Consider the following 121896-nt stretch of genomic DNA (forward strand, 5'->3'; position numbering starts at 1 on the left):
ATTTTTATGCCTCTGGCCAATTGTAAACATTTAAGCAACGAACATGCTGAGTCTCGGAGGAGTTAATCTCTGACTTGCTCAAGCAGCTGGCAAAGGTGGCATAAATGGAACATGGACCGCACAAACCGACTATTAAAATTCAAAAGGAATAACATAAGAACTCTGGTAGGAGTGCTAAGGGCTCACTGTCTAATTGGTAGACATGCCAGCAGGCTAGGTGCACCTTACAATGACTATTGTAGAAGCTGTCAGGAGGTAGAAGAGGAGATCAAATTGCACACAGTCTGCTAAATTTTATTAAAGTCGGTTCAGTAGTTTAGAAGTTTATCCCGGACAATCAACGAGGCACGTAGTTTTATATGTACATATCCAGGTTGGTTGAAAAGTTTCTGTTCTCTTGAAGAAATAGCACTACTAGCTCCAAATTTTTTTTCTTAAGTTTTTACATCTGTCGTGAGAGCACATGCAAAGTTACAAGTCATTCTGTCAGTCAATTCTTTGTTTACAAGCCATTTGAAGTTGACGTGTCAGAGTATTTTTTTATATTGGAAAATTTGAATATCGCGCAGAGATTACATTTTTTGTTTTGAAAGGTTTCAAAGCAAGAGATATTTATAGATAATTGTAAGAAGTGTATAAGAAGTCCTCATCTTTAAAACGCACCGTTGAATTTTGGGCTGGTGAATTTAAATGATGTCGTACTAGGCTTGAAGACGATCCACGCGAAGGACGACCAAAAACCGTAACCACACTAGAAATCATTGAGCAAGTTCATAGTATTGTTAGTGAAAATCCAAGTTTGACTAAGCGTGAAATTGCTAATGCCATAGGCTTCTCAGATGAATGAGTACTTCATATTTTATATGGAGAATTACATATGAAAAAGCTGTTTGGATAGTTAGTCCGCACACGTTAACAATTCAACACATTGGATCGAAAACTAATTTCTCGCTCCAAATTGCGTATTAAGCAGAATTTCTCGCGTCGTTTTATAACTATAGATGAGAGTTGGATTTACCACCATGATCCTAAATTGAAACAAGAACGTTTACAGTGGACAGAAGCTAGTTGTTCAGCTCCAAAGCAGGTGAAGTCACAACGATCAGCAAAGAAGGTTATGGCATCAGCCTTTTTGAATTTTGTTGATTGATTACCTGCAGGAAGGTAAAACAATCAACTCTGAATATTATTGCGACCTTTTGGATCAGCTTGGAGGATCATTGGAATAGGTGTATTGAAGTTAAGCGAGATTATCTATCTATCTATATATATATAAATGAAACCCGTTTCCCGTAGGAGGTTCTTACGGAATAAAATATTAAGAAAATGTCTCAGAAAGATTGGAAAAATACATTTAATCTTGCATATTTAAAAAAACGCGCGTAACGAATGTCAACGTCATTGACAGCCATAGACTAGTTCGGAAATGTGGTTACTTAATTGAATTCTATCGCACTAATTTACTTATTTTTGAAAATTACTCGCCACAATTAAATGTACCGACTTTGACGGTAATATTAATAATACCGGTGATGATTTCATTTTAATGTAAGTATTTAATAATAATAAAATATGTACACTATGATTTAGATTTCAGAACTTCGCATAACCTATTTAGTAATCTGTGGTTTTTTATAAAGTTTGTTTTGTTTTAAAGACTAAGAAGTTTGTTGTTTGCTAATAAGTGTTTGTTAATCACGGTAAGTTCACAGCTTAATATCGATTTTTGGTAACTTTTGATGACTACACAATAATAAAATTTGGTATACATGGTTAAACAGAAAATATAAGAGAGATTTATTTTCAGTTGGATTTTCGTTTTTAAAAATGTCACCAAGCAGACGTACAAACTTAGGCCGCAGAACTCGAAATACTGCAAGTTAAAGATAATAGGAGCAAACCAAACTGATGAGCAACGCCAAGCGCGAAATGAAGTTCAACGGAATCGAAATCAACAACATAGAAATGTTGTGTTTAATCCCCACAGAGCTGCATTCAGTTATAATGTGGCAATTGATTACAGTTCAGAGCAAATTGTTGCTGTTGGACTAATGAATGTCCTTCTCAGCTATGACGAGCCCAGGAAAATAGGGACTCATTTTTATATGGAGGATATTATAGATTCCAGTTTAAATTGAATAGGTACTCATACCTAAGATAGGACAACTGTCACCTATACAAAATAAAGTAGTGCATCAAAGCTACGCTATGGCGGTACGAATTTCGCCGGGTCAGCGAGTATTAAATAAAAACATATATTGTATTTCGTACCAAAAGCAGTGTTTTTTATTTCGAGCGCAGAAACCAAAGATTTCACTTTCTTTGATTTGATTTCCAAAATAAATTTTAATTAAAAAACTACAGTTTTAGCAGTTATTAGCTTGAATGTCATCAATAGCAATTGAAAGAAATATCCGTTATTTTGTTAGTATCATTATTTTTCAATATCCAGATATCATTATTATCCAATATCGCCTTAAGACGAAATGCAATTTTGAAAACATGCGAGAGTTTTACTTGAATAAATAAAAACAGTTGTTTTGTAGCGGTTACGTAGACCCTTTTTCTTAGTAGGACATTTGGTTTATCGTCGCCGTAATCTAACGGAAAACAGCTCTTTACAGTATTTTTATTAATTCTTGACCTTGTTTGACAAATAGATCACTTCCAAATAAGAGGTATACACTCTTTGAGATAGTGTATTACAAATTTAATTATTGAAGAAATTCCATTCCAATTTAAAATGGATAAATTACGAGGCAATATCTATCGGTTGATATCGCTACAATAAATTCGTGGGTGCATAAGTCCGTATATATAGATAGCATACATATAAGTACTTATACATACATACAAGGTGCGCTCCAAAGCAAACAGGACTTTTAAAAAAAAGACAACAAATGGTTTATATAATTATCAATTAATTTTATTCAAAATAGTCTCCTTCTGCTTTAATACAGCTTTTCGCACGGTCCAAAAGCATGTCGAACGAGTGTTTTAGCTCGTTGCCCGGTATGGCCGTCAGTATGCCGGTGCAAGCCTTTTGAATGACCTCCAAGTCTGCTTAACGCTTTCCTTTCATCGGCAAATGCATTTTTCCGAAAAGGTAGAAGTCGCACGGTGCCATATCAGGTTAATACGGGGAGTGGTTGATTGTTAAAATGTGATTTTTGGTCAAATAATCGGCCCCAAGTGTCGATCGATGAGACGGCGCATTATCGTGCAAAAAACGCCAACCTCCATCTTCGCGATATTCGGGCCGAACAAGTCGAATACGGCGCACCAAACGCTTCAAAACTCCAAGATAGAATAAGCCATTACCGTTTTGGCCGGGTGGAACAAATTCCTTGTGGACAATACCCTTGGAATCATGAAAACAAATCAGCATAGTCTTCACTTTTGACTTCTCCAGGCGCGATTTTTTGTTTCATCAATTGAAACGTTTCGGTAAAAGTTTTACCAATTTTAAAACAAAATTTATTGTTGGCTCTTTGTTCGAAGCTCATTTTCGCACCGATGACAAAAACATACTGACACTTAAAACGCAATAGCTTCACTTCTTAGAGCAGACTCTACTTTGTTACTTTGGAACGCACCTTGTATGTATGTAGGTATGGGAAAATTTTTCTAAAAGGATTCCCTACAAGAAACTGCTAAGGGGTTCACCACATTTGTTATGTCAGTACTGACGGTCAATTTATCCGTCAATTGGCCGTCACTGTTATTGTTGTAAGGAGACATCTACGATTTATATTGCTTACTATAGCTTTACATGTGAAAGAATACAATAGTTGCATTTTTTAGTACTGTCACCCTGACACTCACATGAATAGTAAAATGACTTTCACAGTTTACGATTTTTCCAAAAGTAAGTTTTGTATACGTCGAAAAGAGACAGCACACATTTCCATACGAGTTTCGAGAAGTTGTAAAATACCTCTGTAGATGTTATTCCGTGTGATAAACCAAAAGTGTTGCGTGCTCCTTTGCAATAACTCTTTTTGTGTTAAAAAAAATTAATAAATAACGAAAAAGTTTTCAAAAATAATATACGTAAATTATTATTAAGTTTCAAATAAAATTATATGTTTAGTCAATTTTCATTTTTATTTAGGCACTTTTAAATTCCGAAATATCCATGAACTGGAGAAACACGTACAGCAGAGCTTTTGAGGGGAGCCAGCATGGAATCAAGTAAAAATTTATTTTCATAATATATTATTTAATTATATTTTTGTTGCACTCCTATTTTTATAGTTATGTATATTATTGTAACTAATTTGAATTAAAAGTTTTGAATTTATTAAAGAAATGAAAATTTTATTGTATTATATACTGCGCAAAAGAGTTTATCACTTGTGATAGCTTTTTAATCGTAGCTGAAAATTCTTTGATAGATTTATGGTTCCGAATATCCATGTGTTAAAGAGAGATGAAAAATCACACACATGCATTTGTTTACATCAATTTTTGAACAAGGCTATTAAGAAAATGATAGAAACTTTGTTCTGCGCGCAAAATTTTTTCAGCTGTGACTGTCATATAACCGGTCAGATGACTGTCACTGTTCTTGTAGGGTTTACTTCTCGAAATTCTGAAAACTATAATTGTTTTGTATATTTTTTGTACGGGTGGATTTCTGACAGAAATCTGACAAATGAGATTACTAAGGAGATCAACAACACCAGTGATTTGGATGGGAAAAGGCAGTCGATTGACTCATATCTGCTGTAAAGTAGTTTATAAATAGTTTCTAACCAACATACATCGTTCTTAGTCCTTGTTCTGTTTAAACACTTTATTGTCATTCATATATAATATTAATACTTACTACGTGTTGTAATGTATGCAGAAAAAACAATTTGTATGGTTTCTATTTAATTAAACTTATTCACGTTGGTGAAGTTAGTTCCTACTGGAAAACAGATTAACAAGTTTCCTTATTGTAGATCTTCCAGTGTTAAGAATTATTAAAACACGAGTTACAATGCATTTGTCCAATGCTGCAATACAAAATAACATTTGAGGTATACTCCAATTATCCAATATACATCAGCTTACATACAAGGTACAATTCAAAAGTTCCATGACTTTTTAAACAACGCGTAGCGCCATCTGTCTGAAATTGTTATCCCTCAATTGTGTATTCTTTAGTGTTGTCGTATAAAATTTATATAACAGCTGACATGTATAACAGCTGAGATATCGCGCTACATGTGACATTACATTTGTAGTGTCGGTCGGAAAATGAGCATCGAACAAAGAGCCAACATTAAGTTTTGTTTTAAACTTGGTAAAACTTTTACCAAAACTCATCAAATGATGAAACAAGTTTATGGCGATGATTGTCTATCCCGTAGCCGTATTCACGAGTGGTTTAAACGTTTTCCAGAGGGACGGGAGGACTTGGAAGACGACGAACGTTCGGGCCGGCCAAAAGATGTTGTGAACGAAAAAAACACGGAAGTTGTGCGTGAATTCATTAAAAAAGAGCCGAAATCATTGCTTAAATATATGGAATTGGAATTATCAATATCCGCAGCGTCGTTTTATCGTATTTTGACAGAAAATTTGGGCCTCAGAAAGGTTTGTGCTCGATTTGTCCCGCACATTTTGAAACAACACGAAAAAGACCTCAGAATCAGACAGATTTTTTGACCAAAAATCGCATTAATATCATCAACCATTCACCCTATTCGCCTGATATGGCACCGTGCGATTTTTATTTGTTCGGAAAACTACATTTGGCCATGAAAGGAAACCGCTATGCTGACGTTGATGCCATCCAAAAGGCGACGACCGCCGTTCTCAACGCTATACCGACAAATGACGTAAAAAAGTTATTCGATAACCTTCTTGAACGTGCAAAACGTTGTATTCAGGCGGAAGGAGACTATTTTGAAGGCGACCAATAAATTTTTCAAAAAAAAAACAAATAATATTCGTTTTTCAATAAAAGTCCTGAAACTTTTGAATTGCACCCTGTACATATGTCGATTTATGATAATACCATAGTACCCACTTTGCCGCTTCGTTTTTGTTTGGTTTTGAATTATTTCTCCAGTGACCTGCTAGCCTACTAAAATATTGTATCCGTAATACCGTATGACTTAAATACAGTAGTTTAAAACTACGTATACGAGTGGATAAGGCAAAATGAGAGGGAACTTCAATGGTAATATATAATAATTACAGGTTATGCACGTGAAATGTCTAGACTTCACATCCACCACTACTACAGTTATATAGGGAGTAGGCGGAGTTTCTACCCGATTTCACCCATTTTCACATATATATATAACCCTATATCTAACTCGATTAGTTTTAGGTGATACAAACAACCGTTAGGTGAACAAAACTATTACACTCTGTAACAACAGGTTGCGAGAGTATAAAAATGTTGCGAAAGATTTCAACGTTAATTGAGAAAAGTTTACAGGATTACAATTATATTTGGTATCTTATTAACTTAATTAAATTATTAACTAAATTAAAACTGACCGATGTTTTCGGTTAAAAGTCAGCCATAGGTGCAGGGTTCCACATCTTCGGTATCTGGGTTTGAAAAGTTATTTTCCTGTTTTGACAATTTTTAGACATGAGATGACATACCCAAAAAGTGCCAACTAGTTTATTTAGATTTGTATACTTTAAAGGGGAAAAATTATATGGAATTTAAAATTGTGTTATATTTTAAATAGGCATGGTTGTAGTTCGATTTCAGCTATTTTCACACCGTAATATAGGAATGTCAAGGTAATATTACGTACAAAATTTGAATGAAATTAGTCCATTAAATCTTTAGATGTAGAGTTTCAACTAAAGGGGGAGGGGCCACGCCTATTATCCAATTTTGATACCGGATCCTATAAAATTATTTTCTGCCATCTCGGCTGTAAATTTTAATTTCTCTGACGCATTTATTTATTGGACATTTTGAGCACTTTTCAACATAGCCGTTATACCTATTTAGAGTGGGCGAGGTTAAAATCGGTTTCACCCATTTTCATACTACACGAAGATACCGAAAATATTTTTTCTAAACAAGTTTGTTTAACTTAGCCTTGGTGATTTGGGAGATATGTATATTAAAATGTTATGTTGAAAACTACTATTAAAAGTGCGATACCTACTAAAGAAATGCGCCATATGCATTAAATAGGGAAAACATCGTTTATGCTATATTTTTCATCTGGTCGAAGATAGCCATGGCTCCTTTGGATTAATTTTAAAAAGTGGGCTCATTTGTCTTGCTATTAACATTCCCTTCTTCCCCACTTGAGGACAGCACATATATATACAATATAATTTTAGATGCTTTTAGTTTATATGACAGCAAAGTTAGTTCCTTGTCGAAACAAAACGAACGCATAGTTCCCAAAATTGTTAGTTTGGCAAGAGGAATGAACGTAAACCAATTGTCCATTATAACATTACGGTTAGAACCATGAATGACTAACTCTTTCATGAAGAATTCGCCGAGTGGTAAGCCAGCAGTATTTGTAGTTTTGCCCAAATAAGTTTTGCAGCCATCATGTATTTGGTACCAGCATCACAAATCATTACAATCTGTTGTAGGTATATCCCATATTTCGCGGCTGATTGGGAATATACATTCTGAAGGAACATCTGCCTCGAAATGCGAGAAGTTGGCCATTAACTGTTACATATAATCGTGGTTCATAATTTGTTTAACTTTTATCAATGAATATGTCCTAAACTGATTCGAGTAAACTTGTCATTGCTTATAGTTTTCATTCTCTCGGACTTGTCTCTCGGACTTGTCGTTGAACTTTAGGCGTTGTGTCAAAAAGTTAAATCTTGCCTTGCTCATTATTGAAACATAAGAAAAAACAGAGCAATGAATGCTTTTTTCAATTTTTTGTTGGGTAGTGCTGAAAGTTTCATAGTTTGACTGCGCCATTTCGATTTCAACGTTTGTCCATTTAACAATTTCATTTATAATATGTTAGAAAGTAATAATTAAAAGCAAGCCATTGGTTCAGTAATATATTTGCTTTTGTGTGTGAGTTCTTGAACTTTGTGAACAGTATTTGTAGCAGCTTGCATAGCTAAACTTTTTGGTTTTACTGTGGTCCAAACATGTTTGTTTTCACCTCGAATAACTTTTGCCTTGAGTTGAACTATATTATATATGGAAGTATACGTTAACTGGTTCACTGTGGATTTTTCTGACTGGAATTCGCATTCTGAACCAACCTACTCATCATTGTCAATAGGCTCCTCCTCTTCGACAATATCATCCTCTTCGGCCCCACCCACCACCGCTTCTACCGTCCGTAACATGGAATATTCGCGAAATTTTAATTTTTTCCGTAAAAACGAGTCAGCTGATTGGTCTCTTACAACGCAGGGTTGCCAATCTCAATATTTTATAGTAATTAAAAAATATACTTTAATATATTTTAAATATTATTAAACTAACTCAAAATCACAGTCGAATAGAACTATTTATAAAAAGTAAGACTAGTTTTATACTCTTGCGACATGTTGCTAAAGAGTATAATAGTTTTGTTCAACTAACGGTTATTTTTATTATCCAAAACCAATTGAGTTAGATATAGGATTATTATTTTAATTATATTACTTATTTTTATTTTTTTTAGACCAATTTGTTTGTTTTTAATTTTTCACGTTTCAGCAATGAAATACATACAATTTCTAATTTTCACACCTATATGATCACCCCCTGATTTTTAATCGCGATTTTTATATTATTCTCTTCCATCCAGAGGAAAGCGAATATAATAATTGTAGTATACTATAATTTTCATATAGTGTACATATGTATGTGGTTCTATCAACCAACCAGTTATCCCCGCCAGGTGTTTTCCGTTGTCACATCTCAACCAACAAACATCACGGAGTAGGAATGAAATTAAGTCGGCTTATATTATTCTCACTAAGTCAAGATAATTTCATTCTCTTAGTGAATTTAACATTATTTGTTTGTGCATCTCGAGAACGACCAAGGCCAAGATATACGTTAAGTAAATGGGCAACATTATATAATATAACATGTAGAAGATGTCAATCAGTGGGGCAGTATGCTTGCTGAAGCAGCATTATACTCCACAGGAACACAAATTCGTTTACTATTTGCTATAATACCGACGAGATGCTTACCGACCTGGTGTGGGATAAAACCAAAGATGTCACCGATGGCTAATGATATATTGTATCGACATGGTACAAGGTGCAACGATCTAACGATATCATTCAATGACGCGTTGTACAATGAAGCATTTGCTATTGAGGAGCATTGCATTGTCATTGCGAATTTACCAATCAGTCGTTTCGGTATTAGTTCAGTTTAATCAACACAAATATAAATCGTAAAATGAACTATACTGTCGAATTCTTCCACTACTACTGACAGTGACCGTGGACGTTTATATGCTTCAAGATCCATCTTACAAAACTTTCTCAAAACAATCGTTAGATAACCGCAATGGAAAACAAGTAAGGAAGGGCTAAGTTCGGATGTAATCGAACATTTTATACTCTCGCAAAGTCAAATGGTATACTCGTTTGAAATTTCTTTGTGGATTGACTGATATTTTCGGTAGAAGGTCAACTATAGGCGTTTAAAATTTCTTTGTGGATTGACTGATATTTTCGGTAGAAGGTCAACTATAGGCACTGGGGTCCACATATTTAGTACTTATGGGTTTGAACAGTTTTGGTTCGATTTAGACAATTTTTGGCCGCAAGGTGGCATACTTTAATTGCATTATTCACGCAAAGTTTTACCCCGATATAATCATTGTTACCTGATTATAATTGAAAATGGTGTTACATGGGAAGTAAGCGTGGTTGTAGTCCGATTTCGCCCATTTTCGCACTATGACATAGAAACATGAAAAGAACGTTATGCACCGAATTTGGTTGAAATCGGTTGAGCAGATCTCAAGATGTGGGTTTTCACCTAAAACTTTTAGTAGTTTTTAACAGTACCGTTATATGGGGAGTGGGCGGAGTTGCCACCCGATTTCAACTATTTTCAATAGAAGTGCTAAAAACATTTGCTTCTAGTGAATTTTGTTATTATAGCATTAGCGGTTTAGGAGATATGCGCATTAAACCTATTAGAAGCAGGACCACGCCCACTTTTTAAAAAAAAAATTTAAATACAGATGCCCCTCCCTAATGTGATCCTGTGTACCAAATAACAGTCTTGTATCTTATTGCGGAGCTTAGTTATGGCAATTTATTTGTTTTTGATTAATGGCGTTTTGTGGGCGTGGCAGTGGTCCGATCACGCCCATCTTCAATACCAACCGTCTCACGATACCAAGAAACATGTCTACCAAGTTTCATAAAGATATCTCAATTTTTACTCAAGTTAGAGCTTGCACGGACGGACGGACGGACGGACGGACAGACAGTCACCCGGATTTCAACTCGTTTCTTCATCCTGATCATTTATATATATATAACCCTATATCTAACTCGATTAGTTTTAGGTGATACAAACAACCGTTAGGTGAACAAAACTATTATACTCTGTAGCAACAGGTTGCGAGAGTATAACTAGCTTTACATGAAAATACTGGATGCTTAAAATTACGGACTGATTTCAGCACAATCATCAACTCACAAAATACTCTCATTGACAATATACTTACATACATATTTCCCAGTGTACACACATAATATAAAAACCTTGAAAGATGGGCAGAAAGATGGATTTTGGCAGCAAAAATTGTGGATGTCAATGGATTAAATTCAATGATACAACAGTTGTTGCAAAGGGTCATACAAATTTATCGAAGCCAAAGAAGCTGTAAATTATCCAATTGACCTATACAATTTATTGGATATGCTGGGCACTTTATGGATCTCCGGTTTTTTTGCTTCATAATTTGAACCCACTACGGCTTTGCAATAACACAAGATTAGTAATTAACAAATTACAGAAAAACGTTATCGAAGCCAAAAATTTGAATGGCAAGTTCCACGAAAATGCATTGCAATTCAAACGCTCTCTATTTCCTACTAGATTGACATTCGCAATGACGATCAAAAAGCCACAGGCCAAACGATGTCTGTTTGTGGCTTAGATTTGGTTACACTATTCTTTTCTCCGCGAAAAACTTTATGTGGCATATTCTCGCGTGGGCAAACCATCCAGTTTGTTTGTATTCGCTAAAGACGTACTGACCAAAAATATTGTACATTCTATTTCGTTGTGAGATTAATATTTGTTTTTTTGTAATTAGTAGTAGAAAAATTAACTATTTGTAGATGTATAGATAACTATCAATAATTGTAATTTATTATGCTCGATTATTTGTTACTTTAATAAAGATAAATTTAATAACTTACTAATGACAGTGTAAAAATGGGGGAATCGGGTGATAACCCATTCAATAAACTAGTCAGAGACATTGAATTTTACACATAGGATTGTACAATTAAGCTTCATCAGAGTCAAAACAAAAATTGAACAAGGATTGTGACACCACCCACTTTCAGGTGAAAACCCATATCTCGAGGCCTACTCGACTGACTTCAACCTAATTCGGTATGTAAGATTCAAACATTTCTACGTTACAGTGCGAAAATGGGTGAAATCGGACTACAACCACGCCTGCTTCCCATATAACACAGTTTTAAATTCCATCTCTCACTTCTAGTATGTTAAGCATACAAAAATTAACGTATTGTATATCGATAATAGTATGTCTATAAGTCAAAAAAGAGAAAAAAATCGGGTCAATACTTCTCTTAGCCTTACACCCCTACACCTAATATAAAGATTTATGAACTTCCGAGTGACTTTATACCGTATATATCGGCCAATATGTGAGCTATCTCAATGAAAATTAGAGAACGTGTTTTAATCATGACAGTGTATCTTTGTGTTTAAAACTTCACCTAATAACAAGATTTTCGAACAACCGGCTGACTTTATATGATTGATTACGGTACCTTAATGAAACCCTCGGAGCATTTTATTAGTCTCTGGCATGTTAGTAGGATGTGGTATTGGCAAAAATTGATAAAATCAGGTCGATACTACCCCCAACTCCATATACTACTTACAAGTATAATGATTTTCTTTATTCTAATAGGTTTTATGGCGAATATGTCGGTCAGTGAGTGTAATTTATATATAAAATTGCTTCAAAATATGTGCTCGAGAATATCTTTCTCTAACTCTGCACCTGTATTTTAACCGTTCCGGTTAGTCAAAATGTGTGATATTTTAATGAAATTATATGAACAAGTTCCTAGAAATTATGTGATTTAGCGCGGAATTGCAATGGAATTGGTCTATACCTTGGGCTAAACCTTACGTTCCTAATATAGTGAAATCCGATTCTCTGGTAGACGTTTTCCACATCAATTCAATATATTTACTTTAGCCTATTCGGTCAAGTGGCCTTCAATACAAGTCAACAAGATATCAAATTTGATTGTAATTTATTCACGATTTCGTTGAATAATGAATGTTTAATTCTTTCGTTACATTTTTTAATATAAAATTTTACCAGTACCTGAAGAAATTTCCCGGGCTTTGATTATTGCAATTTGCAAGAGTACTTGTATAAAATGTTCGGTTACACCCAAACTTAGCCCTTCCTTACTTGCTAATAGTCGGATTTTAGTTATGATTTTTTACATTATGAAAAATCAACTCAAAAGCTAGACATGTGCAAAAACATATACTTGTATACAAATTGAGCAATGGCAACATTGAACAACTGATTTCTACCGGCACAACTTTTGCCGAATTTCGTTTGATACGGACTTACCGTCGGGTGGCACGTACAAATATGAGTATGATTTATTTGCGGTTATGGCCAATTCACATAAAACTTGTGCTTTGCCTCAAGTTAGACATTTGTTTTGACAGAAAAGTTCGATCTTTTCTTTTGTATGAGTACGTTCAAATAAAAAAAATTCGACGCAAAGCCAAGCACAATGATGTGCAACTCTTATCTTTTCATGATGTAGTGGCATGGCTGGGGAGAGCTCTTATGCACAAAGAATTTGGTGTGGGTACCTTTCGCGACATAGAGAAGGCCTTCAATAACGTGCGGTCCGAGGCAGCGGTTAAACCCCTCGAAAGGTTTGAGGTGGAATCGAACCTCAAGCACCTCATATGTAGTCTTCTCTGCGAGAGTGGAGTATAGGGAACTGGTGAAACTCTCACCAAAGGTGGTGTTTGAGCTCTACGAAACCATAGTCAAGCCAATATCGTACTATATTATGTTCGTCTGGTGGAGGGCGCTGAAAAGGGCTACACTTCCTAAAAAGATTGTGCGGGTCCAAAGAGAGGTCACCAACAATAGCTCGTAATTTTATTTTAAACATATCACATGTATGCATTGCCGACAGGTGCATTGCTGCGAAGTGTGCTCTAAGACTCAGGAAAGCCCGGCTTATGAAGAGGTCCGAACAAGAACACGCCAAAATTCTCTCCTTCTTCAGCTCCCGTCATGAAAATTTGGATAACTGCGTCACAGAGGCCACACGAGGCGGCTTTTTCTCTGCTTATATTTCGACGAGAGAGATGTGGATGGGAAGTAGTCGCTGAAGAAGAAACTCGGTGAACTTTTTCAAGGATGGGTCGAAGCTAGAAGGGAAAGGTTGAAGGGGGGGTTTTCTGTATGGAGCTCTCCGCCAATCTTAGCTTTAGGCTCCCGGACCACTGTAGTGTCCAATGGGCCCTCATACGGTACAGCTTAAAATCCTACCCGATGTTAGTTGTCCAAACTGTATGGAGGAGGGTGAGATGGAAGCATTTAGGTACTTTATTTTCTACTGTCCGGCTTTTGCTGTGCTGAGCCTGAAACATCCCGGTAATTATACATTCGGCGGACCCGAAGACTTAGCCGAAACGGATATTAGCCGTCTCAACAAATTTGTCATATGTATAATGTATGTAAATGTACAGAACTGCTCGTACAGATAATTTTCAATTTTGAAATTCGATAAATTAGCACTATAGATTACTAAAAGTAGCAATATTTTTTTAAACCAATAAATTGCCATAACTAAGATCCACAATGAGATGCAAGACTGTTTTGTACAACGAATCGCATTATGGAGGGTCATCTGAAACTGAAAAAATTTTATAAAGTACGCGTGGCCCGCCCTCTAATAGGTTTAATGTGCATATCTCCTAAATCTCTAAAGCTTTAATAATCAAATGTACTAAGGACAAACATTTTGAGCCCTCCTATTGATCCTACCCCCATTAAACTACTAAAAGTGCGATAAATCAATAACTACATTCGGGAAAGAAAAAATGGGCTTATAAGAGCTGGTGTTAAATTTGGACGATGGGCGTGGCATCGCCCCTCTTTAGGTTAAATTACATATCTCCGAACTTAATCGACTGATTTCAACCAAATTCATTACTTAACATTATATTCACATTCCTACTGCCCATATAAGGCAACTTTAAATTCCATCTGCTCCTTTCAGTAGCCGTATACAAAACAAGTACCAATGAATATAGCGGGAGAAAAATTTGCAGAAATAGTGTCCTTAAGGTATGCTGTCTGTAGTATAAATTGTCAAAATTGGATCATAATTGTGCAAGTCCCCAGATACCGAAAATATTTTCAAAGGGTGAGATACTTGTATATAACTGAAATTCGGAGGGAATTCTTTGCTGACAATAGTATGTATGAATGTCAAAAATGGGAATCGGGTCAACACTTCCCTTAGCCCTATATACCTAATAGAAAGATTTTTGAACTTTCGGCTGACTTTATTCCCCCTATATCGGCCGATATTTGAGTTATCTTAATAAAAGTAAGCGCGTTTTTCTAGTAAAGGTGCATCTTTATGCCTGAAATGGATAAAATCGGGTGAAAACTTGCCCTAGCCTCCATGTAACTAATATCAGGACTTTTTACTCCTTATATATATGGTGTGTGAGGTAACTTAATGAAAGATAACATCTTTTTCCGTTAATAATATATAGTAATACCAAAAATAGCTGAAATCGGGTCCATACTACCCTATCTCCCATATACGTAATGTAAGATTTTTAAACTTCCGGGGTCAATATGTAAGATGTCTTAGTAAAATTAACTGGACGTATAATACTGCATATACTATAGTTTAATGCCGAATATTAAATTAAATGATTTTCGTTATTCAACCAAACATTATGTCGAATATGTGAGTTATAATATACAATTGCTTGAAAATATGTTTTGGAGTATATCTGCCCAATGTTAAAGGTTAATGCAACAGACCTTTATTTGTTCCCAATATACCCTAACTGAATTTTAAGAAATTAAGTTTTCTTAAAAATTAAAAGATTAAATTAATGGTTTAATTTAATTTTAGCTGAGGGGAATTAGAATATAACAATAAAACTAAGTGAGTCCGGAACTATATTATACTTAATAAAATTCCAAATTTTATTGTATTACGATTTCGTCGAATAATGAATGTTCTTCCGGAACATTTTGTAATATACTTGTAAAGTTTGGCAACACCTGAAGGTCTAATAATAATTTGGTAGCACTGCGAATTATGAGCACTGTCACATAAAGAATCTGTTCAATACGTTTTGCATGTATTTGATAACCGAACGCAGGACATGACATAGAAATCTATTGAATTTTGATTTATATGGGTGTGACATTTTAGGTACCGGCGTCGCTGCTCTCTTTTCTCTCATTGCGCCTATTGTGACACTTCAACTTAAGATTTTCACTGACGATAGTACACATTTGCGTACTTTTACAAACATTAATGCGTTGTGTGAAGTATAACTGCGGCTATGCTTCATATACAATGTTTGTCTATACATTGCTGTGCTATATATGGATAACTGAGCCTTAAGACGAACGTTAGTCTCATCTCGAATACAAAGAACGAAACATGTATCGTTAAAAATTAAGTACATATATTTGGTTATTTTCGTTGTCATACATATACATATCCCTTGGCATTAACAGTGCTATAGTACGCAGGACTACGTGTGAATGGTTGAATCGAACTATACATTCTAAAATCCCTAGATACCGAGAATGAGTACCTGATTGACTATGGCTAACTTTTTAATCAAACTGTGAAATATTTATGGTGCCAAAAATTAATGAATTCCTCTAGCCTAATACCACTAATAAAAAATGTAAAATGGATGAAATAGAAGGCTATGCTCTACCTATACAAAAATCCTAACATACTAAATTCTGTACAGTATTAATTTATATCAAATATTTTTCAGAAGAAAGCCTTTCGAAAGTACGATTTAAAGTAAAGCCGAAATCTCCTGCTGAAAACATAATTACCTGTTATGTGTAAAACTGAAATGAAGGCATAAGACCCACGTGTCGACACAAGAAAGTAGTTTTTATTTGAAAATAACAATTTGATGCAGGGAGTTATCCCTTTAATTAAAATCTTGCGATGCCTCCTGTGTCGTATGATAACTTTAATGGCGCTCAACACCTACTAACGAGTTCTCCGAAATAAGACGTCCTAGACTTTTTATGAATTATTATACAACTTACCACTTTTCATTTTCCTAAGTAGCACCACTAAAAGGCTGTAAGCACATGTACGTACATATAACTGGTGTTTTTTTTAGAGGTATAGAACTTTAAATTGCAATAAAACAACGATGGATTAGTCCAATCTGGACGTCCAATTTTCGATGACTTTTTCCAACATTTGTGGCCACATATCGGCAATAACACGGCGAATTTTGTCTTCCAAATGGTTAAGCGTTTGTGGCTTATACGCATAGACCAATGACTTTACATAACCCTACAGAAAGTAGTCTAGTGGTGTTAAATCACAAGATCTTGGAGGCCAATTCATAGGTCCAAAACGTGAAATTAGGCGGTCACCAAACGTGTCTTTCAATTAATTGATTGTGACACGAGCTATGTGACATGCTGCGCCGTCTTTTTGGAATCACAGCTCCTGGACATCATGTTTGTTCAGTTCAGGAATGAACATGTTAGTAATCATGGCTCTATACCGATCACCATTGACTGTAACGCCATCTTCGTTTTTGAAGAAGTACGGACCAATGATTCCACCAGTCCATAAAGCGCACCAAACAGTCAGTTTTTCTAGATTTAACGGTGTTTCGACACACACTTGAGAATTAGCTTCACTCTAAATGCGGCAGTTTTGTTTGTTGACGTTAAATCGGTCGCCATCTTGAACAGTAATGCCAACTTAAAGTTCTATACCTCTAAAAAAACACCCGTTATATTCAGAATATATGCAAGTAAACTAAGGTGCGCAATTAGGGAAAAGTGAATGAGGCGGATAAGCTTAAGAATGTTTCAATTTATTTTTTATATTTTCTGCTTCTTGTATAAACTGTTAAAAGAACAACAACAGAATCAGAATTTTTATTACCTCCAAGAAGCGCAGTTTTTCATTGCTGACTCTTAAACAATAAGCCTTACGGTGGTTGAGCATACGTAGTACATGATTACTTCCAAAGAATGCGTAGAATAGAAATTTGACAGAAGCACAGGCTGTTGATAACAAGGAGGAATATGTTCTTACCTATATAATATGTACATATGTACGTATGCATCCATCTAATAATAGTGGTTAAAATGGGAAAGAGCAAATCACTTTACTGAAAATGTCAACATGAAATATTTAATTAACCAATGTGCTGTTAAAAGTGAAAAATATTGCCTTGACTTTAGCTTAGAATCGCAGTTAACACTACCTCATCACGATCCGAAGTTTTCGGCAGTAAAATGAAAGAGATATGGAAGGGATTTTAGTTGCGCTTTAAAATAACTTAGTGTACTGAAAATACATAGACAGCTAAAAAAAATTTGAGTATTGCAGCATTCAGATACTATAAATTCATTATTCGTTATTCGATGACATTTTAAATGGATCACAATCATATTTGGTATCTTATTAATATATACACTAATCATAAAACTAAAGTTTGCCTGAGAAATTATTTTCACCGAATTTTATTAAGATAACCTAAATTTTTACCAAAATATTCGGCACAAGTTCACTAGAATAATGGTAATCTTTATTATTTTATATGAGGATATACTACATACTCGGTGAGATATCTTTTATATTAAACGATATATGTAATGCTCTATCAAGCGGAAGTCTTAAAATCCTAATATTGGGCATATGGGGCTAGGGGAAATATTGACCCGTTGTACCCTATTTTGATAAAAGATGAAATTTTTATAATTAAGATGTCCCCTTTGAATTTCATTAGATATCTCACAGAATTACCGATATTTTGAACAAACAGAGAGCCATTTTTACTGAGGACCTGTTCTGCTCTGGTATCTGGGGGCTTGAAAGAAAAGGGGATGATAAATGCACCAATAAATGGTAAGTATGTATATACCATCCATTTAAACTGCGCGCGCAAACCGAATCGATAAACGAATGTTTCCTAGATTGATACATCTACATACAAAAGAGATGCTTGACAACGTAGCTGAGAACCCAACATTCATCAAGAGCATCATTACTGGTAACGAGACGTGGGTTTATGAATATGACGTCGAAACTATTCAATAATCTAGCGAATGGTACTCCAAAGATGTGCCGAAAGCAGAAAAAGCTAATTCGCTTAAAAGACTGATGATCAGCCGAAACTTATACCAACTATATAGGAAATTTGATTAAGCGTTGGCACGCTTGCATTGGCTCAGCAGCCTATTTTGAAGACAATAATAAAGATTTGTATTAAAATACTTGAAAATGTAGTTTTTTGGTCAGTCCGGATATGTATTTCGTACCTGTATAACAACAAAGAAGAACTAATGCAAGCCCGAGATATGTTAGAGCGCTGATTTTTACGATCTTAAAATATTAAGGTAAGAACATTTTTAAATTATCAACTGAGAGGATTCCCAAATAATATTCCAAAATAATTTTAACTTATACTTATAATATTGAAAAAATAGGCCGGGTATTAACTTCATTTTTGCTTAACTCGTAGCACAAAAAAAAATATAAATGTTAATATATTTATAGCTTAATGAACACATACTACTTTTGCCACTCTGATTGAAGTACCTCGAAAATATGCGTTCTGAACGCATCAACCACCTCTTCAGGTGTCGAAAAACGATGACCTCTTAGTTTATCTTTTACGTACGGAAATAAAAAAAAGGTATTCGGTGCCAACTCAGGACTATATGGTGGATGATTCATCAAAGCGATGTTTTGAGTGCTCAAAAATTTAGTTGTTCCAGTCGATGTGTGAAAGCTTGCATTGTCGTTGTTAAGAATGATCCCTCTTCGGCGGTTCGGTATTCCTGCCATCACCTGCCATGATTTCATAGATGTGTTTCGAAGCACCACTATCGAATTTAGTTAACATTATTCTCGATCAATTAAAACAACAACTGATTTTGGACGAACTCCACTAAATTCTACTTGGAGTAATCTGCGACCTCGATTAAATTCACCCTACCATCGATAAAGACTGGTCCATGATGGAGCTTCATCGTCAAAAATTGAATAAAAGTCATCGATGCATTGTTAAATCAGCAACACACATCGAAAGTTGTAAAAAATATTTGCGTAAAAATATTCCAGATTTAATTTCATTATCTTAATCAATTAAAGATTGCGGCAATACCAATTTAATGAGGTATTCATACTCTCTTACACTAATTCAATTTGATAATTCTTTGTTGCTTTTACATGTAAATTTTTTGTGACAAGAGAGCAGAGGCAAACAGAGAAATGGCGCATCGAAGACAGCTCCTATTATAATAATGTTTCCGATAAGTTACCGCAAGTAACGATAATTTGCTAAGCAATGTAATATCTTTTTTGTAGTATGTAAGCGCACGTTTTGATTTCAATTTATCATTTCCACATTGAAAATATATTTGGGTGCAGTTAGCACATTCGTCAGCTCTCCGATTTCTGCCCGTACTTGTTTGTAGAAGGAGATTTACATACGTCCTTAATAATGGCCGAAAAAAGAATATTTTATTGCTTTTCGATTGTCTCAATGGACCCATTTTTATGGAGAAGGGAATGGCTGCCGTTTTCTATGTTCCCGACTAGTTCCTCACGGATCGTTGCCGTCTCATCAGTAGTGAGGTGCAGAGTCGTTTTGATAAAAATATTGAACAACGTATTCCAGTTAAGAGTCATAACCATCCCATATCTTCGTCTACCCATGTCGTTCCCAAGAGATGTAGAATTTTCGGTTTTTATTCCAGCTTATCGACGTATTGCGAGCCATTTAATATGGGTGCACTCTGTTGATGATCTGTCTATGACCGCGATCGTTTGAACCTATATTTTTTCAATTATGCACTCTCTGTGGCGCTACTTCGTATATCGGACACCAAAGGACTTAATTTACCGTCTTTTGCACAATATTTTCCGGACAATTTTTTACTGAGAAGCTAACGTATTTCCTGAGGGACCACATATTTCCGGGAAGACCTTTTAATTAATTTCTATCATTGGGTTTGGCATATGGTATACCTTTTTGAAGCAGAAGGGATATTTTGCTTGGAAATCATGATTCGAGGACACAAGGTTGTCTGACCTCAACCGAGAGTTTAATGAAATTAATTTAGATATAAATGATTTTGAGCGCTGGAGGGATGGTATTTGTGAAACTATATCCCTGACGTATCGTGTGTCACTGGACAAGTGCTCGAAATTGATTTTTTGGGTAACATTATGGAGTGTTGTACTTCGTAACGCTTAATTCAGCTATAATATGTACTGACAAATTTCAAAAAATTAACGAACTTATATCGGTACACTAAAAAGAATCAATTTGCATATGAATAATATTGTATCAATTTGTGTGGATACACAGTTTAAAAGTCAAGTCCATAATTCTATAAATATCTATTGATTTTTAAAGTGGTACTTAAACCTTTTTGTAGATATTCGAGCTTATTCTCTATTTGTGATGTGCGAATGGACAAATAGAGGTCGTATAAGTTTCAGTCACATTTTTATTAAGTAAGTAAATTTATAAGTTCAAATCTTTTCTTCATATTTGTATCTTATTTTTTTGCTACTATATTTGTATTAATTTCTTTTGTTTGACCATGAGACAGGCATTAATTACACTATACAGCAAAATCAACTTTGTAATAAATATCGATGTATTCAATAACCTCAATTCAGTAATTTGGTGGTAAGCTTCGAAAAACGCGAAAAATGTAGTTTTTTACTTATGGCTCAATCTCTTGATTAGTTTGGTCCAATATCCAGTCGAGTTTTGTACAGTGTTATTATATCATTAGCCGGTAAAACTTCAAATTGCTTTATTATGAAGTAAGTTGTTTCAAACATTTTTTTTGCAACTACTTCACAATTTGTACGTTTTTGAACACACAAAGGCAGATAAACAAATTTCAAAACTTTAGAATATATGAATAAAAAAATTACACATTGAAAATACACTTAAAAGAAAGAAGAGCGAGCTAGCTCGCGCTCGGCGGGGGGCGGACGTAGGCGAGCGAGCGAAGCGAGCGTCCCGGAGCGCAGCGGAGGGCGCCTAGTATATTATATATATAAATGATCAGGATGAAGAAACGAGTTGAAATCCGGGTGACTGTCCGTCCGTGCAAGCTCTAACTTGAGTAAAAATTGAGATATCTTTATGAAACTTGGTAGACATGTTTCATGGTACCGTAAGACGGTTGGTATTGCAGATGGGCGTAATCGGACCACTGCCACGCCCACAAAACGCCATTGTTCAAAAACAAATAAATTGCCATAACTAAGCTCCACAACAAGATACAAGACTCTTATTTGGTATACGGGATCACAATAGGGAGGGGCATCTGCAGTTAAACATTTTTTTTTTTAAGTGGGCGTGGTCCCACCCCTAATAGGTTTAATGTGCATATCTCCTAAACCGCTAATGCTATAATACTAAAATTCACTAGAAGCAAATGTTTTTAGAACCTCTACCTACAGTGTGAAAATGGGTGAAATCGGGTGGCAACTCCGCCCACTCCCCATATAACGGTACTGTTAAAGACTACTAAAAGCGCGATAAATCAAGCACTAAACACGCCAGAGACATTAAATTTTATCTCTGGGATGGTATGAGATGACTTTATAGGAACCGCGTTCAAATTAGACAGTGGGAGTGGCACCGCCCACTTTTAGGTGAAAACCCATACCTTGAGATCTGCTTAACCGATTTCAACCAAACTCGGTGCATAGCTTTTCATATTTCAATGTCATAGTGCGAAAATAGTCGAAATCGGACTACAACCACGCCTATTTCCCATATAACACCATTTTCAATTCCATCTGATTCTGTCACTTTCCACTATGCATATCAAGCAAAAATTATTGTATCGGGGTAAAACTTTGCGTGAATAATGCGTTTGAAGTATGCCATCTTGTGACCAAAAATTGTCTAAATCGAGTCAAAACTGTTCAAGCCCCTAGGTAATGAATATGTGGACCCCAGTGCCTATAGCTGACTTTTTACCGAAAATATCGGTCAACATAGAACAAGGCGGCAAGATTCACATTTGACTTTGCGAGAGTATAAAATGTTCGGTTACATCCGAACTTAGCCCTTCCTTACTTGTTTTTCTTTAACTTTGGGAATATCTAAAGTTTTTTTTCCGCTGTTGCTTAGCTTTTCCATACTTGTTAATATTGAAAGTTTTCACAATACATTTTTTTTATTAATTCACTTATATATTTTCATCTTACTTTATTTTAAATTAATACTAAAAAATATTTTTTCAAAAAATGCCATTCATAATAAACTGAGCAATTTGATTATTTTTGAAAGTTGGCGATTTTAAAGGAAATGTCGGGAATGTCGTCGCACATTTAATTTCGCAACCCTTTCCATTCCAGTTTTAATACAGTTTTTGAAATTATTTGCAAATTAACTTGCCTTACTAGGGAAGGAATACAAATATATTATATACTGAAATCGCCGAACGGGGACCCTATAAAGTACTTATATATAAATGACGAGCTAAGTCGATTTAGCTATGTTCATCTGTCTGTATATACGCGAACTAGGCCCTCAGTTTCTTAAATATTCGATGTGAAATGTTGCACATGCACACATATACAGTGGAACTTGAAAGGGCGAGCAATACCAGTCGGATATTTGTCGAAATTTAGCGTCAAATGCTACAGTTCTTGACATTTTTGTTTCCAATTTGCTTGAAATGTTTAACTTTAAATATTTATTAACTATTTCTGTAAACGTAAAGTAAAACAAACAAGTAAGGAAGAGTTTAGTTCAAGAGTTTGCAAGGATCAAAGCCGGAGAAATTCCTTCAGGCAAAACTTCATACTAAATAATAAGAAAGAGTTCAACATTCATTATTCAACGAAATCGTGAATGAATTACAATTAAATTTTGTAGTCCACTCAATTAGTATAATACACATATTTTACTTCTCGTCAGCGAAAATTACCATATATTCAAATCATTCTCAGATGAGATATATCTGACATAGATTTAACCGGAGAGGCTAAATTTAATATATGGAGTTAATATGGAAACGTCAACCAGAAGATCGGAATTGATGATATTAGGGATATGAGATTGAGATCAAGGTCTAGACCAACTCCATTCATGTTCAGCGCTAAACCATCAATATAATAAGGTTTGTTTGAATAACGGCCACAATTATGTATACATATTACAATAAAATTAATCATATTTTCGGCTTAAACTAAAGTATATACCACATATCACGTTATTTACGGATTAATATTTAATTAATAATTAATTTTGCTAAGATATCTTACATATTGACCGTTATATACGGTATAAAGCCAACAGGAAATTTGAAAATTAGGTGTGTGGGAAATAGGTGTAGTATTGACCCAATTTTATCTATTTTTGGCATTACTACATATAACAGGTTAGTTGAAAAGTTTGTGCGCTTGAAATTCAAACATACAAGTACAGCTTTTAGTACGAAATATATTTTTTATTCAATATAATCTCCCTTAACTTCAATACACTTATTCCAATGATCCTCCAATAATTGTATGCCATTCCTATAATGACTTTCCGGAAGTTCTGCAGGTTGCAGGTTTCTGAAAAGGTAGTAGTCGATCGGTGCTAAATCTGATGAATACGGTGGATGCTCAAGCAATTCGTACTTTAATTCGTTGAATTTTGTCATTGTTAAAACAAGTTTGTGGTCTTACTTCAATTGAAGATCAAGGTGGTAGATCCAAGTCTCATTCATAGTTATAAAACGACACAAGAAATCGGTTTTATTCTGCTTAAAACGCTCCAAATTATGCTGAGAAATTTGTTTTCGATCCAGTTTTCGTTGAATTGTTAAGGTGTGCGTACTAACTTTCCAAACAGCTGTTTCATAGGCAATTCTTCATGTAAAATATGAAGTACTCGTTCGTCTGAGATGCCTATAGCATTAGCAATTTCACGCTTAGTCAAACTTGGACCTACATTAACAATATTATGAACTTTCTCAATGATTTCTGGTTGCGGTTTTTGGTCGTCCATCGCGTATATCGTCTTCAATCCTAGTATGACCATGTTTAAATTCAACGGTGCGTTTTGAAGGTGAGGACTCCTTATACACTTTTAACAATAGTTAATAAATTTCCTTTGCTTTTAAATCTTTCAAAACAAAGAATCTAATCACTGTGCGTTATTTTTATTTTTCCATATTATTTCAAAATACTCTGACACGTCAACTTCAAATTGTAAATAAAGAATAAAATGTAACTTTACTGTGTTCTCACGACAGATGTACCAGCTTGAGAAAAAAAAATTTTTAGCTAGTAGTACTATTTCTTGGAGAGATCAGAACGTTTCAACCAACCTGTATTAGCAGAAACATCAACAATATATTAGGAGTAAATTCAACCAGATTTGTGAAAGTCCTGATATTAGTTATATGGGGGCTAGGGAAAGTTTTCACTCGATTTTATCCATTTTAGGCACAGTGATGCATCATTAGGAGAAAAACACACCCACACTCCTAATTGCACTTATATTATATTTATATCTTACACATTGACCGATATTTTTGGCAAATAGTCAGCCATAGGCTGTGGGGTCCACATTTCCGCGGTTTTGGGGGCTTGAATAGTTTTCGTTCGATTTGGACAATGTTTAGTCGTAATCTGGCACACCTCAAAGGCACCATTCATGCAAAGTTTTATTCGCGTTGTGTACTAGAAAGTGAAAGAATCAGATGGAATTTAAAATTGTATTATATGCGGCGTAGGCGTGGTTTTTATCCGATTTCGGACTGTATCTTATGTACCAAATTCACACCCATCGTCTAATTTTGACACCGGCTTTTATAAAGCCTTCTTGAATCTTGAATACCGGATGTAAAATTTAATGTCTCGGGTGCCTGGATTGATTTATCACACTTTTAGTAGTTTTTAACAAAACCATTATATGGGGAATGGGCGTGGTTATCATCCGATTTAATCTCTATCGCAAGAGCTATTGAAATTATTTGCCCTGTGCAAATTTGGATAATATAGCTTGAATAGTTTGGAAAATATATACATTAAACCTACTTCATGACGGTATCTCAATCTCAAAGAGTATAAAAATTAGAAAAAGCAACACATACCATTAAATTCATAGGATAACTTTATGAAACTTGGTACACATGTTTCTTAGTACCATAAGACGGTTGGTATTGCAGATGGGCGTAATCGGACCACGGTCACGCCCACAAAACGCCATTAACCAAAAACAAATAAATTGCCATTACTAAGCTCCCCAATACGATACAAGACTGTTATTTGGTACACAGGATCACATTGACTCCTGCGAATGGCAGGCACCTTGCCGTGGTGCAGGGGCTTAGGTCGCAAGGCATTCTCGGCATCTCCCAACCGGGGTGAGAAGTGCTGTCTAGCACCTCTCACGCGGGTTGTCAGAAGCCGCATGCGTGTGACAACCAAGAGCTGCCACCTCCTAATCCAGGGTGTTACGCGACTTCCGTGCCCATTGGACGATTTGCAGCCAGGAGGTAAATTCGGCTGTATTCTAACGGAGCCTTCCCAATACCGGGCCGCATTGGGAAGTAACGGTGGCCTTACCGCGTCATGGGGCTCTGGCGCGGTGGACTTTTGCGTTCCCCTTATAAAACGTTGACCGGACGGCTCGCCATGACGAGCCCATGGTCGTAAGAACAAGATGAATTCCAATAAACAAAAAACAACCAACAACAAAACAACGGACACAACAAGGCAACAACAACAACAGCGAACGGACAAGGACAAGGCCGACAAAACAAGCGCCGGTGCAGAGGAGTTCCAGGGGCTAAACAAAAGTTTAGCTTCTTGGACGCCCTTTCGCCAGAAGAGCGGGCGCTGTTCGAGGAGCATGCAAGAGATGACGACGACGACATGCCCTCGTGCAGCGGTGCTCAGCAGGCGGGATCGACTGCGGCGGGCGCTGAAAAAGCGAGCTCCATTGAGGCTCCCTCGAGCAGGATCACCTGCTCGGCTCGGGTGACTCGGAACGGGCATCTACCGGGGGGGCTCGCAAACGGAAGCGGAAGAGGGGAGGCAGACTACCCCTTCTACCACCAAATGGGAGTCCAGGCGGACAGGACGATCCCAGGAGGAAAGGCATGAGCGGTGCCAGCCTTAAATGGTACCTCAGGCACCTCCAGGAGGGAAGAACTCCGGAGGAAGCCGAAAAGTTGGCGTATAACAGGGTGAGAAGAAACAATGCCTCCCCTGCCTCAGAGAAGCGGAAGGGTGGCAATACCGCGTCCAACAGTAAAAGGAATAGCGGAAATCGAAGCCAACGCCCGGTTAACGCAACTCAGGCCGCAAGGTTGCGAAAGGGCAGCGCCTTCGACCACCCAAGCCGCGAAGCGCAAGAGTGGACAGCTAACGCCGCAGGAGCCGCCTAACACCAAGCGGCAGAGAGGCAGCAATGCACAGGGGACCGGAGGCAATCACTCCGCCCCCCTCGAGTGGTTAAGGGACAGCGCAGATATGCGGATGCTTTCAAAGGCATTCGCATGGCTGTGCTGCCTCTAAACTACCCGGCGGAAACACTGGGGTCGGAGGAGCTTACTGTGCTCCAAGACCTACTCATGGAAGAAATATTCAGAGCATCTGGATATAAAGCCTCATTCCATGGAGTATATTTCAAAGGAGGCATGCTGCAGGTGGACTGCAAGGACGAGAGGTCAGCTAGCTGGCTAAGGGAGATCGCTCCCAAGCTGGCAGGCTGGAAGGGCCCCGTCCTCTGCGCAAAAAAGGGGGAAGACATACCGCCTATGCATTGCATGACGGTGTTCCTCCCCAGGTGCGCAGGTAAGCCATATGAGTTTGCTCTCGGGCTCATTCAAAATCAGAACGAGAGCCTTAGTATATCGGCCTGGCGAGTAGTCACCAGCCAGGTCGAGGATGCAGGGTGGAGGCTCAATCTCTGCATCGATGACGAATCGTATAAATTCGTCAGGAGAGCGAGCTTCCGGCTGAATTACAGATTCAGCTCGGTGGTCCTGAGGCCATTTAAGCCTAAGACGGCCACCGGTAGCGAAACGGGGGAGAAGATGCTGGTAGATGAGGTTGCGACTCATCCCGGCACCAGCACGTCGGAGCAGGCGGCAACTGCCGAGACCATGGAGAAGGTCCCTACAGAGAAGGCTGACGAGCAAGGGGGGGCGCTACCCTCCACGCAAGAGCTTCTCGATGGACTCAACGACCTAGCGAGTGGCATCGCGGAGGACGGCGAAGGTGAGGTGCTCCTCACGGAACCGGTCCTATAGTGGGTCCACAAACAGAAGTTTCCCAGGTGAACCTGCACCACGCGGCGTCGGCTCGGCTGTCATCGCGAGCAGGTTCACAGCGGATGGTCTGGGCATACTGCTGATCCAGGAGCCATGGATCTACAAGGGAGAGGTCAGAGGCCTCAAAACGGTGAATAACAAGGTAATCTGGGATCTCTCAAGTGAGAGACCTAGAACCTGTATAGTAGTTAGGAACGATATTGATTTCTTTTGTATTTCAGAGTTCCTAACACAAGACCTGGTCACTGTGCAGGCAAAAAGTAACGAAGGAGCGGACTTCGTCCTGGCAGCGGCCTACTTTCCGGGAGACACGCTGACAGCACCCCCAGAGGCCGTCGGAAGCCTCGTGGAATACTGCAGGAGGAACAACCTGCCCCTCGTCCTGGGATGCGACGCCAACGCCCATCACACGGAATGGGGCAGCACGGACTGCAATACACGGGGTGAGTCTTTACTTGAATTCATAGTCAGTAGGAATCTAAGTATAGTAAATGTGGGGTGCGAACCCACCTTTATAACCATTGCAAGAAGGGAAGTGCTTGACATCACTCTTGGTAACGAACTTGCGACGGGGCTGATCGGGCAATAGAGAGTGTCATCGGAACCCTCCATGACAGATCACCGCATCATAAGATTCGCACTTGGGGTAGAGGTCAGGCAACTCCCTCCCAGGCGTATCCCCAAAAACACGGACTGGGCCACTTTTAGGGATACGCTTGAAATAAATGTCAATAGGAGGGGGCAGCTGGACGGCAGTGCCACTGCTTCTGGACTGGAGAGCAGATTGTCTGCGCTAAACCAGTCCATTATAGAGGCATATAATAGTAGCTGCCCCCTAAAGACGACCACCAAGAATCTCAGCTGTCCCTGGTGGTCAAGTAGGCTCTCAGAACTAAGGAAAACGGTACGCAAGCTATTCAACAGAGCTAAGCGTACCGGGGACTGGGAGATCTACAGGTGCGGCCTAACTGCTTACAACAAGGAGATTAGGTCAGCAAAGCAGAAGAGCTTCAGGAAGTGTTGTGAAAGCGTCTCCTCAACGCCAGAGGCTGCAAGGCTGCATAAGGCCCTGGCTAGGGGTAAGACCGACACAGTACTAGCAATTAAAAGACCGGATGGGACCTATACGTCCAGCGCAGAGGAAAGAGCCACGGCCCTTTTACTTGCGCACTTTCCGGAGACAATTCGAGAAGACCTAATTCGACCCATGGTCGAACGAAAGCCATCACGCTTGGACTGGATAGTCGCAAAACAGCTCTTCACTGCAGACTCCATCAGGTGGGCTTTGGCCTCTTTTGAAAAATATAAGTCTCCGGGTGCGGATGGCATCCTTCCAGCATTTCTGCAACAGGGGGAGCAGGTACTACTGCCCCACCTTGTTCGGCTGATGAGGGATAGCCTAGCGCTGGCGTATATCCCGGAACCATGGCGCACCGCAAAGGTGATCTTCATACCCAAAGTAGGAAGGAAAGACTACTCACTGGCGAAATCCTTCAGGCCAATCAGTCTTAGTTCCTTCCTACTTAAGAGTATGGAAAAGATCATAGACCACGAAATACGATCGAAGGTGCTGAAGGCTTCACCGCTTCACGCGAAGCAACATGCCTACAGAGCTGGCAGATCAACAAACACTGCTCTGTATCAGCTAACATCGGAGATCCAAAATTCGTTAGATGGGGGCGAGGTTATGTTATGCGCCTTCCTAAATATCGAAGGTGCTTTTAACAATACGTCTCATGCAAGCGTGTCAAGAGCACTAGAGAAAAGGGGTGTGGCGGCGCCGGTGCGCAGATGGATTGAAGCCGTACTGCGCACCAGGATTGCTGAAACCACAGTAAGCGACACTAGGATTCGTCTTGGCACAACAAGAGGCTGTCCACAGGGTGGAGTGCTATCCCCCCTACTTTGGAGCCTAGTTGTGGACGATCTTCTCGAGCTGCTAACTAGCAATGGAATCCGCTGTCAGGGATATGCGGACGACATTGTTATCTTAGCCAGGGGTAAATTCGCAGACACTCTCTGCGACATTGTACAAAGAGGATTGGGGCTGGCAAAGGGATGGTGTAGTGGGGTTGGCTTAAATATCAACTCCTCCAAAACTACAATCATACCGTTTACCAGGCGCAGGGTACTGCCAGGCCTCAGAAACCTATCCCTAGGCGGTATGGAGCTGGAGATGGCTAACACGGTCAAATACTTAGGCCTCACGCTGGATTCCACTTTACGATGGAAGCAGCATTTGGACCTGACCTTAGCCAAGGCCACTAAAGCGCTCATGGTATGCAATCGACTTGCTGGGAAATCATGGGGCTGCAACCCAAGGATTATCAGATGGTTGTACACCATGATTGTGAGACCGATCATAACATATGGAGCGGTGGCCTGGAGTTCTAAAGCATTGCAGACCTCGGTAGGATTTCGACTATCGAAGCTGCAACGACTTGCCTGCATCTGCGCGTCGGGCGCGATGCGTACGTGTCCGACTGCAGCACTGGAAGTAATGCTGGAGCTCACACCGTTACATATAGTGATCGAACAGACGGCCAAACAGACCCTGTTTCAAATGTCAGCAGAAGGGTTTGGCAAAGGGAAGGTAATCTCGTCCCAGCAGATGAAGGCCCTAATTGACGCAATGCCACTGGCCCTTCTTCCAAGGGACAGCATTACCAAAATAGTAAGCTTCACTAGGAAGTTCAAAGTTACCCTTGGCAGTAAGGCGGAATGGAATGATTCCACGCTGGACCTACTGCTAAGGCACAGCACTATCAAGTGGTACACCGACGGCTCGAAAACGGCGAAGGGGATTGGTGCAGGGGTCGCGGGACCACGCACCAAGCTCTCCATTCCCATGGGAAGTTTTCCTAGCATATTCCAGGCGGAGGTATATGCTATAAGTCGGTGTGTAGAGATAAACCTCCAACGCGACTATCGCAATAAGAGTATCGCCATACTCAGCGATAGTCAGGCGGCACTTAAAGCGATCTCGGCTTTTGAAGTCACATCGCTACTAGTGCAGGAGTGTATAGAACGGCTGAACAGCCTATCAAGTCACAATAGAGTGCACCTCATCTGGGTGCCTGGACACAGGGTATAGCCGGAAATGAACTGGCTGACGAGTTGGCCCGCTCTGCAGCCTCTACAAAAATTGTAGGACCAGAACCGTGCGTAGCGGATGGTCCACACACCATTAAAGAGCTGCTCCGTAAAGAGGAAAGGGCAGGCAGGGAGAGACATTGGCAACATCTCCAAGGCATGCGCCATGCCAGGTTGCTAATGGGGGGTTATAACCTCAGACGGTTTAAAACCGTAATCAATCTCCCGAGGAATAAACTCCGGCTACTGGTCGCGTTCTACACCGGACATTGCAGACTCAACAAGCATTTATTTAACATGGGCTTGGTCTCCTCTGCAAACTGCCGGTTCTGTGACATGGAGTCGGAAACCCCAGAACACCTGCTTATGGACTGCTCAGCAGTCTGCAGACGCAGAATTAAGGCCCTGGGATCCATGTTTCCAAACAGGGATCGCATCGCTTCACTAGCACCTAGCAGTATATTGGAGTTCCTCAATATGCTGGGGCTAGATGAGTCGTTGTGACTTAGGGGAGGGCACAATAGACCATAGGTCGCGGTGCATACCTCAATCTTTATCTATCTATCTATCTAGGGAGGGGCATCTGCAGTTTAATTTTTTTAAGTGGGCGTGGTCCCGCCTCTAATATATTTATTGTGCAGATCTCCTAAACCGCTTAAACCTAAATAACAAAATTTACTGAGAACAAATCTTTTTGGCCCCTCTATCGACAGTGTGAAAATGAGTGAAATCGGGTGATAAACCCGCCCAATGCCCATATAACGGTACTATTAAAAACCACTTAAAGCGCGATAAATCAAGCACTAAACACGCCAGAGACATTAAATTTTATCTCTGGGATGGTATGAGATGATTTTATAAGAACTGCGTTCAAAATTAAACAGTGGGGGTGGCACCGCCCACTTTTAGGTGAAAACCCATATCTTGGGATCTGCTAAACCGATATCAACCAAATTCGGTACATAACATTCGTTTCTACATCTATGTTATAGTGGGTCGGATTACAACTAGTCCTATGTCCAATATAACTTTTTACCGAAAATATCGGTCAATGTGTAAGATAAATAATTGAAATTCATATAATAAAATAAATAAATGAAACTCTCAACAATAGTATCTATTTGTGTCAAAAATGGGTTAAATCCGATCAATACTTCCTTAATATAAAATTTTGCCAACACCTGAAGTAATTTACCGGGCTTTGATCCTTGGAAGTTGCGAGTTCGGTTACACCCGAACTTAGAACTTTCTTACTTGTTGGTATGAAAATATGCCTCTGTACATTTATAATATAAAGTTATGTATGTACATATATATTTACCGTTAAATTCGGTAGAAATACAGTTTGCCTGACTTTCAATGCGAGGCGAAAAATTAATCTTAGTTCAGTTTTTGTTCCATGTGCTTAATTTGATCTTTTTGTTATAAAATAAAAAAAAATTGAGTTTAATATCTTTTTTCATTACAAATTTATTATCAGTAGAAATTTTGCTTAGTTCTTGCCCGACTTTCAGTGTGAGTGACTGTATGTATATCACAAATTGATCATAAAATTTACTCAAAGTTATATTTCGAATTTTGATAAATTTGTGTGCTTTCGATGGGAAAAATTATATCATCTGATCTATTATAGTTGTTAATATAACCATTTTTTATGTGTAGCAGTGCATTGCATTTACTGAAAAAAGTGACAAACGGTTTCGAATTTTGTTTCTAAAAGTATTCATTACTAAACACGCGCTCAACTTCTGTATTTGAGTATGTTAATAACAAGAACCCCATGGCAAAATTTGCCAAATTTTCAAAAGGATTCAGACCAATTGAGTCGTTAAACATTTTAACTTGAATTCAGAATTCTGAAGTAGATTTAGTATGATGCCGCTGAACTAAAAGAATATTTCTCCAATCACGATCAATACTCGCCAAAATTTTAGAATTTTTAATAAATTCTTTCGCCAAAGGTCATATATCACCTTTCAATTGAGTTAATAAGTTTTCAACAAATATGTTTTTTATTTTATTTAACATTTAAAAATTACTGGGAATACCAAGAGACTAGACTCTTATCTCTATAATTAATATTTTGATAATTCAATAAAATTTTTTAAAATCTCTTCGTTTTTTCTGATATATGTATTTACATGAATAGACAGGCATTTTCGAATGCATATAATAACAAAATTGGCTGTCGACTTCATCAAAACTATCTTCAAAAAAATTTAAAACTTAAACTGCAGTCGAAGTTTGTTTACTTTTTTGCAGCGTGGTGCAGCAAATCTGTATATTGTATATGGCAACAATTTCACAATTACAATAGAAACAACTGGGCTTAGTTGTATCGCCTTTACATTAAAGATATTTTTGTCGTTCGCTACTCTTACTTATCAAAATGTTTCAAATAATCATTACTCAAGAAAATAAAGAAACACCTTACCTTCTTTCGTGCACTTTCAACTGCTTTTAATCCCAATATAATTTAGCGAGAAAAATAATCTCGGTTGCAAAATAAGCTTTCTTATCAGCCATTATTTCAAGTTAGTGCTTTGAATTTGTAGATATTTTATACCCTTGTAACATGTTGCTACAGAGTATAATAGTTGTGTTCACCTAACTGTTGTATATATTACCTAAAACGAATCGAGATAGATATAGGGTTATTTACATGTATGTATATAGGTAAATGATCAGGATGACGAGACGAGTTGGAATCCGGGTGATTATCTGTCTGTCCATCCGTCCGTCCAGACAAGCTGTAACTTGAGTAAAAGTTAAAATATCTTGATGAAAATTAGTATACATGTTTCTTGACACCATAAGAAGTTTGATAATGTAGATGGGCGTAATCGGACCAATTAATAAATTACCATAACTAAGCAGCAAATTAAAATACACAACTATAATTTGGTACCACAAATCACATTAGGGAGGTTGCCCTTCCTATGGTTTGAAAATCTTTAGAAAGTAGGCGTGGCTCCGCTCTCTAATAGGTTTAATGTATACATCTCACAAACCATTCGAGCAATATGAATCACATTTGAACAGGGAAAATCCTTTTAACTTTTCTTAGGAAAGTGTGAAATAGGTGAAATCGGACATTTCAACGGTACGGTGTAAAAATTGTCGAAATGTGGCTTTGATAAATACCATCTCAAGTCTAAAAAATGTAAAATCGGATCATAACTGCTCGAGCCCCCAGTTACAGAATATGGGGACCCCAGCGCCTGCTTCTAACTTTTTACCGGAAATAACGGTCAATCTGTGAGATATATTATTGCAATTCGAGATAATCACTTTCTGATAATAGTATGCCTATATGTTAGAAGTGGATTAATTCAGGTCAATATATCCCTTAACCGCCATATACCTAATCGTACTTCCGGATGTATCGGTAAATATGTGAGCTATCTAAATAAAATTAAGTGGGTGTGTTTTTATATTAATGGTGCATCTTTAGCGTGTTTTATTTGATCGTCATAAACTACATAATAGTGACATCGTTGACAATTTAAGTGCGTTAATCATGGTTTCAAATTGTGTTGGCAATGCCGGCAAGAGTAGTCAACTGATATTCAATTTGTTTCAAAATGTCTGACATGGAGAAAGGGTTAGTTGGAATTTTTAAATTTGAAAACAGTAAAATGGTACTATAAAAAATTAATTTTGTTCATTTGAGGTCTAGAAAATAACTAAAAAGAGATGCCTGCTGGTGCATTACAGGCTAGCTGCTCGGCTTTCGCTATAGCAAAAACCTCTGCTTGAAATATACTACACTGGTCCGGCAACTTAAAATACTGTAATGCCTAACTTTGGATAGTATATTCCTACACCAACTCTATACTCCATTTTCGAGCCATCCGTATAAATGTTTAGTGTGTTGCGCGCCGCTAACGTACCTTTATGCACATCATCTTTTTCTATGTTTACTCTGAACCTTTTTTCCCAGTTGAAAAGTGGGATCATGTAGTCGGTGCTTGCCAAACCACAGCCCACCGAACTATGCCCGAAGGTCCTATATTTAAATACTGGCTCCTGCAACCAGTAGTCGACCCGCCTACTTTGCAGCGCAGTTTTAAGAGAGAGTTGTGTTCCATTTACTAAATGGAGCCTCCATGAAGGGATTTTGTATTTCCTTGTGAACACAAGCAGATCCGCTTTCTCCGGATTTAACCCTAAACCCATTTGTGATTCCCAATGGTCGACTGTATTGAGGGTGGTGGTTATAATACTGTATATATAGTAGTGTGTAGACACTTACCCGTTATTAAGATGGCGACGTCGTCGGTATATGCCACTTACCATCTAAGTGCCTTAGCAGATTACTACTAATGTCCATAGGAGCGAATATACCACTCCACCTTGCGAACTGCCTCTATAGACTTCCTTGGTCATACTAGCGTCGTTCCATTCTGCACTTACTTGATAGCAGCTATAAATGTCCAGGATTGTCGTTTTGTCCTGCGAACCAACCTTTATACAACCTTTGTACTCGTTCCAACAGTCCCAGGCTGGCTTGGCCTAGTTGAAAAATTCTCGTAGTCGGCATCTGCAACACCCGAGCTCCTTGTTCCAATAAAGGGGCTTCGTTTTGTGGTTGAGTCACAGCATATTGCAAGAGTGATGAACAGCTGTATTATGAGCATTCGTGAATACAGTCACTCCACTTTGCATCTGATTTAATGGAGAAGTAGATGATTTATCTAGAGTGCCCTCTTCTCCTGGTTTTGGAACTTCAGGACGCGCAATGGGTTGCCTCTCCATCTCCTGTAAGACAAATTCCCCTCACCTTTGTTCAGCGCGTTTTTGTTGCCATCGGCAGGGTGACGCCTCTCGAGACGAAGGACACGCTTCCAACTCCCCATGCCATCTTCCCGAGCCTTATTGATCTGGAGGATGAAGCTTTGACCTCCATCTTCATTCACTGATTTCGCCACGCTCAACACATTCCTGTCGCTAGTCGGCACTTCCGGATTCTGTCGTTGTAGTAGCCACAGCGCATGGTCCGGGTATGCAACCTCCAGTTTCGCATCTTTCCATAGGTTCGGAAGCGTTCTGACAGCTTCCCTCACCCATGTCAGCGACGGGTCCTCGTTGCACTTCAGGATCTTGACTCCGCTAAGCCATCCTGATCCTTCAAATGACGGCTTGTTACCAGAGTTGGAACCCTCGGTCTCCTGCTCAAGAGAGCGAAGAAGCTCTTCTTTTTCCGCGTTTATACTCAAATCTTAATGAAGTTAAATGAACAAGTTTTGTTAAAAATTATGTGGTTTACCGCTGAATAAGAAAGATGTTGGTCTAGACTTATATGCCAAATGTAATGAATTGTGATCCTCTAGTTGAAGTTAAATTTAGCTTTTTTAGTTGAGTTTATATCACACATTTGTCATTCAAGGATGATTATAATATAATTTTCGTTGACGCGAAGTAAATTATAGTAATAAAATTAAGTGAGTCGATGACCTTCAATATTTTTTAATAAGACACCAAAATTGATTGTAATCCATCCACAATTTAATTTTTATACCCTGAACAGTATAAATTAAGTTTGCCACGAAGTTTGTAACACCCAGAGGAATGTCCGAAACCCTATAGAATATATACAATACATAAATAATCAGCATGTTGAGCTGAGTTGATTTGGCCATGTCCGTCTGTCTGTATATATACGAACTAGTCCCTTAGTTTTTAAGATATCGATCTGAAATTTTGCACCTGTCCTTTTCTCCTTAAGAAGCTGCGGAACGGAACGGCCGATATCGGACTACTATAGCATATAGTTGCCATATTATTGTTTAAGGTAACAATATATTCTCCACAGAAATTGTTTAGAACAGATCACTATGTCATATAGCTGTCATACAAATTGAACGATCGGAAACAAATTCTTGTACGAAACATTTGTATTTGTGACGGGTTTTATAGCTTCGGTGCAACCGAAGTTAACGTTTTTTCTTGTTTTATATAAAGTTTTGCCAACACCTGAAAGTATTTCCCGACTTTGATCTTTGCAAGTTGCAAGAGTATAACATGTTTAGTTGCACCCGAACTTATCCCTTCTTATTTCTTATAAATACAGTCATGCCAAGGTTTTAAATATTTCGACTTATTTTGTGTTACTAACTATGTATGAGTTCAGAAATAGAAAATTGGCATTTTAATTTCTAAAAAGCAAAAGCAGTTGGCAACTATGCTTAGACTTTAACGGTCAATTTAAAATTAGCTACATTTAAAGCAGTCTTCCTTTTCTTCAAATAAATACTTTTAACCACTCTCTACGAAATTTTCGCTTTGAAGGTCATCATTACAAAAAATTGTCAATTTGACAAATTGCCTTGTATCGAATGTTAAACGTTAAATTTGTATGTTTTCACTTAGAAATGCGCGCAAATTTCCAGTTTTTGACACTTTCCATCTTGATTTCACAGTTTCTATTATCGCTAGATCTCCCCACATTAAGGACATTGTTGCCCTTCATGACTAAAATTAGTAAGTAGCAATAATAGCAAGCAATCAAGTAAGTTTTTTTTCAGCAAAAAAATCTAAAGATTAACTTTCATTGTAAATACATCTGATAAACAAGTAAGGAAGTTCTAAGTTCGGGTGTAACCGAACATTTTATGCTCTCGCAACTTAAAAGGATCAAAGCCCGGGAAATTACTTCAGGTGTTGGCAAAATTTTATATTTAAGAAATTATTGATCCAATTCATCCCATTTTTGACACAAAAACATACTACTATCGATAATTTCATTTATTAATTTTATTATATGAATTTAAATTATATCTTACACATTGATCGTTATTTTCGGTAAAAAGTCAACTAAAGGCACTGGGGTCCAAATATTCAGTACCTAGGGGTTATTTTCACACTGTAGATAGAGGCTCTAAAAACATTTGCTTCTAGTGAATTTTGTTATTATAGCATTGGCGGTTTAGGAAATATGTACATTAAACCTATTAGGGGCGGGACTACGCCCACTTAAAAAAAATTTAACTGCAGATGCCCCTCCCTGTTGTGATCCTGTATACTAAATAAGAGTCTTGTATCTTGTTGTGGAGCTTAGTTACGGCAATTTATTTGTTTTTGAATAATGGCGTTTTGTGGGCGTGGCAGTGGTCCGATTACGCCCATCTGCAATACCAACCGTCTCACGGTACCAAGAAACATATCTACCAAGTTTCATAAAGATATCTCAATTTTTACTCAAGTTACAGCTTGCACGGACGGACAGACAGTCACCCGGATTTCAACTCGTCTCTTCATCCTGATCATTTATATATATATAACCCTATATCTAACTCAATTAGTTTTAGGTGATACAAACAACTGTTAGGTGAACAAAACTATTATACTCTGTAGCAACAGGTTGTGAGAGTATACAAATAGTCTACCTATTTACAAATAAATGTATTCGACTGTGATTTTTAATAAGTTTAAGAATATTTGAAATATATTCAAGATTATTTCTTAATTACTGCAAGAAACCCAGCGTTGCAAGAGAGTAATCATCTCACTCGTTTCTACGGGAACAATCTCTACAATTTTCGCGGGTATCCTACCGTACGGTTTGTAGGAGCGGACGGTAGAAGCGGCGATGAGTTTCATTTATATTGCGCTCTCATAGTCTCAGTAGGTCGTTCCAGGTAATTCGGTCTGAGGTTTTGCGTCGGTGACTGTTTCCAGCATTACGCTCTATCGTTCAGACGTTGTCGAGAGAGCGACGAAACAACATCGCGCATAATCAGGGATAATGGGATGCCCAACTCTTTTCAATATGAGAGCGCCTCAAAATTTGCGTTTTTTATAACATTTCCCATTGTAGCTAGATCGGACAAAATAATAATTTTTGGGAATTTAAGTTAATATACCCAACATTTATTAAGATTAAATATTATTATATATGTATCCGCCTAACCCCTTTTTTGTGATTTTGTGATATATTAAAACAATTGATGTTTGAACTTTCAATACTTAATCAAAAGAATAAATGTATTAGCTTTCAATAAATAAATGTTTTTTATAATTTTCAATTGAAAATTAATACTACTAAGCATGGCATCACAAAAGATTTCATCATATACATTTCAATTTCGCGTTTTCTTTCATTTTCATTGTTTTCCAATTTTTATTAGTAATCTTCAACAGCAGCAACAAATCTCTCTGTTCACATATATTTCTGTAGGATTTCAATCTGGCCGTCCCTCCTTTTCCAATTGCTAAGAGCTTTGACAGTTGTTCAGAAGGTTTTGACGTTTAGCAATTGCGCTCTAATTTCCAGTGAAAGATGAGTTGGGCATCTCTTTATCTCTGCGCATAATCGTGCCGCTAAAGGAAATGTACCCTGCACGAAATTGTTTGTCATTGTCAATGCTTGATATTGTTATGAATTAAATTTTGTGTTTACGTTACTTAAAGACGATAAAATGAATGTTTTTAGGGTCTCATGTATTTATTTTAATCGTGCAATATATAAAATAAGTCAGCAAGCACGAAAGTACTTGTGTAAACAAAGAATGAAAAAGATTTACAAACATTTATGGCAACAGAGTTTTCACTGGGTGTCGTGGATTTCGTGCTCGCCTACACAGTCGCAGTTTCTCTCATGCCGACCACTGTTCCAAACCAAATATCTATCTGTAAGTGCACTTTCACACAGGGATTCAAAAGAGTCTCAAACCAGTTTATTGTGGGCGAGGGGACGACGAGGAAAGACGAATGGACCCGAACACGAGTGGCACGCTTTGTGTTCTTGTTCGTAACAGCTCGCTGCTACCCTTTAGAGCATTCCTTTTCACTTTCAAATTCTTTGAATGGTTGCAAGAGCGCTCGGTTTCAAATGAATTCGATCGCAAATTTGAGTTCTGTTATCTATTTTTGTATGTAATATGCAAATATGTATGCATAGAATAATAGAAATATTATTACAAATTGTAAATAAGGAGAAAATTAAGATATAGATTATGGAGTAAAGAAATTATGAATTTTTTATACGGAGTAAAGAAATTATGAGTTTTTAATACTTAAAGATTAGGAAATTCCTATTATAAATTTGACCTTGAAAATATTAGTAGCGGATATTCAATACATTCTTGTGGATAAGAGAATTCCCGTCTTTAGTATTTCTTTAAAACTATTTAGCGGGTAGGGACTTGTATTATGCATATTGTTTTACCATATTCATGGTAATTCATTGCAAGCAAAGTGTGTGACCATCATCTCAACATACAAATGAAATACGCAGCACGCAGTGTTGCGCAGTCGAACCGCACAAATATAAAGGAATGCAGAAAAACTAGACTCGAGTTGCTGGACTCTTTTTGACCGTGTGAATACACAGAGCGACACCAAAAGAAAATTTGAAAAAAATCAGACTCTTTGAATCCCTGTGTGAAAGTGCACTTTCAAACCAGATGTCTACATATGCATACACACACGCTTCCGCGAGTAGTACAATCAGGAGCCTGTACATACCGGAAGATTTTGTTACTCATTACCGGCAACTTCTTTTATGGTGTTGCCCATTCCGTTAACATGGGGAACTCAAGTGGGGCAATTTTCTGCGTTCCTTTTGATATATCTGGTTTATATAGAGTTATGTATGTACATATATATAAATGATGCGGTTGACGAGACGAGTTGAGATCTGTCTTTCTGTCCGCCCGTGCAAGCGATAACTTGAGTAAACATTGAGACATCCTAATTAAACTTAGAACAAGTGTTTCTTTTACGGCCTCAATCGAGGGGAAACGGGTTTCACGAACTTGAGTTTTGGAAACAAAAAAAACGTCGCATGGGGCCAAATCCTATCGATGGTATTGAACGAGTTTTTGGTCTAACAATCGTTGAACACGATGGTCTTTTTGTAAAAAATTCAGCACTTTTGGAACAAGCCGAGCATTGACGCGTCTCATGTCCAAATTATCGGTCAAAATCAAACGAGCTGCTTCACGGCCGATGTTTAGCTTACGTGCTATCTCTCTAATACTTGCATGCCGTTTTTCGAGCACGATTTCCTTAACTTTTTTGATGTTATCGTCAGTGGTAGACGCAACGAGGCATGTCTTCGACGGTTACTCGACCATCCTTAAAGGCTTTGTACCAGCCATAGACTTGGGTTTTCAATAGAATAACCTTTTCTAACATTCGTAACGATTCTGCACACGATATTTGGTAATTTGATGCAAATTCTTTGTTCAATATTTTTTTTCGTTGTAAAAATCGCAAAACACTACTGAGGTCAACTGATTTCAATAGCTGACAACAAACAAACTGGTTGACAAATCTCGCTCATTTTTGACATAGTTATTAAGGACAGTGCTACTAACTAAACAAAAAAAATGTGCTGAAAAATATTCAGCGCGGGCAGTTTAAATGACAATTTCTTTCTGGTCACAATGTATATCTTAAGGAAATTCACAGAGCGTCTCTCTCTAATAATGTTGCGTTTTTGTGCTTAAAATGGATAAAATCGGACCAAACTTCCGGTTGAATTTTTAGCAAATATGTATGTCAATAAGTAAAAAGTCTTAGCCATATTAAGTAAACATATAATATAAGATATGCTGACTTTCCACCTGACCTTAAACTGTTTACATTGGTCAAAATTTGTGATATTTTTATAAAATTGAATGGATATACTTATGTCTATAATTTATTAAAACTAAGTGAGTCTACGATCTTATCGAAGTTAATAAGATACCATATGGTTTCTTCGAATAGTGAATGATGAACTCTTACGCAAATATATTATAAAGTTTTGCAACACCTGAAAATATTGCGATATTATAATATTTTCGGTTACGTCCGAAATTAGCCCTTCCTTACCTGTTCTGCCTTATTTTGCTGTAGAATATGCGGATCTGTTCGTCGTTATATTCTGTGCACTGGTTTTCTAACTCTTTCTTCATGGCATTCCATTACTTTTGCTTGGCACGCTTGGTTGCTCTTCGTCTTTTTATACTCTCGCAACATGTTTTCGAAATATTTTTCTTCAGCGGTTCGAATTTTCTGAAGAGGCCAACTTTTTCTTGGTTAATTTTTATTTGATTTTCGTAAATTTTCGTTTTTAAGATATTGCATCTCAAGCGGAACAAATCAATTGAAGAGCAGGGTGATTCAAAAATAATATTGTTTAATATATAATCTTTTTAGTGGCAAAAAATTTGTTTTCTTATCGGTCACCACGCTCAAAAAGTATAACTTGAATTAATATCAAAGAAAAAACTTGAATTAATATCAACAAAAAAGAATACTGCATTAAAAATAAATAAATAATTATAATTGCATAAGTTGATAAAAAATGCTATGCAATAGCTTTACTGTGGCAGTCCGCGAGTGCCACACGTACTTTTTTTTATGTAGTTCTCTTAAGTTCTCATAATGCATACAAGCGAGTCCCAACTAAGCACCATTCAACAACTCGCTGGATTCAACAAAATATAAAAATATGACATGAATGTCAAAAGAAAAACCTATATTAATAACAAGTAAGGAAGGGCTAAGTTCGGATGTAACCGAACATTTTATACTCTCGCAAAGTCAAATGGTATACTCGTTTGAGATTTCTTTGTGGATTGACTGATATTTTCGGTAGAAGGTAATTATAGGCACTGGGGTCCACATATTTAGTACTTAGGGGCTTGAACAGTTTTGGTTCGATTTAGACAATTTTTGGTCACAAGGTGGCATACTTTAAACGTATTTTTCACGCAAAGTTTTACCCCGATATAATCATTGTTGCTTGATATGCATAGTGGAAAGTGAAAGAATCAGATGGAATTGAAAATGATGTTCTATAGGAAATAGGCGTGGTTGTAGTCCGATTTCGCCCATTTTCGCACTATAACATAGAAATATGAAAAGAACGTTATGCACCGAATTTGGTTGAAAGTATGCCACCTTGTGACCAAAAATTCTCTAAATCGAACCAAAACTGTTCAAGCCCCTAGGTACTGAATATGTGGACCCCAGTACCTATAGTTGACTTTTTACCGTAAATATCGGCCATTGTGTAAGATATATAATTGAAATTCATATAATAGAATAAATAAATGAAATTATCGATAATAGTTTGTCTTTGTTTCAAAAATGGGTTGAATCGGATCAATAGTTCTTGTAGCCCTCATATATCTAATATAAATATTTTTGAACTTCCGCGTGACTTTATACCGCATATGTGAGTTATCTCAATGAAAATGAGAGAGCGTGTTTTACTCATAACAAGATCAAATCGGGTGAAAATTTTCCTTAGCCCCCATGTAACTAATATCACGATTTTCGAACATTCGTCTGACTTTACTCCATTTGATTGGTGATGGTATGTGAGGTACCTTAATGAAACAGTGGGAGCATTTTATTAGTCTGTGGCATGTTAGTAGTATGTGGTATTGGAAAAAATTAATAAAATCGGGTTAATACTGCCCTCAAATTCCATATACTACTTATAATGCTTTTCGTTATTCTAACCAGTTTTATGCCGAATATGTCGGTCAGTGAGTATTAATATTTTTTTTGATATATAAAATTGCTTTAAAATATGTTCTCGAGTATAGCTGAGCAATGTCAAAATTAATATATTTCTCTATCCCCAATATAGGTATATATGATTTCCGTCTTTCCACCTGACTTTACACCGTTCCGGTTGATCAACGTGATATTTTAACGAAATTAAGTTTAAAAGATTTCTTAAAAATTATGTGGTTTGACGCTGAATTATGAATGAAATTAGTATATACTAAGTCTAAACCTCACACCTTCATATAATGAATTCCGATTCTCTGGTTGACGTTTGCTAACCTAAGCTTATAATATAAAATTTAGCCACTTTGGTGGAGTTAATATCACATTCATACTTATGTATATCTCACTTCAAGCAATAAAACTGAGACTAAGTTTATGGCCTTTAATATAAGTCAAGAAGATACCAAATTTGATTGTAATTTAATCACGATATCATTTAATAATGGATGTTTAATCAACATTTTTTAATATACGGTTTGGAGGAATTTTCTGGTCTTTGATTTTCCCAGCTCACATGTACTACTTATGGTATAATTTTTTTCGTCAATTTGATAATTTAATGAAATTAAATGGACAGTTTTTCTTAAAAATGATGTATATCGCTGCATATGAATGAAATTGGTCTAGACTTTGTTTAAACCTTATAACCCTAATATACTGATTTCCGCTCCTCTGTTACAACAGCAACCTCATATACCCCACATATTAAATCTAACCCATTTGGTTCAGTTTATATCACATATACCATGTTTGAGTTAAATAGCTTCTTTTTATAAAAGTTAACATTTCGGAGAAAAAAATAGTATTGACACAAAATAAATCTATGATCAATAACATAAGTTAATAAGATACCAAATAAAAATCGAGTAATGAATGTTGAATTCGCAACATTTTTATACTTTCGCAACATGTTGCAACAGAGTATAGTTTTGTTCACCAAAGAGTTGTTTGCATCACCTAAAGTGATAGATATAGATTTCTATATACATATATTTCTTCTAATATTTGGTGATAATCAGTGGTTAGGTATATTTTCTTAGCCATTATGTTGAACTTATTATAAAATATACCAGACAACAATGCTAAAAAAGTTTCTTAGAGTGCTGGACTTTGTATAGAGCAAAAAAATCTTTCTACAAAAAATTGCATGAAATAAATATTAGTAATGTAGTATCAAAAGCGACACATTTTAATATGAAGGTCATGAAGTGAACTGTAAACTCAAGAAAATTACATTTTTACCTATCGCCGTTGGCAGCTTATGAAAGGTTTAGATATTAAGACAGAAAGAAGAAAATCTACATACCTGTTCTACATATGTGTATACCATAATTAAATTTATGTAAGTTATTGTTAATTTAGCCTTCATGGGTAGACCCTTCAAAATAGGTACCATAGATCCCCCTGTTCTAGAAAGCGTTTAACAAAAGTAATTTACGGAGGGATTTTCCGAGAACTTAATTTCAATACAATGAAATAAACTACTAATTTCTAAAATATAAATATAACTAAATATTATGTATTCTTATGTTAGTGAATAGCTAAATAATATATAGGTATACAAAAGTACGTAACCTGTACCAACATGTTGCAAGAGTATAATAAATATCAGTACACTGTGTTTGTAGTTTCAGTTTCACTAGAAGTCTTTATAAGCAAAGTGCTTAATTCAAACTAATTTAAGTGTATTATACAGTACAGTGTACAGTGACGAGCAATGGCATAGCAAGGACTTACAAGGAAACAGTGAAAGAGAGCAGCACCTAGGATCCAACTTTTAACACCCGGACGGACTGAATTATATAAGTATTATCGATAAGTATTTTATATATTAATCCATTTATTAATAATAAATTATGCCTAGATTAAGTAGAAAATCTATATTACTAAGCCGTCTTCAGAATAGAAGACGTATGAGAGTTCTTCGTGCGAACTCTTTATATAGAGATAGTGAGCAGTCACAAAATACTGTAAGTCACGCTAATCGTAGATTAGATTCCGATGTCGTCTGTCCGAACAAATAATCAATAAAAATCAACATAGAACCAGGCGGGAAAATCCGCAAATTCGCTCTGAAGAGCAAATAAGAAATACTCGAGGTCATAGGTCTCGGCGTGAAGACCCCGAGGTTCGATCTGTTGAGCAAATTGCAAATACTGTTCAACATAGAACAAGGCGGCAAGATCCGCAAATTCGCTCTGAAGAGCAAATAACAGATACTCGAGGTCATAGGTCTCGGCGTGAAAACCCCGAGGTTCGATCTGTTGAGCAAGTTGCAAATACTGTTCAACATAGAACAAGGCGGCAAGATCCCCAAATTCTCTCTGAAGAGCAAATAAGAAATACTCGAGGTCATAGATCTCGGCGTGAAGACCCCGAGGTTCGATCTGTTGAGCAAGTTACAAATACTGTTCAACATAGAACAAGGCGGCAAGATCCCCAAATTCGCTCTGAAGAGCAAATAAGAAATACTCGAGGTCATAGCAATCGCTATGATTCGCCAATTTGGGCTTCCAACCTTCTTTATCACTCTATCGGCTGCAGAATCTCAGTGGGTTGAGCTTTTGGTCATCCTCTCTAAAACTGTTGATTCTAAAGATATTTCGGAAGAGGAAGCCAACAGTTTAACAACCCAAGATAGATATCGCTTAATTCGGTCAGACGCGGTTACTTGTGTTAGATATTTTGACTACCGCTATCGACAAATCCTTAAGCTTTTTAAAGATAACGCCGGCATTTTTGGAGAGCATTTTGTTACAAATTTCTACTGGAGAGTGGAGTTTCAACAGAGAGGTTCCCCGCATGTACATGGCATGTATTGGCTTAATAATGCTCCCAGGATCAACCTTCAAGATCCTCAGACATTCCCTGATGTCATTACTTTTATTGACAATTATATTTCTACTGATGGTTCGATCAGCCACTTAGAAAATTACATTAAGGACAACAGTTTTGTCGTTTTGGTATTCCATATCCACCAATGCCTTCAACGCAAATACTGTTACCTCTTACAGAAACAAGTCAAAATTCAGAAAGACACAAGGAAAACTTTTTCAAAATTCAAAACGTTTTAAATTCAAATATGACTACAGAAGACATTTCTAATTTAAACGATTTTGAACACTTCCTGTCTGATAGTAGAATAAATATGTCTTTTGATTACTATTTGTTAGCCCTTAGGTCAAGTTTAACAAAACCCAAAATTTTTCTAAAAAGAAAATTACAGGATCGTTTTATAATCGCTTATAATCCTCTGATTTTGGAACTCCATAGAGCAAATATGGATGTCCAATATATACTGGATGCATATGCTTGCTGTTCATATATAATTAATTATATTAACAAGTCTAACAGGGGAATTTCTAGGCTCTTAAATGAAGCTATATCAGAGGTAAATGCTGGAAATTATACTATTAAGCAAAAACTTAAACATATAGGTCACAAATTTATATCAGGCACAGAAATATCTGCACAAGTATGGTAAAACCTAGAGCGGAACTTCAGAACCTTCCTTCAGGTTCGACTGAAATATTCGTAGCCGGTATTTTAGACCGTTATGTTCAAAGATCCGATCAGTTAGAAACTCTTTGTTTAGCTGATTTTGCATCTAGGTATAAATATTTTAAATCTAGTAGAAGAGCACAAGATAGTGATCATGAAGAAGAAGAGAGGGAAGACGATAATTTACCAGAAAGCGGGGTTGTCATACCTCTTAAAGACGGTAGCGGTTTTGTGAAAAAACGTACCAAACCTTGTATTATTCGGTATAGAAGGTTTAACCCAGATTGGCCAGAGTTGAGTATTTCCGCGAAATGTTAATGCTTTACTATCCTTGGCGGAATGAACAGCAAGATCTCATTGAAAACGATAATGAGCAGACTTGCATAACACATCGTATTATAATTGAGGAAAATCAAAGAAAATATGATGTTTTTGAGCAAAGAGAACTTGAAAATGTTCTAGAAAGTCTTTATAATACAATAGACTTGGACGAAGGTGCTCAAAATGAACTACCTATCATGGAAAATGAGTTCCGAGTGTTGGCACTTCCAGAAATAAACCCAAATATAAATTTGCTAGACTTGCATGGCGAAGATTCAACAGATAATGGCACTGAATCTGATTGCAATATTAGACTTATTAAACTACCCCCTTTAATTCCAGTTGAGGAATTATTTTCTTTAGTTCAAAGTCTAAATACTAAGCAAAGAACCTATTTGACACATTTGATGCACCACCTAAAAAGAAATCTCCCATTTTATGAGTTCATTGGCGGCGGTGCAGGTGTAGGAAAGAGTCGTTTGATATCTGCAATATATCAAGCTCTTAACCATCGTTACAATTCTACACCTGGATCCAATCCAAGTTCCTTAAAAGTTCTTCTTTGCGCACCTACGGGTAAAGCAGCATTCGGAATAGGTGGAATGACCCTTCATTCAATATTCTCTTTACCTGTTAATCAGTTGAATAGAGAGTTGAGGCCACTTAGCAATGACACAGTGAATTCATTGTATTCCAGACTTATCGATTTAAAATTAATCATAATTGATGAAATATCGATGGTAGGTGCTCGTATGTTTAGCTCTGTTGATGCGAGATTAAAACAAATTTTCAAAACAGACAGCCCCTTCGGTGGTATACCGATCATAGTGTTTGGTGATTTGAAGCAACTCTCACCTGTTGGAGATAGGTGGATATTCTCTCCTAATCCCAATGATGCATACAGCACTTTAGTTGGTTCCCCTTTGTGGGAGTTATTTAAACACTTTGAATTAACAGAGATAATGCGACAACGGAAGGATCAGGCCTTTGCAATTGCATTAAATCATATGGCATCTGGTACTATGACAAATGAGGACATATCACTCATTGAAACTCGAGTAGTTAATTTCAAAGAAGTTCCCGATGATGCCATACATTTATTTTGGTCCAATGAAGAGACAAATAATTTCAATGCCCTTAAGCTCAGTCGAATCCCAACAGAAGCTTTCCTTTCAACTGCATAAGACTCAGTTAAAGGAATTGGTATAAATGAAAGTGATAATATTTTGGAAAGAGTTAAACTTTTCAAAACTTCTGAAGCGCAGGGACTGCCCTATGAATTGACACTAAAAACCTCCGCCAAATATATGATTACAGTGAACATAAACACGTGTGATGGCTTGGTTAATGGGGCAGCTGGACAACTTATGCAAATTGATTTCCATTGTTCTTTTCCATCAATTCTGTGGATTAAATTTTTGGAACCTTCTGTTGGTTTGATAGCACGATCAAAAAAACCTCATCCTCTAGAAAGTTCTTGGACACCAATTGAAAAAGTTCTAAAATCTTTTCAATATAAAAGAAATGAACAAATTTCAATTGAAAGAAATCAGTTTCCAGTTGTTCCGGCTGAGGGAATAACTATTCATAAAAGTCAGGGTGCCACATATAATAAAGTTGTAGTTCATACTCGACCCAGAATGCCTAGAGCTTCAATATATGTCGCTTGTAGTCGAGCTACTTCTGCAGAAGGTCTATTTATCATAGGAAATTTTATTCCTCCTAACAAATTTTCTGAATCAGATCCCGTATTTAGGGAACTGAGGGAATTGAACACAAATAAAGCTTTGACAACAAGTTTCAATTTTATGATTTTCCGAACATCAGGACATCAAATTTTATTCCATAATGTTCAGAGACTTCACGCTCACATTAATGATATAAAAAGCGACTGTTTGGTGCTATCTTCAGATATTTTATGTTTTGTAGAAACGTGGACTTATCCTTGCGAAAGTTTTGATATACCAGGATTTGCTCCAATTAACGAGCTGAGAATAGATAGCACGGAAACAACCAACAGAAATAAACGGGGCATTATAATATATGCAAAGCATAGTATTGCTTGCTCTATAGAATCAAAGGCTGTAAAGAAAATTTATTCAGGCCGCAAAGTTTTAGAAGCGGTTTTGTTTAAATGTTTCAATATTAATATTCTGGTTCTATATAGAAATTCAGCTTTCTCTGTCAGACAATTAATTGTAGAACTTCAGGAAGTCCTTACTTCTGAGTTAGGCAATCAAAATGTGCTAATTGTTGGAGATTTTAACATTTGTTTAATGTCTACAGGGACTGCAATAAGAAATCTGCTCCAAGAAAAAAACTTTAGTTCTCTGCTTGGTGCAGAATATTCAACTACACCTGCCGGTACACAAATTGATTGGGCATTTTCAAACATGGATCCTTCCCGTGTAAATGCAATTACTTTTGAGACAGTACACAGCTATCATGACAGTATTTGTGTCTCTATTTCGAACTAAAGTTTTCAGACTTAGTGCAATAGTTCTTCATTTTTTTTTCCAAATATAATCGAATTGGAATGGTATAGGAATTTTGACAGTAGTTTTTAAAATAATTTTAAGAAAAATATGTAAATAATCTAATTAAGAAAATTTAAATTATATATATAATTTGTTATTATATATGACATTATTGTATAAATATATGATAGAAATTAAATAGTATAAGGAAAAAAGAAATATAATTTGGATATATGTGTAAGAATCTCTACAAAAATGTATGTTTAATATTGTAAATATTATATACAAATTAATATAATAATATTATATCATTTTTAAAGTTGTTAATATTTATTATTTTTAAGCTAAACAAGTATAATAATATCGATATAATAAATATAAAATGTTATTCATTGTTCAAAACCGATTTCTTTTCATACTTCTCAATACAGTTGTAATGCATTCTATATAAAATCAATTATAAGCGTATACAAAAAGCACAAGAACGATTTCTCATCATTTGAGTAAATTTAGTTTACAAATTGCTCTAATTATTTTCACTGTGAGTGAAAAGTAAATAACTAAGGCAACAGTTCCTACTTCTAATTATTAAAATATATAAAGAAGTCTCAAACGAATATACCATTTAACTTTGCGAGAGTATAAAATGTTCGGTTACATCCGAACTTATCCCTTCCTTACTTTTATACTCTCGCAACCTGTTGCTACAGAGTATAATAGTTTTGTTCACCTAACGGTTGTTTGTATCACCTAAAACTAATCGAGTTAGATATTAGGGTTATATATATATAAATGATCAGGATGCAGAGACTAGTTGAAATCCGGGTGACTGTCTGTCCGTCCGTCCGTCTGTCCGTCCGTCCGTCCGTGCAAGCTCTAACTTGAGTAAAAATTGAGATATCTTTCTGAAACTTGGTAGACATGTTTCTTGGTACCGTGAGACAGTTGGTATTGCAGATGGGCGTAATCGGACCACTGCCACGCCCACAAATCGCCATTAATCAAAAACAAATAAATTGGTATAACTAAGCTCCCCAATAAGATACAATACTGTTATTTGGTACACAGGATCACATTAGGTGGGGGCATCTTCAGTTAAATTTTTTTTTTTTAAAGTGGGTGTGGTCCCGCCTCTAATAGGTTTAATGTACATATCTCCTAAACCGCTAATGCTATAATAACAAAATTCACTAGAAGCAAATATTTTTAGCACTTCTATTGACGGTGTGAAAATAGTTGAAATCGGGTGGCAACTCCGCTCACTCCCCATAATTCCATCTGATTCTTTCACTTTCCACTATGCAAATCAGGTAACAATGATTATATCGGGGTAAAACTTTGCGTGAATAATGCAATTAAAGTATGCCACCTTGTGGCCAAAAATTGTCTAAATCGAACCAAAACTGTTCAAACCCCTAAGTACTAAATATGTGGACCCTAGTGCCTATAGTTGACCTTCTACCGAAAATAGCAGTCAATCCACAAAGAAATCTCAAACTAGTATACCATTTGACTTTGCGAGAGTATAAAATGTTCGGTTACATCCGAACTTAGCCCTTCCTTACTTGTTTTAATATTACATTTGTTATATTATCAGGAAGTACAGGAAAACTTAAGTTTATCTTTCCATGCCTAAATACATATGTATCTCTTGTGTATTAGTGCATTTAATGAGTAACTAAGAATGATTTTCTACATGCGGATAACTTTGTATACATTCGAGCATGTTCGTATGTATGTAGATACAAAAATAAGTAAACAAATAATGCGCTTACATACATACATACATAAGTTGAGCGGAGTGGAGTATTCTCATTGTTGACGTGGCGATGGCACGAGTGTCATCTAATTTTGGAAACCTCTTATTTTAATCTGAGCATCTGCTTATACCCCATGCTCCACAACTACAAAAATAGGCGGCAGCTACAGACGCCTTAGTTGTGTCAGTCCAACACAGGAAATACGGCGAAAAATTTTCTGGCTGAAAAAAAGATATTCCCACCGCTATACAAGTATACATAAGTACATATCCCTTCGATAAACACTCGCATCCATCCATGTACTATTATGTATTTATACAGATGGAATCAAGACGATCAGTTATTATAGTGCAATCATGAATATTAGACGCATAACGGGATCGTATTATTCTCACTCTCGGTAAATTAATAAAATATTTATTTCAATACGAACATTTTAACTATTTGCTTTTGTATGTACATAGATATTTACCAAATAAATATTTTTAGTGAAACATCACAACGTTGCTTTAATCATTACGCTTGCGATTACGCACTTAGCGATCCAGTTTTAATAGTTATTACTTTAACAGCGGTGGTTGGTTCCTTTTGTTTACTAAGCGGGTTAATTATTTTGTGTGCAGTTTCCAAAACACTGCACGATCAAACTTCGGAGGCTATTCTTCTATTAGGTAAGTTTTCAGCGTACTCAAAAGACGAAATTATAAATTTTTTATTGCAGGAATTGGTTTCTTCATCTACACGATTGCTTTTGTTTCCTGGAAAATAACGAATGCCAGAAGAATCGCTCATATAACAGAAGCGCTTAATAAAAAAACCACACCAGCCATTGTGTGAAAACTTATGATGATATAAGCCCAGACGGGAGTGTGAATGATTATAAACGAAATTGCAGTACAATATTATTTATTTCTATAGAATTTAGGACTTAATGAAATTGATACGTATTTGTATGTAAGTATACTATAAGTTGATCATAATAATCATTAAATAATCCTGCAGAGATTCTAATAGAAAGAGTTTAAATAGCCATGTTATTTAGCATGTTTAGGTCTAATGTAAAACTACTTGAAGTAATTTGGTCAGATATTGGAAATATGGGAACCACTGCTTTCGCCATTAATCGGAGCTCTTCTGTTTTTTAATTTTTGCAAGAAATTGTATGTATGGCAATGTTTTTGAATATCATACAATTTATACAAAATGAATTAAAAGGGACAAATAAAACCAGGTGCAATAAAATTTGTAATTGCAAATCCATTCGAGCAATTTCTTTGATAGATCTGTGACCCAATCTTATCTAAATACTATCAGATGATGTTATATCAATTTTGAACTACTCAACTCACATTTTAGATGAGCAGATTAGTGTGAAACTTTTATACCGCCCTCTTCGTCCGAAGTCAGGCCACAAGCACGCCAATTTAAATCATGTTAGAACCTAACTTGTGGCAACTCTGCAGAAATCGGTCCAAATCGACCTCTATTACGGTTTGCAAGTGAAGGTAAAGCAATTCAACTTCAGATCAACCAAACTGTTTTTTTGTATTATGAACTACAACTAATTTCAATCGAAGTTACATTGATGTTGCCAACCTACAGAAGTAAAAATTTCACAGATAATTTAACAATTGAAAAGGTTTAAATGAAAAATCAAAACAATAAATTTCAGTTATTGACTAGAAAATGGTGAATAATTATTAAAATATGCATTAGTTTTGACTTATCTTACGTTGACGAAAATGCAGGGTCCAAAACTGATTATGCGCGGCCTTTGTGATCACTCAAATCCTGTCGAACTTCTAACTTGGTGTTAAGCCAAAGTTTTATTGACAAAGCCACTTATATTGATTGTTTCGGATTCATAAGTTATTTTCGTTTCAATAAGAAAGGATTTTGTTTTTTGCTAAATAAATGAACTCCCCAAACGTACCTCTTTAATTTAAATTATCTACGCTTAGGCTTTGACAATACTTCAACCGCCGTTTTTTTTTAGAAATTGAGGTGATATCCATAATACCAAAACTTTATCCTAAATGCAATTGAATTAGAAATCGTAATAGGAGCTTTAGCATCACTGCTTTTAAAGAACCTTCTGCAAAGTGTTAAGAAAATCAAGCCGGCAAAAAATGTGAACTCGGAGATCCATACTAATGCATTTATACTTTTACATACATATATATCCCATATCCTATAAATTTGTGAACTTAAAAATTGTAACATACTTTTTTAACAAAAGTACGAAGTTATTTTTGCTGCGTGAGCTTCGGTATATCCAATAAGAGCGACTCATCCAGGAAATAAAACGCCTTCAGAAGGGGTCTGCCTCAATTTCCGACTTAAAATTTCAATATTCGCTCAATTACTAAACATGTTGACATACTAATGTTGTATGTTGATATATACTTGTACTCGTACAAAAGCGAGATGATAGAGTTCTTTGCAAAGTGGTATGAGAATTAATTAAATTTGTACGTATGTACATATGTAGCAATTTCAGAGGCTAATAAATTAGTTTTAGTAAAAACAAATAAATTTGGCCAAGATATTAAAGTTAAAGCTTCTTTTAGGCTAATTTTCCTCATGTTTAGAAGTCAGTTTGATTGATTTCTATAACAATGGTTAGGCTTCTCTCTCTCTTCTATATATATACACATATATATATATAATATATAGATACATACATATACAGATATTTTATACCCTGAACAGGGTATATTAAGTTTTCCCCGAAATATTTAACACCCAGAAGGAAACGTCGGAGACCCTATAAAGTATATGTACATATATATAAATGATCAGTGTGTCGAGCTGAGTCGATTTAGCCATATCCGTCCGTGTGTCTGTCTGTATATACTCAAAATAGTCCCTCAGTTTCTGAAAAATCGATCTGAAACTTTGCAATAGTCCATTTCGTTCCAAGAAGTTGCTCATTTGTCGAAACCGGCGATAACGGACCACCATATTGATGCAAATTAAGTTCATATATGAAAAACTCCTTTATTTAAAAAGCGTTTGGCATTTGTTCAGATCGAATCACTACAGCTGACCGATTAAAATCCAGATAAAGATGTTTTTCATACCCCTTTAGCTCTTTAATAATTTAAGATGATATTTGAAATGAATTAAGCTCAACTATAAAAAGAAAAAGAAGTTGTTTTGTCTCGATATCTAGAGCAGGTTTGTGAAAACTAAGTTTACACAAACAAAAGTTCTTTGAAATAATCCTACTGTATTTCTGGAAATAATTTAACGTTTCTACCTTTATTTTCCGGTTTCTTATTGCAAAAGGTTTCGGTATATGTACAATATTAATTTGATTGATATTGACGGGTTTACATTTGTTTTCTGAAAAGTTGATATCTCCATTTTCTACCATGTAACAAAAAAAATGTTTGCCAGTGACGCAAAAGATATCAAAAATAAAAATATCGAAATTTTAACTGATTATGTATACACCTTGGAAAAAACTGCGGAATTATGATCTGTTAACAACGAAACAAATGAACACAAGCTTCTTTGTATGAAATAGAGTTGTAGTTGGGGAAATCCGATCAATTCTAAATATATATATTTTTTTGATACTCTTAAAACATTTTATATTATCTTAAAATATATAGATTTAAACTAAATAATTTAGTTAAAGTTAAAGTTTATTTCTAATTTCTAATGATATTCTAATGATTTTGAACTCAGGAGATCATCTCAAAATTTGTTCAATACAATATCTTAGAATAACAATAAGCTTTATGTCAAGGAATATTAACAATAAAATAATATACATATGTAACTATAACTTTTATGCCAGGCTACCTAGTTAAATATTTATGAAATCTGTATTTTGTTAAATTTTTCCACACAAAATAATTGAAACTTTTACACAGTCATTTCGCTTGAAAATAATGGTGAATTGTAGAGTATCTACAGTAGATTGACAAGTCATCGGATCAGAAATCAGTATACAATAAATTATCGTTAAATATAGTACACACAATGGCACCTTAATTCTTTATATGTATACATATACAATATATTCACACATACATATGTATATAATATATGCGTTGAAATCAGTTGGAAGAATTGAAGCAGAATGCCAAAATGTAGAAACAAAGTTGACACAAAGTTGACACAAAGCGCCTGCAAAAAAGTCTCAGAAACGAAAAATTATTTGTTTATCATTACTACGTGACTGTTTTCTAAATTATATTAGCAATCACAAAGTTACGGATGCTTTCCGTGAAGTTGTGTGTGTTCGAAAGCCGTATGGACATTTTCAGCAGAGGCAAATACAAATTAAAACCACGGCCTTCCGCAAATGTATCATTTGACAATTTTATATTGATTGCGGATTTCTCTTGCCACTGGATTAATAAATAACACTGTCATTCACATTTGTTTCATTAGGTACACCTAAGTATGTAGTTATTCCTAAATACTTGTACATATGTGCTTAAATATATATACATATACCCTACGAACAAATCTCAAAATTTGGCTTTATATATATAATTAGTACGCTTACAGATTACTTCTATATATATAAAAATTACTTGTTACTTTGTTTGTCCGGGACTCCTAAACTACTGAACCGAATTTAGTAAAATGTAGCACATTGTGCTCAGTTTGATCTAACTTACAAGATATATCTCAATTATGTTAAAAAAGCGAAACCATTCAAAACTTGCCCTTCAAGTTTTCAGACATCGATCTAAAATTTTGCACACATTCTATTCTCCCCAAGAAGTTCATCATTGGTCGGAACCGCCGATATTGGAAAACTATAGCATATAGCTGCCATACAAATTGAACGATCGGAATCGAGTGCTTGCATGGAAAAATTTTTATTTTACGAGGTATCCTCACGAATTTTGGCTTGAGTTATTAACAATCTCCGAAAAAATTGTTAAGATCGGATCACTATAGCATATAGCTGCATACAAACTAAACGATCGGAATCAAGTGCTTACATGGAAAACTTTTTCATTTGACGAGAAATCTTGAATTCTTATACCGGCAATAATGTTTTTGCCTTTATTCGTAAATAATATTTTCACTTAATGGATTAGTTTATTATAATAGTATTTAATGTTTACCATAGCCACAGCAACGTGTGGCCGGATCTTTTACTATACAAGTACATATGAATGTACATAAAGTCATTCTTATATTTCACTTCAGTGAATGAGGATATATCACACGTTCTACATCGTCTTGGGTACTACTTACATACATACATACAATCGGCGAAGTTCGCAATATAAAAGCCAGAAGCGTTGAATTTCAATTAGTTCCAATTGTCAAATTTTCAAGTCAAATCACCAAAACGACACTAACGAAAAATGCGAAATTTTGTTGGAATAGATGTTCAAGTGTTGATACCGCAGGCATTGTTGCTTCTGATTGTTATATGCGCCATCGTAGACTGGCTGATCCCGCTTCGGCCAGTTGAAGCAGTCGCAATCTCCGATTCGCATCTGGACTTAAACGTGTTTTACTTTATTAATGGACCAACAAATTACGATCCGCGCAGAGACTTTTCCAAATAATATTTATGTTCATACATATGTATATAATGTAGATATATGTATACTCAATCAGTACACAATATCAACATATGTGTGAATGTGAATATTTGAATTAATATTGAAAAATGAGACGAGCTCTGTTTAATGGAATTAACCACATCTAAATAAACATGTATGTTTGTGAAGGCAAAACCTAAAATAGTGTTAGTTAATTGAAAAACAAAATAAAATCAAATCGACAATCGGTACACGGGCATTTTTACATATATGTATGTATGTAAGTCAAACGACAGAAATATAAGTGATAGACTTTTCTCTCGCATGAAACTCAAACTTAGCATGCGAAAAAGAATTTCACATCTCAATAACTGATGTCTCCGATTCTTTGTAGTGAGTTATGGAAAACTCATTCTCTTCCAGTAGAAGCCTAAGGACTGCTTGAATTCATAGAAGTCTCCACTGCCAAGAATTTCTACAACTGCCAGAAATGAATTACTAATATATTGAGCTACTTCGTTTTATCACTAACAGCCGTCAGAGGGCGCTCCAAGCTAGCCTAAATATAAACCTTCGGGATCATAACTTAACTACTTCGGTTCTGGCAAATTATGGGAGAGAATATTAATGAATAGTGAAAGCGAAAATGTTATATCGAATTTTTTGAGTACTTATTTGTAGTTCTCACATTGGGGAGCATGGTATATAAACACATGTATGATAACCAAATCGGCAAGTCGAATTGAATTTGGAGTGACTGTCTGTCCGACCGTCTGTTTGTGCAAGCGATAGTAATGTGTTTCATTTAACCCAAGGGAGGTTGGTACTGCAGATGGGCGGAATCGGACCATTGTCTCGCCCACAAAATGCCGTCAAGCGAAAACATAAAGTGTCATAACTTCAAAGTTCCACAATAGGTTAGGTTAGTCCGGTAGCCTCGTGAGCCAGGAATATACCAGTTTTGGTCATTAGTGATGCCAACCATCAGGATGCCAGCGCTTGAGGCGAATTTCAATAGGTTCTGCGGCCTCACTATCGATACTTCTTCCAGTGTTTCATACCGTGAGGCTCCCAAATGCTTGAAGCTTTGCCTTTGGACAAGTGCACAGGACATGCTCCATTATTTCGCTGGTGCTTTGCTCTTCACATTTCCTGCAATCTTCTCCATCTGTCAGCCCCATTTTGCATGCGTGTGCCGCCACCAGACTCTTACTTCTTGAAACTTTGCAAAAGTAGTGATTTTAAGGTGTGCCAACTTAAGACCAAAAATTGTTAAAATCGGATTACAACTGCTCAATTCAAATGCTAACTTTTTACAGAAAATATAGTCAATCTGTGAGATATATTATACTATTAAAATTTGGAGATAATCCTTTTCTGATATCGGATCAATACTTGCCCCCTTGAAAAATCTCAAGCTTTTTTGAGATAAAGAAATTTACTTGGGATACTTGACTAAGTACAGAAAATCAATTGCTTATGTCGAAAAGGAAAATACGATTACCGATTAAGAAACAACACGTGCGAACGCGATTGCTGTTTTAATACAATACAATTCTTTATTACATTCGATAATCACATAGCCTAAATCTTAAACTAACAGCGTAAAGTAGTTGTAAAGTAAATATATACATATGTATTTACAAAAAAGAGGTAAGTATAATTCATTTCGTTTAATTATTGTAAAAGATTAAAGTGAGTATGTTACATGGTACTATTAGGGTAAGTACATTACATAAACTAAACTTTATAATTTCTTATTAAATTTTTAATGTTACAATCTAGGTTTATTATTTTAATTAGTCGCCGATGAAGTTGGTTGCGTTGTCGCTGAATATTTTCTGTACCAATAAACCTTTTTAGGGCAAAAGTTAAAAAATTAATAGCTAAGTCTGAAACTAATTTTAAATGTACTGATTTTGAAGTAAAGCAAACGAACCCTGCTATACATATCGACCGAGCATTTTTAAAGTTGTATATGTTGGACCACAAAAATCTACGCCATATATAATATAACAAAGGATCGTAGCGCTAGAAGTGTTTTGACTGGCAAATTTTCCATTATTTAGGTTTGCAACTTCGGCTTGTAATGAAAGCATTGTTTACAGTTCCTTACGTCAGTGCATGCTTCTCAGGCATTAATCAGACACATGCGTTCTCGAATAAGCGCAACCAACGCTCATGTCCCTGTGTGGTGATGTCGGAACTGCAATAACCGTAAATATAATGGGAATTTGGCATTGTATGGAAGAGGTGCATTTCATAGGCCACCTCCTACTAGGTCTAATTTTAATGCAAGAACGAGTTAAGTTTTTGCAAGTTTGTCTTTAATCAGTTTTTGGGTTTTAAAGCAGCTAGTGTCAAAGCGCAATGGAATCGACTTATCCCAATCTAGCTTTTGGACCCAAAGATTTTGCAATAAGATTTTTGCTTGGTGGCTAGTGGAGCTAATTATCTAAGAGGATGGAGCTAAAACTCTAAAAGCTATCATAACTGCCACTTGTCAGTTATGACTATAAATTAACCACAAGTGAAAAATTCGTTTGCGAAGTAGATAATATAATTTTTATTTCTTTAATAAATTTTAAACTTTTAATCAAAATTATATATAATAATATACATAAATATAACAAGTAAGGAAGGGCTAAGTTCGGATGTAACCATTTATACTCTCTCAAAGTCAAATGGTATACTCGTTTGAGATTTCTTTGTGGATTGACTGATATTTTCGGTAGCATTTAGTACTTAGGGGATTGAACAGTTTTGGTTCGATTTAGAGCATTTTTGGTCACAAGGTGGCATACTTTAAACGTATTATACACGCAAAGTTTTACGCCGATATAATCATTGTTGCTTGATTTGCATAGTGGAAAGTGAAAGAATCAGATGGAATTGAAAATGATGTTCTATAGGAAATAGGCGTGGTTGTAGTCCGATTTCGCCCATTTTCGCACCATAACATAGAAATATAAAAAGAATGTTATGTACCAAAATTGGTTGAAATCGGTTAAAAAGATCCCAAGATATGGGTTTTCACCTAAAAGTGGGCGGTGTCAAGTCCACTGTCTTATTTTGAACGCGGTTCCTATAAAGTCATCTCATATCATCCCTGAGATAAAATTTAATGTCTCTGTCTTAGTGCTTGATTTATCGCGCTTTTAGTAGTTTTTAACAGTACCGTTACATGGGGAGTGGGCGGGGTTGTCACCCGATTTCACCCATTTTCACACCGTAGGTAGAGGTGCTAAAGACATTTGCTTCCAATGAATTTTGATATTATAGCTTTAGTAGTTTAGGAGATATGCACATTAAACCTATTAGGGGCGGGACCACGCCCACTTAAAAAAATTTTAACTGCAGATGCCCCTCCCTAATGTGATCTCGTGTACCAAATAACAGTCTGGTATCTTATTGCGGAGCTTAGTTATGACAATTGATTTGTTTTTGATTAATGGCGTTTTGTGGGCGTGGCAGTGGTCCGATTACGCCCATCTGCAATACCAACCTTCTTACTGTACCAAGAAACATGTGTACCAAGTTTCATAAAGATATCTCAATTTTTACTCAAGGTAGAGCTTGCACGGACGGACGGACAGACGGACGGATGGACAGACAGTCACCCGGATTTCAACTCGTCTCTTCATCCTGATCATTTATATATACAGAACCCTATATCTAACTCGATAAGTTTTAGGTGATACAAGCAACTGTTAGATGAACAAAACTATTATACTCTGTAGCAACATGTTGCGAGAGTATAAAAATAACTAAATAATACAAAAATAAAAAAATTATATATTTATAACTATAACATACAATATATAACATAATAATATAATTGCTCTGAAAGTGAACAAAAGCAATAACTGATAGTTAGCTAAAAAGATGAACATATAAGTATATGTATATTATACTTACCGATACCTAATAAAAATACATATGTATGTATATCGAATGGAGGGGCACCTGCAGTTAAAATTTTTGTTTAAGTGGGCGTGGTCCCGCCCCTAATAGGTTTAATGTGCATATCTCCTAAGCTACTATAGCTATAATAACAAAATTCACTGGAAGCAAATGTTTTTAGCACCTCTACCTACGGTGTGAAAATGGGTGACAACCCCGCCCACTCCCCATGTAACGACCCCGAGGTACGATCTGTTGAGCAAGTTGCAAATACTCGAAAATCGAACCAAAACTGTTCAAGCCCCTAGGTACTGAATATGTACCCCAGTACCTATAGTTGACTTTTTACCGTAAATATCGGCCATTGTGTAAGATATATAATTGAAATTCATATAATAGAATAAATAAATGAAACTATCGATAATAGTATGTCTTTGTTTCAAAAATGGGTTGAATCGGATCAATAGTTCTCGTAGCCCTCATATATCTAATATAAATATTTTTGAACTTCCGCGTGACTTTATACCGCATATGTGAGTTATCTCAATGAAAATGAGAGAGCGTGTTTTACTCATAACACGATCAAATCGGGTGAAAATTTTTCTTAGTCCCCATGTAACTAATATCACGATTTTCGAACATTCGTCTGACTTTACTCCATTTGATTGGTGATGGTATGTGAGGTACCTTAATGAAACAGTGGGAGCATTTTATTAGTATGTGGCATGTTAGTAGTATGTGGTATTGGAAAAAATTAATAAAATCGGGTTAATACTACCCTCAAATTCCATATACTACGTATAATGCTTTTCGTTATTCTAACCAGTTTTATACCGAATATGTCGGTCAGTGAGTATTAATATTTTTTTTGTATATCAAAATTGCTTCAAAATATGTTCTCGAGTATAGCTGAGCAATGTCAAAATTAATATATTTCTCTATCCCCAATATATATATACTTTCCGTCTTTCCACCTGACTTTACACCGTTCCGGTTGATCAACGTGATATTTTAACGAAATTAAGTGGAAAAGATTTCTTAAAAATTATGTGGTTTGACGCTGAATTAGAGTGAAATTAGTATATACTAAGTCTAAACCTCACACCTTCATATAATGAATTCCGATTCTCTGGTTGACGTTTGCCACCTAAGCTTATAATATAAAATTTAGCCACTTTGGTGGAGTTCATATCACATTCATACTTTTATATATCTCACTTCAAGCAATAAAACTGAGACTAATTTTATGGCCTTTAATATAAGTCAAGAAGATACCAAATTTGATTGTAATTTAATCACGATATCATTTAATAATGGATTTTTAATTCAACATTTTTTAATATACGGTTTGGAGGAATTTTCTGGTCTTTGATTTTCCCAGCTCACATGTACTACTTATGGTATAATTTTTTAAGAAATACTCGAGGTCATAGAGCTCGTCGTGAAAATCCTGAGGTACGTTATGATGAACAAAGTAGGAACACTAGGGATCATAGAGAACTTCGCGCAAGAAATCCTGAGTATAGGAATTTAGAGCGCATTCGTGATCAAATGCAAAGGGAACATGCAAGAAGAAATCCTGAAATAAGGAGAGTGCAGCGTGATAGAGAAACACAACGTCGACAGCTTAGTAGGAGGGGTATGAGGGAAGAAATTTTGAATCAGAGACGTCTTAGACAAGGTCAAGTTCGCCTTCGTAGAGATAACCCACTCAATAGACAAATTGAAAGTCCAATTGAGAGTCCCAACGAATTCGATTAACGAGAGAAAATAATGTTATAGAAACTGATAATAGTGGCAATTTAACAGGTTTCAAAAACATTTATTTCCAAAATATAAATAAGGGCCCTACTGAAATATGTATTTGCTGCGGCTTATGGTTTTCACACCAAGTTCGCAAATTAAATTTCGAAACTATTGCGCAAGGTCACCCGAATGCTGCATCCGCCTTCTTTTTAATGCAAAAATTTCCTTCAGAAGATGAAAATTACAATTTTTGTGCTACTTGAAAAAATGCGATTGTTAAAAAGAACGTTCCAAAAATATGTTTAGCTAACGGTCTAGACTTTCCTGAAATACCGGATTGTTTGAATGGTTTAACCCCAATTGAAGAACGTCTCATAATGCCTAGATTGTCTTTTATGACAATCCGTCCGTTAGGATATCAAGGTCGGAGTTTGCTCAAAGGTGCTGTTGTTAATATACCAATTTCTGTTAACAATATTGTGACATCTCTACCAAGGTCCTTTGATGAGGCTCATGTTATACAAATTCACTTAAGAAGGCGTTTGGAATACAATCATGATTACATGATCGATACCATACGCCCCGCAAAGATTATGGAAGCTTTGCAGTTCTTAGTGAATACCCCTCTGTATCGTGAGCACAATATACATATTAATGAAAACTGGATTTCAGAATTTAATAACCAAGAAGAAGTTTAGTTTGTTGCATTTGCAGAGGATTCCCGATTGGTTCAATCTTTTCATGCGGCACAAACTTCTCATGATAATCCCTCAGGTAATAATATTCCCACGGGTCTTTTACCTTCAGAGCTAAATCCAGGCGGTCAAGAAACTCTTTTGGACAATATTCCTGTAGAAAACTTAGACTATAACCATTTAGTTATAGCGCCAGGTGAAGGGCAAAGACCAATTGACATAATTCAAGATAATAACTCAGAAGATTTGTCATTTGGAACAACATACGTTCGGCAGAAGCGTACATGCTCTGAAACGTATAGCAAGATAATACGTTCTGAAATTCGCCGTTTTGACAGAAGAGCGTGTACCATTCCAAAGTTGTTCTATGATTACAAAAAATTAGAACTGCTACAAATTAAGAATAGTACATCCATTTGCCTTGGAAAGTTTTCAGGTCGCAACCGAGTTACGGCCCAAAATCTATTAAACGAAAACTTTGTTCAAAACTTGATTCAACACGATGATGGTTACAAGGTTTTGAAAGGCATTAGATTCTCACCTGCGCACTGGGAAGCTGAGAAGAAAAAGGCAATCGCTATGATTCGCCAATTTGGGCTTCCAACCTTCTTTATCACTTTATCGGCTTCATTAGTTTTATTGACAATTATATTTCTACCGATGGTTCGATCAGCCACTTAGAAAATTATTTGGGTTATCAAAAGCACAACCATAGTCGGTCTTGTACTAGGGAAATAAGAGGACAACAGTTTTGTCGTTTTGGTATACCATATCCACCAATGCCTTCAACGCAAATACTGTTACCTCTTACAGAAACAAGTCAAAATTCAGAAAGACACAAGGAAAACTTTTTCAAAATTCAAAACGTTTTAAATTCAAATATGACTACAGAAGACATTTCTAATTTAAGAGATTTTGAACATTTCCTGTATGATAGTAGAATAAATATGTCTTTTGATTACTATTTGTTAGCCCTTAGGTCAAGTTTAACAAAACCCAAAATTTTTCTAAAAAGAAAATTACAGGATCGTTTTTTAAACGCTTATGATCCTCTGATTTTGGAACTCCATAGAGCAAATATGGATATCCAATATATACTGGATGCATATGCTTGCTGTTCATATATAATTAATTATATTAACAAGTCTAACAGGGGAATTTCTAGGCTCTTAAATGAAGCTATATCAGAGGTAAATGCTGGAAATTATACTATTAAGCAAAAACTTAAACATATAGGTCACAAATTTATATCAGGCACAGAAATATCTGCACAAGAAGCAGTATATTGCTGCATTGGGCTCCATCTTTCGGAAGCAAGTAATACAGAAATATTTATAAATACCTCTCGACCTGAGGAACGTGTTCGAATGGTGCCTAGAGCGGAACTTCAGAACCTTCCTTCAGGTTCGACTGAAATATTCGTAGCCGGTATTTTAGACCGTTATGTTCAAAGATCCGATCAGTTAGAAACTCTTTGTTTAGCTGATTTTGCATCTAGGTATAAATATTTTAAATCTAGTAGAAGAGCACAAGATAGTGATCATGAAGACGAAGAGAGGGAAGACGATAATTTATCAGAAAGCGGGGTTGTCATACCTCTTAAAAACGGTAGCGGTTTTGTGAAAAAACGTACCAAAGCTTGTATTATTCGGTATAGAAGGTTTAACCCAGATTTGGCCAGAGTTGAGTATTTCCGCGAAATGTTAATGCTTTACTATCCTTGGCGGAATGAACAGCAAGATCTCATTGAAAACGATAATGAGCAGACTTGCATAACACATCGTATTATAATTGAGGAAAATCAAAGAAAATATGATGTTTTTGAGCAAAGAGAACTTGAAAATGTTCTAGAAAGTCTTTATAATGAAATAGACTTGGACGAAGGTGCTCAAAATGAACTACCTATCGTGGAAAATGAATTCAGAGTGTTGGCACTTCCAGAAATAAACCCAAATGTAAATTTGCTGGACTTGCATGGCGAAGATTCAACAGATAATGGCACTGAATCTGATTGCACTATTAGGCTTATTAAATTACCCCCTTTAATTCCAGTTCAGGGATTATTTTCTTTAGTTCAAAGTCTAAATACTAAGCAAAGAACCTATTTGGCACATTTGATGCACCACCTAAAAGCAAATCTCCCATTTTATGAGCTTATTGGCGGCGGTGCAGGTGTAGGAAAGAGTCGTTTGATATCTGCAATATATCAAGCTCTTAACCATCGTTACAATTCTACACCTGGATCCCAACCAAGTTCCTTAAAAGTTCTTCTTTGCGCACCTACGGGTAAAGCAGCATTCGGAATAGGTGGAATGACCCTTCATTCAATATTCTCTTTACCTGTTAATCAGTTGAATAGAGAGTTGAGGCCACTTAGCAATGACACAGTTAATTCATTGTATTCCAGACTTATCGATTTAAAATTAATCATAATTGATGAAATATCGATATGTTTAGCTCTGTTGATGCGAGATTAAAACAAATTTTCAAAACAGACAGCCCCTTCAGTGGTATACCGATCATAGTGTTTGGTGATTTGAAGCAAACCTTCACCTGTTGGAGATAGGTGCATATTGTCTCCTAATCCCAATGATGCATACAGCACTTTAGTTGGTTCCCTTTGTGGGAGTTATTTAAATACTTTGAATTAACAGAGATAATGAGACAACGGGAGGATCAGGCCTTTGTAATTGCATTAAATCATATGGCATCTGGTACTATGACAAATGACGACATATCACTCATTGAAACTCGAGTAGTTAATTTCAAAGAAGTTCCCGATGATGCCATACATTTATTTTGGTCCAATGAAAAGACAAATAATTTCAATGCCCTTAAGCTCAGTCGAATCCCAACAGAAGCTTTCCTTTCAACTGCAAAAGACTCAGTTAAAGGAATTGGTATAAATGAAAATGATAATATTTTGGAAAGAGTTAAACTTTTCAAAACTTCTGAAACGCAGGGACTGCCCTATGAATTTACACTGAAAACCTCCGCCAAATATATGATTACAGTGAACATAAACACGTGTGATGGCTTGGTTAATGGGGCAGCTGGACAACTTATGCAAATTGATTTCCATTGTTCTTTTCCATCAATTCTGTGGATTAAATTTTTGGAACCTTCTGTTGGTTTGATAGCACGATCAAAAAGCCTCATCCTCTAGAAAGTTCTTGGACACCAATTGAAAAAGTTCTAAAATCTTTTCAATATAAAAGAAATGAACAAATTTGAATTGAAAGAAATCAGTTTCCAGTTTTTCCGGCTGAGGGAATAACTATTCATAAAAGTCAGGGTGCCACATATAATAAAGTTGTAGTTCATACTCGACCCAGAATGCCTAGAGCTTCAATATATGTCGCTTGTAGTCGAGCTACTTCTGCAGAAGGTCTATTCATCATAGGAAATTTTATTCCTCCTAACAAATTTTCTGAATCGGATCCCGTATTTAGGGAACTGAGGGAATTGAACACAAATAAAGCTTTGACAACAAGTTTCAATTTTATGATTTTCCGAACATCAGGACATCAAATTTTATTCCATAATGTTCAGAGACTTCACGCTCACATTAATGATATAAAAAGCGACTGTTTGGTGCTATCTTCAGATATTTTATGTTTTGTAGAAACGTGGACTTATCCTTGCGAAAGTTTTGATATACCAGGATTTGCTCCAATTAACGAGCTGAGAATAGATAGCACGGAAACAACCAACAGAAATAAACGGGGCATTATAATATATGCAAAGCATAGTATTGCTTGCTCTATAGAATCAAAGGCTGTAAAGAAAATTTATTCAGGCCGCAAAGTTTTAGAAGCGGTTTTGTTTAAATGTTTCAATATTAATATTCTGGTTCTGTATAGAAATTCAGCTTTCTCTGTCAGACAATTAATTGTAGAAGTCCTCAGGTTAGGCAATCAAAACGTCCTAATTATTGGAGATTTTAGCATTTGTTTAATGTCTACAGGGACTGCAATAAGAAATATGCTCCAAGAAAAAACTTTAGTTCCCTGCTTGGTGCAGAATATTCAACTACACCTGCCGGTACACAAATGGATTGGGCATTTTCAAACATGGATCCTTCCCGTGTAAATGCAATTACTTTTGAGACAGTACACAGCTATCATGACAGTATTTGTGTCTCTATTTCGAACTAAAGTTTTCAGACTTAGTGCAATAGTTCCTCATTTTTTTTTCCAAATATAATCGAATTGGAATGGTATAGGAATTTTGACAGTAGTTTTTAAGACAATTTTAAGAAAAATATGTAAATAATCTAATTAAGAAAATTTAAATTATATATATAATTTGTTATTATATATGACATTATTGTATAAATATATGATAGAAATTAAATAGTATAAGGAAAAAAGAAATATAATTTGGATATATGTATAAGAATCTATATAAAAATTTATGTTTAATATTGTAAATATTATATACAAATTAATATAATAATATTATATCATTTTTAAAGTTGTTAATATTTATTATTTTTAAGCTAAACATGTATATTAATATCGATATAATAAATAAAAAATGTTATTCATTGTCCAAAAACGATTTCTTTTCATACTTCTCAATACAGTTGTAATGCATTCTATATAAAAATTGTAAGCGTATACAAAAGCACAAGAACGATTTCTCATAATTTGAATAAATTTAGTTTACAAATTGCTCTAATTATTTTCACTGTGAGTGAAAAGTAAATAACTAAGGCAACAGTTCCTACTTCTAATTATTAAAATATATAAAGAAGTATCAAACGAAAATACCATTTAACTTTGCGAGAGCATAAAATGTTCGGTTACATCCGAACTTAGCCCTTCCTTACTTGTTGAACTTTATTTTTGAATTACTTTGTTCACACTTTTATTTTTAATCACTTTTTCTTTATATGTATATTTAATTTGAACTTGCGTTTGCTATTTGGTTTTTGTTTAAAATAGTTTGTCACTTTTACGGAGCGGACGACAACCGACAACCAAAATACGATAAAGAAATTTACTTGGTTTTCCGGTTGACTTTACACCAACTACATATATCGACCATTGTGTGAGTTATCTTAATGAAAGTAACATAATACGTATAAAATTGGATACACTATAGTTTCAATAAACCAACTCAAATATACTATATATAATATAATGATTTTCCTTATGTATACCGGTCAGTGTGTGATCTATATATTTATAAAAGTGCTTGAAATTATGTTCTCGAGTATATCTGAGAAATGTCAAAAGTTAATGCAGACAGCCAAGACTTTCTCTGCTCCCGATATAACCTATATAATGATTTCCGACTTTCTATCTAACTTTGAACCGTTTAGGTTGTTATTGTCAAAATCACGTCATCCGTATTGGTAGACGCTGTATAGTAACTAAGTTGGTATATGACCCATAATATAAGTTAATAAAATACAAATTTAAATATAATCCATTCAAGATTTAAGGAAAAATGAATTTTCAACTCTTTCGCAACATTTTTTCACTCTCGCAATAGTTAATAATAGTTTTGTTCACCTAACGGTTGTTTGTATCGCCTAAAACTAATAGAATTAGATATAGGGTTATGTATATATAAATGATCAGGATGAAGAGACGAGTTGAAACCCGGGTGACTCTCCGTCCGTCCGTCTGTGCAAGCTGTAACTTGAGTAAAAATTGAGATATCTTTATGAAACTTGGTACACATGTTTCTTGGTACCATAAGACGGTTGGTATTGCAGATGGGCGTAATCGGACCACTGCCACGCCCACAAAACGCCATTAATCAAAAACATATTAATTTCCATAACTAAGCTCCGCAATAAGATACAGAACTGTTATTTGGTATACAGGATAACATTAGGGAGGGGCATCTGCAGTTAAAAAATTTTTTTTAAGTGTGGTCCCGCCCCCTAAAAAGTTTAATGTGCATATCTACTATACCACTAAAGCTATAATAACAAAATTCACTGGGAAGAAGTGTTTTTAGCATCTCTATCGATGGTGTGAAAATGGGTGAAATCGGGTGACAACCCCGCCCACTCCCCATACAACGGCACTGTTAAAAACTACTAAAAGCGCGATAAATGAAGCACTAAACAAGCCAGAGATATTAAATTTTATCTCTGGGAAATTCGGTGCATAATATTCTTTTCATATTTCTATGTTACAGTACGAAAATGGGCGAAATCGGATTACAACCACGTCTATTTCCCATATAACATCATTCAAACAATTCCATCTGATTTTTTCACTTTCCACTATGAAAATCAGGCAACAATGACTGTATCGGGATAAAAAATGATCGGATATGGGTTTTCACCTAAAAGTGGGCGGTGTCAAGTCCACTGTCTAATTTTGAACGCGGTTCCTATAAAATCATCTCATACCATCCCAGAGATAAAATTTAATGTCTCTGGCGTGTTTAGTGCTTGATTTATCGCGTTTTTAGTATTGTAGTGTTAACAGTACCGTTATATGGGGAGTGGGCGGAGTTGCCACACGATTTCAACTATTTTCACACCGTCAATAGAAGTGCTAAAAACATTTGCTTCCAGTGAATTTTGTTATTATAGCATTAGCGGTTTAGGAGATATGCACATTAAACCTATTAGAGGCGGGACCACGCCCACTTAAAAAAAAAATTTAACTGCAGATGCCCCTCCCTAATGTGATCCTCTGTACCAAATAACAGTCTTGTATCTTATTGCGGAGCTTAGTTATGGCAATTTATTTGTTTTTGATTAATGGCGTTTTGTGGGCGTGGCAGTGGTCCGATTACGCCCATCTGCAATACCAACCGTCTCACGGTACCAAGAAACATGTGTACCAAGTTTCATAAAGATATCTCAATTTTTACTCAAGTTAGAGCTTGCACGGACGGACGGATGGACGGACAGACAGTCACCCGGATTTCAACTCGTCTCTTCATCCTGATCATTTATATATATATAACCCTATATCTAACTCGATTAGTTTTAGGTGATACAAACAACCGTTAGGTGAACAAAGCTATTATACTCTGTAGCAACAGGTTGCGAGAGTAAAAAAAAAGTACGTGTGGCACTCGGAGACTGCCGGGATAAAGCTATTGCATAGCATTTTTTATCAACTTATGCAATTATTATAATTATTTATTTTTTATGCAGTATTTTTTTTCCTTGATATTAATTCAAGTTTTTCTTTGAGATTAATTCAAGTTAAAACCATTGAATGATACTTGTGTTTTCGAATGCACCTTTGGATTATGTTTAGAAGTGTCTCAAATAAACCCTGGGCCGCAATATGTAATATTTCTTTCAAAAACATGCCTAAAACCATAAAACAACATGAAGAGTCCAAATAGCCGCAACCCTATGGCTATTTGAGAGATCTAAATAAAAAACTATATAAATTCTCCGTTAACTCTTAGACAAAAGAAAACTAAGAAGGTCGTTGAACCGGTTAACCTAATAAAAACAATTAATAATAATTTGCTACTAAAATAGGAAACATTCTAGTTAAGATTCTTGTATAAAATTGTGCCAAATAGCCCCACTTTATAGTTATTCAATCAAAAAATTTGAACAAAAAGAGCGATATTAAGTGTTTGATCATTGAAATTCGCCTGCATTTGTGATAATAATAAAATGTACATATGTATATAGAGTACTCACTCATTTTCTTTCTCTATTTTTTCATCACTTTCTTCACTAAGAAATGCACTTTGTTCATACATATTTAAAACACTTTATATAAAAAATTTTACGCGTACTCCCCGAACATGCGTATGCCTACAAGCCTCTTTTCGCGACGATACAAACATTACGCGTGTTTATTTTCTTTACGGAATTTCTTCATTCGGTCGCCGCGCTCAAAGCCCGCGATAAAAGCTATGCAATAGCCTAATAATAATGTTACTAATATTATGACTCCGAATGTTGAATAATTTATTTTCACTAATTAAATTTTTAATTAAATTCCACATTTGTATTTGCCATTAAAAAAATAGTATCTTAAATGTTATTATTTTTGAATTACCCTGCTGTCTCTTCAACTGATTTGTTCCGCTTAAAATATGCGAAATACGATAGGCCTAAAAGCCTGCGATAGAAGCTATGCAATAGCTTAAAAATAAATTTAATATGAATTTGTTTGTATTTATATTATTACGTAAATATTATTATAAAACAAAAATAAACCTGTAATGTATCAGTATTTCCACAGTTTATTTATTCTATTACAAATTAATAGTGTAGCCTTAATTAAAGCACCTCTGTGTATGCATGCTAAGAAGTAACGGCCATCGCGTACGACAGAGCGAGGCAACATTGCGTGTTTCGTAAAGAAATTGAAGCTCGCATATATATGTATGTACAATATAAAAGACCATTCCAAAATTCTTGAACTACTGAGTATCGTCTTAAGGAAGCAGCTTATGGTCAATATGCAAATGCGGTGGTTGGAAGGATTTCAATTGTAAAATTAAAATTATGGCTGCTACACTATATCTATGGTGGCTAGATGAGTTATGCCTCACCCCTCCATACACGCCACTGAGCGCCATTACACCACATTAACACAATCCACAAGAAGACTCCACCCATTAACACACACATCACATCATCACAACTCTACACAACCAAACCATTAAAACGGACTAACAAAGGACCAGAGGCTCCCTCTTTTACGATCGCATTCGAGGCGTTCAGACGTACGCCGACCGCAGTAACCTTTCGCCCTAGTACTCATATATTAATTGGGATTTGTGTGATTTACATATCTTTTTCCTTTTTTTAATAAACCAAGCGGATACCGCCGGATAATCTAAATAAGATTTTGAATTTTATCTTATCCTTTTTAATAAACGCATTTAAACGGTAAGTGCAAATGAAAACATTATTCATAGTCCCTCGAGCCGGGCGATGGCTAGATAAGTTACGCCTACCCCTTTCAAACACGCCACTGAGCGCCAACACAACACATCAACACAATCTACAAGAAGACTCCACCCATTAACACACACCACCTCTGCAGACATCACACCACGCACACGTACACACCACATATACAACCACAAAAAAAAAAACAAATATATTATATAATATATAAGTGTCTATAGAGTGCTGTGCAGTGCAGTGGAATAACACATATATGCACATAAAAAAACAAACATATATACATAAAAGAAGCAGTAAAAAGCAAAAACTATGAAAAAAACCAACAACGTCACACCAGCTCACCAAAGTCACCGCAGCTAAGCGGAAAAGGACTGGGCCACAGAACGAAAATCACACGTATAAGCACATATAAAATATTGTTCCCAAAACCCCTTTGGCGGACCCCAAAGTGAGTCGTATCGCTTCCTTTTGGTATTTGTATATTTTCTAATATATGTATGTATGTTAAAATTTATGCTTTTGCGGTTAATTATTACATAAATCCGTCTTAATAAAAGCAATAACAAACAAGTAAGGAAGGGCTAAGTTCGGATGTAACCGAACATTTTATACTCTCGCAAAGTCAAATAGTACACTCGTTTGAGATTTCTTTGTGGATTGGCTGATATTTTCGGTAGAAGGTCAACTATAGGCACTGGGGTCCACATATTTAGTACTTAGGGGCTTAAACAGTTTTGGTTCGATTTAGACAATTTTTGGCCACAAGGTGGCATACTTTAATCGCATTATTCACGCAAAGTTTTATCCCGATACAGTCATTGTTGCCTGATTTGCATAGTGGAAAGTGAAATAATCAGATGTAATTTAAAATGGTGTTATATGGAAAGTAGGCGTGGTTGTAGTCCGATTTCGCCCATTTTGTGACTGCACTGTGACATAGAAACATGAAAAGAACGTTATGCACCGAATTTGGTTGAAATCGGTTAAGCAGATCTCAAGATATGGGTTTTCACCTAAAAGTGGGCTGTGCCACGCCCACTGTCTAATTTTGAACGCGGTTCCTATAAAGTCATCTCATACCATCCCAGAGATAAAATTTAATGACTCTGGCGTGTTTAGTGCTTGATTTATCGCGCTTTTAGTAGTTTTTAACAGTACCGTTATATGGGGAGTGGGCGGAGTTGCCACCCGATTTCAACTATTTTCACACCGTCAATATAAGTGCTAAAAATATTTGCTTCCAGTGAATTTTGTTATTATAGCATTAGCGGTTTAGGAGATATGCACATTAAACCTATTAGAGGCGGGACCACGCCCACTTTTTTAAAAAAAATTTTAACTGCAGATGCCCCTCCCTAATGTGATCCTGTGTACCAAATAAGAGTCTTGTATCTTATTGCGGAGCTTAGTTATGGCAAGTTATTTGTTTTTGATTAATGGCGTTTTGTGGGCGTGGCAGTGGTCCGATTACGCCCATCTGCAATACCAACCGTCTCACGGTACCATGAAACATGTCTACCAAGTTTCATAAAGATATCTCAATTTTTACTCAAGTTAGAGCTTGCACGGACGGACGGACAGACGGACAGACGGACGGACAGACGGACGGACGGACAGACAGTCACCCGGATTTCAACTCGCCTCTTCATCCTGATCATTTATATATACATAACCCTATATCTAACTCGATTAGTTTTAGGTGATACAAACAACCGTTAGGTGAACAAAACTATTATACCCTGTAGCAACAGGTTGCGAGAGTATAAAAAGAGCGGTTTCCAAACTGTTTCAATATTTCAGTTTATTTTCCAGTAATCACCCAAATACCGCTAACAGATAAAACAGTTTGGTAAAGAATATATATCCAAATATATAACAAACTCTTAATTGCCTAACTGCTTACCGTTGTGCTTAAACACACAAAAATATCTCTACAACAAAACAATTCAAGTATTTACTAGCACCTATTTCCGGCAATACCCCTTATACTTTATCAAGTATAAGCAGAATTGTATAAAATAAGCAAAGGCAAATCAAAGGCAAACAAAAACAAGTAAGGAAGGGCTAAGTTCGGATGTAACCGAACATTTTATACTCTCGCAAAGTCAATTGGTATACTTGTTTGAGATTTCTTTGTGGATTGACTGATATTTTCGGTAGAAGGTCAACTATAGGCACTGGGGTCCACATATTTAGTACTTAGGGGTTTGAACATTTTTGGTTCGATTTAGACAATTTTTGGCCGCAAGGTGGCATACTTTAATTGCATTATTTACCCAAAGTTTTACCCCGATATAATCATTGTTACCTGATTTGCATAGGGGAAAGTGAAAGAATCAGATGGAATTGAAAATGGTGTTACATGGGAAGTAAGCGCGGTTGTAATCCGATTTCGCCCATTTTCGCACTATGACATAGAAACATGAAAAGAACGTTATGCACCGAATTTGGTTGAAATCGGTTAAGCAGATCTCAAGATATGGGTTTTCACCTAAAAGTGGGCTGTGCCACGCCCACTGTCTAATTTTGAACGCGGTTCCTATAAAGTCATCTCATACCATCTCAGAGATAAAATTTAATGTCTCTGGCGTGTTTAGTGCTTGATTTATCGCGCTTTTAGTAGTTTTTAACAGTACCGTTATATGGGGAGTGGGCGGAGTTGACACCCGATTTCAACTATTTTCACACCGTCAATAGAAGTGCTAAAAACATTTGCTTCCAGTGAATTTTGTTATTATAGCATTAGCGGTTTAGGAGATATGCACATTAAACCTATTAGAGGCGGGACCACGCCCACTTTAAAAAAAAAAAATTTAACTGCAGATGCCCCTCCCTAATGTGATCCTGTGTACCAAATAACAGTCTTGTATCTTGTTGCGGAGCTTAGTTATGGCAAGTTATTTGTTTTTGATTAATGGCGTTTTGTGGGCGTGGCAGTGGTCCGATTACGCCCATCTGCAATACCAACCGTCTCACGGTACCAAGAAACATGTCTACCAAGTTTCATAAAGATATCTCAATTTTTACTCAAGTTAGAGCTTGCACGGACGGACGGACAGACGGACGGACGGACAGACGGACGGACGGACAGACGGACAGACAGTCACCCGGATTTCAACTCGTCTCTTCATCCTGATCATTTATATATATATAACCCTATATCTAACTCGATTAATTTTAGGTGATACAAACAACCGTTAGGTGAACAAAACTATTATACTCTGTAGCAACAGGTTGCGAGAGTATAAAAAAAGAGCGAAAACTTACAAGATAAATTTACACATACATACATAAAGGCCAATCTTATTTATGATATACATATGTACATATACACATATTATATTTCACACATTATAATATATATTGTACAATATGTATGAAAATATACAAACATACAAATCTTACTAATAATCGCTATTATATTACGTGATATACCTACATACTTATATATACATAAATTTTACGAGAATACCTGCGGTTTGTTATTAAATTATTCTCCTTTTCGCGGTCTTTTCACATTGCGTACATATATACACGCGCATTTATACATACATACCGCAATACTTCTTGTTCTTTGTTAAACAAAAACAAGCAGCATTGCGCAAAACATATTAAATCATAATATATAATACATACATACATACATACAAGTGCATTGATCTCTAAGCCGAGCTCTCAATTGCGCATAACGACAAGTACATATGTATCAGCTGATCCGCTTATAGGCGCTTATACACTATAGAATTTACGGACATCCAAATAAAATTAAAAATAAAAAACTTTTGCGTTTATTAATAATCTATTAAATTAAATTAAATTACAAAAATAAAATTTTAATAAAAAAGCGATAAAAAACGAAATACGTGTAATTTATTCATTTAATTGGAAATAAAAGCTCTTATTAACTTAAAAGAGTTCTCGGTTAAACATACGAGTATACACGGAAATTGAAAACGTTCTAGTTTGTTAAATTTTATTCGAAACTCTTATTTAAGTCAAAGAGACATACATACTAGAATATTTGTGAAATTTCATCAGTTTACACTGAGAAACTTTTTATTTGATTCAACACATCTTTTAAATGAGCTCAGACTCAAAAGATTCTAAAACAACTCAGTTGCTAAAAGTTCCAAAAATGATTTCTGACGAAAAAGGTCCATGTACACCTCCAGAAGCTACACGCTCAAAGCAAGGTGCTATAAAGCAAAAGAGGGATAAAGACATTTCATACTCTAAATTCATTGCTGAGAGTGACAGTCTAATACGTTACTGCACTCGACTACTACTATCCAAGCTGCATATGACGCAATATTAGAATCTCACGACTCAGATCTACCTGAAAATTTTAAATCCTCGGCTTACGCCAAGTACGAAAACTGTTTAGACCAGTTCGAAGAAACAAAAGCAATGATTAAAATTAATTAAAGCAATTGCGCCTACGCCACATCCGAGAGTAGAGCTGCCACAAATACAAAGTCAAGAAGAAAGTGCAGGCATCCATCTCAAGGTGGCCGCATGTAACGCAGAAATTTTTCATGGTGGTTATGAACAATGGCCGTTCTTCCGGGACACGTTTACAGCCACTTACATAAACCACCCAAAATTGTCAAATGCAGAAAAATTGTATCACCTCCGATACAAAACAAAAGGTCAAGCAGGCGTCATAGTCAAACAGTTCGCACTAAATGACGATAGTTTCAATTTGGCATAGGAAGCTCTTAAATCAAGATACGAAAACGAAAGAATATTGTTCGATAAACAAATATCGATACTAATGAACTTGCCAAAAATTCAAAAGGAAACAAGTGAAAAATTTATCAAACTTCAATCCTCAGTTTCAAATTGTTTATCGGTTTTATCGACACAGAATATTCCCACAGATAGCTGGGACCATATACTGGCAAACATATGCACCGCGGCATGACCAGAAAAGTCGTTACTTTTGTGGGAACGATTGCTCTCATCTCGAAAAAAACAGCCCAATGTGGCAGCAAATGAAATAATTTCTAACTACCCAATACGAAATCGCAGAAAGGGTAGACAAAAAAAATAGTCAGAATGAAAAATGTTCAACACTACTTAAATAGAAGCTTCAATAGACCCCAAGCCAGTGGCAACAACAATTTAAATAGAAGCTTTTTTTAAAATCAATCGTTCACATCCGAATAATATAAACAAACGTCATGTGAACTGTGTACAGGAGGGCATAAACTCAAATCTTGCGAGATATTTCAAAAATTTGAATATTATCGACCGAAATGCCTACCCTAAAAAAATGCGAAAGCAAATTTAATTGCGTTTATTGTCATAAGCGACATCATTTAATGCTGCATTACAGAACATTTTTCAGCTCACCCCCAAACAGCGCAAATATGAAAAGATCCACGGTTCAATTGGAACAGCGAATCCCGAAGTGCGATATCCCGAAAATTGCCAAGAAGCACCATGCTGCTCAAAGGCATTAAAAACTCAAACGCTACACAACGAAAAAAAGTAGGGTACTACTATCCACAGCAGTCGTCTCCATCGAACGCCGAGGAGAACTCTTTAAGCTTAGGACCTTAATAGACCAAGGATCACAACGATCATTTATAGCGTCTAGGGCACAAAATAGGCTACAACTACCAACAAAACTCGCCAACTTTGAAATCGCGGGAATGGGCGGAAGAGTAGTCCAAAACTCAAACAAAATCTGCCCCATTACCCTTACTTCCCCCAAAACGGATAAGCGCTTTCAAGCAGAAGCTATTGTCTTACCGCAACTAACAAATATGCTTCCAAGCTATCATATAAATAGCAAGTATTGGCTAAAGGTTTCCCACCTAAGGCTAGCAGATCCCAACTGAAACACCCCCGCTCAAATAGATCTTTTATTAAGCAGCGATCTCATACCACAGATTATACTCGAAGGTATTGAGAAAATTTCAAATACACTTCTGGCACAAAATACTATTTTTGGGTGGAACCTAAGTGGACTAGTTACGGAATCAGTGACCACCATGACCACTCAAGTTGAGGAAATCTCTAACGAATACCTCAATTCACAATTAAAGAAATTTTGGGAGTTAGAAGAACTCCACCCTATATCAATCACAACCCCTGAAGATCAGTATTGTGAAAATTTTACAAATCCACAAGTACTAGATCAGATAATGGTCGGTATGTCGTACGACTACCACTAAAATAACAATTTTCTAACACACTCGCCTTAGGTCACTCTCGCACCTCTGCAATACAGCAGTTTTTAAGTATGGAAAAAAACATACTTAAAAAAGGTGAGCTTAAGCCAGAATACGATGGCGTGTTAGAAGAATACCTCCATTTAGACCACATGTAAGTAAGCGCAGGCGAAAAAATCATAAATGGCAAATATTACTCATTTTATTTGTCTCATCACGCAGTAGTAAAGCCAGATAAAAAACCAACAAAAGTCAGAGTGGTTTTCAATGCCTCAAGATCCACCAGCTCAGGAAATTCCCTAACTGATATTCTATTTACGGGACCCACACTCCAACCAGATTTAATGCTCCTCATATTAAATTGGCGTATATTCAAATACGTATTTAATGGGGACGTTGAGAAAATGTATCGACAAATAGTCGTGTATAAAGACGACCAAGATTTTCAGCGAATTATTTTTCGAAAATCCGTCATCATGGGAATCGGCTGTAAAAAGCTTCAAAAATGTAGCTGGAAATTACAAACTCAATTATGAAGAATTCACTACCTTATTAATTCGAATCGATGGAAAAGACTCAAAATTCTCCATCATGATTTCAGCCGCCGATGGAAGAAAGAGTATATCAAGGACCTTCATAAAAGGTACCGATGGAAAACTCCAGAAAAGGCGCCAAAGCTTGGAGATTGTGTCATTGTACACGATGATTGTCTACCCCCCACAGAATGGCGGCTTGACCGCATAGTAAACCTACATTACGGTTCCGACGGTCATATACGAGTAGTCGATCTCCGTACTCCACTCGTGAAATTATGTTTTCTACCAACGCACCCAATGACGAAACCGCCAATAACGAACAATCCGCCGATATTACCGCAACGTAAATGAATTAATCGTATAACAAACCAATAAACCCGAAAATGACAAAACCTTTGAAAATGCTAACCGTTCTAACCGCAATGATCGATCAAGTTGACAAACCATTCCTGCCACATACAGTGGCACAATCGCCATAAAGTTACATGCCACAAATGTATAACCATTCTAACTTCTTCATACAGATAAATATGGATGTGGATATGGCAGCAACACCAACGCCAGCTGTGAGGTCCGCCATCAATGTGCCGCGCCCTACGGCAACTCCAGCACCACGAACCACAGCGGCAACCGTTCCTGCAACCGCTCCCCGTAGTGGGACGCTAGTGGTGGGCTTTTTCAACACAATCAAGGGAACCTCAGCGTGGCCGATGACGATGCTGTGTCGAAGCACACACCGGCTGCAACACTCCTGGATTTTTCGATGCATGCAGCCCATGCAACGTCAGCAAGTTGCCCAAGCTCACGGCCACTGCCTCAATTGTTTGGCTACGGTCCACGCGACTGCGCGAGCAGATCGCAACATATCAGCCGTCCGGATCGACTCTGGTCTACGGAGTCGATCCGGACGGCTGATATGTTGCGATCTGCTCGCGCAGCTCCTCCTCCATCCAGACCGAGGCAACAGGAGGCATCAACGAGGCGTCGGCAGTCCAGACCATCATACTGCCGCTCCACTGGCCTCAGCAGCGTTGTTGCCACGCTGCAGCAACTACAGCGATTGCTAGGCTAGAGTTACGCCTCTCCCCTCCACCCATTAACACACACCACCCCTGCAGACATCACACTACGCAGACCACCCACACATACACATCACATCATCACCACTCTACACAACCAAACCATTAAAACGGACTAACAAAGGACCAGAGGCTCTCTCTTTTACGATCGCATTCGAGGCGTTCAGACGTACGCCGACCGCAGTAACCTTTCGCCCTAGTACTCACATATTAATTGGGATTTGTATGATTTACATATCTTTTTCCTTTTTTTAATAAACCAAGCGGATACCGCCGGATAATCTAAATAAGATTTTGAATTTTATCTTATCCTTTTTAATAAACGCATTTAAACGGTAAGTGCAAGTGAAAACAAGATTGGAACAAGAATTGAATAAACGTCAGCTACAACAAAGAATGTATTTTCTATAATTACAATATTTTTCCCAATAAACGCTACGTACATTTTGGAAATACGAAAACGTTATTTTTTGAACGTACTGTACATGCATACAAGAAAGTTGAAGGATGATAGTATATACAGATTACGTGTGGTGAGAACTGATTCCACTACTGTACTACTTTCAACAACTTAAGTATGTGCACATGTACTAGAGCGGGTCGATTTTTTTTTATAGAATCAAATACGGGGGAAACTGAACAACTTTGTCTAAGAAATTATGGGTCTAAAATCGGTTTTAAGGCGAAGGTTACCTTTTAGGGATTATAAAACTATATTCTTCAGTTTTTAAGACATCCGATTAAAATTTAACACATAGATGCATTTTGATATTCTATCGATCAGAGCCAGATCGGACAACTATATCACGTACAACCGATTATTCAAATTTTTTTATTTTCCGGTATACTGCCTGAATATTAAGGGACCCAGTTTATTGAGGAATACACTCAACACCGTAAGTTTAAGTGTAATTTTTATATTTTCTATTTATTCGTGCACTATGTTCCTATATATTATATTTATGTACAATACATTCGTAATTAAATTAAAAAATGTAAAGTTGACGCGCGGTGTTGTGGTGTGTTGTATTGTCCTGTGTGGTGTCATCTGGTGTGGTGTATTGGTGAGTATGTGGTGGGCATTATTAGGGTGCGCCAGTTTTTCCGGGTAGAGTGGTGTGGTTATTGACTGAGGCTTAGCTCATTTAAACACTGCCTTTAATTAAAAAGCTAAAAGCATGTAATTTTACGGAATCTAAAACATACTTAACAATGACAGCGAAAATAAACAAAATCGGACAACTATAACTTATATCTTTTTTTGTTGCCGAAATATTTTTATATATTTAATATGGAAAGTATTTACAAATAATCGCTAATACATATAAACGTATGTATATATCTATTGTATATTAATATTTATATTTCTGTATATGGTATTATAAGGTTTATGTAAACTAAAAGCGGCATTTATTTCTCCAACTTACAGGATTTCTGTAAAAACAAATTATGTGTATGATATATTTATGAGTTTTCCTGAAGGACCTACTTTTTTGACTGCAATTCCAGCCTATTTTGACTTTTGATTCACGGTTTTTCGCCTTTAACCAATCCAACATAGGCGTATAGTAGGCAAGCAAAGCGTCTCCACTTAGACTTGAATTGGTGCCTAAAACTCTTCCCAGAGTGTCGTGCCAAGGCTGTGAGGAACCCAAAGACATCATTGATCTGAGAAGTAGTAATAACCCATTTTAAAGATCTTAATAAATTGAACTTGAATTGTTTTGTTTTTACTTCAGTGAATTGCCGATTTCCAGATTTCCGTAAAAGTCACAGTTATGTAGATATCCTTTATGATGAGCCTTTTCACAAAACGAGCGATAAAAATGGTAGCCAAGAACTTCAGATACGAACTTTCTGTACAAAAGTAAAAACGTGTAAATATGTGTATTTATGATGTAAGTGCGCACATGCAATACTCTAGGATATGTAAAAGGTTCAACACGCACTTGGTCTGATGATTTTCCTCCATATCCAAATAAAAATTATAAGGGAAATCAATAGCACTTTCCGGGCGATCTGAAGAGGGTTCCACCCCAGCGTATTTTACCATAAGTTCCCAATAATGTTTGTTAATTCGCTCAATTTCCACTGTACCATTCAACAGATCAGTCATTACCTTGGTGTGAACGAAGTACAGTGGTATGTTGAGCATTGTATGAATACCCTAAGACAATTAAGAAATGTGTGAAGGAATACATTGGCAATCGATTAATTGTTACCATTCTAAACAACCGGTTCATTAAAGTTTGATCCGAAAATTTGAATTCTTTAGAAAGTCCAATGGCTTGTAAATGTTTTGGGGTAGATGCTGATAAAATTACAGCTTCCCCAACCGGATATTCCAAATCATAAGAATTGAAGAAGTACGATGGTAGATTGTGCTTTTCTTTAGCGTAATGTAACCGTCCAAGATAGCCATGCATCTGCAAAAACTTTCTAAACTCCACCTTCTTGCAATATTTCATGTATACATGCGGTGTGAGATCGAAAATATCGGCTCTACAATCTCCATTTTCGGCACTCTCGTCTTGCTCCTTCAACTGCTTCTCATAGAATTCCTTGTCTAATTCATCGAACCCGAGAGACTTATAGAAATTTTCTGCTGAATCTATCATATCCTTTGCATCAAAATGCGCCACAAAATCGTCATATGGTGGAAGGTTCGCCTTTGGAAAATAAGGTTCGATAACGCTATTGGCTTGCCAAGCCTGTTCTCGAACTTGTTGAAACAAATGATCTGGAATTGGTCCTCTAGGATTAACAACGCTCCCACCATACTTCTCATGGAGCTCATTTCTAATAAATGCATGAATTTCCTTATAAGCGGGCTTAATGTCTTCCATCACTCGTTCCATTTCGCGCAAAAATTCTTTATTGTTGTAGCAGCGAAACCAAAACTCAACTACCGGTATGTCTAAAAATATATTATTTAAAAGTGAGTATAATATATGTACATACATATGTATGTATAATATATCATTTAAAAGGAGCTCAAAATTATTCTACGCCATTTCTATATATTACATAATATTATAACTAATATTTTATGTAGTTGGAATGTAAAAGAACATATTACCTAGAATCTTAGCAGCCTTTTGAAAAGCTTCAATAATGGTGTAGAAATTAACTGAAGACCAAACCAAATTTTTTTCGCGCCAAGTCTCCCAATAGTATTTTAGTTCATCAGAATCATTGCTGCGTTGAAATATTTTCTGTATATCCGGATAGTACGCTAGCGAGCTATCGTCTTGATCTGGCATATAAGCACCACCCAAATAAGGCTCGATGTCTTTATCTGTAGAAAGTTCTTTTAGAGCAGCGAAGTTTATCAGCACCGATGAAAAGTAATCTTCCCCCAAGACGAAAAGCTCGCCAACTCTCCGAAGATTCCGCAAGGCCGTTTTCACTTGCAGATCATGGTTATTCTCCAAATCATAATCACTCGCCTCTTCGGAAATTGTAACCAGTTCTGCAGCAATTCTTTTGACAGTAGTCAGTTTCGAAAAGATTGTATCAAAGTCTTCGTCATCTGTGGATGAGTATGTTTCCTTTGCAATCTTATTATATAGCTTATAATAACGAGTGCTGGCATCGGAGATGAATTTGCTCTCATCCGATTGCTTAGTTGCTGCAGCGTTAACATCCTAGAAATTTAATGTTCATTATATTGAAACAAACTTAAACTACAAACGGCGCGTTCACTTACGTTGATCCAAGCGATGACCGAAAATAACACAATGCTAAATAAATGCCGACGCATTTTGGGTGCTTCCGATAGTTAAACAGAATATGAATAATATCAATCACTGCACTCGAAATCGTACTGAGCGTTTATACTTCAACGCAATTCAATATATTCGACCTAGTTGTAGTTAAAATCAAAATAAGACCAGCTTTATTGAAGCCATCCTTATCTATAATCATGATGATGTTTATTTGTTATTATACATACAAATACATAAAAATGTATGTGGATGAGCAGATTTGTTAAAAAGCTTCTTGTTGAAATCTTTAGTGCTATCAATATAAGTAATAAAGGTATGCAATATATAAACATCGCTTATAAAAAAGTTGAAATACTATTTAAATTTGATATTATTCCTCATGGAAATAGGTATACGAGTACCATATATGCAAACAAACATATATTTGTTGCACTAGATTCTACCACTAACAGTTAATTGTTTTGGGTATACCTAATTATGCGACAGAAATATTCATTCAGTGTGCCTATTTAAATTATTTTTATACTCTCGCAACCTGTTGCTACAGAGTATAATAGTTTTGTTCACCTAACGGTTGTTTGTATCACCTAAAACTAATCGAGTTAGATATAGGGTTATATATATATAAATGATCAGGATGAAGAGACGAGTTGAAATCCGGGTGACTGTCTGTCCGTCCGTCCGTCTGTCCGTCCGTGCAAGCGTAAAAATTGAGATATCTTTATGAAACTTGGTAGACATGTTTCTTGGTGCCGTGAGACGGTTAGTATTGCAGATGGGCGTAATCGGACCACTGCCACGCCCACAAAACGCCATTAATCAAAAACAAATAACTTGCCATAACTAAGCTCCGCAATAAGATACAAGACTGTTATTGCTCTACACAGGATCACATTAGGGAGGGGCATCTGCAGTTAAAACTTTTTTTTTTAAGTGGGCGTGGTCCCGCCTCTAATAGGTTTAATGTGCATATCTCCTAAACCGCTAATGCTATAATAACAAAATTCACTGAAAGCAAATGTTTTTAGCACTTCTATTGACGGTGTGAAAATAGTTGAAATCGGGTGTCAACTCCGCCCACTCCCCATATAACGGTACTGTTAAAAACTACTAAAAGCGCGATAAATCAAGCACTAAACACGCCAGAGACATTAAATTTTATCTCTGAGATGGTATAAGATGACTTTATAGGAACCGCGTTCAAAATTAGACAGTGGGCGTAGCACAGCCCACTTTTAGGTGAAAACCCATATCTTGAGATCTGCTTAACCGATTTCAACCAAATTCGGTGCGTAACGTTCTTTTCATGTTTCTATATCATAGTGCGAAAATCGGCGAAATCGGATTACAACCACGCCTATTTTCCATATGACACCATTTTAAATACCACTTGATTCTTTCACTTTCCACTATGCAAATCAGGCAACAATGATTATATCGGCGTAAAACTTTGCGTGAATAATACGTTTAAAGTATTCCACCTTGTGACCAAAAATTGTCTAAATCGAACCAAAACTGTTCAAACCCCTAAGTACTAAATATATGGACCCCATTGTCTATAGTTGACCTTCTACCGAAAATATCAGTCAATCCACAAAGAAATCTCCAACGAGTATACCATTTGACTTTGCGAGAATATAAAATGTTCGGTTACATCCGAACTTAACCCTTCCTTACTTGTTTTTAATATTTATTCTAAACATAGGTAATACGTATGGAACGCATTCATCAAAATATGATAGTGCTTTCATGAAATCTCTTTATTAAATTGGAACAAAATTACTTTTATTACTGCCAGAGCCGGTCATAATAGAAATACTTACAATCACTAATTTCCTAAAAAACCGCGATTCTTAAATACAAAATAAAAGGGGTGCCTTACTGTAGGAAAGGAAATGTCAATTAAGTTAGGTTCATTGAGGGTAACCCATACTTCAGATTTTGTCTGAGTCTGGGTTTTTTGTTAACGGGGCATGGGCCTCTGAATGCATTTTTGTATCAGAGGCACCTTTCTGATAGGTCGGGGTGTTTGTGTGGGGCGCGATGTGAAGACTGGGTTCACTTGATCGCGGAGTGCCCGGTGTACTCGGACATTAGGGACCTAGGAGGTATGGGGATTATGGGGACTGATGGACGGTTAGATATTAGCGGTGTGATCTCCACTTGTCGGAATGCCGAACACATGGGGTCGTTTGCGCGTGAATTGTTTAGGTGGCGGAGGCGTTTAACTGAGAATTAGGGTTAGCTCCTTGTGTGAAAGGTGTGTGCGTGTAATGTGCGTATGGGGTTCAACCCTTGGTTACCAGTCCAGAGCTGTATGGAGGCTCAACTGGTAGTAGCTTCGGCTACGAGGTCTGTCCGGAGACTTAATTCTGATACCACGGGGAGCAAGGGCCCTTGGAGTTTGCTCCAACCTGCTCATGCGGACTGGCTCTTCGGGGAGTATCGTGGTGGTTGTGGTTTATACCCAAATGCGGGAAGAACTGACGTTTTGTCAGCTGAATGTGGAGTTGCATTGCAACCGGGTGCCAGACCCAAAGTACGGCAGAGGTTTTAGATAGGCCTCGAACCTCACCAAGGTGTGTAGTGTGTCCATTCCATACTACCAATCGGTACTGAAAAATGCCTGGCGTTTTCGGGGCGCTGATCAACGCATTTTATTGATACGCTGTGCTTTTGAGCACCGTGAGATAAGGCCGTCAACGGCAGGTACTCACGATAAACACACCGGACGTTGTCACTAGGAGATTGTCCATCAATTTTTAGTTGAGAACAAAAACATTAAGTATGGTTCCCGATAGCCTGTTCCGAAGTTACTTCCTCGACATGGTAGTGCCCGTCTGACATTTGCCAAAAAATACAAATTTGGACTAATTAATTCAAAGATGGCAAGATTTAAGACATCTAAGGTAGATGCGGGAACAAGTGAAGCTATGGTGAGGGATATCCTTTTGTTTGGGCTGCTTTTGATTATGCAGGGAAATTAAAAATTTGCATTCTTTCGTCTAATTCTAACGCCAAAATATGTACATACATATATACAGATTTATTGAAAAGTGAGATGATTCAACATATAAACTATTAAATTAACAAGTAAGAAAGGGCTAAGTTCGGATGTAGCCGAACATTTTATACTCTCGCAAAGTCAAATGGTACACTCTTTTGAGATTTCTTTGTGGATTGACTGATATTTTCGGGAGAAGGTCAACTCTAGGCACTGGGGTCCACATATTTAGTACTTAGGGGCTTGAACAGTTTTGGTTCGGTTTAGACAATTTTTTGTCACAAGGTGGCATACTTTAAACGTATTATTCACGCAAAGTTTTACCCCGATATAATCATTGTTGCTTGATATGCATAGTGGAAAGTGAAAGAATCAGATCGAATTGGAAATGGTGTTATATGGGAAATAGGCGTGGTTGTAGTCCCACTATAACATAGAAACATGAAAATAACGTTATGTACCGAATTTTGTTTCAATTGGTTAAGCAGATTTTAAGATATGGGTTTTCACCTAAAAGTGGGCTGTGCCACGCCCACTGTCTAATTTAGAACGCGGTTCCTATAATATCATTTCATACCAACCCAGGGACCACGCCCACTTTAAAAAAAAAAATTTTAACTGCAGATGCCCCTCCCTAATGTGATCCTGTGCACCAAATAAGAGTCTTGTATCTTATTGCGGAGCTTAGTTATGGCAATTTATTTGTTTTTGATTAATGGCGTTTTGTGGGCGTGGCTGTGGTCCGATTACGCCCATCTGCAATACAAACCGTCTCACGGTACCAAGAAACATGTCTACCAAGTTTTATAAAGATATCTCAATTTTTACTCAAGTTACAGCTTGCACGGACGGACGGACAGACAGTCACCCGGATTTCAACTCGTCTCTTGACCCTGATCATTTATATATATATAACTCTAGATATAGGATCGATTAGTTTTAGGTGATATAAACAACCGTTAGGTGAACAAAACAATTATACTCTGTAGCAACAGGTTGCGAGAGTATAAAAATATACGAGCATGTATACTTTATGAGAACTTATTTCCTATTGAGAATTTACATATTATTTTTTGTTACTGAATTCAAAAAAATTTTTATTGTTTGAACATATTTTTTTGTTACTTCTTATGAATACTTTCTAATAAAAATACATTGTCATTATTACGATAAATATGTACTTTCCAGCAGAATACCTATAGTGATAGAGAACACAGAGAAAACAACTTTCTGAAAGCAAAGGTGATTGACGTAATCAAAATGTATTAGCCAAAGCCGGGGAATTTTGCTGAAGTTTTCTTCATATTTTGTTTACGTGTACTATACTACATTTTAAATTGATTTTGAAGTAAATATTATATCAAAAGTATTCCTTTTCGGAAAGAGCGAGCGGTGCGCGGGCGACGGGAAAAGGGCGGGGCTTGAGCTTCGATGCTAGTTTGTCACGTTTTGGTAGAAATGTCAAGAATGTGGTAGAAATGTAGCAGCAGAGGGTCCACCGAAACCAGTAAAATTTTGAAAGTGGTCCACGAGAAAAATAAGTTTGGGAACTACTGATCTAAATTAACAGTTAGAAAGCTATACAATCAAGCGCTTAGTTATTTTTAATTTTTGTAAATGTTTATATTTATTTTCTCCGTTAAGAACACTTACTCACTTAATATTTATTGCGCTCAACAAATACTGCAAATTCTTACTGTTTACCTTGATTTGACGCTTAGAATATTTATCATTCAATAATTAATAATTCGATTGGATGAAATGTCAGGAAACTTTGGCAGTATTCTTGGTAACGTTCGCACTCCAATATCGTTTTCCTTTCTCGATGAAAATATTGCCTTATTATATGGCAACATTATATGTATAACGATCCATTATACCTTCTAATATTAGGTAAGGAAGATAAAAGTTCGGGTGTAACCGAACATTTTACACTATGGCAACTTGCCAGGATCAAATTCGGCGAAATACAATACCTTCAGACTTTGGAAAAAATTTATTTTAAAATATGTTGCGAAAGAATTCAATATTTATTATTCCCCGAATTCGTGAATGGAATAAAATCAAATTTGGTATTTTATTAAGTTATAATATAGCTCACTGAGTTTGATTGCTTTTTTTCTTTCGCATCTGCTAATATTATATTAAAATCAATGAGGTATACATACATATGTAATATAAACTCGACCGAAGAGGTGAACTTAATATATTGAGTTGATGTGCAAAACGTCAACCAATGAAATTATTTATATTATGGATATGAGGTTTAGACTAAACCAACTCCATTCATATTTAGCGTGATACCATTAATATAATTTTTAAGAAAACTTGTCCACTTAATTTCATGTAAATTTAAGGTTCGTCAAAATGTGTGACGTTTTACAATAAAGTCAGCTAGAAAGTCGGAAATCACTATACGCGATATATTGGAGACAAAGAAAGGTTTGGACATGTTGCTTGAACCTTTGACTATGCTCGATTACATATTTTCAAGCAATTTTTTAAATATATAACTCATACACTGGCCGAAGTAAGGCATAAGGTTTGTTAGAATAACGAAAATTATTATATGTTTTATATGGGCCCTATTTTTGGCATTAAACTATAGTACAATATATCCAATATTATACGTTCTGTTAAATTTGCTAAGATATCTAACATATTGACCGATATATACGGAATAAAGCCAACCGGACTTATAAAAATCATATTAAGGTACCAAATATCCCATTATCAATATATAAGGAGTAAAGTCAACTAGATGTTTGAAACCCCTGATATTAGTTATATGGGGTCTAGGGCAAGTTTTCATCTCCTTGGATGCAGTTTTTAAATAAACACGCTCTTTCAATTTTATGAAGATAACTCATCATTTGCCGGTATATACGTTATAAAGTCAGCCGGAAGTTCGAAAATCTTTCTATTAGGTATAGGGGGGCTAAAGAATTATTGATGTGATTCAAACCATTTTTGACATTCATGCATATTGATATCAGAAAAAAATTGTCTCCGAATTTCTATATCTCACAGATTGATCGATATTTTCGATAAAAAGTTCGCAATGGGAACTGGGGTCCACATATTCGGTATTTGGCGGCTTGAATGGTCTGATTTGGACAATTTTTGTTCATAAGGTGGCACACTTTAAAAGCACTATTTTTGCAAAGTTTTATTCCGATATATTCATTGGTGCTTGATTTGTATGCTGGAAAGTGTAAGAATCAGATGGAATTTGAAATTGTGTTAAATAGGAAGGCGTGGTTTATGTCTGATTTGATAATATTACCCACTGAATTTGGTTTAAATCGGCAGAGTAGGTCCAGAGATATGGGGTTTCACCTAAATGTGGTTAGTATCACACCTATCGTGCAAATTTGCCACCGGCTACTATAAAGCCCACTAGTACCATCTGGGGTGTAGAATTTTTTGTCTCCGACCGTAATCAGAATTCACCCATTTTCACAAGGTGATTAGGGATGCGTAAAATATTCGCCCTGAGCGAATTTGTTAATATAACTTGAATGGTTTAGGAGATATGTATATAAACTTAGTAGAGGGTGGGGCCACACCAACTTAAAAATAATTTTAAATATAGATGCCCCTTTCAAATCCTATTCGTTGTACTACATAACAGCTTTGTATCTTATTGGGCAGCTTAGTTATGGCACTTTATAGGTTTTCGATTAATGGCATTTTGAAGGCGTGGCAATGGTCCGATTCCTCTCATATGCAATACAAACACTCCTTGGGTGCCAAGAAATATGTGTACCCAGTTTCATCAAGATATCTATATTTTTATTCAAGTTATCGCTTGCACAGACGGACGGACGGACAGACAGACATTCACTCGGAATTCAACTCGTTCGTCATCCTGATCATTTATAACATACTTATATATAATATATTGTATAACTCCATTTCTATCTTGATTAGTTGCAGATGATATAAGCAACCCTTTGGTGAAAAAAACTATTATAGTGCCGTTTCAGACAGGGATTCAAAAGAGTCTGAGTTTTTTAAATTTTTCGAGTCTAGTTTTTCTGCATTCCTTTTCACAAAATTTTCGTAAATATTTGTGCAGTTCGACTGCGCAACACCGCGCAACACTGCGTGCTGCGTATTTCATTTGTATGTTGAGATGATGGTCACACATTTTGCTTGCAATGAATTACCATGAATAAGGTAGAACAATATGCATAATACAAGTACCTACCCGCTAAATAGTTTCAAAGAAATACTAAAGACGGGAATTCCCTAATCCATAAGAATGTATTGAATATCCGCAACTAATATTTTCAAGGCCAAATTTATAATAGGAATTTCCTAATCTTTAAGTATTAAAAACTCATAATTTCTTTACTCCATAATCTATATCTTAATTTTCTCATTATTTACAATTTGTCATAATATTTCTATTATTCTATGCATACGTATTTGCATATTACATACAAAAATAGATAACAGAACTCAAATTTGCGATCGAATTCATTTGAAACCGAGCGCTCTTGCAACCATTCAAAGAATTTGAAAGTGAAAAGAAATGCTGAAAAGGGTAGCAGCGAGCTATTACGAACAAGAACACAAAGCGTGCCACCCGAACACGAGTGGCACGGTCCCTTCGTCTTTCCTCGTCGTCCCCTCGCCCACAATAAACTGGTACGAGACTCTTTTGAATCCCTGTGTGAAACGGCACATACTCTGTGGCAACATGTTGCAAGATTACACAAACGATAAATAAATATCCGCTACGCAACTATCATTTTTGCCTTTTGAGAAGGGCAGAAAATGTTGCACAAAAACAAGCGAACCTGAAAAAGTATTGAGAAAACAACACGCAACTTTAACAGGCCGAGAATATAGAAGGTGTATATTTTTGTGAACATATTTAATGATACTGACCTATCAGTCAAAAACTAATAAATAATACCAATAATTAAAATTTTAGAAAGGGTCAGTTTAGGTGTAACCGAACATTTGATACTCTTGCAATTTGCACATTTTAAAAGTTGAAATTTAAAAAAATGCAATAAGAATGGATTACAATCATTTTTGGAATCTGGTTGATTTATATTAAAGTTCATTGACTCACTTAGTTTCATAAGTATATTTTGCTTCGGGTTCGAGATATATATATTAAAATTAACCTAATCAACTGAAATGAGATACAGATACTTATATGATTTAACAAAATCAAAGGTACATAATGAAAAAGGCAACCATATTAGAAAAAGACGCTCTCTGCATTTTACTAAGGTAGCTCACATATTGACCGTTATATACAGTAAAAAGTTCACCGGAAGTTCGAAAATCTTTACAAGTATGTTAGGTATATGAGAGTTAGGATACCCGATTTTATGCACATTACCACATTTTTATTGGGAAAAGATTCTCCCTGAATTTCAATAGCATATCTCACAAAGTAACCGAAATTTTCGACAAAAAGTCACACATCAGGGGGCTTTAAAATGTATCGTTACATTTCTACTTTTTTGGATGTATTTAATATGGTTGGAATGTACTATTTGCACAAACTGTGAGAACTAAATATCCATATGGAATTTAGCCCACACAACACATGAAGACGCACCCTGTTAAATAAAATCAACACAACAAGTATTGGGCTGCAACGGGAAAATCACGCCACTTCTAGCAACACACGCCATCCTAAAGCAACATGTTGCAACACAACAGTTAATCCACCTCACGCAAGCAACACAACAAGTATTGGGCTGCAAAGGGAAAATCACGCCGTCCTAAAGCAACATGTTGTGAACGGGCAAGCAAGCAACACACGGCTTGGCGGAAAGCAAGCAGACCGATCATCAGTCAGTCAGCACAGGACTGTAACAGCGATCACACGCTTGACACTAGACTTAGCAGTGAGTCGATCCTCTGGCTAGTTGTAGTGTCCTGATTTGTGAACGCCGTTCGTTAAGGGTGAGCTCGGTAGTGAGACCGACTCAATCCTTAACCTTCGGTCGCCAACACAGTCTCCTGTGATCCGGTAGTATTTTTTTCACGGCTAGACACGAGCTGCGGTAGAATCGGGATCTAAGCCTACACGAGCGCCGGCAGAAACATATGGGCGCCGTCGTCGTAACACACACGAGCGTCAACTCACGCAGCGGTAGAATCGCCTTCGAAGCCATCATCACAACAGGACGAAACGTAAGTCATCCTAAGCCGCTTAGCACACCCAGAGCGCGGCAGAGTAGTATACGCTATCGTATAAGAGCTATTCAACGGAAGCGCGGAAAGGCGGACGACGTTACTGCGGTAAGAAGTGAATGTCCCGCAGTGAGTCGATTCTCTGGCAGGCATTTCACTCCTTAGCGTGCGAAGGCTGGAAGTCACGCGTAAAGTGGGTAGTGAGTCGATCCTCTGATCTGCTCCACTCTTGTCATCGCTGCCACTGCGTTCCGTAATTCCGCGTGATAGTGACGCGCTAACGGGCCACGTAAACCGCTACTCTGTCATAGTGCTATCATCGGGTGACGCTACTACAACGAGGAAGATACCATTTTGTGATTAAATTGAATAACGCACGATTTGTAAAAGGAGCCCCACAGTTTACAAATTTATCGTAACGAACCCTGTACACGGCGAGTATACCTCAGCAAATCATAAGAAGCAGGGGGCAGCAAAAAGCTTCGTTACAAAACTTTCACAATTTTTGTTCGTTTGACAGTTTTGCTTGAATTTTCTTTCAATCTAATGAAGTCATTGAGTTGCGAGATAAAGATAAAAAAAATAAAGTTAGAACCAAGATTGTCATTAATATCTTTAGTTCCATCTAAAATCAAAGTAAAATATCATTCAAATATGTATGTATATGGGCAAATATTCAATGTTCTCGCCATCATAAGTACATTTTTTTCCCAGAATCACAGAACTTAATTAATTTTAATAATAAATTATTAAAACAATTTATAAGAGAACGTAATAATGCGACTTCGTCTTCGGTGCATAGGTAATTGCCAAAAAGGATCAATTTTATTTATAATGCGCTATTTTCTGTCACTCGTATCGACTATCGACATTATACTTTGTTCATATGTGTACATTGCAATTGACGTTTACGGAGTCAGCCAATATGTGGAACTATCCCCTGGCAGAGTTCAGTATCATTAAATTAAGCAATTTTGTTACATACATATTTACTTCAGCTCTTTGCGCTATTAAATATGTTTTTAATATTTTGGACAAGAAGTCTACGCATTTGTATATTTAATTACTAAATACATTTTATACTAATTATTTATTCAGTTATTGTAGTATTGCAATAGTCTACGTAGATGCCTAATATTCTAAGAAATTTGTTTATTCAGAAAATATGTATACCGTATAATTCATATGCAACATGATACTTTATTTAGTCTACTGATATTGTGTATATAAACAATTTTAGGAGTATTATTTTTAATAAAAATGCGACCCTAATAGAATATGTTTGTAAATATCTCGCAATTTGCCATTATGAAGCTGAATTAAGCCTTACGAAGTACAACACGGTTTTCGTGGCGAATAACCACGTCGACAATGCTCATATTTGGAGTCAAGAAATTTACCAGACGGTCGGTCCCAGCGCGTGACAGGCGGTCGAAAGGATATCCCATAGGTCGACGATCCGGATAGAGACGATCGCGCACACCACAATAAGAGGCTGCGTCACTACACGTGCCAACCAATTGTTGCTCGATCTATAAATTGTGTTCGAAATTATCAAAGTAAATATTATTTACAAATTAAGATTTTCTTTACCCTATCTTGGTCATAGTTAGACACCATGACAAATAGCTCACAGCGTAGGCCTTGGGGTAAACCTTTTGGAATAAGCATGTGATTGGGCCATCCACAGCCACAAAAGTTGAATTCTAGTTCTTCTGCACTGCCTGCTGCAGGGCGATTTACATCTAAATTGCGGAATGTGCGCTCGAAGGGAATGGTGACGCTGGACTCAGTCGATCGGCGCCGAATGGTGTTTTGTCCAGGGTTTACTGTAGATTAATAAGGATTCAGATGTGTTACATCAAGTTACAATTAGCTTATTACTTACGGAAGCTTATTACTTACGGGTTACAATGAATTTATCTAACTCTATCATGAGTAAACGTTGATCCTTAAAGAGCATTCCTTGTCCGCGCTCATCTGTTTTCGGTCCCAGAAAGATACGTACTGTACCAAATCGATGGGCACCACTATTGTTATTTACGTTAATGGTGTAGGTGAATGGCGTATGTTGAAGATGAGTGAAACGAGCAAACACATTACCACGTGGCACAAAGTCCATTCCTCGTGACAAATCGATGTCAGATTGTTGCCAAAATGTTTGAAGTACATTTGGTTGGCCCCCCTCGGGAATTACTTGGACACCTGTAACAGAAACATCATCATAGCTCAGTTCAGTTAGGGCATGTGGAGGAAGACGAGTCTTGTATTCTTGGAAAATGTCATCGATGTAGGCATGCCATCTATAGAAAACAGGATCGCGCATAGCAGTGGCAGAGTCTCCCATTACACCAAAGGACTCCAAATGACGATGATCGGGATCGTGGGAATAGGAAATAAACACATGTCCCATATTATGGAAATCGCCATACAAATTACGATTGGGTGATACAATAGATGATTCCATCATGTTGCCCAAAACATCAATTCCGCGCACTTCGTCCAGTGGCACATGATTACCACTTTCCTGAAATTGGTAAAATTTTGAATGCATCTGCATATTATTTATGAGTACTTACATCAGTGGCAAACCCTTGGGATATAGCTTCAAAAATACGATCCCTCCAGCGCTCCAAATCACTTACATCTAAATTAATTTGATCCAACTCTCTGTTGAGGTCTGACAGCCTTGTGTCTTCGAATCGCGGTGGCCAAGCGCGACTAGAAACCAAAGAATCCATCTTTGGGAAATAACCCTCTGCGATTGGTTCACGCAAATTGTTGAAGCGCACTACTCGAGCGAGGTTATTACTGAAACGCTCTAAATTATAGCGGGCCACTACTTGTTGATGCATGTAGTAGAAGAGCTCACCGCGACGATCCTTATTCACAATAGAACGATCACCAGCTTCAAAAGGGTATACCAAATGCCAATGCCAATGATGGAGATTAATTCCAAGGTCTTCCCGGAAATACCATAATCGATGTTCGGGCTCAAAATCGGAAGCGGTATAATCCCGTGGAATGATGATTGGCATTCGTGATCCCTCTGGAACTACGGTAGCTTCTTCACGTACTTCCCGAAAAACTTGGGAATCTACAAATTTGTCGGGAAAATTTTGTGCCAAGGATGGTAAATCAAGTCCTTTGGTGTCCGGTCGATGAAGTAGCGCCACAGAGAGTGCATAATTGAACAAATAGGGGTTCAAACGATCTCGGGCATATACAGCAACACTCTGAAGATCATCAACAGAGTGCACTCCCATGAAAATGTCAATCAAACGACCAGCAATACGTCGATGAGCCGGAATAAAAAGAGAAAATTGTGCATCTCTTGGGAGTGACATGGGTAAACGGAGATCTGGGATGGCTATGTCTCTAACTGGAATACGTTGTTCAGCCTTTTCACCAAAACGGCTCTGCACCTCATTACCGATGAGACGGTACCGATCAGTGAGGAACTTGTCGGGAACATCGAAAACGGCAGCCTTTCCCTTCTCCATGAAAATGGGTTCGTTGGGACGATCGAAAAGCAATAAAAGATTATTTTTATCGGCCATTATTAAGGATTTGTAAATCTTCTTCTACAAACAATTATAGGCTGAAATCCGAGACTTAACTGTACTCAATGTACAACTGTAGTTCCAGTACGAAAGTAATGAATTTCAAAGTTAATGTCGCCCTTTTATACGTGTCATAGGGTGCCAATTTATAAGTAAGGAATTGTTATCTTGTCTTGGTGGTTACATTTTATTGTGGTTTCTAAAATACGGTTAGCACATATAGTATCTTCTAGATAGTACACATGTGTGAATGCGGTTAAAAATGGGAAAAACTTTAACTGCTGCACAGCCAATAGTAAATATTTTTTTTATCAAAAATATCAATATGTAGAACCCCAGGAATTAATGACGTATTAAATCACGCACAGTATACTGATTTCCAATTGAATGATTTCAATAAATTTATTTTTCCACTAATAATATAATAATATATATTTTGACCTATATATAACAATATATGTATGTAAATGTTTCAGATCTATTTAATATCAATTTGTGTCTGAGCTACTTAGAACGTACACAAAAAGTAAATATGTATATGTATGTACATTTTCCCTTTTTATTAATATTTTGATTTGACCTGTGTGCACAATTAGTTTTGATTCATTTTTATCATTATTTAATTTAATTCTTTATTTTTTTTGAATTTTTTTCTACACATACATGTAAGTATTTTAGTACGTCAAGACAAAAAGTAGTTTATGCATTTCCCTAAACATACTCTAGATAATATTCTAACAAACTTTATTCTACTCCTACATACATACACATGTATGTTGGTAATGCGTAACATATTGTGTAAATGGATAAAATCAATAACTCTAAAAAGCTTCATAGGTCTCTTATATATTTGTATATTGCAAAAACTTAAATTATACGCTACAATTTAAAGCTAGAAAAATGTACATCGATTGTGTTTTTTATTAAATGCACTATAAAGTATGTACCGGCTTCAGTTGAGCATAGGAGTTTGTATACAAAGTTTTGATATGCATAGTTTAAGCTCTTTAGAACAGAGATTTGGAAAAACTGAAAGGGGTATTAACAAATTAATATAAAATCGTTATATGTGTAGTATATAAAATATTTATATATGTATGCAAGTACACTTATACATATAACGTAAAGTATTATATATATATATGTATATATATTGTAATTATAAAATCATTTGTACGTTTTTAGAATTTTTGTTTGACATTCTGTATGTTTGTCCGTTCACCACTCAAAAAGTAATGCTCGTGATTTATGAAAAACGCACAACACTTTAGTAAATCTGAATAACTGATTTTTATGGTCCACTTAAGTCTGAAAATAAACGAATCCAGTGCTTTCGCCAACTATTAGTTTATAAACAATATAATAAAACCATTTCGTTTTAACTCACAAAATCTAAAAAAAGATATTTAATAAAATAATGCTGCAACACATAGCAGTGCCAAGCGAAAATTGGCGTCAAGTGTCTCGGACATATATGTAAGTGTCATTTATATTTATTGATAACAATCGGTTTCATATAATCCTTCACATCTTTTAGCTAGTTTTTAATAGTATTAGACTGTCATATTCCTGGCCAAAAGTCTGACATAAAAAAGTTCCGTTTACCAGTTCCGTTTTAAAGTCGTTTGACTAATGAGACTTATGGTTTATACCAGTTGTAAACACAGTCGACTAAACGTTATTGTGGTATACAGGCATACATATATAAATATTATGCTTATACATATATATTTTTCACAGTAGGATCCCCCGGATAATTGCACCTTAATCAGGAATCCCGCTTAGTTGGACAAAAAAAGCAATTAAAAAATAATTCATATGTTCAGTTAAAGTGTTTATTTAGTTTTTAATAATGATATTTAAATAATATTTTCAACTTTAAACGAAAACAAGAAAAAACGTTAACGGTTGCACCAAAGCTATACAAATACAAAGGTTCCTAACAAGAACTTGATTTCGATTGTTCAATTTGTCTGGCAGCTGCTTATATGATATGTGGGTGTTGTAGAATCTGATAGTTAGCGGAATCAGAATTGAAACCAAAAAAAAAAATGAGTAGGTGTCGTGAAATCAGATATTATTGGTTTCACGTTCGAAACAGAAATTGTATCGGTTTTAGGTGTCACGGAAACCAATTTTATCGGTTTTGTTATCATAAACAAAGCAATAAAATTTTTTCTCTATTCGTATACGGGAAAACATAAGAATAAAACACAAAATATCATAATTATTGAGTTTATGGAAGAAACTAAGATATTTTAAGAGGATTTAAAAAATATAATTAACGCTATTCAACGCCCAAATGCGTCTTTATTCAGTCAATAATGTGATATAAATCTGTATAGTAAGCATGTGAACAAACATACAAGAAAATGCAAGCCAAATTTCACATGCGATTCCTCTGATGCATCAAGTGAATTACTGTGATCTTTTAATATCTTCCTTTTATTTTTTTCGTTGCTTTCTTCTTCCAATAAAATAAACACTGAAACTGCGGAACTGATTGTAAACTTTAGTAGACTGTATTCAGTGTTTTAAATTTATCAAACGCTTCCAAATTTATTCATTTGCAAGTTTTGTCACATTAGTAAACAGCTGATTCGAATATTGGTTTGGCATATGTTAGAAAATACGAAAATCCAATCAGATTCTGTGACACCATTGAAAATCAGAATTAGTTTGCAATTCTGACAACTACGCAAATCTTTCTTGGATTTCACAACACCCCTGATACTGATTTGATCTGAACAATTTCTTTAGAGAATACATCGTTGCCTTAAAAAATAACTCGTACCTAATTTAGTGAATATATCTCGTCGAATAAAAAAGTTTTCCATACAAGCACTTGATTCTAATTGTTCAGTTTGTATGACAGCTAATGCTATAGTGGTCCGATATCGGCCCTTCCGATTTTAGTGTGGAAAGGCAGGTGCAAAATTTTAAATCGATAGCTTAAAAACTGAGGGACTAGTTCATATATATACAGACAGACAGACAGACGAAAATGCCTAAATCAACTCAGCTTATCCTGCTGATCATTTGTGTATATCTTTTATAGAGTCTCCAACGTTTCCTTCTGGGAGTTACAAACTAATATACCCTGTTCAGGGTATAAAAATATAGGGAACAAAAACAAGACAATACACTTACATACATATATATTAAGAGATCATTGTTATAAAAAATAAAATAAACTTAAGCTATATTCGTGTTATTGTATATATGCATTTAGAGATCGGTGCTTACATTTTTAAAATGTTAATTTGAGATATCTGTAATTTTTTTGTATATTGTTCATTCTACAAGAAATAACATGCGTTTTTATATTCCCTAATTCACACAAAAACTTGTTTTCTTAATAAAAATAAGTATGAAGTTCTTGTATGTATTTTAAAAGTTCGAAAACTGACGGGACGGAGGCATTGAAGGATCATTTTCTTTCTCTTACTCCTCAACCTCAGCACCAGAGATAAAATCAGTACCCAAAATATCTTCACCAATAAACACATGTTTTCAATTGCTTTGTAGAGATGCCAACTGCTGCTTATCACAAATGTTGCGAAATATGTATGTATGTGTATGAGTATATGCGACAATGTCAGAATATTTTTTAACGAAAGTGTTTTGTGCAATTAACCGGGGGAAATTAAAGGTATATTTTTTTCATTAACACATATTTTTAATCAATTATGCGGGATTCAGTAAGGCTGGAAAATTTACCCGTATTTTATATGCAACATATGTATTTTTGACCGATCAGATGATTCAAATTATTTAAATCAATTAACCGGGGGTCAATTAAGCGGGGGATACTGTAAAACTTTTTTTTTTAAATCACAGGGTACAAAGAAAACAGTTTTGAAATACTGTGTTTGCGAAAGTAGCATTTTAAATAGGTAAACCTATTTTATATGTAAATTAGCTAATAACAATTTTAATATTTTGTTTTAATTCCATCTATGTATGGTCCTTCCATATTTGTTTGTCCTTTGTAAATCTTTGGCATACAGGTAACATTTTTCTTTAAAATATTTTATCAAAAGAGTTACTCTCCTTACGTCTAGGAACTTTAACAATCCTCCATAAAAGTAGCATTTTCTCAGCTTGAAGTTTTCAGTTATGTAGTTATTTTTGACTAGCAGATATAAATATGTATGTACTGAAACATATGTATATTCGAATAGTATACTTCACAATTACATATAACCTATATCTGCATACAGTATATATAACCTATATGTATGTACTGTGGTGGTTTTTATTCTTGTTATAATATATTCGTTGATACCGAGCGAAAATTTAATGAAAAGTTGCTTAGCAGAATTTTTTGCGTCATATTTTTTGTAGAAAACAAAAAAGTACTGATCACTCGCAGGTACATAACCCTTCATGTGAATGTATTTATACTGTAAATGTATGTATGTATGTATGGTATTTAAACTGTACAAAAAATTGCAATATTTTGTGATTATATAGCAACTTTACTGCAAAAAATTTAACGAAATGATTTTTTTTATTTAAATTATATACAGTGTTGTTGTTAGGTTTTTTTTTTGGTTGTTGATGATAGAACTGTTAGTCATCCCATTTATGAGTGCAACTAGTAGTAGGAACTAATGAAGTGAAAAAAACAAGTGAGTTGAAAGTTAGGCATTTACTCCAAAATCTTAAATAATGTTGAAATGCCTTCGATGAAATGCAGACAATTTGTTTACACTTGTTATTATTACATAGAAATATATATGTATGTATGTACATATGGATCGGTACTTATCATAAGTTTAAATATTTAAATACGCTACAAAGATAGGAATTTATTTTTAATGCAATGGGTATCTTGACAGCATAAATGTCACTTCTTTTGTACTGTAAACTTTGGACTTGATTCCCTTAGCTTTGCAATAATGCGTTCAGGAAGACTTTTTTTCATTTTCACATTTCACAATTGCTAAAATTGGCAAAAACCAGGAATTTTGGTTTTTAATTTTCTTGTAGTAGCCAAGTTTGATACGCATCACCCGAGTAGCAAATTTTACAATGAAAATAGTTTGTGAGTTTGAGTTGTATGGTGAAAGTGATTCCGTATCTATACTCATATAAGGGGATTTACAATAATTGCACTAATACGTAACTCTTAAATTTCTGAAAAGAAAAAAATTATATAACAAACATTTTACAATTGTTTGATGGGGCGTTTTTTCAAATTACAGAACGATTGGTTTAAGTAATGAAGAGATTTAGCAAATTCCATCAACAACGCAAAAAAATTCGTTATGAGATTCAGTTCGGGTTACAGTAAAGTAAAACCACTGACCAATAGGCAATAGACGTAACAACTTTTTTAACGACATCACACTAATTCTAGTGAATTCCAAAGTCAACGAGGGCCCACAAGAGTTACTAATGAATGGGAATTGAATGGATTTTTTTTTTTTTGTAATTTTTGTAAATGAATTAGAAAGCTTGCTTTCCACAAACTTTAATAAAGTTTCTACATACCAGTACCAAAGTAATAACTCTAATTTACTTTAACCGCTCAAATATAAAAAAATTCTAAAAAAATTTTACTGTGGGAGAGGAAAATTTTTGCGCTATATACCATACATATATAACACGAATGCTGCCATTTTTGGAGAAATAGCTTAAGTCAATGACAGGGTAGAGTTTTGTGTATTAGTAACGTTCTATACGCCAAAGTCTATAACTGTAAAACGTTCATTTTGAAAACTTAAAGAGTGCGCAAATGATTCCAAAATCTAATATATTTTGTTATTCAAAGTTTTACTTTCGACATACTTATGAAAACCTCAGTAAAAGCAGAAATCTGCCATGGTATGTATATATTCGTGAGTATATACATTTTTACCATGTATGTATATAGTATATATAATGATTTAGAGTATAGCTTCTTTCGACTCTAATAACAAACTTTAATATAATATTGGTAATCTACAATTATGTAACAAGATTTCTTCTTGAATTCGTATGCAAGTGCCATATGTGCTGCATGTACTCGATGTAAGTTTATGTATGTATGTATGTATATATCGTATATAATATTAAAACTTATGTTAATTTCTGGATAAAATAGTTACTTTTCACTTCCTGTTTTCTTTTAAAATGCTCATAGCTTCAGCAGGTATCTTGCAAAAAATGTACAAACTCTGTAGAACTGTCTGTGTAGTCAGTGTAAATAGGCTTTAACTGTTAAACTCTATAAGTTAATAATATTTGATGCATTTGGTTCCTTGTTGAGTTTCAAATTTGTAATTTTTCACAACGCTTTAGAGCGATTTAGGATAATCCCACGCGGAAATGCTCGTAGCCATACATGTACATATAATATGTATATACATCTGTCGATCTTGCGATAGGACGTTGAACAGAAAAATATTTTTTATTTGGAAATAAATAGTGTAGAATGAAATTGCAACAATTGAAAATAAATCATATATAAACTTAATTGTGTATAAATTAAAGAATTATATTCAAAAAAAATTTTAACAATGCCGAAAAAATTCATAAAATTATAAATGGGAATTTGACGGTGAAATATTGTTAGCCGTGACTCTTTACACATTCGCAGTGTTTTTTTGTGAATCTTAAACACAAATCACAATTGGCGAAGTTCATCTTTACATTATTTTTTGTATTTTGTATCTCGATTGGACTTTTGAACAAACTGTCTTTAAATTTAATTTCTTATAGTTAATATTTTCCCTAATAAATATTTTTTGCAAGACAATTTCGACAACATATTCGCATTATTGGAGCGCCTGTGTGTATGTACATACTTTATCAACTGTAACATATATTTAACAGGTGCATACGACTGTTTTAATTGTAATTTTAAAACGATTCCTAATATGTATATTTAAGTGGATCACTACGGTCACAATACGGTCTAATTTACTGTTTTATTTGTGCCCCATGGTAGAATTGGTTTTTCCATCCTCCGTCAATTCCTGCTTACAGTAATCCATGACAACATCAGCACGACAATCTCCCATAAGTCCTGGTAGGAGTACGGCCACACCCATTATTGTTACAATGGTTCCGAAGACGACCAGACCGAGTGCCGGCAATTTTTCGCGGCTGAAGAGAGAGTGGGATTCCATTTGTATGTAAGCTAGACCAGGTAGAATGTATGCCAAAGGAATCGCTGCCAAAAGCCCCTACGAATGATAGTTCGGTATATTAGTATTTACAATTTAACGACGCTAGTCGCTTTACTTACATTTAACTCCAGTACCGATCCTAAACAATCAGTTAATGGCGAAATGATAAAAGCACTGAAAACTATAGCCAATGTTATGGTTTTTCCATATTCATCAAAATCGGCGCCCTTCTCGAGATTGGGATCTTTGTCTAATGTCAACTCACTAATTGGTTCCTTCAGTACAAAGCGGTGCACAAAAGCGCGTACAATCTGTAATATTTTAACATAAAGCAATACTTATGTTTTATGTCCTCAGATATTTTTTGGAATAAAATCATCCAACCTCTCGAGAAACAAAACACTCTATTGGAAAAGTCAATAAAATGGAAATAGAGAAAAGCACCCGTGAAAAATTCATCAGATCATCATTCCAACAGTAATTCTCCAATAAATCGCCTAAAATAAGAGAGAGAAGTTGAATAAAATAGTAATAATATGTTCATATACATATATATTCCAAATTCTTGCACCCTGATAATGTGACCAAATTTTCGATGTTTCCTCTGGTGAAAGGTAAGCTTCTGTTCAGTTAAAATTTAACCCTTCTCGTTTCCTTAACAATCTCTATTAATATTACTGCCCCCAGGCCATAATTCCACATAGTAAACATATTTCGCCATGAGTTCGTTTAACAATATTTGTATATACCTATAACATCTAATACAACCATTTATGGTGTTATAAAAAATCTCCCCAATGCGTTTTTTCTTTTTACCATTTGAATTGCCACTAAAACATCGAAACCTTTTCCTGATTTATCATTTATTACCGCAGAACTTTCACATGTATAATAAAAATACCTTGAGACAGCGCACGGAATGTAGAATATCCAGCAATACCGAAGAGAGCTGCTACTGCTAAAGCAAATCCAATTGAAATGTGCGTGACTTTCTCCCATCTTTCAAGCGTAGCATTTCTCATTGACTGATAAACCAAAAACGTATTATGGTGGCACATAAATGCTGCAATACACCATATAAATAAAAAAAGAGTGACAAGCATTCAAAATACATAGATAGTAATTATGTTTTGACTAAATTATATAAATATCAATTAATAAAAATTTCAACAAACAATTTTATATTCTCCTCTCCACCTCTTTAGCGACGAAAATAAATATTTAATTAATTATTTTAGAAACTCACCAAAAACCATAATGCCCGTTGCTGGAATCAAATCAATGTTGGCAAATCTCCAAGATTCGGGGGAATCAGCGCTGAAATTGAACAAAAAAATGTTTCTGATGCTTACGAGTATTGAGACTTAGATACTTAGATGTATGTATGTACATTTACCATATAAATATATGTAAATAAACTAAGCTTTATTTTTCAATTCTATTTGGTTACAGAAGCAGAATATTTATTGAAAATGATAATAAACATTATGTCTTATATCTTATGAGATACTTTTTCTAAGTTTTATAAAAATGCTTGTATTTTTGTCATTCACTTATCTCTGTACTTTGTACAATCTAATGTGTCCCACTTACTTCTTTCAAGACCATAGAGTTATTTTAATTAAGACTTCACCATCTCTTTTTAATTACTTGGTCAGAGAGGGTTTCAAAACCAATTTCACTTCTTTCTGGTTATTTAAAGAGATAAATCGATGTAGTAAAACGAAAAGAGGATTAAGAATAACGAGGTTGTTTAAGTAAAATAAATTTTACTCGGGTCGTCCTTTCAGATCGACTAAAGCAGATAAATAATGGCTAAAGCAATTCGTCTTTTCATTTTACGAATTTGATTTCAACCACATACATACTTGTATGTATATCTAACCTAATCATTTTATGTTAATACAATCGACCGTTATATGAAAACAGACATTACATATATAGAGCGTTTTTCTAGAGGCATACAATTTTCTATAGTGAATTGGTGTCTAAGTAAAAACAGCCAAAAAACCTGATCTACCAATTAAAATCGGGGAAGCTTTTTCCAAAGCTTGTATACTGTGCATCATACTTAGTGTAGCAAAGTGTATAGGAATACAAAACTGGAATTGTTCCATAATTTTATAAACCTGAAGATGAAGCCCACTTTACCATCAATAGGGAGCGCTACACGAAAAAATATGGAACTTTTCAATCGTTTCAATTTCAGTCGTTTAAAATGGATACAAACCACATAATTCGTGAAACTATATATCGGGAGGAATTTTTAGTAGTCGAATCATATTAAGAAATGGGATGTCAGCTTACCACATAAGTCAAGACTCCTTCTATGTTCGGTTCATTCGGCGTTTTGTTTGCGACATAAGGCTTGCTATATTGGAAAAAAGCACTGAATCATATAGGTACAATTTGCAAACTAATTTCGCCATTAATCTTTCTGTGAAATTAAAATCTCCTAAAAAATTGCCTTCAAATAAAAGTAAAAGCCATTGTATGAGTTTTCGACACTCTGTCCAATAAAGGCACACCTGCAATGAGGCTAAAAATGTTAACAAACAACTAATAATAGCAATCTCCACCGCTCCTCAAGATAATCAAACTTTGGAGTTATGTCCTTTTTGCAACTAATTCGAGTTCAAAAATTCCAAACACAATAACACTAGCGTATGTCTATGCTTATATGCTTCTGAACAATTTTAGAATATTTGTACTATAGCAACCAATCGATTAAGTCATATTTGTACAAACATACAGCTGTGGTCAAAATAATTTGGTGCTACTGTGGCATATATGTATGTAGTTTATCGTTTTAAATTGTACAATACTTATAAAGATCAGCATTTGCTATGTTTATTATCATAAGTGGGAGCTATTGAGGCAGTCAAAATAATAGTAGTGCCAGGAATCCCCGAAATCCTGGGACGGTATTCAAAATACACAACAAAAACTGTTAAACGTTTTTCATTTTCAGTCAATCAGTTAGGCGTCAGACCGACATATTGGATTAAGTAAACTATGGATCGTACTGTGTCTTTCGAATTATACAGAATACCTATGCCTATGACCACTAAAAAATTAAATTACCATGGTCTTTCAACAAGAAAATGACCAAAAACACACAAGCAAGTTGGCTCAGCAGTGGTGTCACATTCTCCAGCCTGTCATTGCCGTTTTGATTCGATTTTAGTGAAATTTCCTTCTTATTTTAATTAATTTCTATAAAGATTAAAAAACAAAAATTGTACAACTGTGAAGACAAAGTAAATTGAGAAGAATTTTACATTGAATTTTTGTAACTTTAAATATTACCATACTAAGTAACATTATTTTGAAAAAAAAGAAGTGATTTTATGACTTTTATTAATTTAATAATTTATTGGACTGCGATGCTGGTATGATAATATAATATTTCAATAGAGATTTGGATATCACTATATTTTATTTCATTACAGTTTTCTTTGTAATATGTCCAAACTTTATTGAAGCGGGTTTTGATGATAAAAATTTTGGTTGTTTGAAAGAGATGGTATGATGGAGTATGGTAGGCATTTTGATTCCTAAGGATTTTTTCGAGTGGTAATGCTGCTACAGACCTTAACCCTGTAGGAAATTTGTGGTGCAATGAGAAAGAGGCAGTTGCTGATGCTAATGCAATAAGCTGTTGAGCGCGCATGTAAATCAATTCCTAATGAACGATGTGAAAATCGCATTAATTCAATGCATCGGCGATGTGTCGCAGTTATAGCGAACAAAAGGCATGTACTTAGTATAGTTTTTTCATGAAGTTATAAAACATCGATAATTATTTTAACAAAAATTATTCAGCTATATTCGGGATTACACTACTATTTTTTTGACTGCCTATATATTCAAATTCTTTCGAAATCAAATTTTTATATCATTGTATTTTATCATTTCCTTTAAGTTTCTTTAATGAATTACTTGTGAATAAAATGATTTGCTAAAATAAATATTGAGCAGACAAGCAACCTGCGTTTTCTTAATTTACTGTAACTGTACAACTGTATGTATTTATTCACAATATACTCACACAGTGTAATCACCCGACAACAACTTTACAATTACAGCAAACAAAATGAACACCACACAAGCCAAACTAATAAAACTGGCACGGGCTAATCGAGAAACATTTTTGTATAGACATAACGGTACTACAACGCCAATTGTAACGAAGAACACAACACCCAGCCGTACAGCGCGCATCGACGTAGTCCATGACGGAAAAAACCGTACTAGCACTTTAGACAAAGTATCACCTACGACGACATTATACGAAATCATAGCTGAAAATATAAAAATATAATGACATATGACACGCTTGTATAGTATTCATGTATGTACAAATAATTAGAATCATACTTTAGGGAAAACTTACCCAGAAATGGATACATGAATTGTAATATCGACAGAAGGTAGTATCCATATTTACCATATGCCGCTTCCATAATGCCTGGGTAGCTAAACTTTCCGCATATATGTCCGCATCTTACCTGAAATAAGAAAGAATAAGTATATGTTGTGGTCTTAAAACATACAAGTTAGGTCTAAATTTGCCGAGCATTATCTACTCTCACAATTTATGGGAATTAATGGTGAGTGAAATATTTAAGCATGTCTATAAATCCTTATAAAAAATCCTGACTTAGTGCAGAGGCTTAAACGCAATGACTTCTAGTCCCTCTCAGCCGGTGTGAGAGGTTCCGTACAGCACTCTTCAGACAGGCTGGCAGGGGCTGCAAGTGTGCGATAACCAAGAGCTGCCACCTCCTAATCCAGGGTGTTATGCGATTCCCGTCGATTGAATGATTTGCAGCCAGGAGATAAATTAAAGTGTATTTTAACGGAGCCTTCCCAACACCGGGCCGACTTGGGAAGTAACTGTGGCCTTACCGCGTCAAGGGGCTCTGGCGCGGCGGACTTTAATGTTCCCCCTAAAACATAATAGACCCGGAAGCTCACCATTTTAAGCCAAGAGTCGCACGAATCAAAATGAGCACAAACAAAAAACTACAAAAAACCCAAAACACAGAGCAACAACAACAGCAACCATCAAGAACGACAACGATATCAGGAGCTAGGCGCAAGTTCAGAGAAGCCAGAAGAGCGCGCACTGTTCAAAGAGCACGCTCGCGACGGTGACGACATGCCCTCATGCAGCGGCTTTAAAAAGGCGTCTATTGCAGTGGATGCAGGTAATGCGGTTGCGGATCTCACAACAACCTCTTCAAGTACGCTCAGCTGCTCGGAGGCGGACGACCCCAAACGGGACGGGAAGGAAGATGCGCGCAAGAGGAAGAGGAAGCGGGGGAATGGCCCCAGAACTAGCAGCGGGATGCCCGGGTGGCCCTGATGATCCTCGCAAGAGAGGCATAAGCGATACCACTCTGAAATGGTACCTCAGGCACTTGCAAGACGGAAAATCCCCAGAGGAAGCCTACGGTGAAAAGCCACAAAGGCACTCATGATGTGCAGACGCCTGGCCGTCAGATCCTGGGGCTGCAAGCCAAGTACAGCCAAGGTGGCTGTAGACCATGATCGTGAGACCTATTGCTACATATGGAGCGGTGGTCTGGGCATCGAAAGTATCCCAGACTTCGATAAGTCTTCAACTATCGAAGCTGCAAACACTTGTCTGCGTCTGCGTCTCTGAGACAATGCGCACTTGCCCCACTGCAGCATGAGATCATGCTAGATCTCACACCGCTCCATCTAGTGATTAAACAGATTGCGAAGCATACTTAGCTTCTCATGACAGCAGAGAGGTATGAAAAAGGGAAGTTAACCTCGTCTCAACAAATGAGAGCCTTGGAGGAAAATATGCCACTGGCCCTTTTTCCAAGAGACGGCGTAACGAAAAGCATCTTTCAAGCAGAAGTATATAGGGGTAGCCGACAACGAGTTGGCCGACGAACTCGTCCGCTCTGCTGCTGCATCTAGGATGGAAGGAGGAGAGAGTGGGAAGAGAAAGTCACTGGCAGCAAACAATAGGTATGCTAAGCTGCTCCTGGGAGAGTACAACCTAGCCAGATTTAGAGATATGATAAACTTCCCTAGAGACAAATTCCGACTGCTTGTCCCGCTCTACACTGGGCACTGCAGGCTCAAGAAACATCTGGCCAACATGGGTATAACTTCTTGTGGAACCTACCGGTTCCGCGACATGGAGCCGGAAACACCAGAACACCTGATTCTCAATTGCACAGCAATTTGTAGACGCAGGCTTAAGGCCCTCGGTTCCATTTATGTGGACAGGGATTACATTACCTAAATAGCAGCCAGCAGATTTCTGGAGTTTGTCCAGATGTTGGGACTTTGGGAGAGGGTACAATAGACCCTAGGTTGCGGTGCAAACTTCATACTCTTCTAATTATATAACAACATTCACGTTTTCATAACAAATTTAAATTATTTCTTTAAATTTAGAAGACTTTCTGATTAGAGCAGAACTCTACCTAGCGCCTTTTGTTATTCCAACAATTTCAGTGTAAAAGACTAAGTGTATTCTTTAGTTTAGAGCTACCTTCTATGTATAGATTGCTACAAAAGAAGTCTTTTCCCATTCGCTTTTCACTCTTCGATCCTTATTGGTAGACATGACGAAGGTAAAATTAATGGGAAACTTTAGACTTCTGAAAGGTTACGTAACGGCTGCAACAGGATCATTTCAGCATTAAACTTCCAAGTCAAAATGGTTGCTTCAAGAATATTTCCCTATCTTTGATTACCAAACTTTTTTTTCCGGAAAAGTCTGCCGGAAATCACTGGTAGCAAGACAAATTTATATTTAATAATTTTATCGTAGCCGTTCAAATCTTCATTTTCAGTGCAATGCTTCGAAGGAATATTTGTGTTTTTGTCATACTTGGGGAATTTCCTTATTTTCTTATGTTACTTATTGTGTTTGTTTTCTTATGAATACCTAATTGTAACTCTAATGCAGTTTTCTTTGTTTTAATTTACATACCTTACAAACTACTACTACTACTAAGAAGAAGTCTTTTTAATACTCTTCATACACTCTTACAAATGATGAAATCACATGATAACCACGGCCAATTCCCACATAACATTTATAACTCACTAAATAAATGCATACATACATACATGTATACCTTTATTATTTAGATATGTACATATAACATTTGAGTTAGTTAGCTTAATTTTAATACACATATTTTGGACACGAAGCAAAGTGTAGTAACGAAACTAAGTGAGCCTATGACCAACGATATAAGTAAATACATATGTATGTATGTTATGATACCAAATTTGAAACCATTCGGTTTCTTCGAATAATGCATATTGAGTTCTTACGCAACATTTTTTTAAATATAAAGTTTTGCAACATCTGTTATGTAATTTTGATGATAATTTCATACGTTTATAACCTATTAGTGTTCTGTATTTAACTTGCCATTAAAATGAGTGAGTAATCCGTGATGTAAGCAATTAATATTAGCAGAATTAAACCCAGTACAAAACCAGCGCGATGAAGTGCATATGGAATGCCAATGACGCCGCTGCCGACAATAGAATTTATATAGTTGAATGATGCTTGAGGAAGTGAGGATAGTGCGTCTCCCCCTAATGTTATCGACGACTCATTTTGCTGTCCTTCTGCATCGGTATTCGGGCGCTGTTGGCGCATGGTTGGGTGCTTTGCCTGTTGTTAAGTATAATGAAAACGTATGCAATTTTTAGTAAAGGTATATCTAAGTACACATGGATTTATATGTTTTATTATAACATTTTTCATTCCAAGCGAAATGTAAAAAGCTGAATCGAGTGCATAAGAATATCTGATTTAAATTACTAACGAGAATTTTATATTATATTTACTTAATATCTTGAATAATCTTAAAATAAACAAGTAAGGAAGGGCTTAGTTCGGATGTAACCGAATATTTTATATTCTCGCAAAATCAAATGGTATACTCGTTTTAGATTTCTTTGTGGATCTTGGCGCCTTGTTCTATGTTGACCGATATTTTCGGTGAAAAGTCAACTATAGGCACTGGGGTCAACATATTCAGTACCTAGGGGCTTGAACAGTTTTGATTCAATTTAGATAATTTTTGGTCACAAGGTGGCATACTTTAAACGTATTATTCACACAAAGTTTTACGTCGATATAATCATTGTTGCTTGATTTGCATACTGGATAGTGAAAAAATCAGATGGAACTTAAAATGATGCTATTTGGGAAATAGGCGTGGTTGTAATCCGATTTCGTCCATTTTCGTACTTTAACATAGAAATATGAAAAGAATATTATGCACCGAATTTGGTTGAAATCGGTTAAGCAGATCCCATGATATGGGTTTTCACCAAAAAGTGGGCGGTGCCACGGCCACTATCTAATTTTGAACGTGATTCCTATAAAATCATCTCATACCATCCCAGAGATAAAATTTAATGTCTCTGAAATGTTTAGTGCTTAATTTATCGCGCTTTTAGTAGTTTTTTACAGTACCGTTATATGGGGAGTGTGCACATTAAACACCTACTTTAAAAAAAAATTTTAACTGCAGATGCCCCTCCCTAATGTGATCCTGTATACCAAATAAGAGTCTTGTATCTTGTTGTGGAGATTAGTTATGGCATTTTTATTTGTTTTTGATTTATGGCGTTTTGTGGACGTGGCAGTGGTCCGATTACGCCTATCTGCAATACCTAATGTCTTACGGTACCAAGAAACATGTGTACCAAGTTTCATAAAGATATCTCAATTTTTACTCAAGTTACAGCTTGCACAGACGGACGGACAGACAGTCACCCGGATTTCAACTCGTCTCTTCATCCTGATCATTTATATATTTATAACCATATATCTAACTCGATTAGTTTTAGGTGATACAAACAACCGTTAGGTGAACAAAACTATTATACTCTGTAGCAACAAGTTGCGAGAGTACAAGTATAATAACTGAGTATTTCAGTTCAGCCACCAACATCTTTAACACATGGGCCATAGTAGGTAAATAAAAAAGAAGCCTATGTGAGTCGAAAAATTAAGCATTTAAATTTTTACTATAATATTTTTTATTTGCATATTTAATATTAAGAACTTATGCATGGTGTTGCCTTTTAAACTGCTTCATGCAACGTTACCAAGTTTTGCACAGCAACTTAAAATCCTCAAGAGATGGTCAGCCTGACTACAATTAATATGCAATTCGAATATATCAAAGGGTTGTGGATCATTAATACTATTTCGGAAAGTATTTGCTAAAAAACAAAGAGTTTGTACATAACATATGTACAGTAACCCCCGGATAATTGCACTTCAAAAATTGCACAGTTATAAAAATAAAAAAAAAAACTTATGGAATAAAAACTCATTTAGAGATCGTTGCTTACATTTTAAAAATATTAACGACTTGCTCTGTAATGTTTTTTGTTCAATCTACGATAGATTCTATATTCCCTTATTCACACAAAAACTTATTTTCTGAAATATGAAATATGTTTGAAGTTTTTGTATATATTTTGAAACTTCGAGAACTGACGGGACGAAAAGTCTTTGGAGGATCATCTTTCTCTTGCTGCTCAATATCAGCTCTATCCAAAATATCTTCACTAATAAACATCTGTTTTCAATTGCTTTGCAGAGATGCCAACTGCTGCTTATCACAAATGTTGCGAAATATGTATGTGCGGCAATTCCAGATTATTTTTAACGAGAGTTTTTTATGCAATTACCCGAGGGAAATTTAAGGGTGTGTTTTTTTCAATAACACATACTTTTAACCAATTATGCGGGGAAACCAATTTAGCGGGAAAATTTCCACGTGTTTTGTATTTAATATATTTCTGACCGTTCAAATAAGCGGGGGACAATTAAGCGGGGGATACTATACTATATAAACTATTGTATTATAAGAATCTTGTGTAGACGATTTTGAAATAGAGTACGAATAGAATTTGTTTCATAATAAAATTTCAAATAGAGCAAGAGTAGCCAAGATTTTTTACTAGATTACGATTGATTTTTTGAGCGCTTCAGTCAGCAATGTTTTATAAAACCAAATGAGCAAATTTCATTCGATATTAAATATGGTGTTTTATTGAATGAAGATGACTTTAACTATATAGGTGTGAATGCTATGAAAATATTATCTCCTATTAAACACTATTCCTATTACACATAAATTCGAAAACTGTCTAATACAATAAAATACATATAGATTGAATTGTAAATCAACTAATATTTTTTTTATAAATAATTTATTTATATATAAAAAATATAATTATTTCTAAATTATCTCATGTCAATATTTTACAAGGTTTAATTTAGGCAAAATTTAAACTCTCTAAGGTAAAATATTCGAATGTTTGAAAATATATTCATCTCTCTATCACAGTTCTAAAATATTGCAAAACTTTTTTGTTGAAAATGTGAAGTAAGAATAAAAGTACGGCATTCCTCGCAGCGTTATATTTTAAAAATGTTCAAACAACAACAAATTTCCAAAGCTCAAATGTGGGGATACATTTACCATACAGAAGTTGATTAAACTTTTTTATTCGTCGAAACCGGTGATAGATTCATTTAGTTTCATTGGTACATTTCGCTTCATCCTCATATATGAAGAAAGGTCAACCGAAGGAGTCAAGAAAACATGAAAACTTAATTTAATTTACATAACTATACACACTTTTAAATGATATAAAGTCAATCGGAAACTTGGAATCACTGTATTGGGTACGCTAGCACTAGGGGAAAAGTCTGAGTAAAAATGTTGGATTTTTGTATTTACCTTCCTAATACACTAATATCAAGAATATAGTGATTTGAATTATTTAGGGGATCACCAAAAAATTTAACTCCAGAGCCATACGAAAACATCAACAACATATTTGATTTAGATTAATACTTATATAGTACTAAAAATGGCGAACATAGAATTCAGGCCCAACATTTTTATACCCTATTGAGATATATTTTTTGATTAAATTCATACACGTGTTCCTTGACACAATCAAAAGATTGATATTGTAGATAGGTGAAATTGTACTTAAGCCACACCTTCTTTGGTTGTGGTGTGGCACGAATTCCTAACTTGTCCAAGCTGTTAATCTGAATAATTTCGTGAGCATATTGATAAGGTAAGTTACCTGATATTTTGTTGTTGTTTTTCTTGTCAAATAAAGATTTGGTTTAAAACATAAATAGACTTTGAAAAGTTAACTCCTAAAGCTCAGATTGGGCGAAAGGAAGGTGTAATGTATTAAGTCCTTGTTTCACAGAGTTCGAAGTTACTTTTAATGTAGTTAAGTTGTAACTTCTTTATTATCACACAGCATGCACAATTATATTTTTAAATTTTTAAAAAATTTACATGCACTTTGGTTCAGTTTCAGCAAAGGCGTGGCTTCAAATAAATTTGTATATCCATTAATTGCTTCTCTTGAATACCAGTTTACTTTTTTACCCAGTGATGTATTCTGTTCTTCTATTATTTTGGCATACCCGTTAACTTAAAGTGCATTGGTTTGTATATTTACCTCCATAAGATTATTGATGTCATCAAATGCATGAGTTTCACTTTCCGAAACATCGCTTCCCTAAAAAACAAACATTATAAAATGGGAAACCGTTTTTGTACAATAATTTGACATAAAAGTAAATGTAGAAAATTTGTAACTTGTTATAGCGAATTTAATCTATAATTTATAAAATCTAAAGGAATCCAGTATTGCTTATTTTTTCGAAATTAGGCATAAATCACATTCATATTTGGTCTCTAACTTAAACTATCGGTCATATAATCACCTAGTCGTATATGCCTACAAGTACATATACTTAAATCAAGGTGCGGGGTGCATACCCGTATCTATAATTTATATTACCGAATAATATATCGCTAATTTTAAATGAGATATATTTTCTTGAAATAATTATGTATATGGGCTATATATTTAACCAAAGAAATGAAAATAAAATATTGTTCATAAGAGCATAAATAAACTGTTTAAAGCCGACTGTTACAAGGACAGACAATTATCATAGAAAGACACTCTCTGTATTTCTATAAGAATTGACTGATATATACATTTTATATGTTAGGTATATTATGGGAGCCAGGGAGACTATTGATCCGATTTTACCCATTTTTTACACATTACAAATATGCTCTCTGAGTTTCATTAATATATCTTAGTTCTCATTCCAGCACATTTGACTTAGCTGACTCACTTTTCAAAATTAAAAAGACTTTATTGTTTTCTCTTAATAAATGAAAATGTAACAATTTATTATATTGTAACTTTAAATCTTGGCTGCTGAAATTTTTGTTTCTGTAGCTGAGCAGTTTTAGATCTCAACACTTAAAAAACTCTCTTGCCTTTTCTGACTCGGCTAATTCCGCACGTATGCGGACTGCGCCCCTCGCGTCAGTTGGGCGGGAGGAGGGATATCGTTGGGTTATTATTAAAGATTGACGGATATTTTTGGTAAAGGTCAGTTATAGACACTGAGGTAAAAATATTCGATATTTGCCGGCTTGAAAACTTGTGGTCTGATTTCGACCATTTTTGGAACAGAGATGAAATACCTTAACGGCACTACTAGTGCACAGTTTTGTTCCGATGTTTTCATTGGTGCTTGATTTCTATACTATAAAGTGACAGAATCAGATGGAATTTTAAATTGTGTATATGGGAAGTAGGCGTGTATAGTTTGACCAGGGATAAAGGAATTTCCAACTTATTCCAGTGTGAGAGCGCCTCAAAATTATAATTTTTATAACATTTTGCATTGTAGCCAGATCGGACAAAAGAATATTGAATTGAAATACCCAACATTTATTAAGATTAAATATGATTATAGATGTATCCGTTAAACATATGGAGAAACAATTAAAATCCTTTTGTGTGATTTGGTGATATATTAAAACAACTTATTTTAGAACTTTCAATACTTAATCAAGTGAAAAAATGTATTAGCTCAATTAATAAATGTTTTTTATCATTTTCAATTGAAAATTAATACAACTAAGCATGCCATTACAAAAGATTTCTCCCCGTAGATTTAAATTTCTCGTTTTCTTTAATTTTCACTATTTTCCAATTTTTGATAGTGATCTTCAACAGCGGCATCAAATCTTTCTGTCCACATATTTATTTTGTAGAATTTCAACCTGGCCGTCCCTTTTTTTCTATTGTTAAACTTCAAAACCTCCTGAATTTTGACAGTTTACTGAGTTCAGGGGGTTTTGACGTGCAATCTCTCATTTCCTGTGACAGAAAACTGTTGATATTGGTCGAACAAGTTTGAGTTATTCAATTTCACCTAAAAAACGACGGTGCCACACCCATTATTTAATTTTTACTTATGGTTGCATTTCGTTGTTTAGCTTTAGTGATTTCTGAGATATATATAGTTCACAAACATCCATTAGGCGACCAAAACTATTATGCTCTGGTGCAACATGTTGCGAGAGTATAAAAATCGTTTATATGTATACCTGTGGTAGATACATAGCTGGATAGTTGTTTGTGTTTGTAAAGCAACCAATTCGTCACAATTCTACCCTAGTGATTGGGCTTAATGTATGAAATTCATCATTATTTTCTAGATGCGGTAAATGTACCAAAGGATATTCAAGAGTACTCACGCCATAGCTCACTTCATCCCCTTTACAATGGAGTAGAGAAACTATCAGCTGATCAGATGTAAACAAAGCGACAGCTGAGAGGTGTCCGTGGGGAAATGTCAACTCCGTCTAGGGGTTGAGTTTATATTGGCATCCAAGATGGCCGTCTTTTGACCGGAAAATGATTGCATATTGCTATTTTATTTTAATTTATGAAAAAGTTTTCACAAAAATATTGGATATATGCAAAACTTTAATATTTTTTTAAAGTAAACTCAGTTTATTTTAATATACATATATTCAATTAAACAACCATGTGAAATCCAGAATATGCTTCAACGAAACTGCAGATAAGTTTTATAAATTTATGCAAAAATAATAATTATATTAAAAACAATATTTAAAAACAACTCACATTTGTAAAAATATGTTTGTCATATGTCAAAAATATTCAAATGTGTTGCCAGTATTGCTATTGAGCATTGCGTAACAATGTTGCGTAACTTCAACATATAATTAAAAACTTAACTTAGATCTATATAATAGTATTTAAATTTTTTATGTAAAGAGTTATACCAGAGAATGTTAATGAATAGAGAAGGCGAAAATGTTAAATCAAATCTTTTTGTGTACTAATTTGTAATTCCAGATGAGAGAACATAGAAAAATATAACTTCGAGAAAGAAAAATACCCCACGCAATGTGCGAAATGCTATAAATAGACACAACGAATTTTCCTAAATGAAAAATCGTTGCGCATATTTAGATTTGTTTTCAATTTCTATGATATGACAAAATTTATAATTATGAATTAAAAAGCTGTATTACTGGTAAAAACCCCAGAGTTTATAATAAAATAAACATTTAATAGGCTATTTTTCCAACATATGTATGTGCGTCTTATCGTCTTATCGTTTTTTTCAACACAATGTCCGGCGAACTCGCCGTTAATTCGTTGGCTTGCCACCATGAACAGAGGCGTATAATTGATATATACGTAAAAATATAAATACAAATAAATGCATACCCATAATCGCTTTTAAACTAAATTCGATAAATAAAATATATATCTGATATAATTATGTGGCAGTGCGCCCCTGTCCCCTCCTTACTTGCGGTCGTTCAACTTGCTTCTCGCAAAAAGCAAAGAGTGTGGACAAAAGTCATTGTTTGTGTGGGGCAAGAAGAAGCAAGCATCAGCGTACGTGTATTTAAGAATGTATGTGTGATTATCACATTTGTGTAAATACGCATAATAAGGGAATATTCAATAAGGCTAAACATATGAACAAAGGTATTTCCTTGAAATATTTTATTTATCTCAGCAAGTAAAATATGCTATAAAATTTAATTGAGATATGCATAGATTCCAATAAATAAAATTAAATTAAATTTAGGTTTCATGAGTTTCAGGATTCGTACGTATAGGCTCGTATTCGAATTGAGTTTAACTCCTTCACGCTTACGATCTCAGCCACCTCAAAAGTGGAAACGCGGCCGGTTAGCCACCGTTTTATGGTTATCCTTTGCCCAATTATATCAGATATATATTTTATTTATCGAATTTAGTTTAAAAGCGATTATGGGTATGCATTTATTTGTATTTATATTTTTACGTATATATCAATTATACGCCTCTGTTCATGGTGACGATAAGACGCACATACATATGTTGGAAAAATAGCCTATTAAATGTTTATTTTATTATAAACTCTGGGATTTTTACCGGTAATACAGCTTTTTAATTCATAATTATAAGTTTTGTCATATCATGAAATTGAAAACAAGTCTAAATATGCGCAACGATTTTTCAGTTAGGAAAATTTGTTGTGTCTATTTATAGCATTTCGCACATTGCGTGGTGTATTTTTCTTTTTCGAAGTTATATTTTTCAATGTTCCCTCATCTAGAATTACAAATTAGTACACAAAAAGATTTGATTTAACATTTGCGCCTTCTCACTCTTTAACATTCTCTGGTAGTATATTAGGACTAGTGATGGTGGTTGCTTCTAAATATTTCATTGGAAAAACAAAAATATTTGATTTTTTTTCATTTCGCCCTACCTAGAAAGTCTGATAAGAGCTGGCCTGACTCTGGCATACAAAACAGAATCGTGGAGAATTGCGCAGGTAATCCAAGGTGGGAAAGAAAAATTATTGACTGCCAGGTCTGCGTCTGATAAAGGGATGTTGGTACCGGGTGGGACTTAACATCAACCCTTCAAATATAACCATCGTTTTGACAACATTTAGTAGTATAGAAATAGACACCCCACTCCACATGGTGATTAACCAAATTGCGAATTGTTATGGTAGAGGAAAGGTGACATTGTTTCAAAATATGAAAGAAATCAGTGAGAAGATCCTCCTCCCCAGGGACGATATCATCAAATGCAAGAATTACATTATTAAATTTGATATAACTCCTAGTAGCATAAACGAATGTAATGACTCCAAAATAGAACCGCTCTTTAGAGATAAGACTATCCAGTGCTACACCGACGAATCGAAAACGTGATAAGGCATTGGAACGGACATAGTGGGAACCCCACAAGACTCTCCGTGCCCATGTTTTCTGAGCATCTTTCAAGCAGAGATCTTTGCAATAAATCTGTGTGCGGTTTTAAGCCTTCTACTAAAAAGTGTTGGTAATGTTTACATACGTTTTCCAGTTTTTATTACAAACTCAATCAAACTATTTTCCTTGTATGCATTGAACGCTAATCATAATAGTATTGAAAGCTTGGTAGTCTTACCTGTCTTTGTAGGATGTAACTGAATTCTGTTGCAGTATTGCGGCGACTATCACTCATTCTGTTTACGATCTTTATCAAGAATTCAACCGGGATGATTTTCAATAAATTTAACTGAAACTGGAATGCACTGCTGTGATGGACATAAATTTTACCGTCAAATCTTTGAGGAAGCGAGGAATAAACAGCAAAAATCACAATTTATCTAGCTATTTACACTTTCTAACATTTATGTATAGAAACTAATTTCTTTCAGTTTAGTTAGCCTAATTTTGTATATAGGTTTTTATGTGGTAATATTTTAGGTTACTCTGTTTTAATGGTGCACCTTGAGGCTTTTCAATGGGAATGGTACCAAATATGACGTGTTACTTTCGCTCTCATTACGTTGAGGGTCTAGATTATTTGTTTGTTTTAGTGTTTCGCTTATCCGCCGACTTGCGACATCGAAACAGTTGTGACAATCGGTCGAGCTTGTGTATTGCTGTTTTTGAAAGTGGATGTGTTGATGGCTTGATGCAAGGTGGCGAGGTAGATGGGCGAGAAGTGATTGTGTAAATGCGAATCACAAATAACGAATCTCAAGTGCCTGACTCCCACGAAAGTTTTGTGTTACTTGGAAGGGCGTCTGTGCTTTGCGAGTTGTCCTTTTCGTATGTGCGGTTTTATGTGTTGTCAATTTCACTGTCGGATTGCATGAAATTTGAAGGTCTCTTCCTTTTCTACATAATAATAGGCCTTAGTTAAGTGAAGTTTCGTTCCACACTGCATTCAATTACATATGCTACCGTTGTGTACACAAGTAGAAATTGATTGATTTTTGTTTCGCGTTAACCTTATTAACCACTCTGAAATAATTCAGTTGCTCGAGATATTAACACTTGTCTGTGGTTTCTACATAATACAATAAAAAAACATAATTACTTTATTGTGGTTATGGTTGCAACGATATTCACTGTCAAGTTCAAAAATTTTCAGCAGTTGGTTTTGTTATGTGAGACAATTGCGGTGTTGGGAAATATTTGGCATCTTAAACGTAGCACACCCGAGTAGTAACTGCTTGCTTGTTATGCTATAATGGTAAACTTTATACGCGAGGATAACGCCATCGTCCTTCTCGGAGTTTGCATCCCAAATTCTCTACGCTCTTTCAGTTGGTCAGCATGTATACAATCGCTTTTCTCTCGGCTCTAAAGAGCAACTCTCATATTCGACAAGAGTTGCCAGATTTAGTAGTTTAGCTATATCCTAAAGAGGTTTTTACAATTACCATATTCAAACCCAAATTCGAACCTGCTGTCCTTATCTTATTCAAAGTTTTCTATTTAGAATATGCTTTACAAATACTACTAAAAGAGATTTGCCTTATTATCTTTTATATACATATTTATAAAGTTTTTCTATTGTGAATAAAAAAAATTTTAAACCGGAGAACACTTGGTAGTTTCTCACTAACATATTACCTCTGATTGAAGTCTTCTATTGAAAACAAATAATTGGCGTATTTATATAATGCATCCTTATACTAATTTATTCATTTGTATACTCAACCAGAGAATGTCAATAAATAGAGAAGGCGCAAATGTTAAGAAGTACTAATTTGAGCTTTTCATAAGATGGAATATCGAAAAGTACAACTTCGAACCTTAGAAATGCACCACGCAACGACCGAAATGGGGAAAATGCTATAATTAGAAACAAAGAATGTTCTTACATGAATTATACGCAAGCTGACTTACATTTGCATCTTACCAAAAAATCATAATGTTTGTAATTTTAAATAATCCCTCAAATTATTTAAGAGGATTAAATAAAATAAATAATTAATAGATAAATTCTTCAACACATTTTTGTGCGTTGCATGAACAATCTCTAATAGGCATAGGATAACAATAAAACAGTGGCATTTTTGAGATAGCTCAAGTCCTAAGGAGTTAAGGTCAATCGGAACACGACCATTAAAGTTCGAATCCAGAAACTCATGAAACTTGA

General features: G+C 35.7%; 4 protein-coding genes across 9 annotated transcripts; 1 reads left to right on the forward strand and 3 right to left on the reverse strand.

The window, feature by feature from the left end:
- The first annotated feature begins 51520 nt into the window (after window positions 1-51520).
- On the forward strand, window positions 51521-55913 carry LOC106625009 (uncharacterized). 2 transcript variants are annotated; one of them, XM_070108426.1, is made up of 4 exons: window positions 51521-51672; window positions 51742-51820; window positions 51910-52091; window positions 52142-55913. In XM_070108426.1, exons 2-4 carry the CDS (start codon window positions 51777-51779, stop codon window positions 52255-52257), a joined length of 342 nt encoding a protein of 113 aa, XP_069964527.1. In that variant the 5' UTR covers window positions 51521-51672; window positions 51742-51776; the 3' UTR covers window positions 52258-55913. The 2 variants fall into 2 exon arrangements, 1 of the variants encoding a protein (XP_069964527.1); XR_004978622.2 differs by having other exon boundaries at window positions 51522-51820; window positions 52142-52374; window positions 52463-55913.
- A 24937-nt stretch (window positions 55914-80850) lies between these two features.
- Ance-4 lies at window positions 80851-83792 on the reverse strand. Of its 2 annotated transcripts, none has more exons than XM_014244269.3 (7): window positions 83659-83792; window positions 83029-83596; window positions 82172-82866; window positions 81899-82116; window positions 81684-81806; window positions 81439-81617; window positions 80851-81383 (listed from the first exon to the last, which is right to left on the reverse strand). In XM_014244269.3, exons 1-7 carry the CDS (start codon window positions 83710-83712, stop codon window positions 81373-81375), a joined length of 1848 nt encoding a protein of 615 aa, XP_014099744.2. In that variant the 5' UTR covers window positions 83713-83792; the 3' UTR covers window positions 80851-81372. The 2 variants fall into 2 exon arrangements, with proteins under 2 accessions (XP_014099744.2, XP_036228170.2); XM_036372277.2 differs by having other exon boundaries at window positions 81869-82116.
- Window positions 83793-94029: 10237 nt separating this feature from the next.
- On the reverse strand, window positions 94030-96519 carry PPO2 (Prophenoloxidase 2). Its single transcript, XM_014244268.3, has 4 exons — window positions 95429-96519; window positions 94755-95376; window positions 94443-94678; window positions 94030-94381 (listed from the first exon to the last, which is right to left on the reverse strand). The coding sequence occupies exons 1-4, from the start codon at window positions 96407-96409 to the stop codon at window positions 94169-94171; spliced, it is 2052 nt and encodes a 683-aa protein (XP_014099743.2). The 5' UTR covers window positions 96410-96519; the 3' UTR covers window positions 94030-94168.
- Window positions 96520-97017: 498 nt separating this feature from the next.
- LOC106624530 (putative sodium-coupled neutral amino acid transporter 11) lies at window positions 97018-121061 on the reverse strand. 4 transcript variants are annotated; one of them, XM_036372518.2, is made up of 11 exons: window positions 120829-121060; window positions 119908-120752; window positions 115060-115119; window positions 110966-111214; window positions 107927-108041; window positions 107582-107834; window positions 104777-104847; window positions 104432-104593; window positions 103915-104027; window positions 103650-103841; window positions 97018-103587 (listed from the first exon to the last, which is right to left on the reverse strand). In XM_036372518.2, exons 2-11 carry the CDS (start codon window positions 119962-119964, stop codon window positions 103330-103332), a joined length of 1530 nt encoding a protein of 509 aa, XP_036228411.1. In that variant the 5' UTR covers window positions 119965-120752; window positions 120829-121060; the 3' UTR covers window positions 97018-103329. The 4 variants fall into 4 exon arrangements, with proteins under 4 accessions (XP_036228411.1, XP_014099742.2, XP_036228421.1 ...); XM_014244267.3 differs by lacking the exons at window positions 119908-120752; window positions 120829-121060 and adding an exon at window positions 117171-117478; XM_036372528.2 differs by lacking the exon at window positions 115060-115119 and having other exon boundaries at window positions 119908-121061.
- Window positions 121062-121896: the final 835 nt, after the last annotated feature.

The sequence above is a fragment of the Bactrocera oleae genome, chromosome 4, assembly GCF_042242935.1.
Source record: "Bactrocera oleae isolate idBacOlea1 chromosome 4, idBacOlea1, whole genome shotgun sequence".
NCBI classification, from domain to species: domain Eukaryota; kingdom Metazoa; phylum Arthropoda; class Insecta; order Diptera; family Tephritidae; genus Bactrocera; species Bactrocera oleae.

Bases quoted from the DNA above. Each gene is read 5' to 3' on its own strand.
- LOC106625009 (XM_070108426.1), top strand. From the start codon at position 51,777: ATGAATATTAGACGCATAACGGGATCGTATTATTCTCACTCTCG. The intron at 51,821-51,909 runs GTAAATTAATAA...AAATATTTTTAG, and splicing joins TCGTATTATTCTCACTCTCG to TGAAACATCACAACGTTGCT. The intron at 52,092-52,141 runs GTAAGTTTTCAG...TTTTTATTGCAG, and splicing joins GGAGGCTATTCTTCTATTAG to GAATTGGTTTCTTCATCTAC.
- LOC106624530 (XM_036372518.2), bottom strand. From the start codon at position 119,964: ATGAGTGATAGTCGCCGCAATACTGCAACAGAATTCAGTTACATCCTA. The intron at 104,848-107,581 runs GTGAGTATATTG...GTTCAATTTCAG, and splicing joins TTGTCGGGTGATTACACTGT to CGCTGATTCCCCCGAATCTT. The intron at 104,594-104,776 runs GTGAGTTTCTAA...GGTGTATTGCAG, and splicing joins AACGGGCATTATGGTTTTTG to CATTTATGTGCCACCATAAT.
- PPO2 (XM_014244268.3), bottom strand. From the start codon at position 96,409: ATGGCCGATAAAAATAATCTTTTATTGCTTTTCGATCGTCCCAACGAA. The intron at 95,377-95,428 runs GTAAGTACTCAT...TACCAATTTCAG, and splicing joins CCCAAGGGTTTGCCACTGAT to GAAAGTGGTAATCATGTGCC. The intron at 94,679-94,754 runs GTAAGTAATAAG...ATTAATCTACAG, and splicing joins AGATAAATTCATTGTAACCC to TAAACCCTGGACAAAACACC.
- Ance-4 (XM_036372277.2), bottom strand. From the start codon at position 83,712: ATGCGTCGGCATTTATTTAGCATTGTGTTATTTTCGGTCATCGCTTGG. The intron at 83,597-83,658 runs GTAAGTGAACGC...TTAAATTTCTAG, and splicing joins CGGTCATCGCTTGGATCAAC to GATGTTAACGCTGCAGCAAC. The intron at 81,618-81,683 runs GTAAAAACAAAA...ACTACTTCTCAG, and splicing joins GAAATCGGCAATTCACTGAA to ATCAATGATGTCTTTGGGTT.